Below are 123,770 nucleotides of genomic sequence, written 5' to 3'. Positions count from 1 at the left end.
CAGTACATTTACCACCGTGCTCAATAACTATTATTTTTTTTCAAGAAACTTTGAAAATATTCTCTCCTTGTTCCTTTAACTTGAATTGTGTACGTATTACTTATTTGTTTGTTGGTTGGTTGGTTAACCCCGAACTCAGCAGTATTCCAGCTATGTGATGGCGTTCTGTAAATAATCGAGTCTGGACCAGAGTCCAGCGATTGACATCATGAGCATCGATCCACGCAATTGGGATACGATGACATGCATCAACCAAGTCAGCGAGGCTGACCACCCGATCCCGTTCGTCGCCTCTTGCGACAAGCATAGTGGCCTTTTACGGCAAGAATGGGTTGCTTAAGACCTATTCTACCCCGGATCCTCAAGGGTCACGTAATAATTAGCATCGTCCACATACCATTAAGATCATATGAGACTATCGGCGAGTTTGTAACTTCAAATGGACACATGGTGGTACCAGCCCCAGCATGGTGCCGTCTTGTCAAATGGTATTCCGACAGCCGCACTGTAGTACGTACACTGAATGCCATGGAATGTTTATCTGGTACGCGGATGCCAATATTTAAATGTTGAAATTTATATTTCGTCTTCTTTCCAATCACTCGCTCGTTTTCAAAAAGTGATAAACAAAAAAACCTATTTAGTTCTAAGCTCATGAGCACGCATGCGCATTCTGTGTGAAAATCACGGTCCAACGGGATCGGGTGGTCAGGCTCGCTGATTTGGTTGACGAATGTCATCGTATTCCAATTGCGTGGATATATGCTCATGATGTCAATCACTGGATTGTCTGGTCCAGACTCGATCATTTACAGACCGCCGTCATACACCTGGAATATTGCTGAGTGCGGCGTTAAACAACAAACAAACAAACAAACAAACATACAAACAAAACTAATCTGCGCGTACCAGTTGTTTACACTGGCGTGACTCAAGAGTTCTTCAATTGGACGCCTAGACAAATTGTATCGGATGCCTTGGGGTGGGGATGGGTAGGGATGGGTGGGGGTAGGGAGCGGGGGGAGGGGATGCTGTTGGTGGCACCCTCATTACACACTAGCAGACGGAACTGAAAAGGGTTGAAATAGCAGCCAAACACGCCAGCAGATACACGTATCACACAGGCAGGCAAGACGTGGGAATTTCTCGACATGCTGCCAACAGACAGTAGCAGTCGGACTTCCCTGTCGTCAGCACTGCAGCTAGGGCTGAGAACAAACTGTTGGGGAGGTGCCTCATGTGTATACACAAAGCAAAGTGGCCCGCGATAGCCGTTGTGTTTACTATATTCAGGCACGTAATAGTTTGAAGAAAGAGAGAGTGTGGCAGACGTGGGCGCCCAATTCTCTCAACTCGTCCTTGATACCCAACAAAAAGATACTGGACAAAGACATTATTAGCTGAACATAATATAATGTTAGTATAACAGGAGTGTGTGAGTATGGTTTTTACGCCGCTTTTAGCAATATTCCAGCAATATCACGGCGGGGGACACCAGAAATGGGCTTCACACATTGTACCCATGTCGGGAATCGAACCCGGGTCTTCGGCGTGACGAGCGAACGCTTTAACCACTAGGCTACCCGACCGCCCCTAGTATAACAGGAAATTCTTGTAACAAATGTTGTATTTGGGATAACACTTTCTTAGTAAAGTACAGATTCGAGTACATTTTTGGGTTGAGTCCCATCCGGGGACTTTGTGTGCTGGCGATTAGGTGCCTCACTCTGGCAGTGTGGGTTCGAATCCCGGACTCAACCCCCCAAAAGTACTAGAATCTGTACTTTACTAAGTAAGTGTTATCCCAAATATAACATTTGTTAAATGTGACCACAGTCTACATGGCATAGTGTTCAGGAAAGCCTTGATATTTTACTTGCAGACTCACTGCAAAGGAAGAGATAAGGCATGGGCGGATACAGCTTTTTGAGGGGGTGGGGGGGGGGGGGGTGGGGGGTGGGGGGGGGGGGGTGGTGGGTGGTGTGTGTGCACATTTAAGATCTATTTATTGTCTTGGGTGGTAATGTATACAGAAATAAAGATTTTTTTCGAAATAAAAAAAAGGGGGGGGGGGGGGGAAGGGGGGGTGGGGTTGCGCACTGTAGTAGGGCACTCACCGGTAGCTATGTGCATGAGGTCTACTTATCCCTGTTTCCATCATCAGCTGTTCTATAGGCCAGTGCTGGGGGCGACATAGAGACGTCGGACAGTAGACAGTAGGCTCAACCATGAGAACCTGATAAAGATTAAAACATGCACAATGTTATAGTTACCGAAACGGTTACCGTGATTAAATATATAACATCAATACCAGAGGATAAGCCGTCTAGATTATCTGCCGAAACAAAAGGCAAATATGTTGAAAATTATATAACTCGATCATTGGATATCAGTGATGACACTTTTGTATTTTTTTTATTTAATGGTGTCATATTTAAAAAAAAGTGTTAACTTAAAAAAATCAGATGATGCTTGCTTAATCGGTTAGATGAAAGAGGACTGCCTAAAAGTTGGACTGGGCCGTGATAAACCAAGGGTATTATTGGCAAATCATTCAATTGTCCACGAGGTATCTTCCCAAAACGTAGACCTGCCAAAACGCAGACCCGTTAAAACAACGCTCGTTCCGGCTGGTTGCATCAGTCGTTAGTACCCTGTACCCTTGATTAATAAAATGGTATCACCCATGTAAAAAGAAAGAAAGCTGGGTAGATTTCACATTTTTTTATTCAAATGTTATTTCATTGTCATTTATGATTATCAGTCATTTTCACTTGTTTATCATCAGTGGACCAACTGCATCCAGGTACTGTTCCATCCATGAGGATTTTATCTGCGGACTGCAGTGCTTCAAGAGCCTCGTCGGAGCAGAACGAGGTCTACGTTATGGGAGGGAACCGTCCACGACCATATACTGACGCAAATTACCCACGACGTTGGGCAATCACGCTCGGAATGTGCAATATATTCTACTTCACGTTTGATCTGGATATTTGTATCCTTACATGATACACAAAACGGATTCTCATATGTCAAGTTTATATTTAAACATATCCGACATGTTTATCCCAGTCCAAAGTTGAGTAGCATAACAGAATGTTGCAAGGGAGTCGCTAAAACGTTAAAAATTCGGGAGGTCTCCGAGCGAGGTTTTCAATGTTGCATGTAAAGAATTAAAACGTGACAAGTACTTGCAACGCCTTTGAACTGTCGTGAGTTAACATTTGTCCAACTTTGATGTATCTGACAGCGTATTCACACGGAAAGGCAGTCAAAAACCCTCAAGGCCCCTGACAATTTGCTAAGCCATTGAGTATTTATTCATATGTCATCATTCACAATAGGTATTGATAGCTTTCTTTGGCCAGTTAGTATATTTTACTCCCTTCTGTCTGTTTGGATCTTTTACACCAATGATTAAAGAGTTTCTTTAAAATAATTCTGCGTAAAATGTTATTTCAGGTCACGTAATTTGTATTTGTTGGCGTGCTGCCGCAAGTGTGCAAACTCCCAACAGCGATATACAAATCTCAATAGGTGGTCAGGCTCGCTGACCTAGTTGACACATGTCATTGTATCCCAATTCGCGTGGATCGATGCTCATGTTATCAATCACTGGATTGTCTGGTCCAGACACGATTATTTACAGACTGCCATCATATAGCTGGAATATTGCTGAGAGCGGCGTTAAACAACAAACAAACAAACAATAAGTACATTTGTATGCATTATTCAGAGTAGAGTTCATGTACATGTGATTCCTGAAACTTTATCATTAAGTAAAGATCTTATAAGTTTAGAAATACATGTACACAAGGCGAAAAAGAGATATGATTTCGTGTTGTTGTAAACTATTTGCTTTTATATTTTTTCCCTGCGTATTTGTACGCAAGCAACTCAAAATTAATTGGGTAATGGTGATTCAGTGTGTGTATTTTACGCAGATATACAGCCTTTTGGAATTAGTTGGTTTACAAACACTTTGGCCTAAACTTCAATGTAGGTGGTCTGAGTTTCAGATTAGTTCTGTTGTTAATGAGTGAAAAGCATACAAGTTTTAACATGACAAGAAATATAACTGATCGTTGTGGGGTTGTTTTGTTAGAATAAAGATTTTTATACGTATTATTCACATTTCTTTCGAACAGCAGTGATAAACTCTCGTGTGTGTATTTCATTTCACCTAATTGTAAAACAGAGTGGGCAAAAATAAATGTTGTCAAACGTCATTTCCTTTTTTCTATTTTCAGAGGTTTTTTTTATCGGTCGGTCTCGAAAACCAATTAAAAATATAAAAAGATCAGGCCGTACATCATTCGTGACCACCTCGTGTTATTCAGGAACAAGCCGAATAGCGACTATAATAGAAACATATTTCTGAGGGATTCTTTGACGAAGAGCTTGAAATCATACGCTCGTTCTGATTGGTTTGTCGTATTCGTCACCACTCGCCCCTTTCCGTAACCTGCAAGAAGCTAATCGGCTTGTCCCGGAATAACACGAGTTGGTCACGAATGCTTCTTGCAGGTTACGGAAAGGGGCGAGTGGTGACGAATGCGTTCGCTCATCACACCAAGGGCCCGAGTTCGATGCCCCACATGGGTACAATGTGTAAGCCCATTTCTGGTGTCCACGCCGTGATATTGCTAAATATTGCTAAAAGCGAATGAAAATCAAACACTCGATCGTGCAATCGGCGTAACTACTGGGTGGATGGAATGGGGCACACTATTGTTTGTTTGTTTGTTGTTTAACGTCACATTCAGCATTGTTACAGCTATAAGACGGCGGTCTGTAAAAAATCGAATCTGGACCAAACAATCCAGTGACTGATATCATGAGCAACGATCCACGCAAATGGGATAGGATGACATGGATCAACCATGTGAACCTGACTACCTGATCCCGTTAGTCGCCGCTTATACAAGCATGGGTTGCTGAAGACCAATTCTAACACGGATCTTCACGGGACATATACACACTTTAAAAAGAACAACTGCTTAATCGTTACACCTTCAACATCAATAACGTCGGTCAGACTTTAGATCACGTTTTCGGGCTATGCTTATGGAAATTATTATTTGAAATTATACTCACACGCAAAAGAAACGCAAGTCGAGTATGCAGTATACATGTTATTTATTTTCAACAGTAAAGACAAGAAATACTTAAAGGGCAAGATTGACAAAAAATGACTGAAGACAGTTTAATGGATTAAAAGGCAGATGACATAATAACACGTCCCATTTTAATTCTGGAAACCCAAAAGTCCAGAAACTCTACGGTCTTTGCCCAGTCTCGGTTAAAGCTATTTACAAAATTAAACATGCTGTTTTCATGGGAACATACCAAGGAAGAAAAAATATAGCCATGGGCGAAGTCTGGCCCATGGGTAGGCCCATGGGCAAGAATATGTTCCTTTATTTAAAACTCATGCTTTTGTTTCGCAAATACATTTAATGTATTCATTCAAGTATCATGACACAAAATTTGACTCATTTTAACTTAATTCAACGATTTTATAGCGATATTGAAATATTTCGCCCATGGGCGAGAAAAAGGTTTGGCCCATGGGTGAGAATATGTTCCTTTACTTAAAACTCATGATATTGTTTCGCAATCATGACACAAAATTTAACATCTCCTCGATATGGGCCAAAGAGTAAAAAAGACCAAGCCCCGATACTGTATACGTAGTATCGACAATGACCACCTACTTGCTTAAACACCCTTCACAATAACATGTTTTAAACTAAAAAATATCTTTCTTACATCGGAGAGATATCGTTAACGATGTAGTGCACAGGGAGGGGGGAAGCCTGAAGTTGATGAAAACATGAATATGGAGATAAATACGGATTATAATTAGTGATAAACAACTTAAAGGATCTGCTCGGTTGACGTAATACAAATATTAGTCCTGTGGAAAAGAATTTCATTCAATAGTGAGGCGTGATGAGGGGAAATGGGGTTTAACCTCGCGTCCAAGATTATTGTAGTATTGTGTTTTTTCAAATGTCAAGGGCTTACACAGTTTCGTGTCAATACCCAAAATGTCAGTCAATACCTGGTGTGACCACCATTAGCAATGATCACTGCCACACATCTCCTGTACATTGAGTGGATCAGACGATTTGTGAAGGCCCTAGGGATCCTCCCGCACACAACTAGAGCAGCTGTGCGTAGTTCATCGGCAGTTGTAGGGACTGGGCGCACATTGTGCAGACGCCTTTGAACCTCATCCCACAATTGTTCGATGGGGTTCAGATCAGGGCTGAGGGCTGGCCACGGTAGAACACGGATGTTGTGTTGTTGATGTTGTGCAAAAAATGGAACAACGTGGGGTCTGATCACTTGGTCGATATACCGCCGAGCAGTGACGCCGTATCCCCGACCTTTACCAACATTCAGAAAGCACATGGGTCCAAGTCTCGCATTAAGTCCAATCCCTGCCCATATCATGACGCTAGGTCCACCCCATGGATCCCTTTCCACAACGTTTCTGTCAGCGAAACGATCACCTCGACGCCGCTAAATTCTGACTCGTCCGTCTACATGGGAGACACAAAAGCGACTTGCATCAGAGAAGATGACACGCCTCCACTCATGATGACGCCAATTGCGATGACCATGTGCCCACTGAAGTCGTGCTTGTCGATGCCGTAGTTGGAGAACAGGACGACGTGCTGATCGGCGACATCTGAGGTTGTTGGAACGGAGACGTCGGATCACAGTGTCCCGGCTAATGTGTCGATTATGTGTTCCTATGGTCTGTCGAGCACTTTCACTTGCAGTTAGGAAGGGATGTCGCTGGTGTTGACGGGTAGTGTGCCGATCTTGTCGAGGTGTGGTGACCCTAGGACGACCGCTCAGAGGAAGGTCATCTGTGGTCTGTGTAGCATTGTATCGATGCAGGAGACGGTAAATTGTGGTTATGTTAACGTTGAAATGACGGGCAACATCTTGGACAGACTCTCCAGCTTCCAAAACTGGTTTCTCTGAATTTGTGTTAGGCGTGGCATTGTTCACCAAGGAGTGGTGAGTCCAAGAATCGGCCACAGTTTTATACCAACTACAGTTCGTGCCAGTTCGTGCATTTTCGATTTCGCGAGAAATGGGTGCATGATACCCAGATATTCATTGAAATGTTGCGTTTTGGCGATTCGTTTTTTATGTTGCGTTTTTACTCGGGGCTTCCAAAATGCAACCAAAAATATTGATAACACCGTAAAGGCTTCACTACATGCTAAAACTCGTATCAATTTATGGTTCCGTGTTTGTTACCTATTTGCTTAAAACCACTTGCGTTTCTTTTGCGTGTGAGTATATATTGTAAACGCTGTAACTAAAATAACACGATATCGGAATATATTATTCCTGATATAATAATGGTTTCTGGTACAATTTATTCCGACCATTGCATCACCAAATGCTTTGAAGTTATATTATGGGGTATTTTATAACTGAGCCGATGGGAGATTGGGAGAAAACGTGAGAAATAACCGATTGCTATTTCCGGCTTAGTTTACGAGAAAATACAGACGGTAATGTTAATCCCCGCATATAAAACAATGCTTTGTTGAACAGGAAATACAATGTAAATGGTAAATCATCATGTCGAGTGAACCATATAGAAATTTCACTTTTATTAACCAAGTTCGTTTTCACTTGTAAGTTCACCTCAATTCTCTGAAGGGATACGATGTAGGGTTTTACAGCTCAAATACTCGACTTATCTCATGCATACAACATTAGCACTTTTTGCCTCCGTAGAATTTTTTTTTTTTTTGGGGGGGGGGGGGGGGGGGGGTACTGACCAGTTATCCGAACTATAAGAAAACGCAAGTGTCCGGATAAGCGAGGTTCGACTGCAGATGAGCAACGCCCCAGGCTGTGAATGGACGTGCCAACCAAGTCATCATGCTTGTCCACTTAATCCAGTTTAGTCACGGCTTATGACAAACTATAAAGTGCTGGGGACTTAATCTAACCCAGGGCCCCATGGGGGTCATGCTATAGGACATGTCCGAGTCGAACCTGTTACATACCAGTGAGTACATCCCTGTTATAGTTTGTCCTAGGCAGCTGTCAGGTCGGGTAGACTTAACCGCTTCTGACGGTGGCAGTTCTAAGTACTGGATGTTACGCTTGTTGCACTGCCCATTGCTTCTTTCAAAAATAACACTCTCTTCTAAATACACCTTTAATACGAAAGCCTAACGGTGCCACTTTGGTACCATATTCCTTTTAAATCGAAATTTCTCGTTATTTCAATTATTATTACAAATAATCGAAGTAACGCAAAAAAAACTCGAAATTTCGAGTAAATTATTTAAATGACGAGAAAAAAAATCGAAATTTCGTGTTGTTTTAATGAACTTGAAATAACGAGAAAATAATTGAAATTCGATTTCGATTTGAAAAAATAAAATAAGGTACCACAGTGGCATTATTAGGCCTTTGTACTTTAATGGTGAATCCAACTTTTTATTTTGATTTTGATATAGCTCAAAGACGTCATTGAGGTTTTCCATCGCCTACCGCTGAGCTGACTTAGTGACCCGTGACCCTCTTTCTAAACAGGGCTGTGGTTTACCAGAGCACGCAAGCTTGTTGTCACATTCTGCTGCCGGCAGACTAACGATTATTTTCGTTTGATGGACAGGAACATAGTTTTCTAACCCTTCTTAATAGGGCTGGGACGGGTAACTCGGGTACCCGGGTCGGGTGGGTACTGAGTAGGGTACCCACAGGACTACCCGGACCCGTGGTTAGTCACGTGATATATTGTTTTATGACAAAATGTATCTAGAACTCTATGGTTACACTACAAGTCACTAATTCATTTCTTTCAGACTAGGCACCCATTCCTTCCGACTCTTCATATGGCTGAATAAAGATATAACTTAAGTCAACTTCAGTGTATGCATGACCAGATTGTTTAATACATGTATCTAAATACGTTTCGCCAGGGCTAGGGTAAAACAAAATGCCCAATCGGACATTTTGTACCTATCTCTTGAGACCTACAGTGGGTACCCGGGTAGGGGCGGGTAATAGGGCGTTGGGTACCCGGGTAGTAAATTCGGACTCGTCCCAGCCCTACTTCTTAAAATACGACTGATGCGTATTTCTCCTGCAAACAGCAGTGACGCCCACTTGCTCATTTCCTTTTTGATGTAGTCATTCAGTTTGTGTATTGCTGTTTTCGACTGTGTGTGTTTTGTTTTCTTTGAAATTCCTTCAAAACTTTGCTAGTTCGTAATAGGCAGAATCATTAATCCCAAATTTTGTACAGAACAGGACGCAACATTTGCCTCAAACATAAACTCTCTCAACCCTCCCCTTAAGGGAGAAACGGCATAATTCTCCTTTCATGAATGGAAGACTGCTTGCTAGGGACTCATTCCATCTGATGCAGTATTGCATTATACTGCGCTGTCTCCATAAAACTACATACTACATATATTTAACCGCCCCTGTGGTCTAGTGGTAAAGCGTCCGCCCAGAGAGCGGATGGTCGGGGGTTCGATTTCCGACCGCATCATAACAAAAGACGTTAAAGATGATACTTGTTGTTACCCTGTCTGACACTCGGCATTAAGAGGCTAAAGCAAGTACTGGTCGGCTCGGAGTCAGTATACTGTGTCTGAGTGGGGTATTCATTGTAAACTGCGGCATGGTATCTCGGTGGGCTAGTACTATAAACTTTGCATTAGTCCGGACTAGTACAAGCATCCACACACACACACACACACACACACACACACGCACGCACGCACGCACGCACGCACGCACGCGCAATATAAGTGAAATAATCTTGAACGCCACGTTAAGCTCTATTTCACCTCACCTCACCTCACCTCACCTACGTATATTTCACATATGAACCAAAATTAATATCTTTGTTTATTCCCGGTACAAGTCTGATTAAACAGTTAATATAGAGCTTCATTTTTACGCTGGACAGAAATGAGTCTCAACATCGGGTCAAGATCAATGCACTTATATTGAGACGTTCATGCACGTGTGTGTGTGTGGCTGATTGTACTAGTCCAGACTAATGCCGGTTTTATAGTGCTAGATACCATGCCGCAGTTTAACATGAATACCACTCAGACACAGCTTACCGACTCCAAGCCGACCAGTTCTTGTTTTATCCCCTTTGTGCCGAGCGCCAGGCAGGATAACAAGAAGTATATTTGTTATTTTGTTATGACGCGGCCGGGATCGAACCACGACCTTCCGCTCTCCGTGCGGACGCTCTACCACTAGGCCATGGTGATTGTTAAATATACTCTTAAAAAAAAAGAAACTTGACATAGATGTAAAACCACTTTTTGCCAAATAATTACATTAAATGAGAACCAAATAAGTCAGAAAGAAAGATGATGTGTCTATAATTCGCAAAAAACACATGCAAAGCACATAAACGTAGCTTTTGGGGATCAATTTTACAGCTTCATCCAAACGCAACCGCCTGTAAAAAAACGTGCAGCACCGGATCCTGCATTTAGGCATGCAGGCCCCCCTGCTGAATGGGTATAAACATCCACATCAACGGCTGTTCATACAGTCCTTATAACGGCAGTAGAGGCGGTGACAGAATGCCAAGACTGAATGCAGCTCAACGGAACAACGCCATTGGGAGATTACAAGCTGGAGCAACTCAGCAAGAAGTGGCCAGGCACTTTGGCGTATCCAGACAGACAATCTCCGCACTGTGGACCCGATACAACAACACCAACAGAGTTGACGACAGACCAAGGTCAGGAAGACCAAGCACAAGATCGATACATCCGGCTGCCACAGCCCCGAGACCGCACTACCACAGCCACGTCTACAACCACACGGATCCCTGGGGTACGCAGAATATCAGATCAAACGGTACGCAGCAGATTGAGGGAGTCTGGACTTTATGCACGAAGACCTGTTCGACGTCATGTATTGAGAGGGTTAGATGGGCACGTGCAAGGTGGAGAAATGTACTGTTTACTGACGAGTCCCGTTTCCTACTCACACATGCTGATGGGCGCGCACGTGTCTACAGACGTCGGGGTGAACGTTACGCCCCCAACTGTGTGCAGCAGGTTGTCCCATTTGGCGGCGGGAGTGTCATGGTATGGGCCGGAATTCATCACGGTGGTAGGACGCCTCTTGTGCATGTGGCAGGTGCATTGACAGGTGTGCGTTACAGAGACTTGAACCTACAGCTTTCCGTTCTTCCTCACGTCAACGTTCATGGCGGACAGTTCCAGTAGGACAACGCTGGACCGCATATTGCACGTGTTTGTCAGGACTTCTTACAGCACAACAACATCAAGACATTACCTTGGCCAGCCCGGTCACCAGATTTGTCCCCGATTGAGTATCTGTGGGACGAGTTGGATTGACGCGTTTGCAGAAGGAATCCACCCCCAAACACTTCCGGCGCTTCTTGATGCACTTCAGCATGAATGGCAGCACATCCAACAGCGTGTTATTGACAACTTGATTGCATCTATGGGTCGTCGGTGCCAAGCGGTGATTGATGCACGTGGTTGGCACAACCGATACTGACATTTTCTGTACCCCTGTGACATTAACTGTATCGTGTACGTGTGTCTGTCAAGGTGACACGATTAATGATTTGAACATTGTGTACATTGATCTTCAAACAGTGTTTCAATTATGGTTTCTGTGTCCTATTTTGAAACAATCGCATTATATTACATTTTGAAAGTCAGTGTCAAGTTTCTTTTTTTGGAGAGTATATATGTAGTTTTATGTAACTAGATATGTCGGTAAAACGCAGTACTGCATCAGATGGAATGAGTAAATAGCAAGCAAAGTCTATCCACTAGACATAAACCAAAAAGCTATCTAAAGGCGGACTTCGTGGTAACATAACTATATCGTATATTGAACAAGCTGATGTCACATGTTCCAAGTTACATTGACCTATAGACAGGACGGAAAATGTTGACCCTGATGAATATACATGAGTGGCACAGTCCCATTATATTCCATTACTGAAGGGTATAGAGTAGCACATTGGGTACATGTAAGTTCAATTGTAGAGAATTTTAGTAACAATATATTTCTTGATGTACAGTGAACATGACCTGTGAAGATCCAGGTCAGAATAGGTCTTCACCAAGCCATGCTTGCCATAAAAAGCGACTATGTTTGTCGTAAGAGGCGACTAATGGCATTGGGTGATCAGGCTCACTGACTTGGCTGATACATGTTATCATATCCCAATTGCTTGGATCGATGCTCATGATGTAAAACAGTGGATTGTCTGATCCAGACTCGATTATTTACAGACGCTGTCATATAGCTGTAATATTGCTGAATGCGTTGTTAAACAACAAACAGACAAATACAGTGCACATATTCTATATCATAGCTAAAAGGATGTAGATGAGTCAAATCTATGTTCACAGAAGTGATACTGCTAGTGTGACAGACCATCTATTAACAGACCCTCAAGGTGAGTAAGGTAAAATGGGGTTTAACATCACGTTCAAGATACCCCACTCAAACACAGTATACTGACTCTGATCCTACCAGTCCTTATTTCAGCCCCTAAATGCCAAGTGCCAGGCAGGGTAACAACGAGTACCATCTTTTAACATTTCTTGGTATGACACTGGGGATTGAACATCCAGCCTGCTCTCTGGGTAGATCCTCTATCCATTAGACCACGTAACTGATAGACCTTCACGGACACCACGGGTCCCATTTACCTTGAGTTTGCATATATACTCAAACCAACCCTGCATTACTCTGTGGATTTCGGCCATTCTCAGAGTCCGTAACTCGCCTGTGTACATTGGGAAATCTTGACATTATTTCAGCAGTAGCAGGAACTGGCAATACATCAAGCAGTATTACAGTGAAGTGCATCATGACAGTGTCAAGTCTGATCAGCTGCTACCCAAGTCTCTTCCTGGGCTCTTCTTTACCAACAAGTTCCACACACATCAAGAAAACAATTATTTTTAATACTGAAGAAACTTGCTGATTGCACTGTAACCACATTGCACTTCAACAGAGGAATAATGATATTTCAAATAAACTGAACATTACCATTAGGTACAAACACAATAATAAGGCACAATATTTAGTGTCAACATAACACTTGTGTGCGTATCATGTACCGGTGTGTGTTTTTTGTGTGTGTTTTTGTGTGTGTGTGTGTGCGAGTGTGGAGGGGGGTTGTGGGGCTCGTGTGCGTATCATGTACTGGTGTTTGTGTGTGTGTGGAGGGGGGTGGGTAGGGGGGTGGGTGTCATGTGCGTATCGTGTACCTGTGATTGTGTGTCCGTGTGTGTGTGGTATTAGGTGCTTGCAGAGAAGGGCACACAGAGGGTCATTTAGGTGCATGTACAGTGTGTGAGTTGAGTTTAAAGCTGCTGTCTACAGAATTCCAGTTACATTATGGCATGTCAGCTAAATGTGGGAGTGTGGAAATGCAGGGGCATGTAGTGTGGAAATGCAGGGGCATGAAGTGTGGAAATGCAGGGGGCACAAAGTGTGGAAATGCAGGGGCATGAAGTGTGGAAATGCAGGGGTCATGAAGTATGGAAATGCAGGGGGTATGAAGTGTGGAAATGCAGGGGGCATGAAGTGTGAAAAAACAGGGGGCATGAAGTGTGGAAATGCAGGGGGCACAAAGTGTGGAAATGCAGGGGCATGAAGTGTGGAAATGCAGGGGGCATGAAGTGCATTCCCGTGAGGTATGCCAGGTCCAACCGGATCTATCTGCATGCAACACTGGATCAAGAAGCTAATCGCCCTCCACTTGGTGGAGGAGGAAGAGATTACACAGACTGTTTCTGCTAATAGTTCTCACTGGCAAACCACATCAAGCCTAAGCCAGGATCAGCCTCCAATACCAGGAAACATACTTGCACTTGTGCCCAGTATCTACTATTTCAATGGAGAAAGAGTAATAATTGAAATGACTGTCAACTATTTTTTCCCATACATGTTTATAGTTTCCGTGAAAAACATTATGAATTAAAACACCAGTGATTAGTTTTTTGGTACTTTAGCCATAATCTTCTAAACATAATAACAAACAGGACATAATCCCTTGCACTGAAACAAAACGCCATGATGGGGCCAGGGTGAATTTCGCCCTCTCCGTGACGCCACTCCCAGGTTATCTCCTTCATGAGTTGACTCACAGTTAAACACAATTCTATTACATTCTACATATGAAAAAAACATAACTTGCAGTTTACATAAACAGATAACGAAACATTGCCATTTTCACATCTTTGGTATTGGCCAAAACAAAATATATCTCCAACGTTTCTGTCCAGCCTAAAGTGGTTTGCCACATGGAATATCAAAGTTGAATGAATGTCTGTCTTCACATGATGGTCTCCTTGAGAAATGAATATTTGGCACAGCTATCACAGATAAAGTCCAGCTGTTACGAGCCACACTGTGGCACCCAGTCCGTGTGGTATCGATCTGCAGTCACCGGTCAGTGGTATAAGCCATACAGCTTGTTCTCTTTGGCAACATGACTGTCTGATTGTAGGTGGGCAGACAGCGTTCTTGGAGTCTTGCACAACACATCGCACAGCTCACAGGTCACAGTGTCACTCCGGTGCCTGCGGACAAGATAACGTTTCACAACATACAATGCTGGGTTTCTCAAATGCTACTCCAAAAAAGTTAAGGACCACCTAATTATTCAATATTACTAAGGTAATCTCTCCTGATAAACTAAGTAATATGAAAAAATCAGGTGATCCACTATTTTTGGAGTAGTACTTACTGCTGCTGTTAATGGTTTAATGACATTTCAAGAACCTACATACTGATGAATGTTGACCAATCCTAAATGAAGCTCTGGAGTAATCAGTGGGGTTAAAAAATGTAATTTCATGTAGAAAAGAGTAATGCTAAGAGCATCATGGTGTCGGTTTTCACTTCGACCTAGACTTACATGAAACATTGCTACACATGCATGGAGGTTTTTCAATATAGCCGCATAATTCTAAAAAACAGGACGTTTAAGCTCAAAATAAGCAGAAACTTTACTTGTGTTGGAATGGATTATTATGATTATACCTCGAAATTGATTATCACAGGAACCAAAAAACATAAAAAAATGGACATCAACATCCATAAAGGACTAGATCAGACAGACGTTCCATAACGACAAGTGACGACTTCACCATTGACATCAATCAGAGCCACATTTCAACAAACACATTGTATATTTTTGGAAATTAAAAAAAGATGCTCACCTGCGAAAGAATTTAATTCAAGCTGTTGTTTGGGTGAAAGCCCCCCCCCATCCTGTTAATTTAGCAAGGCGACGAAGATGACAACAAAAAACTGCATTCTTGCCGTAACACGTGATCAAAGCACTACACATTCATAATATTCATCATGTGAAAATATATCAGTAACTCAATCGCCGAAAGAGAATGTGGTGTTTCGAACCCCCAAGAAGTACTGCTGTACATGCAGTTTGTTCCCTGTAGAATGCTTCACGTGACTGGTGCACACTTAATTTGCTCTCCATGAGATTTTATGCATGAAAATAATTCGTGAAGAAAATGTGAAAAATCGTAATTTGGGGAGGACAAGCGTATACGTAATATGCAATTTTAAGCTCATAAGCTTCACTATTCAAACAAAAGCATAACGGTTGGAATCTCTGTTATAGCAGAGCCCTAACAGAGATTGCTATGTTTCTCTTCAGTGTGTGTGCGTGTGTGTGTGCGTGCATGTTATTTTACGCCACTTTTAGCCATATTCCAGCAATATCAGCGGGGGACACAAGAAATGGGCTTCACACATTGTACCCATGTCAGGAATTGAACCAGGGTCTTCAGCGTGACAATTGAATGCTAAAACCACTTGGCTACCTGACCGCCCCTCAGCTGCTATGAGTACAATAGAGACAACCTAACCTGATGGAGAGTGTCTTCAGCTCCTGCAGATGGTGTTTCAGGTAGTCACTGTGACGGACTTCATCAAGGAGGGAGATTCTCTCTGTCTCATCCGGTCTGGCCAGTCGAATGGCATAATGAGGGTTGAGCAGAACAAGCTCGTCAGGGTCCTGCCGGCATGATGGTGGCTCCATCAGGTACTTCGGGTCAATCTAAAATGAAATAATAATAAACATTAATAATAGTGTGCATATTTAAAATGTGTCAAATCCATGTCGTAAAGCAAGGTCTAAATGCTACATTAATACCCGTCAATGCATCAGTGTACACTCGATTTCATTCTCAACTCCCTGGGGAGTATACATCCCAAGCTGCTTGTGCAGCGCTAGAAGGTTAACAGTCACCCATCCAACTACTCACCAAGATCAACGTAACTTAACATCACCTGAGTTGTGGTCTGCACTGTGCACAGGACCACGTGCCACCACAAATAGAGTTTGTCATGACCATATCACCCTAAAGATGCTACACAATATGCTTATCTGATGACAATAATAAGCAAGAGAGAGAGTAAGCGATAGAGTGAGTGAAAGAGTGAGGATCAGCGGTGCTTTGAAGAGTTTTCCAGTGATATCACGAGTCAGTAAGCCTGTGGGAGGAAAGCCTAAAGTAATGCCAGTCTTAGACGTTTACTAATTTGGGGAAGCCCACAAGCAGGGGTATGGTGCTGACAAATATCAGGGCAACTCTGGGACTCGAACCCATGATCATAGGTTTCTGACAACTCTGCACAGTGAATTGCTGCACCTTCAGACCCTTGTCCCCTGACAAAAACATGCTTGAAGTGTGTCTTCACCTGATGTTTGTGATAGCATTGCATACCTGATGCTTGTGATAGCAATGCCTACCTGATGCCTGTGATAGCAATGCCTACCTGATGCCTGTGATAGCAATGCCTACCTGATGCCAGTGATAGCATTGCATACCTGATGCTTGTGATAGCATTGCATACCTGATGCTTGTGATAGCATTGCATACCTGATGCCTGTGATAGCATTGCATACCTGATGCTTGTGATAGCATTGCATACCTGATGCTTGATAGCATTGCATACCTGATGCTTTTGATAGCATTGCATACCTGATGCTTGTGATAGCATTGCATACCTGATGCCTGTGATAGCAATGCCTACCTGATTCAAGTGATAGCAATGTCTACCTGATGCCAGTGATAGCAAGGCCTACCTGATGCCAGTGATAGCAATGTCTACCTGATTCCAGTGATAGCAATGCCTACCTGATGCCAGTGATAGCAATGCCTACCTGATGCCAGTGATAGCAAGGCCTACCTGATGCCAGTGATAGCAAGGCCTACCTGATGCCAGTGATAGCATTGCATACCTGATTCCAGTGATAGCAATGTCTACCTGATGCCTGTGATAGCAATGCCTACCTGATGCCAGTGATAGCATTGCCTACTTGATGCCTGTGATAGCAATGCCTACCTGATGCCAGTGATAGCAATGTCTACCTGATTCCAGTGATAGCAATGCCTACCTGATGCCAGTGATAGCAATGCCTACTTGATGCCAGTGATAGCAATGTCTACCTGATGCCAGTGATAGCAATGCCTACCTGATTCCAGTGATAGCAATGCCTACCTGATGCCAGTGATAGCAATGTCTACCTGATGCCTGTGATAGCAATGCCTACCTGATTCCAGTGATAGCAATGCCTACCTGATGCCAGTGATAGCAAGGCCTACCTGATGCCAGTGATAGCAATGCCTACCTGATGCCTGTGATAGCAATGCCTACCTGATGCCAGTGATAGCAATGCCTACCTGATGCCAGTGGTAGCAATGTCTACCTGATGCCTGTGATAGCAATGCCTACCTGATGTCAGTGATAGCAATGTCTACCTGAAGCCTGTGATAGCAAGGCCTACCTGATTCCAGTGATAGCAATGCCTACCTGATGCCAGTGATAGCAATGCCTACCTGATTCCAGTGATAGCATTGCATACCTGATGCCAGTGATAGCAATGCCTACCTGATTCCAGTGATAGCAATGCCTACCTGATTCCAGTGATAGCAATGTCTACATGATTCTAGTGATAGCAATGCCTACTTGATGCCAGTGATAGCAATGCCTACCTGATTCCAGTGATAGCAATGTCTACCTGATGCCTGTGATAGCAATGCCTACTTGATGCCAGTGATAGCAATGCCTACTTGATGCCAGTGATAGCAATGCCTACCTGATTCCAGTGATAGCAATGTCTACCTGATGCCTGTGATAGCAATGCCTACTTGATGCCAGTGATAGCAATGCCTACCTGATTCAAGTGATAGCAATGTCTACCTGATGCCAGTGATAGCAATGCCTACCTGATTCCAGTGATAGCAATGTCTACATGATTCTAGTGATAGCAATGTCTACATGATTCCAGTGATAGCAATGCCTACCTGATTCCAGTGACAGCAATGCTTACCTGATGCCAGTGACAGCAATGCTTACCTGATGCCAGTGATAGCAATGCCTACCTGATTCCAGTGATAGCAATGTCTACCTGATTCCAGTGATAGCAATGCCTACCTGATTCCAGTGACAGCAATGCCTACCTGATTCCAGTGATAGCAATGCCTACCTGATGCCAGTGATAGCAATGCCTACCTGATTCCAGTGATAGCAATGTCTACCTGATGCCTGTGATAGCAATGCCTACTTGATGCCAGTGATAGCAATGCCTACCTGATTCAAGTGATAGCAATGTCTACCTGATGCCAGTGATAGCAATGCCTACCTGATTCCAGTGATAGCAATGTCTACATGATTCTAGTGATAGCAATGTCTACATGATTCCAGTGATAGCAATGCCTACCTGATTCCAGTGATAGCAATGTCTACATGATTCTAGTGATAGCAATGTCTACCTGATGCCAGTGATAGCAATGCCTACCTGATTCCAGTGATAGCAATGTCTACATGATTCTAGTGATAGCAATGTCTACATGATTCCAGTGATAGCAATGCCTACCTGATTCCAGTGACAGCAATGCTTACCTGATGCCAGTGACAGCAATGCTTACCTGATTCCAGTGATAGCAATGCCTACCTGATTCCAGTGATAGCAATGTCTACCTGATGCCAGTGATAGCAATGCCTACCTGATTCCAGTGACAGCAATGCCTACCTGATTCCAGTGATAGCAATGTCTACCTGATGCCAGTGATAGCAATGCCTACCTGATTCCAGTGACAGCAATGCTTACCTGATTCCAGTGATAGCAATGTCTACATGATTCTAGTGATAGCAATGTCTACCTGATGCCAGTGACAGCAATGCTTACCTGATGCCAGTGACAGCAATGCTTACCTGATGCCAGTGATAGCAATGCCTACCTGATTCCAGTGATAGCAATGTCTACCTGATTCCAGTGATAGCAATGCTTACCTGATGCCAGTGACAGCAATGCTTACCTGATGCCAGTGATAGCAATGCCTACCTGATGCCAGTGATAGCAATGTCTACCTGATTCCAGTGATAGCAATGTCTACCTGATGCCAGTGATAGCAATGTCTACCTGATTCCAGTGATAGCAATGCCTACCTGATGCCAGTGATAGCAATGTCTACCTGATGCCAGTGATAGCAATGCCTACCTGATTCCAGTGACAGCAATGCCTACCTGATTCCAGTGATAGCAATGCCTACCTGATGCCAGTGATAGCAATGTCTACCTGATGCCAGTGATAGCAATGCCTACCTGATTCCAGTGACAGCAATGCCTACCTGATTCCAGTGATAGCAATGCCTACTTGATGCCAGTGATAGCAATGTCTACCTGATGCCTGTGATAGCAATGTCTACCTGATTCCAGTGATAGCAATGTCTACCTGATGCCAGTGATAGCAATGCCTACCTGATGCCAGTGATAGCAATGTCTACCTGATTCCAGTGATAGCAATGTCTACCTGATGCCAGTGATAGCAATGTCTACCTGATTCCAGTGATAGCAATGTCTACCTGATTCCAGTGATAGCAATGCCTACCTGATGCCAGTGATAGCAATGTCTACCTGATGCCAGTGATAGCAATGTCTACCTGATGCCAGTGATAGCAATGCCTACCTGATTCCAGTGACAGCAATGCCTACCTGATTCCAGTGATAGCAATGCCTACCTGATGCCAGTGATAGCAATGTCTACCTGATGCCTGTGATAGCAATGCCTACCTGATTCCAGTGATAGCAATGCCTACTTGATGCCAGTGATAGCAATGCCTACCTGATGCCTGTGATAGCAATGTCTACTTGATGCCAGTGATAGCAATGCCTACCTGATTCCAGTGATAGCAATGCCTACTTGATGCCAGTGATAGCAATGCCTACCTGATGCCTGTGATAGCAATGTCTACTTGATGCCTGTGATAGCAATGTCTACTTGATGCCAGTGATAGCAATGCCTACCTGATGCCAGTGATAGCAATGTCTACCTGATGCCAGTGATAGCAATGCCTACCTGATGCCAGTGGTAGCAATGTCTACCTGATGCCTGTGATAGCAATGCCTACCTGATGTCAGTGATAGCAATGTCTACCTGAAGCCTGTGATAGCAAGGCCTACCTGATTCCAGTGATAGCAATGCCTACCTGATTCCAGTGATAGCAATGCCTACTTGATGCCAGTGATAGCAATGTCTACCTGATGCCTGTGATAGCAATGCCTACCTGATGCCAGTGATAGCAATGCCTACCTGATGCCAGTGATAGCAATGTCTACATGATTCTAGTGATAGCAATGTCTACATGATTCCAGTGATAGCAATGCCTACCTGATTCCAGTGACAGCAATGCTTACCTGATTCCAGTGATAGCAATGTCTACCTGATGCCAGTGATAGCAATGTCTACTTGATGCCAGTGATAGCAATGCCTACCTGATGCCAGTGATAGCAATGCCTACCTGATGCCAGTGATAGCAATGTCTACATGATTCTAGTGATAGCAATGTCTACATGATTCCAGTGATAGCAATGCCTACCTGATTCCAGTGACAGCAATGCTTACCTGATTCCAGTGATAGCAATGTCTACCTGATGCCAGTGATAGCAATGTCTACCTGATGCCTGTGATAGCAATGCCTACCTGATTCCAGTGATAGCAATGCCTACTTGATGCCAGTGATAGCAATGTCTACTTGATGCCAGTGATAGCAATGCCTACCTGATGCCAGTGATAGCAATGCCTACCTGATTCCAGTGATAGCAATGCCTACCTGATTCCAGTGATAGCAATGCCTACTTGATGCCAGTGATAGCAATGTCTACCTGATGCCAGTGATAGCAATGCCTACCTGATTCCAGTGATAGCAATGTCTACCTGATGCCAGTGATAGCAATGTCTACCTGATGCCTGTGATAGCAATGCCTACCTGATTCCAGTGATAGCAATGCCTACTTGATGCCAGTGATAGCAATGTCTACTTGATGCCAGTGATAGCAATGCCTACCTGATGCCAGTGATAGCAATGCCTACCTGATTCCAGTGATAGCAATGCCTACCTGATTCCAGTGATAGCAATGCCTACTTGATGCCAGTGATAGCAATGTCTACCTGATGCCAGTGATAGCAATGCCTACCTGATTCCAGTGATAGCAATGCCTACCTGATTCCAGTGATAGCAATGTCTACCTGATTCCAGTGATAGCAATGTCTACCTGATGCCAGTGATAGCAATGCCTACCTGATGCCAGTGATAGCAATGCCTACCTGTTTCCAGTGATAGCAATGTCTACCTGATTCCAGTGACAGCAATGCTTACCTGATGTCTGTGATAGCAATGCCTACCTGATGCCAGTGATAGCAATGTCTACCTGATTCCAGTGATAGCAATGTCTACCTGATGCCAGTGATAGCAATGCCTACCTGATTCCAGTGATAGCAATGCCTACCTGATGCCAGTGATAGCAATGCCTACCTGATTCCAGTGATAGCAATGCCTACCTGATGCCAGTGATAGCAATGTCTACCTGATGCCAGTGATAGCAATGCCTACCTGATTCCAGTGATAGCAATGTCTACCTGATTCCAGTGATAGCAATGTCTACCTGATGCCAGTGATAGCAATGCCTACCTGATTCCAGTGATAGCAATGCCTACTTGATGCCAGTGATAGCAATGTCTACCTGATTCCAGTGACAGCAATGCCTACCTGATTCCAGTGATAGCAATGCCTACCTGATTCCAGTGATAAGCCTTATCGTAGTTACAAGGCTCAATAGGCTCCCTTCTTTGCTCCACCAGGCTGAAAGAAGGCAATAAAAACTCAATCTTAACAATGTATCAAACATTCATCAAAGCTGGTCTCTCATTGCAATCTTTCCTCTAAAAGTGTACAGCTCCAGTATGTTGCATTTATCTAACCAATTTGTCCCCACCCACCTCCCCCACACGCTTGCATGCACTCTTGTACGCACACACTCTAACACACCCACACCCCCAAATACACCCCCAAATACACTCACACACACTACTCACTGACACCCCACCCAACACACACAGAAACCCACACACCGACACCCACATACTCTCACAGAGAGACACCCATCCACACAGACACCCCCACTAACACACACACCCTCACTCACACCGACACAAACACCCACCCACACATCCACCCATCCAAAGCCTACACCCACACCCACAGACACCCCCAAATACATTCACACACAGACACCCACATACTCAGACGCAGAGACACCCATCCACACAGACACCCCCACACTCACTCACCCTCACACCCACACCCACACACACCCACACACACCCACACACACACACACACACCGGAGTAGCTTGTTCCTGGCATTGTCTTGCAGCCTCTCTATGGCACTACCACTCCAGGTCCCACCGTCCTGCTTCCCCACCGTCACGTTGATGGCAAGACGCACACAGTTGATCTGAAAACACGCAATACATTCAAAAAGACAATCAAGCAAAACCAGAAACCCCTGAACTGTCATCCACCAACCAGTGTCCTAAATAAGCGCCTGCCCCTAGGCCAGTGACAGATAGATCTTGTGTTGGGCCCTTAGTTTCAAATTTGTATGGGTCAGGCCTACAGTAAATTAAGGTGTCGATATATTTGTCACAATAAGCTGCGTTTTTTTAAGGAGGGCCCTGAAGAGTTTAGTCAGGGCTTGCAATTTCAAAAGTCTGTGGGTCCTGATGGCAGCCTGGTGACTTTTTTAATTTCAGACACTGCCTCAAACACAACATTTAAATGCCATCATGGCTTTTGAACTTGAGCTCTCTAACAGCAAACCACAAAAAGATCAGAACAGGAGGTACTTGCCCAGGCCGAATTCACATGAAATGAGTTTTCAAGGAAAGAATAAATTTTGTATCTGCGCAACAGGCTAAATGGAAAACAGCCTTAAAATCTACATCCCCCTAAAATGGTTATTTTTTCATGAAGGTTGTTGCAGGAGCACAACTAACCAGGTCAATGTCCTCATCATTGATGTGAGTGTCAAAGGTGACCTCTATGTCATGGTCAGGAAGGATGGGATAGTTGGTCTTGTCTTCATATCCAAGGCCACAGATGGCTCCAGTGTAATGGGTTCGTTTTGCATTTGTCCTGGAGAAAAACACACTTCAGTTAATAATACAGCCTGATGAAGCAAAGGTTGAGGAGGAAAATTGTACAACGCAGTGGAATGCAGAAACTAAACCCTGAAGATCATGTAGAGATCAATGTTGCAGTTATCACTAATACATACACATAGCTACTTACTTAACTGACATTAAAAGTCAAGTTTCCACCCTTGCCGAACTAGGCTGGAATTACTGGGCTTGATCGTAGCGCCACCAGTGGCTATTACGAGTAATGTCCTTTCTATGCCTCTGCTATTGACGAATCAGATTCAACCTCTCATATCACTTGCATTTGCTTCAAACAAAACGGTGGCGCCCCAACAAGACGATCTGATCGATAATCAAGATCTCTATTGTGATCAAACGAGTCTTACATCGCGAAGTGCATCAAATCACGTGAGCTCCTTGATTAAAAATAGGAAAAGATATAGAAAATATCTGTTGACAACGAGTTAGCGGTGAACATGCTTTGGAAATCCTGCAGTCGACCGAAATCTGCATGACACTTTACGAACAGGATTTCGATTTTGGTGCGCGATTTTGATTGGACTATGCATAGACTCGTTAGTCCAACCAAAATGTAACTCCACAATACCAGGCTAGTTCGGCAAGGGTGGAAACTGGACTTTTATAGTCAGTTAACTCATTTGCCTCGGGAAGATGCTTACTACCACACACCCTTACAACTAAAAAGGTGTTTGCATTAGGGACCAACCATTTGACATTCGGAGGGAGAGTGAAAAATATATGAAATTGCCCTGTGACCCTGACCTCATACATCGGTCATTGAAACCGTTAGCGACCTGGGCAGTGCTGTAAGAAAGACATTACAAAGTTTCAATTGACCTACTGTAGTTCCTCCTCAAGCAGTAAACAACCTTTTCCTCCGGCTGCAGTCATTGCTGAGTGAGGAAGTATGGTTTTTACCCCGCTTTCAGCAATATTCCAGTAATGGACTTCACACATTGTACCCATGCATGTCAGGAATTGAACCTGGGTCTTCAGCGTGAAGAGCAAACGCTTTAACCACTAGGCTACCCGAGTCATGAACTTGACCTTGACCCTTGACATGACACATAAAAATGATGATGATGACATCCTTAGATATCCAAGCAGTGCATGATTTCAAAAGCAAAGAGCGTTAGAGGCAACAATTAAATTCAGGTAAAACCTATAAATGGAGGAGAAGCTGCAGTTTCACCTGAGTTCTGCCACAGGAGCAAACAGCAGACACATGAGACCTGGCAGGCCTGGGATCAGTGGCATGATCGTCGTGTCCCTCGCCATCATCACTGACCCCTGGGGGTTCAGACCAACAAACGCTGCCACCATCATGCGGGCGTGGGTGTTCTGAGGCTCGTCATCTATGGCTACAGAGTTGATGCTGTCCTGGTCTATCCTAGAGCCTCTGGCACAAAACAGAAAACATGACAGCACCTTTCAACACTGACAGTATTCTTAGGACTCAGCAGTGGGAATCTTTACACATAAAATGTGTGTCTTTGATGCAGGAAAATGGCAGTATGTGGCTATGAGATATACAGGAGACCAACAGAGTTACAGGTACACACGTGTCTGTAAGAGAGAGGGTACAGGTACATACACGCGTCTGTGAGAGAGGGGGTACAGGTACACACACGTGTCTGTGAGAGAGGGGGTACAGGTACACACATGTGTGGCTGTGAGGGAGGGGGTACAGGTACACACATGTGTCTGTGAGAGAGAGGGTACAGGTACATACATGTGTCTGTGAGGGAGGGGGTACAGGTACCCACGTGTCTGTGAAGGAGGGGGTACAGGTACATACATGTGTGTCTGTGAGGGAGGGGGTACAGGTACACACATGTGTCTGTGAGGGAGGGGGTACAGGTACACACATGTGTCTGTGAGGGAGGGGGTACAGGTACATACATGTGTGTCTGTGAGGGAGGGGGTACAGGTACATACATGTGTCTGTGAGAGAGGGGGTACAGGTACACACGTGTGTCTGTGAGAGAGAGGGTACAGGTACACACGTGTGTCTGTGAGAGAGGGGGTACAGGTACATACATGTGTCTTTGAGAGAGGGGGCACAGGTACACATATGTGTCTGTGAGAGAGGGGGTACAGGTACATACATGTGTGTCTGTGAGGGAGGGGGTACAGGTACACACACGTGTCTGTGAGGGAGGGGGTACAGGTACAAACATGTGTCTGTGAGGGAGGGGGTACAGGTACATACATGTGTCTGTAAGAGAGGGGGTACAAGTACACACGTGTCTGTGAGAGAGGGGGTACAGGTACACACGTGTGTCTTTGAGAGAGAGGGTACAGGTACATACATGTGTGTCTGTGAGGGAGGGGGTACAGGTACATACATGTGTCTGTAAGAGAGAGGGTACAGGTACTTATACGTGTCAGTGAGAGAGGGGGTACAAGTACACATACGTGTCTGTGAGGGAGGGGGTACAGGTACACACGTGTCTGTAAGAGAGAGGGTACAGGTACATACACGCGTCTGTGAGAGAGGGGGTACAGGTACACACACGTGTCTGTGAGAGAGGGGGTACAGGTACACACATGTGTGGCTGTGAGGGAGGGGGTACAGGTACACACATGTGTCTGTGAGAGAGAGGGTACAGGTACATACATGTGTCTGTGAGGGAGGGGGTACAGGTACCCACGTGTCTGTGAAGGAGGGGGTACAGGTACATACATGTGTGTCTGTGAGGGAGGGGGTACAGGTACACACATGTGTCTGTGAGGGAGGGGGTACAGGTACACACATGTGTCTGTGAGGGAGGGGGTACAGGCACATACATGTGTGTCTGTGAGGGAGGGGGTACAGGTACATACATGTGTCTGTGAGAGAGGGGGTACAGGTACACACGTGTGTCTGTGAGAGAGAGGGTACAGGTACACACGTGTGTCTGTGAGAGAGGGGGTACAGGTACATACATGTGTCTTTGAGAGAGGGGGCACAGGTACACATATGTGTCTGTGAGAGAGGGGGTACAGGTACATACATGTGTGTCTGTGAGGGAGGGGGTACAGGTACACACACGTGTCTGTGAGGGAGGGGGTACAGGTACAAACATGTGTCTGTGAGGGAGGGGGTACAGGTACATACATGTGTCTGTAAGAGAGGGGGTACAAGTACACACGTGTCTGTGAGAGAGGGGGTACAGGTACACACGTGTGTCTTTGAGAGAGAGGGTACAGGTACATACATGTGTGTCTGTGAGGGAGGGGGTACAGGTACATACATGTGTCTGTAAGAGAGAGGGTACAGGTACTTATACGTGTCAGTGAGAGAGGGGGTACAAGTACACATACGTGTCTGTGAGGGAGGGGGTACAGGTACATACAAGTGTCTGTGAGAGAGGGGGTACAGGTACATACATGTGTCTGTGAGACTGGGGGTACAGGTACATACATGTGTCTGTGAGGGAGGGGGTACAGGTACATACATGTGTCTGTGAGAGGGGGGGGGGGGGGGGACAGGTACATACATGTGTCTGTGAGAGAGGGGGTACAAGTACATACACATGTCTGTGAGAGAGGGGGTACAGGTACACACATTTGATAGGTACATACCTCAGTCTGCCTACGAATGTCATGCTGTGGAAGCTCATCTCCAGAGGACTGTGGGGACCTATCAGTTTTACCTGTTATGTGCACAAACATTCAAAACACAATTTGTTACCAAAATACAGATTTATAAAGTTTTACTCATTCAGTTTGTTGATGTATTGATGTCTGACTCATGCAAAGCTGCTTACCATGCGCTGGGAACCTTTGAGGGCAGCTCTTGTTTCACGTGGCATTTCCACATTCATCCATTCTTCCTTCTGTCCTGATATCGCCCTATCTGGAGACACTGTCATACTCATGGCTTCCGAGCAGCGTTCGTCATGATTTTGCTTGAAATATTAAAAAAAAAATCATGACCACAAAGTCTTACTAATTTGAGGCAAATTACTTGTATATAGGCCATCTGGTTGAAAAAGAGTTTGAAAATCTGGGTTTATAAACTGTTTGAAAAGTTGGGTTTATAAAGTGTTTGAAAAACTGGGTTAAAGTGTTTGAAAAGCTGGGTTTAAAACGTGTTTGAAAAGTTGGGTTTATAGAGTGTTTGAAAAGCTGACAACTTCTCACCTTGGACAGAAATGACTCCTCAGCATTATCTGCATAGCCCTTTCTGACCACTTCTTCATTGACCACAACTTGCTGGTTGTTCAGCTTCTTCTCAATCACCTCCAGCCTCAAGGCACTCCTCTCTACTGAAAACACCTGCATCCAGGCAGTAGCACCAACATCACATCTTCATCGTATTAACCTCATGCTACATCATACACGTGCATCAGGACACACACATCTTCATCGTATTAACCTCATGCTACACCATACACCTGGACAATACTTCAATACTTCGTCTCCGTTACTTACACTGCAGGGATTTCAATCTGGACAGTCACTATCTAGTTGGGATAATCACAAGTGGGTGAAACGGAGATTCCAGTCTGGACAGTCACTATCTAGTTGGGATAATCACAAGTGGGTGAAACGGAGATTCCAGTCTGGACAGTCACTATCTAGTTGGGATAATCACAAGTGGGTGAAACGGAGATTCCAGTCTGGACAGTCACTATCTAGTTGGGATAATCACAAGTGGGTGAAACGGAGATTCCAGTCTGGACAGTCACTATCTAGTTGGGTTACTCACAAGTGGGTGAAACTGAGTGATTTCAGTCTGGACAGTCACTATCTAGTTGGGATAATCACAAGTGGGTGAAACGGAGATTCCAGTCTGGACAGTCACTATCTAGTTGGGATAATCACAAGTGGGTGAAACGGAGATTCCAGTCTGGACAGTCACTATCTAGTTGGGATAATCACAAGTGGGTGAAACGGAGATTCCAGTCTGGACAGTCACTATCTAGTTGGGATAATCACAAGTGGGTGAAACGGAGATTCCAGTCTGGACAGTCACTATCTAGTTGGGATAATCACAAGTGGGTGAAACGGAGATTCCAGTCTGGACAGTCACTATCTAGTTGGGATAATCACAAGTGGGTGAAACGGAGATTCCAGTCTGGACAGTCACTATCTAGTTGGGATAATCACAAGTGGGTGAAACGGAGATTCCAGTCTGAACAGTCACTATCTAGTTGGGATAATCACAAGTGGGTGAAACGGAGATTCCAGTCTGGACAGTCACTATCTAGTTGGGATAATCACAAGTAGGTGAAACTGAGTGATTTCAGTCTGGACAGTCACTATCTAGTTGGGTTACTCACAAGTGGGTGAAACGGAGATTCCAGTCTGGACAGTCACTATCTAGTTGGGTTACTCACAAGTGGGTGAAACGGAGATTCCAGTCTGGACAGTCACTATCTAGTTGGGTTACTCACAAGTGGGTGAAACTGGGTGATTTCAGTCTGGACAGTCACTATCTAGTTGGGTTACTCACAAGTGGGTGAAACGGAGATTTCAGTCTGGACAGTCACTATCTAGTTGGGATAATCACAAGTGGGTGAAACGGAGATTTCAATCTGGACAGTCACTATCTAGTTGGGTTACTCACAAGTGGGTGAAACTGGGTGATTTCAGTCAGGACAGTCACTATCTAGTTGGGATAATCACAAGTGGGTGAAACGGAGATTTCAGTCTGGACAGTCACTATCTAGTTGGGATAATCACAAGTGAGTGAAATGGAGATTTCAATGTGGACAGTCACTAGCTAGTTGGGTTACTCACAAGTGGGTGAAACTGAGTGATTTCAATCTGGACAGTCACTATCTAGTTGGGTTACTCACAAGTGGGTGAAACAGAGATTTCAATCTGGACAGTCACTATCTAGTTGGGATAATCACAAGTGGGTGAAACGGAGATTCCAGTCTGGACAGTCACTATCTAGTTGGGTTACTCACAAGTGGGTGAAACTGGGTGATTTCAGTCTGGACAGTCACTCTGTCTAGTTGGGTTACTAACAAGTGGGTGAAACGGAGATTTCAATCTGAACAGTCACTATCTAGTTGGGATAATCACAAGTGGGTGAAACGGAGATTTCAATCTGGACAGTCACTATCCAGTTTGGTTACTCACAAGTGGGTGAAACTGGGTGATTTCAATCTGGACAGTCACTATCTAGTTGGGATAATCACAAGTGGGTGAAACGGAGATTTTAGTCTGGACAGTCACTATCTAGTTGGGTTACTCACAAGTGGGTGAAACGGAGATTTCAGTCTGGACAGTCACGATCTTGTTGGGTTACTCACAAGTGGGTGAAACGGAGTGATTTCAGTCTGGACAGTCACTATCTAGTTGGGATAATCACAAGTGGGTGAAACAGGGAGATTTCAGTCTGGAGAGTCACTATCTACTTGGGATAATGACAAGTGGCTGAAACTGGGTGATTTCAGTCTGGACAGTCACTATCTAGTTGGGTTACTCACAAGTGGCTGAAACTGGGTGATTTCAGTCTGGACAGTCACGATCTAGTTGGGTTACTCACAAGTGCGTGAAACTGCATGATTTAAATCTGGACAGTCACTATCTAGTTGGGTTACTCACAAGTGGGTGAAACTGAGTGATTTCAGTCTGGACAGTCACTATCTAGTTGGGATAATCACAAGTGGGTGAAAACAGGGTGATCTCGATCAGGACATTCAGTATCTATTTCATATACACACTATTGAGTTAAAACTGGGTTGATCTTGAATCAGTGGAAAATGAACAATTGTCTGTTTCTTTGTTGTCTGTCAGCAATATTCCAGCAAAGTAACGACAGAATGTAAATCATCGAGTCTGGATCAGATCAACCAGTGAACGATGTTGTGAGCAACGATCCACATCGTCGGATACAATGACAGGCAACCACCGAGCCTGACCACACGTTCTGTTATGTCACCTCTTATGACCAACAGAGGCTGCTGGGGACCAATTCTAACCGGAATCCCCTCGGGGTGGATCAACAGTTGACTCACAGCTGATGTGGGATTACTAATACTATGAGATGAGCCTTACCTGGGCATAGAGAATCTTGTTGATGTACTCGTTGGTGAACCATGCGGTAGACTCTTTGCTCCAAACACCATCAGGACACCTCAGACTAGATGGACGAATGTGAGCCAGGTAGCATTCAAATGCCTAGACACCAAACATGAAATCATATAGCAGGAACAACTCCAACTGAAAAAACACAAATAACACCAAGGCTCCAGGTTCAAAGTGTGCAAAATGTTACAAATGCTTTCCTTTATAAACAACTAAGGGGGCATGGGTGGCCCAGTTAGCTGAGGCACGTCAATTCGCTGTGCAGAGTTGTTTCCCTTGGGAACACCAGAAACCTATGATCATGGATTCGAATCCAGGTTCGCCAATTGTGTTTGTAGGGTTATCAGCACCATATCCTGCTCATGGGTTTCACCAAGGTGGTAAATGTCTGAGACATACATCCCATCAGGCCTTCCAGTCACATTAAGCTGAAACACCATGAGACACTGGAATCAGTTTCTGAATCTCAGCAGAGTAAACTGAGAGCCTTAAGGACCAGCACATTGAAAAACTGTAGGCCCAGTGGAAAAACTGTAGGCTCAAACATTTTAGCTGAAGCAGATAGACATTCTCTTGCATTATAAATTGCAAACCACAACCAGTGAACCAGAAACCTTCACAGTTATCGAACCGAGTTCCCAGGGACTCGGTGGTGATAGATGAAGTCTACAATTATCAGGAAATTATCACCCTGTAAAACATCTTTGCTACTACAACTCATTTGAAAGGTCTAATCCTACTTTTGAATATGAAGGTTACAATTGGCCCAAATGTCATTTTCAAAGGTCATATTAAAAAAAAAGAATTTCATTGTTTTGTTTTTTTGGTAAGGTCTTGTAAACCAAAGAAAGAAAGATATAAGGCCACAGGTGTGCAGGCCTTCAGGAGAACACACCTGGAAGGGGATCTGCAGCAGCTGGGGAGGCAAAGCTCGAATGTGATCTCGGGACACCATCTCCATGTTGCCATAGTCAACAAAGAACACCTGTCAGTAAAGAACAAGATCAACATGTGTTTCATATTAGAGCCACAAACACACTCACATCACAATTAGCCGGTGAAAGTAGTCGAAGACCAAAACGTGCGGAGGAAGAGAGTATGTTGGCAACCATTCCATTATGCATGGTGATCCTCCAGGACCACCCTGTTCCATGCTCTGATTGTAGATGTGCCAACTAAACAGTTCTCTGTTCATGTCTGACAATCATGTCCTATATCCACTGAAAGAAAGTTTGACATTCCTTTTGGATCGGCACTGCCACTTCAGTACCCCAAGGTCACATCCCAGCACAGGCCTCAAAGTTGCGACTAAAACGGTGGCCAATGCGACCTAAATTTCAATTTGTCTACTGTCTAAAATTCTGAGGTAGCCAAATGACTACCTTCAAAAATATCTTGTGGCAACTAAATTCTATTGCTACACATATGTAGACACAAACATAAATGTGTCTGGTACTGATTGTACTTGCAAACAATTCCTCCTAAAGTCAAAATGAATATTAACATTAATGTAATTAGTATTTTATTTTAGTTGATAGTTTATTGGATAAGCAAGGATATACCTATATTATCTAGTAACATAAACTGCATCATTGCTCGAGTCACAAATAACAAAACTCAAGTACAGCATGTACAGTTTCCATTAATATACAATTCCAAGACTAGTGCTATGACTTGTACATATAATAGTTATTTGATATAAGTTCATTTCAAATGCTTTTGGCTACCTTCAATATTGACTTGACTTCTTGATTGTCCCACTGGCTACCTGGAAAAAAATACTTGTAGCAATATGGCTACTTGCTAAAAATTGTGCCTGCAGCACACATTCCTTATGATTCAGTGAGTGAGCGTAAAGCAAGAGCTTCCACACACTACAGTGCTGCAATGTGCTCACTGGCCATCTGTGTGGTGCAACTGACAGAATCGTTCGTACCTGCACCATGTTTCCTCGGATCTCCACAATCTTGCCCCTGTAGAAGGCGACGGACTCGTCCTGGTAGATGGCAGCACAGTAACTCCCAGGCGCCAGGAACCCGGTCACCTGCAGAAAACACATCCAACGTGTACAGAAGGACCTCATGAAGCAGCACATGACATGATCAAATGGTAACACAACTGATTTTTCTCATCACTCAAAGGAACGTAGGAAACATTTGGGTAAACTAGTTTCAAAGATTATTATTTGAACTATTACATTTATTGATACAATTTTACTTCATGTTCATTGTTCAAAGTGAACATTTACATGATAAACATATTACCATCTGTTTGTTTGTTGTGTAACCGCTGCATTCAGCAATATTCCAGCTATATGACGGCGGTCTGTAAATAATCAAGTCTGGACCAGACTATCCAGTGATTGACATCATGAGCATCAATCCACGCAATTGTGATATGATGACATTCATCAACCAAGTCAGCGAGCCTGACCACTCAATCCCAGCTCTTACGACAAGCATAGTCGCCTTTTACGTCAAGAATGGGTTGCTGAAGGCCTATTCTATCCCGGGTGTTCACGGGTCGACTTGTAAGGTAGTGATGTATACAATACTGTACCTGCATCAAGGCAGTGGAGCTGTTGAGCTGGTCCTGCACGTGTTTCAGCTGACTGATAGCCATGTCCGAGTAGTACTGCGCCCAGAAGTGGCCAAACTCCACCACCTGCTCAACAACGCCAACAACGAGGATACATAGGATATTACAGGAGGATAGTACCTGGTATTGTTTGTTGCTTGATGCCGCTCTCAGCAATATTCCAGCTATATGACAGTCCATCTTCCTGAGGCAAGGGAGTTTTTGACTTTAAATGTCCAGTTTCCACCTTTGCCGAACTTGGCTTGAATTTCTGGACTCGATCTTAGCACCAACAGTGGCTATTACGAGTTATGTCCCTTCTATGCACCCCTTACTGACAAATCAGATTCCATCTCTCATATCACTTGCATTGCTTCAAACAAAATGGGACCGCCTCCGTGGTCTATTGGTAGAACGTCCGCCTGGAGAGCGGAAGGTCCGGGGTTCAATCCCTGGCCGCATCATACCAAAAGACGTTAAAAGATGGCACTTGTTGTTGCCCTGCCTAGCACTCGGCATGAGGGGGATAAAACAAGGACCATTTGTCTCTGAGTCAGTATACTGTGTCTGAGTGAGGTATCTATGTTGAACTGCCGGCATGGTATTTCAGTGGGCAAGCGCCATAACACTGGCATTAGTCCAGGCTAGTAACAACCCACCAACCCACACCCACACAAATACAAGCAGCCACACACACACATACATGCATGCATTATATGTGTAATAATCTTGAACGCAGTGTTCAACCCCATTTCACCTGATGTAGGTGTGCAGGTGTGGAGACTTACGGCAGTGACCATGATGAGGACTCCGGACACAGAGGGTCTTGGAGGTTCTACAACTTGCCCAAGGCTTTCTTGTGAGGACCCCTTCAATCTGTAACAGCATTAGGGCTGGCAGGTAATACGTAGTAATTTGCCAAAATTACGCATTTTCACTCTTTGTTTAAGATATTTTGTGGCGGAAGAAAAAGGTACAACTTTATGGAAAACAACTTCTGGTGTATTGCACTCCAGCTTAATAACGGTGAAAGAATCTACATCCAAACGTCGCTTTATGCAATAACACAGAAGTTCTAGAACTTCTCGAATGGCAATCAAAGATATTTTAGCAACCTGACTAGCTTGGTAAGTTGGAGAAATACTGTGTACCGGTAGTTTGACACGTTTACAATTCATTTGGCTTACCGTATATGACCGCGGATAAGCCGACCCCGTAGATAAGCCGAGGTGTTAACTTGGCCATTGAAATATGAAAGAAAATGATATAGGGAAAAACTAAATTTCTATAAGGGCGCATCCATTTGACTTCTATGGAGGAGTGGGAACTTTTGCCTGGGTGAGGGTTGAATAAGTTTTCACTACTTCTCATTGTATTTCTCAACAAACGAGGCAGGGGTTACAGGCGTAAGTTTAATTGATGATCCACACAGCACATTTGATCAATAAAGTTAACAGCTACTTTCTGTTGGACCTTTTTATTTCTAAAATCCAGAAACGATTTCAAAGTATTTTCATTTTTTTCTGAATGTTGCTTTTGACTCCTGTCAGAGAAAACTGTAAACCCAAAAATATGTGAGTGAGTGAGTGAGTGAGTGGGTGGGTGGGTGGGTGTTTGATTGAGTGAGTGAGAGAGTGAGTGAGTGGGTGAATGGGTGAGTGAGCGGATGGGTGAGTGAGTGAGTGAGTGAGTGAGTGAGTGAGTGAGTGAGTGAGTGAGTGAGTGAGAGTGACGCGGCTTTCAGCAATATTCCAGCAATATCACGGCGGTGGACACCACAAATGGGCTTCACACATTGTACCCAAATGGGGAATCGAACTTGGGTCTTCGGCGTGACGAGCGAACGCTTTAACCACTAGGTTACCCCAAAACACAGACACACACCCAAACATAAGAAAACTGTCACCTTTATATGAGAGTAGCCAGCAGTAACTGACCCAGGGTTGTCTCACCTGTTGGTACGGAGCTGTCCCTGGGAAGCCACCATGTCTTGGGCTTTGTGCAGGTTGCTGGCTATGATGTTAGCATCTTCCCTCGTGTACATCTCCACCTCGATGGGGATCCGCAACAACCTATACACACCATCACAGTTACAACATTACACAGTGTGAACCACCAGTTACAACATTACAGTGTGAACCACCAGCTACAACTTTACACAGTGTGAACCACCAGCTACAACTTTACACAGTGTGAACCACGAGCTACAACTTTACAGTGTGAACTATCAGCTACAACTTTACACAGTGTGAACCACCAGCTACAACTTTACACAGTGTGAACCACCAGCTACAACTTTACACAGTGTGAACCACCAGCTACAACTTTACACCAAAGAAAACTATCAAATACCAAATGTGAATGATAATGTTTGAATAGATGCTCAATAGCTCAATATATTATCTGGTCGAGCAGCTGTATTCTACCAATTTTGAATTTGTTAGAATTCTTTTACAGTGTCACATTAAAACATGTAGATAAGATAAATTCATTGTAGCAGGATCACTCGGGGGTACATAGGGTTTAATGCGTCCCTCGTTTTATACCACTTGCCTCCGGCCTCCGGCTCGTGGTATAAACCTAACGCGGGACACATAAAACCCCATGTACCCCGAGTGATCCTGCTACAACTGATAGTCAGGCGTTGCCAGAGGATGCAACTCTGCATTATGAATTTTGGCACCTGAAACGGTTGGTCACATGTGCTCCCTACTGGAGTGGATGGAGTGAGTGAGTTGGGTTTGACACCGCTGTTAACATTATTCCAGTTATATCACGGCGTGTCAGCTTAATGTGGGAGGAAAGCCCGAAAGTGATGCAGGTCTCAGACGTTTACCACTTGAAATGTGAAACCTAGAAACATAATCGGGGGCGAACCGGGTAATGTCTTGGGCTGTATAGATTCTCTAGCACGTGACCTGTAATAAGGAATCATACTTAAGAAGCACTCGGCATCCTTCCACAAAACACAGTAAACACAGCAACACAAGAAACAACTATCGTTCACTCTTACAGCCACAATAAGGCGCCCTACTCTAAGAAACATCTATTGATCATTCTTACAGCCACAATAAGGCGTCCTACTCCAAGACACACCTATTGATCATTCTTACAGCCACAATAAGAACCCACAATCAAGGGACGCAACTCTGCACAGCGAATCGCGGCGCTTTAGATGACTGGGCCACCCGTGCCCCCTGAGTGGATGGAAGTTAACACAGGGATGACAGTTACCTGAGCTTGATGGCCATGTACATGCCCTTGTGTACTCGAGACTCGCACAGAGTGTTGCCCTTCCACGGGAACTGGATAAAAGCCCTGCATAAACATGAGACAGGCATGAATCACAACATACAGATACTCCTCAACATGATCTTCATTCTGTGATGAATGGCGCATCTTCTACACGGCATGTGGTGCTGTACATTTACTGAAGGAACCATCTCCTGACGCTCGAAGTAAATGTATGTGGTTCAGCGTTGAAAAAAGCACCTGCCTGTTTCATTATGACATTTTGTAATTGGTTGTGCTTGAATTGTTTATGCCAAGAACTCACAATCACGGTCAGCTAGAACTTACTAAAATTTCACTATGAATGTTTGTTTTGTGTGATTATTTCATGTTGTTTACTGCCTCACTCTGTAATATTCCAGCTATACAATATCAGTCTGTAAATAATCAATCTGGGCCAGACAATCCAATGACCATAAATTCATGCAATTGAGTGAGTGAGTATGGTTTTACGCCGCTTTTAGCAATATTCCAGCAATATCACGGCGGGGGTCACCAGAAATGGGCTTCACACATTGTACCCATGTCGGGAATCGAACCCGGGTTCATGCAATTGGGATATGATGACATGCATCAACTAAGTCAGTGAGCCTTGCCACCCGATGTTGTTATTCGCCTCTTACGACAGGCATAGTTGCCTTTTACGGCTAGCATCTGTTCCTTCAGACCTTTTCTACCCTAGATCTTCACGGGTCCCCTGTGAATGTTTCAACTTACTTTGTTTCCTCAAAATTGATGATGGGAGGCGGGTCCCGGCTGCACTCACTGAAGATGCATTGTAGCTTCTCCTTGTACAGCATGCCCTGATTGGCTGGCAGTCCCTTGAGCTGAACACAGGGAACTCATAGGTCATAGTGTTCTGCTGGCCTTTACATGTAGAGCTATCTTAACAAGAGTTTGCCACTAACATGGCTACATCCCCGCCCCTGTTGCAGAATTTATGACATAATTGAATCTAAACAAACCCTAACCTTTTTTAACCGAGGTGGAACTTGTCATGGAAATTGTAAAAAAAAGATGAGTTTGGAACCATGTCCATCTTGTTGCCATGGAAACGTAAAAAATAAATATTTCTAAAATTTATCAATAGCAAAAGGCACCAGTTCAGCATGTACCTGACAGACCTGCAAAGTTTGATGAAAAAATATTAAACGGTTTATGAGTTATGCTCCGGAAACGAACCCTACCCTCACAGAACCTAAGTCCATCTTGTTGCCATGGAAACGTAAAAAAATTTTTTTTCTAAAATTACTCAATAGCAAAAGGCACCAGTTCAGCATGTACCTGAAAGACCTGTAAAGTTTCATGAAAAAATATTGAACGGTTGATGAGTTATGCTCCGGAAACGAAACGTGACGGACGGACCCTGCTTTAAACTCCCAGTTAAATAACCTTGATCTTCCATCTCAGCCATGAACTCTAATGCTTACAAAATTTCATCAAGTTCTAATAAGAACTGCTCAAGATATTGTGTATACATATGTTTTGGGACGTCTGCTTCAGATGCAGTGACCTTTACCTTCAAAATCATACGATCAAGAGGATTACTTTGTGATGTTTCAAATATGTGTACCAAGCTGACAATACTTCCTGCAAATCATTCTATTAGTGTATGACCTTCAAAGTGACCTTGACATTTGAAAGGTTCATGTCAGTTCACTGTAAGCAAGGGGAGCCCAAGAGGTGATTCACTCATTGAGATATATCATGCGGGCTGTATATCATACAAACTCCACATGACTGGAATGTTAGGAAATACTGTAAGGCAACACCACTTAAGCTCTCGCCAAGCCACACGATTGGCCAATCAGAATGCAATACAGAATCCACCAAATTGTCCGACAACTTTAAACCTGTCTGAATTCTATCGAAGTAATAGATGTTTTAAACATATATTTGACAACAGCACTCAGAAACATCAGTATCTCCGGAAATGTAACATGATTCATTATAAGAATACATATTTTTTCAAAAATACCATAAATGTTGATGACTAATTTGTCCCTATTGTTGGAGGTGAGATTAACTCTGCACTGGCGATAGATAGACAGAGGGACAGACAGTCAGACAGACAGTCAGACAGACAGAGACAGACAGACAGACAGTAGGATTCTGCAATAGATCAAACTGCAACAAGTCAGACTTGCAATTCAAGTGACACATCTGCAACAAATGAGTTCTGAAAATGATTACTCACTGCAACAGTGTTCATGGGATCATGGTTGGACAGAACTCGGATAGCATCCCCCTCGTCTACCTCGCCACGCAGGAAGTAGTTAGGGTAGAAGGCTCCACACAGCACCAGCTGAAACACACATACACGTCCAGCAACCTCGTCCGGCCAGGGCCCACTTCCACAAAGCGATCTTAGCACTAAGATGATCGTAACTCCCATTCTTTAACACAGGCTTAAGATAGTCTTAGTGCTAAGATAACCTCGAGCAAGAGGGCCCAGGAACTAGAATCAATTAGCAACATACACTGTAGCAGTGTTCCGTGTTCCAGTAATTACCAATTTATTACTGGTAAAATTGGGCTTGGACTGGTACTTCATGTGACTGCCAGTCCCTGTAGAATGGCAAATAAAGTACCTTATAAATCCTTGTTGTTGAACATAACATAGACAATATTAATGTAAGTATATTTTTGGAACGAAGTCAGCTTGTCTGTTACCATCAGGGTTTCCCCTTGTCTATTTTTGATGCAATGAAATAACATTTCACTTTGCTTTGAGGTTAAATGTATATTTGTAGCGACTTAGTCTCGAAATTTCAAAAAAATACAGAGTGAGAATTGTGACTGAACTTTGTGTGAATGATGTGTAGATCTAACTAAGTTACGTCAGAGTTGACATCATTGCCATTGCATAGAACATGGTGTTGAAAGAATTAAAACCAGGTAATTTCACATGTTTTTGTATTTGTTGAAATTTGGGACTGACAAAAATGAGTGTCAGTTTTAGACACGGGAACACTGCATAGGTTAGCAAAGCTTTACCTTGAGAAGAAGCCTCTCCTTGGATGAGTTGTAGTCTCCCTTAAAGAATGGCGGTCTGCTGGCCTTCTGGATGTTGAACCTCTCCAGCCGCTGCTCAAGCTCCCGGATCAAATCGGATGTCTGCAGACAACACACACTGATTACAGTATGACACACTGGCTGGTTCAAGATGTCCAGTATAACACACTGGCTGGCTCCAGGTGTCCAGTATGACACACTGGCTGGCTCCAGGTGTCCAGTATGACACACTGGCTGGCTCCAGGTGTCCAGTATGACACACTGGCTGGCTCCAGGTGTCCAGTATGACACACTGGCTGGCTCCAAGTGTCAAGTATGACACACTGGCTGGCTCCAGGTGTCGAGTATGACACACTGGCTGGCTCCAGGTGTCCAGTATGACACACTGGCTGGCTCCAGGTGTCGAGTATGACACACTGGCTGGCTCCAAGTGTCCAGTATAACATACTAGCTGGCTCCAGGTGTCAAGTATGACACACTGGCTGGCTCCAGTATGACAACCAGGTAAGTTCATCAATTACTGACTGCAATTGCCAACCATGTAAGATCACACACAACTGGGCTCACACATACCTCATTGATCCTCCTGATCTGAATGAAGTGGGATTCCCCCCATTTTCTCTCTGTCATTCCGGTCCGCTTGAAGGCGTGGTGCTTCTTGTTATTTTCCCACACCTAAACCAGACAAAGACCTCAGTACCAACATTGTTACAACAGGAAGACTGGAAGCAGGCTGGAATTTCTGGGCTCGATCGTATCACCACCAGTGACTATTAAGAGTTATGTCCCTTCTATGCCCCTACAAATCAGATTCCACCTCTCATATCAGTTACAAAAACATGGCGGTGCCAAGTTAAGACGATCTGATTGATGATCAAGATGTAAATCTTAACGGGTCTTACCCCGTGAAGTGCATCAAATCACATGAGCACCTTGATTAAAAACATAAAAAGATTTGGATAACATCTGTCGACAACCAGTAGACAGTACATCTTATGCAAATCATGCAGTTGACTGAACTCTGCACGTTGAAATCAATGTTGTTTACGAACCCGATTTCAATTACTTCACACTATCTTAAATGGACTATGCATAGACCTGTTGATCCAGCCCAAATATAACTCCATAATTCCAGCCTAGTTCAACAAGGGCGGAAACTGGACTTTTAGAGTCTGTCAACTCCCTTGTTTTGGGAAGATGATAGACATCTGGAGTGGCATGATCTGGCGACGCATGGTGTAGCCCTTCTTTACCTTGTAAGCATTAAGGATAGCAATGCAGTCACTCAAGGAGAAGGCTCCCCAGCTGTACTTGTGCCTGAAACAAACGAATTTGTGATTACATCCACAGGAATCAAACTATTTGTGAGTATTGGATCTATGTCATGTAGCAGTTACCATGTGACCCTTGAATCCTTGAACTGTGTTTATATTAGAGTTAGTGAGTGAGTTGGGTTTAACGCCAATTTTACCAGTATTCCAGTTATATCGAGGCGTGTCATCTTAATGTGGGAGGAAAGCCAGAACTGATGCAGGTCTCTGACGTTTACCACTTCAGTGAAACCCACGAGCACGGGTATGGTGCCTTTAAACCTAGAAACATAATCAGGGTGAACCCGGATTCGAACCCACAATCATAGATTTCTGGCGTGCCCAAGGGATGCATCTCTGCACAGCGAATGCGGCGCCGTAGACGAATGGGCCACCGTGCTGTGCCCCCATCTATATTAGACATGTCCAGTTACTGAATTTGGTTTACACCATCAACAGGATCAATTAGGAGATAAACATACTGTGTTTTCAATGGAGAGCTAGGTTACCTGTAGATTTAACCACACTAAATTGAATTTGGACCCGAACACACAGCGTGATATGTCAAATGTTATATTTAGCACAGTTACAGGCAACCAAGCTCTACATTGAAAACCATTCAACCATGACTAAATAAAACCCGAACTCTTTGGTGTTAGCAAATATATTGAGTGAAGCGGCATGGGTTGAGTCCAGTGTTTTGAGTGGGTTATCGATCTGAATTACGGAATCACCGACAACAGCCTGTAAACAATATATTGCACTGTATACGCTCAAGCAGTTTGTTTAACCTACTTCACTCCAACATATGACAGAGAAGCTTTCATTAAAATGGACAAGTTGTAGTCACATATCACATAACACACCTTATTGATACTGACATATTTGGTAGATTATCACATCTGACCCATATTTATATAATAATCTGCCTTCTCTAAAATTGAACAAGCACGAAAGCCATCCATCAATAACCATAAAATCAAATCCAGAAGCCAGTATAAGATCAGTGTCAATCAGATGAACAGGCACACAGTCAACTACAGATCCTCTTTTAAACACATGTGAAGGTTATAATTAGAGTCCACCACTGAAGACATCTTTCCGAGGCAAGAGCGTCCACTAGCCTTTTTATCAAAGTCTTGTTTCCAACCTTGTAACTTCAAGCCCACGTTCCTGTGCTAAATATGATCGGACTACTGCACATATTGATAGTCCAATCAGAGAATGTTTCACAAAATCAACATAAACAACTGCTACACCTTTGTATGAAAGTGATTTACCGCTGCCTGTCTATGTTGACAGGAATATGTCTTTTTCATCTTTTAACCCCCCAAATGATTGCTTATGTTTTTGTGTCAGGGATGAAATAGCGAATGTTTTCGTATCTGATTGACTAGGTGCCGCCTATCGTTAGTCCCCATCTTTGTGAAGCCATACGAGACAAGAACAGGGATCTGATTGGATATCATGTTTTTATTACAAGGGGCACAACCCGTGATCTACGAGTCGAGCAAAGAAAAGTGGCCTTGATGTGGCAAGGGTAGAAACAAGGCTTTGATACAGGCAAGTGGACAAGCTTGCCTTGGGAAGATGCATTAAAGCTGGAATACTGCAGAGTACAGCACTACACAACAAACCAAGCACACTGACTAACATTCTGTCAAACTTCACATGTTGATGTACGTAATGTGAGATTTTACAGACAATTTGGCCTAAATCTAAAAATATTTGTCAGGCTTATATACAAGGTCAAAGTCAATTTCTCTCTGATCACTGACAGCTTTGATTGGCTATCAAGCTGGACTGGTGAAAGAATTTATCATTATCCAAGTTTTCCAATGAAAGTTATAAAGAACCAAAATACTAATATTCTAACAAAAACAGTTCAACGAAGATTAATTATGGTAATATTAAATACTTGGGTGGTCCTTAACATTTCTTGAGTAGTAATATGGGGCCTGTGTCTGTGTTCTCCAACGGCCCGAGCCAGATCATAAACACAACCCCAGCTAAAAACTTGGTGCCCAACGTGGGGCCAAGCACGTTCATATTACATTAAGCAAAATAAGCCTCAGTACCCTACTATGCGTCCCGGGACATGCCTTCTGTTGACGGGGGAGTATGTAGCAGGACGTGGAGTCATCCCACAGATGACATCCTTACCTTGTCAGCTTGCTGATGAAGTTAACCTCTTTGGTCATGTGGACAAGGCGTCTGACCTCGGATCAGAGGGTTCGTGGTTCGAATCCCATTACGGGACTCGGAAATTTTATGGCCGCTACAAGTAGTACACAATACATTCAACACTTTCACCTAAAACACACTCACTCAAAAGCTTTCAGCTTGGCCTTGAAAGGTCTTGCAAAAATACTCTTGAGCGACAATGCTGCCCCAATGATAAGACATTCTTCCAGAAGACAGAAGACATGCCCAAGGACAAGCAGCTTCCCGATACGGATATCGACTGGCAGGTCGGCGAGTACCCTCCCGATGAAAGTCAGCTCTCCATCATACTGGCTGTTCACTGTGTTGTTTGACGTGGCAAGGGCCCCCACCTGGAACAAAGTCATTTGAATCTTTGCAGACCACTTCACTTGTCAATAATCATAATCACACTGGAACAAGCAGGTAGACATGTTACCTGATGTGTCCGTCAAGATTGCCCTGAACGCCATCGAAGCTCCGTACATTGACAAAATAGGCAACTGAGATTGCTGCACATATACGCACACAATGCTAAGAGTTTAAGAAAGTCTAAATTCTGCATTTTCATGTATTCACAGAAACTTATAAGTTGATATCATATTTAAGTTTTCTTGTTTAATGACAGCGACATGGAGTATGTATACAGCATATTTTGTTGTGTCAAACTCATTCATAAATATAGAAAACTGTCCGACCCTGTGTTATGTAAGGGATAGATGTGAATGCCTTTTCATTCATTTGCACATATTTCTTGAACTATCACATGTCATTGATTTTGTTTTTTTAACTGTTATGTGACGGCTGTCTGTAAATAATTGAGTCTGGACCTGACACTCCAGTGATTGACATCATGAGCATCAATCCACAGAATTGGGATACAATGACATGCATCAACCAAGTCAGTGAGCCTGACCACCCGATCCTATTAGTCGCCTCTTAAGACAAGAATAGTTGCCTTTTACGGCAAGCATGGGTTGCTGAAGACCTATTCTACATGGATCTTCACGGGTCTATTGTTATTGAAGAAAATGAAGGAGGTAATACTTCTTTCAGGTTGAGGATAGTTCTCTCAATATCGTCCAGTCTGGGAGGGGACAGGGCCAGACCCAGCAGACGTCTCGGCTCCCCCATGTTGAAGATCTTCGTCTTTAGAACCAGGGTCTCCAGGGGACAGCGCTGAGCACAACACATAGAAGTCAGTGAATAGATCAAATAACACAACACATCAAAATCAAGGGATAAAATTGAAAAAACACACGGCCCACATAGGACGTTGTGGCACCACACAAAACAAAATTCCTTGGCTATTATCAATCACTATCCAGGCCTATAAAGGACGTTGTGGCATCACACAACATACATTCCTTCACTATCATCAATCACTATCCAGGCCCATATAGGACGTTGTGGCATCACACAACATATATTCCTTCACTATCATCAATCACTACATTCCTTCACTATCATCACACAACATACATTCCTTCACTATCATCAATCACTATCCAGGCCTATAAAGGACATTGTGGCATCACACAACATACATTCCTTCACTATCATCAATCACTATCCAGGCCCATATAGGACGTTGTGGCATCACACAACATATATTCCTTCACTATCATCAATCACTACATTCCTTCACTATCATCACACAACATACATTCCTTCACTATCATCAATCACTATCCAGGCCCATATAGGATGTTGTGCCATCACACAACATACATTCCTTCACTATCATCAATCAATATCCAGGCCTATAAAGGACAGTGGGGCATCACACAACATACATTCCTTCACTTTCATCAATCACTATCCAGGCCCATATAGGACGCTGTGGCATCACACAACATACATTCCTTCACTATCATCAACCACTAACCAGGCCCATATAGGACGCTGTGGCACCACAGAACACGCATTTCATCGCAAGACAACTTGTCAGTAGGAAAATATGTTTGTGAGGTCCTGACATCTGTACCTGCATCTCTGGTATTCCATAATCAGGCAGACATTGACTGAAGAATGTCTTAGTCACCATGAAGTAGCAGCGGCCATTAGAAACACGTCCAGCCCGACCTGTCAACACGCGTGGAATAACATTTTGTTATGAAAATATCAAATAATCATGAGTGAGTGAGTGAGTGAGTGAGTGAGTTTAACACCGTTTTTAACAGTATTGCAGTTATATCACAGCGTGTCAGCTTAAAGTGGGAGGAAAGCCCGAAGTGATGCAGGTCTCAGATGTTTACCACTTCGGTGAAACCCACGAGCATGGCAATGGTTCTGACAAACCTAGAAACATAATCAGGGCGAACCGAGTCTGGAAACCCACAATCATAGGTTTCTGGCATGTCCAAGGGACGCAACTCTGCACAACGAATCGACGTGTCCCTTAATCATGATGATACAGGGATAGAAATGTAGGTTTTTCAAGAGTGCTGCTGTGCATGACACTCACGGAAATGTTTAGGAGTGTACTCTTGAACCATCTTCAGTCTCGTGCGAAATTTCACACTGACCTAGACAGTAAGGAGTAGTAATGGAGAAAACTGGCCTCCATCCTTTTCTCTGAGCTTGACCACATCCTATTTATACCTTATTATTTTTTAGAAAGAATATTTATCACTGGCTTTATTCAATATCAACAACACAAGATATGTTTTTTTCAAAATGATGATTTTTAAGTGTCCCCTATTGCATGTTTATGTCTAGCGCTAAGACAGTCGTAAGTCCCATACTTTAACATTGTCTTTTGACAGTCATAGGGCTAAGACAAACGTAAGTCCCATACTTTAACATTGTCTTATGACAGTCGTAGCGCTAAGACAGTCGTAAGTCCCATACTTTAACATTGTCTCATGACAGTCATAGGGCTAAGACAGTCGTAAGTCCCATACTTTAACATTGTCTTATGACAGTCGTAGCGCTAAGACAGTCGTAAGTCCCATACTTTAACATTGTCTTATGACAGTCATAGGGCTAAGACAGTCGTAAGTCCCATACTTTAACATTGTCTCATGACAGTCATAGGGCTAAGACAGTCGTAAGTCCCATACTTTAACATTGTCTTATGACAGTCGTAGCGCTAAGACAGTCGTAAGTCCCATACTTTAACATTGTCTTATGACAGTCATAGGGCTAAGACAGTCGTAAGTCCCATACTTTAACATTGTCTTATGACAGTCGTAGCGCTAAGACAGTCGTAATTCCCATACTTTAACATTGTCTTATGACAGTCGTAGCGCTAAGACAGTCGTAAGTCCCATACTTTAACATTGTCTTATGACAGTCATAGGGCTAAGACAGTCGTAAGTCCCATACTTTAACATTGTCTTATGACAGTCGTAGCGCTAAGACAGTCGAAGTCCCATACTTTAACATTGTCTTATGACAGTCATAGGGCTAAGACAGTCGTAAGTCCCATACTTTAACATTGTCTTATGACAATCGTAGCGCTAAGACAGTCGAAGTCCCATACTTTAACATTGTCTTATGACAGTCATAGCGCTAAGACAGTCGTAAGTCCCATACTTTAACATTGTCTTATGACAGTCGTAGCGCTAAGACAGTCGTAAGTCCCATACTTTAACATTGTCTTATGACAGTCGTAGCGCTAAGACAGTCGTAACTCCCATACTTTAACATTGTCTTATGACAGTCGTAGCGCTATGATAGAACGGGGGCCTGGAAGATTTCTTGACCTCTCCTTTCGCAGAGCTATTGACACAATAACTCAAGGATTTTCATACACTGTAATATGTTTGTTTTTGTTTGTTTTTGTTTGTTTGTTTGTTTACTGCACTCAGCAATATTTCAGCTATACGACGACAGTCTGCAAATAATCAAGTCTGGACCAGACAATCCTGTGATTGACATCATAAGCATTGATTTACACAATTGGGATACCATGACATGCATCAACCAAGACAGCAAGTCTGACCACGCGGTCCCGTTAGTCGCCTCTTACGACAAGCATGAGCTGCTGAAAACCAATTCTTACCTGGATCTTCACAGATCAGTGAGTGAGTGAGTGAGTGAGTTGGGTTTAACGCCGCTTTTAACAGTATTCCAGTTATATCACAGCGTGTCAGCTTAACGTGGGAGGAAAGCCCGAAGTGATGCAGGTCTGAGACGTTTACCACTTTGGAGAAACCCACGAGCACAGGTATGGTGCTGACACACAGATCAGTGAAAAATGTACTCAAACTATTCTTATCCCAACAATTGCAGTAAGTTAAAGTGTTGAGGTCAACGTAGGCCTGTGTAGAAGAACTGGGATTGCTGACCTTTCCTCTGTGTACAGTTGGATTTGGCTGCCCAGTCCACAATCAGATGGGTGTAGTTGGTCATGGGGTCACACACCAGGTTCTTGGTAAGGCAGAAGTCGATAACTACACATGCAACAGGACATTTATGTGTGATTAGTGCCAAATGATTTGGCCATTGGATCCATCTTGAGTCATGGACTCAACAATTGGTATGTACTGTAGCTTCTTAGACCATTGTGACTTGCTGTGTTTATGTGTTTGTTTGTTTGTTGTTTTAAGCAGCACTCAGCAGTATTCCAGCTATATGATGCGGTTTGTAAATAATCAACCCTGGACCAGACAATCCAGTGATTGACATCATGAGCATCAATCTACGCAACTGCAATACAATGACATGCATCAACCAAGTCAGGGAGAGCACAGACCACCGAGCCTGTTAGTTGCCTCTTACGACAAGCACAGGATGTCGAAGATCAGTTCTAATCCAACCTGCTCGGTGACTTGAATACTGACAAATATATACCTTAAGGTGTTCTTATATGACCTGTCTACAATTGAGTGAGTGAGTGAGTGAGTGAGTTGGGTTGACAAACCTAGAAACATAATCAGGGCGAACTGGGATTCAAACCCACAATCATAGGTTTCTGGCATGCCAAAGGGACGCAACTCTGCATAGCAAATTGCTGCGCCTTAGACGACTGGGCTTCCATTAATCCATGTTATCATCCAGAAGCAGACTGATGTTTATTGTGCCTTTGTCATGTGACTTTTGACAGGATCAATATTGACATATTAGAGTGGCCAACAAATGTGACACAATATCCTTATGGGACTTAATATATCAATAATGTTTTGAAACAAAACCTAGGCGAAATCACATTTTTCGTGCCACAGACGTTACAAAGGAGACAACCAACCCACTCTTGTTAAACAGGATTTAGGGGTCAACTTAGAGGGTACTTGGAACTCAATACTGGGTACAAGAGACACAAATATAATTGCATTAACTAAAACATTTCCTATGCATAAAAACTTCCTTTACAAATTATACTTTTTCAATATTACATTCAGTAATTCAACTTCAAATTGCTCCCTTTTTTGACCTAGGAACGTGTTCTACAAATTTTTGTCCGTTATTCACATTCTGCCTTTGTTCGTGTGATTTTGAGATTTGTGTTTGGTTGTATTCAGATTCAGGGGAGTGGCTTGCACCCTCAACGACCTTCCCGGATCCTTAACCAGCTGAACTAACAATTTGTGTATGATTGTTTGAATGTGTTGAAAGGTGATATTTGAAACAACATGCTTCAGATCAGCTTGAGAGCCCTCAGGGACAGACACATACATACCATACTTGATGTCTGGAACGGTGATAGACGACTCAGCGATGTTGGTAGAGAGTATCACCTACAAAACAACAAGTGTACAGTCAAGTCTCGTTAATCCGACACTAATGATGGGAACCGATAAATCGGTGCTATTTAGACCCGTTATTCCGTTATTCTCGACCCCAACACACCTAATCTGCAACGAATTACCGAAATCACTCATTAATCAGTCTCGTTGGTCATCTGCCCGCTAGTACAGAGCTCGTGTTTTGATGCGAGACGAGTCGGCTGGTAGCTGCATATTACAACGACTGAAGAGATAACCTTGCTTTAACAATAAACAGTTAATGCTTTAAATAAAGAAAACAGGATTAATCACATTCATAGATTACCTCAATCTCATTAAAATCAGATACAAGTTCTTGCTCTCGAAGAGGGCATCCTAACACAGGTCACGTCAGAACAACCTTTCGGATTAACGGGACTTGAATGTAATTCACACCAACAACACAAATTATGAAAGAATCAGTGTTCTTTAACATCTTTCATAAAGCCAAAAGGAGAAGTTCTTTCTGCTGGTGGAGGTGGTTTTTTTTTAGCCATCTCTCATGCATGTAATGGAGGCTGTTTGTGGGTGAGGAGACAGCAAATTAACCTGTCCATAAGTCTAGCATTCAAGAATCTCTGATCAGCCCTGACATGGTGTCGGCCATAAGTCTAGCATTCAAGAATCTCTGATCAGCCCTGACATGGTGTCGGCCATAAGTCTATCATTCAAGAATCTCTGATCAGCCCTGACATGGTGTCGGCCATAAGTCTAGCATTCAAGAATCTCTGATAAGCCCTGACATGGTGTCGGCCATAAGTCTAGCATTCAAGAATCTCTGATCAGCCCTGACATGGTGTCGGCCATAAGCCTAGCATTCAAGAATCTCTGATCAGCCCTGAAATGGTGTCGGCCATAAGCCTAGCATTAAAGAATCTCTGATCAGCCCTGACATGGTGTCGGCCATAAGCCTAGCATTCAAGAATCTCTGATCAGCCCTGACATGGTGTCGACCATAAGCCTAGCATTCAAGAATCTCTGATCAGCCCTGACATGGTGTCTGCCATAAGTCTAGCATTCAAGAATCTCTGATCAGCCCTGACATGGTGTCTGCCATAAGTCTAGCATTCAAGAATCTCTGATCAGCCATGACATGGTGTAGGCCATAAACCTAGCATTCAAGAATCTCTGATCAGCCCTGACATGGTGTCGGCCATCAGCCTAGCATTCAAGAATCTCTGATCAGCCCTGACATGGTGTCGGCCATAAGTCTAGCATTCAAGAATCTCTGATCAACCCTGACATGGTGTCTGCCATAAGCCTAGCATTCAAGAATCTCTGATCAGCCATGACATGGTGCAGGCCATAAGCCTAGCATTCAAGAATCTCTGATCAGCCCTGACATGGTGTCGGCCATAAGCCTAGCATTCAAGAATCTCTGATCAGCCCGGACATGGTGTCGGCCATAAGCCTAGAATTCAAGAATCTCTGATCAGCCCTGACATGGTGTCGGCCATAAGTCAAGCATTCAAGAATCTCTGATCAGTCCTGACATGGTGTAGGCCATAAGCCTAGCATTCAAGAATCTCTGATTAGCCCTGACATGGTGTCGGCCATAAGTCTAGCATTCAAGAATCTCTGATCAGCCCTGACATGGTGTCGGCCATAAGTCTAGAATTCAAGAATCTCTGATCAGCCCTGACATGGTGCAGGCCATAAGCCTAGCATTCAAGAATCTCTGATCAGCCCTGACATGGTGTCGGCCATAAGCGTAGCATTCAAGAATCTCTGATCAAACAACTCTCCAACTTCCCTACTATCTGACAGATCTTTAATCATAGGAAGTTCCTGTCATAAGGCATCATTGAATTTGGGTCAGGGTGTTTTATACATGGGGCTAGATTTTGTAGAAGAGTCACTCTTCAGGCAGCTTGGAAATCTGTAACGCTGCTGAGGCTATCCATATTTTTTTCTGTGTTTTCAATCTCCTGCCTGCCCTGAATTTTCATTCTGAAGGAAAATAATAATAATCATGGCAATGTTTCCCGTTGCTGTGGAGATGTATGCCACGATGTGATAAAAATACTCTTGCCACTGTACTCATAAAACCCCGGGTCAGCTTGATCTCATCTTCCTGAGGCGAGAGAGTAAACTGACTTTATAAGTCCAGTTTCTACCCTTGCCAAACTAGGCTGGAATTATGGAGTTATGTTTTGGATGGACTAGTCTATGCATAGTCCAATCACAATCATGTAACAAAATTGACGGTTCGTGAACTGCCGTGCAGATTTAGGACAACAGCAGGATTTGCAAAGCATGTGTACCGCCAGCTCGGCGTCAACAGATATTTGTCAAATTAATGTTTTTAATCAAGGCACTCATGTGATTTGATGAACTTTGCGAAGTAAGACCCTCTTAATTACAATATAGATCTTGATTATCGATCAGATTGTCTTCACTGGGTGCCGCTATTTTGCTCGAAGCAAATGCAATCTATATGAGAGGTGGAACCTGATTGGTCAATAGGAGGGACACAGAAGTGACATAACTCACAATAGCCACTGGTGGTGCTACAATTGAGCCCAAAAATTCCAGCCTAGTTCAGCAAGGGTGGTAACTGGACTTTCACAGACAGTTAATGCCCTTGCCTCAGGAAGATGGCTTGATATCTCTTCTGCCATATTTATTAAGAATTTGTTTCCAATGCAAAGCAAGTCTCTCTATGTCATAAATTAACATTAAGACTGGTACCAAGTGTTCTGAACTTTAAAATGTCCTAAAAGAAGTTACACAATTAGTTAATTATTGGCTTTTTAAAATTTATTTTCACATGCTGCCCTCTTGCTGGTTGAGGTTGGAGATGAGAAACAGATTAAAAGATATGGATGGCCACATGATGTCATCTGTGTCCCTGACAATCACTGTCATGACCAACCTTCCTCTGCCCCTTGAGGGCTGGCTCGAACACCCTCATCTGTTCGTCCTGGGTGATGGTGGAGTGGAGCGGGATGACTTTCAGGCTGAAACACATGCCGAGCTACAGCACTGAGATCATCCCTACATCAAATATGCATCAGGAGATTTAGGATTAAGCAAGGCAACTGTATAAAAGGACAAGACTACACTAAATTTTACGACAAAAATACACACTTTCTCCTTGGAAATGAAGCTTTAAAATACTTCAAAATCCTCTTTTTATAATATCTATAACATGATCAAACTGTAATTAGGAAACAATACTCTGAATAAACACATGTATTAAAGCAACAGTTCATCACTTTATCACTGACTTCTAGTCGCTTCTGACCTCCTTGTTACGTAGGCTATCTTTGGATATTGGGCAGGACAACCTGTAAAACAAGGCCAGAAATTGGTCCGGCCTGAGAGAGATGTTACTCATCTTAGATGTTACTCAACTAAAGGAGATGTTACTCAACTCAGGGAGATGTTACTCAACTAAGGGTGATGTTACTCAACTAAGGGAGATGTTACTCAACTAAAGGAGACGTTACTCATCTAAGGGAGATGTTACTCAACTAAAGGACATGTTACTCAACTAAGGGAGATGTTACTCAACTAAGGGAGATGTTACTCAACTAAGGGAGATGTTACTCAACTAAAGGAGACGTTACTTATCTAAGGGAGATGTTACTCAACTAAAGGAGATGTTACTCAACTAAAGGAGACGCTACTCATCTAAGGGGGATGTTACTCAACTAAAGGAGATGTTACTCAACTAAGGGAGACGTTACTCAACTAAGGGAGATGTTACTCAACTAAGGAGGATGTTACTTATCTAAGGGAGATGTTACTTATCTAAGGGTGATGTTACTTATCTTAGATGTTACTCAACTAAGGGAGATGTTATTTATCTTAGATGTTACTCAACTAAGGAAGATGTTACTCAACTAAAGGAGATGTTACTCAACTAAGGGAGATGTTACTCAACTAAGGAAGATGTTACTCAACTAAAGGAGATGTTACTTATCTAAGGAGGATGTTACTCAACTAAGGGAGATGTTACTCATCTTAGATGTTACTCAACTAAGGGAGATGTTACTCAACTAAAGGAGATGTTACTCATCTAAGGGAGATGTTACTCAACTAAAGGAGATGTTGCTCAACTAAGGGAGATGTTGCTCAACTAAGGGCGATGTTACTCAACTAACGGCGATGTTACTCAACTAAGGGTGATGTTACTCAACTAAGGGCGATGTTACTCAACTAAGGGAGATGTTACTCAACTAAGGGAGATGTTACTCATCTTAGTGAGATGTTACCTACTTGTGTTTTGCTTCATGAACTCTCAACTTGTCGTACAAATCCGAGATTTCACCATAACCTGTGGAAAATGATAAGCATTACTTTTCAGCATGAAAGTAAAAAAAGCAAATCCATCCACCCATCCATCCATATAATGGCAGAATGATAATAATAAATAAGTGTATACATGCTTCCTTCATATTTTCTGGGTCAATTAGTTTTGTAGGATTAAGAATATAACCCAAGAATCTGGAGCAAATAAATTCCAAATATCTGTGATCCTGTTTGTCACGTTAGGTGTGCGTACCTGGCAGGAAGCACAGCACAGTTCCGCGGACAGGGGAGAAGTTAGTGTCTTTGTCCAGTCTGATAACAGAGAGGCATACAAGGAATAAATACATCACATGAACATCGAATGAGAGTGGGGGTGAGTGAGTGAGTATGGTTTTACGCCTCTTTTAGCAATATTCCAGCAATATCACGGTGGAGGACACCAGAAATGGGCTTCACACATTGTACCCATGTCGGGAATCGAACCCAGGTCTTCGGCGTGATGAGCAAACACTTTAACCACTAGGCTACCCGACCGCCCCACATCGAATGAGAAATAGTACTCATGGAACAAGCTGAAGAGTTGAAGAAATAATGAAAATAACAAACAAACGATTATTGTTAAACTTTATCAAACATTTACTGAATGTCACACCGAAAAGACCTGTAAAAGATCTGTAACAGTATTTACCATGTACTTGTTTAATGAGTTCATATGGTATTTCAAGTTGAGCGAGACAACAAATATGTACCCTTGCTCTTTGCGTTCCAGTGAGTCGAACTCACAGATGAGTTTCACCGCCATGTTCTCGATCTCCTCACTCAATTCAGGCTTGCACTCATCGAACTCCGGGAGCTGCAGACAGGGAGCGTGGGAAATAAAACATTACAGAAAACTGGAGGTCACCCAAAAACAGGTCACACAACATGACCGCCCGAACTTGAATAAAACGTGTGTATGTGCATGTGTGTTTGTGTGTGCATGTGTGCATGCGTGTGTGCGTGTATGTGTGTATGCGTGTATGAGTGTGTATGTGCTTGTTGTTTTAAATGCTGCATTCAACAACATCCCAGCAATATGACAGCGGCCTGTAAATAAACAAGTAAACACGAACCAAGTCACGGCGCCTGACAAACCAATCTCTAATTTCGACTCTTACAACCTGCATGCATAGCTAGGTACCGATTAAAAAACCTAAACAATGACATTGACCTATGATTTATTTTGACCAAGCCCTGAATCTAGGGAAGGTATATAGCTAGTTTAATGATCCATGCATTACAAACTTTTGAGAAAGTGCAACAGAAACATTTTAGTGAGTTTTTTCTTTCTAATGACCTTGACCTTTGAACTTTTTATGACATGTGTGAAACAACTTCGCCATGAAATCAATGTGTCATCTCTAATGTCAATTATGTTGGTGTATTACACATAAGCAATATCACCGCCAGTGGTCAATTCCATGAAAACCTTGAAGCAGTCTCTCTCCACCCTACTGCAAAGTAAACTTTTGTTAATAAAGAAAGACAGCTTTTACATCTATGTTCATAATATGTGCTACAGAAAAGTTAGTGGATTCTATCAAATCTTTTCATGAACACACAGAGAAATTACGACAGTTTTGCTTCAGAATTTAACTTCAGAATACGGTTACAAATATCTCACAAGTAATTGTCACAGGTACTGCTTTTGATGCTTGCATTGTTTGTTTGATGTTTAACGCTGCACTCAGTAATATTCCAGCTATATGACGGCGGTCTGTAAGTAATGGAGTCTGGACCAGACAATCCAGTGATTGACATCATGAGCATCAATCCACGCAATTAGGATATGATGACATGCATCAACCAAGTCAGTGAGCCTGACCACAGATCCCGTTGGTCGCCTCTTATGACAAGCATAGTTGCCTTTTACGGCCAGGACTGGTTGCTGAAGACCTATTTTACCCCATATCTTCACAGGGATTTTGATGCTTGTAAGATAGATACAATATAAGGAATGGTCTCCCTAGATTTATAATTACAAAAAGGCTTACCACTCCAAGTGTGGGAGTGAGGTCGTCAGCATAGAATTCCGACACCCTGAAGACTCGGCCCTCTACGCTCACCACCGGTGCCGGTTCCAGGCGATCTCGCACTGGCAGGGCAAAGTAGCTGGCAAACAGGTCACAGTCTATGGTGGCTGACATCAGGATCACCTGCAGAACAGAGCGTCACAGATCAATCACTGACCACACACAGATCAATGACTGACCATACACGGGCAAAGTAGCTGGCAAACAGGTCACAGTCTATGGTGGCTGACATCAGGATCACCTGCACAACAGAGCTTCACAGATCAATCACTGACCACACACAGATCAATGACTGACCATACACGGGCAAAGTAGCTGGCAAACAGGTCACAGTCTATGGTGGCTGACATCAGGATCACCTGCAGAACAGAGCGTCACAGATCAATCACTGACCACACACAGATCAATGACTGACCACACACGGGCAAAGTAGCTGGCAAACAGGTCACAGTCTATGGTGGCTGACATCAGGATCACCTGCAGAACAGAGCTTCACAGATCAATCATCGACCACACACAGATCAATCACTGACCACACACAGATCAATCACTGACCACACACAAATCAATCACTGACCACATACAGATCAATCACTGACCATACACGGGCAAAGTAGCTGGCAAACAGGTCACAGTCTATGGTGGCTGACATCAGGATCACCTGCAGAACAGAGCTTCACAGATCAATCATGGACCACACACAGATCAATCATCGACCACACACAGATCAATCACTGACCACACACAGATCAATCACTGACCACACACAGATCAATCATCGACCACACACAGATCAATCACTGACCACACACAGATCAATCACTTACCATACAGATCAATCCCTGACCACACACAGATCAATCACAGACCACAGACAGATCAATCCCTGACCACACACAGATCAATCACCGACCACAGGCAAAGATCACACATGGGACACACACAGATCACACAAGGGACACAGACCACACATACACATGGGACACACAGATCACACATGGGACACACAGATCACACATGGGACAAAGAGAGATCACACATCGGACACACAGTGATCACACATGGGACACACAGATCAAACAAGGGACACACAGATCACACAAGGGAAACACAGATCACACATGGGACACACAGATCAAACAAGGGACACACAGATCAAACAAGGGACACACAGATCACACAAAGGACACACAGATCACACATGGGACACACAGATCAAACAAGGGACACACAGAGATCACACATGGGACACACAAATCACACATGGGACACACAGATCAAACAAGGGACACACAGATCAAACAAGGGAAACACAGATCACACATGGGACACACAAATCACACAAGGGACACACAGATCACACATGGGACACACAGATCATGCATGAGACAAAGAGATCACACATGGGACAAAGAGATCACACATGTGACAGAGAGATCACACATGGGACAAAGAGAGATCACACCAGGGAAACACAGATCACACAAGGGACACACAGAGATCACACAAGGGACACACAGATCAAACATGGGACACACAGATCACACAAGGGAAACACAGATCACACAAGGGAAACACAGATCACACATGGGACAAAGAGAGATCACACCAGGGGAAACACAGATCACACAAGGGAAAAACACAGATCACACATGGGACACACAGATCACACATGGGACACACAGATCACACATGGGACACACAGATCACACATGGGACACACAGATCAAACATGGGACACACAGATCACACATGGGACAAAGAGAGATCAAACATGGGACACACATATCACACAAGGGAAACAGATCAAACATGGGACACACAGATCACACAAGGGAAACACAGATCAAACATGGGACACGAAGATCACACAAGGGACAAACAGATCAAACATGGGACACACAGATCACACAAGGGAAACACAGATCATACATGGGACACACACAGATCACACAAGGGACACACAGATCACACATGGGACACACAGATCACACAAGGGAAACACAGATCAAACATGGGACACACAGATCACACAAGGGACACACAGATCACACATGGGACACACAGATCACACAAGGGAAACACAGATCAAACATGGGACACACAGATCACACAAGGGACACACAGATCACACATGGGACACACAGATCACACAAGGGAAACACAGATCAAACATGGGACACACAGATCACACAAGGGAAACACAGATCATACATGGGACACAGATCACACAAGGGACACACAGATCACACAAGGAAAACACGGATCAAAAATGGGACACACAGATCACACAAGGGAAACACAGATCAAACATGGGACACACAGATCACACAAGGGAAACACAGATCACACAAGGGACACACAGATCACACAAGGGAAACACAGATCATACATGGGACACAGATCATACATGGGACACAGATCACACAAGGAAAACACGGATCAAACATGGGACACACAGATCACACAAGGGAAACACAGATCAAACATGGGATACACAGATCACACAAGGGACAAACAGATCAAACAAGGGACACACAGATCACACAAGGGAAACACAGATCACACATGGGACATACAGATCACACAAGGGAAACACAGATCAAACATGGGACACACAGATCACACATGGGACACACACAGATCACACAAGGGAAACACAGATCAAACATGGGACACACAGATCACACATGGGACACACACAGATCACACAAGGGAAACACACAGATCACACAAGGGAAACACAGATCACACATGGGAAACACAGATCACACATGGGACACACAGATCTCACAAGGGAAATACAGATCACACAAGGGAAACACAGATCACACATGGGACACACACAGATCACACATGGGACACAGAGAGATCACACCCAGAACATTTAAGTTCCACCAACCTTAACATGTTGTGAGTTGGTACGCAGCAGCTTCCGCACTATCAGCAAGGCAAAATCTGACTCCTGGTCTCGTTCATGCACCTGAAAAAACAGGTGTGACTTTACAACTGACCTCTCTTGTCTGTTGGTTGTGCAACATCGCACTATTGAAAATGTACTCAATCATAACATACTGAAAAACAAATGGGTGTTCTTGAAAGAAGAGAACTTTTGACTCTCTCACATCATTAATGTGCATAGAGATATACTGTACATCTTGAAATTAACGCGAGCGTGAATTAAATGCAAAAAATGTGTGTGGTCTTTGTTCTCATGATCATTAATGAAACTTCGCATTTATGTCTCCAAAATGACTATCAACAATAAGAAGGCCTCACTGCACACTAATAATAGCAGAAATAAACACAAATACAGTTTATTGAACAGCAGTTGTAACAAGTATATACCAATTTTATTCAAAGAATAGGAATTACACAATAGGCATCCGGTGAGTTATCACTGCTGGGGTCAAGAATTCTACCAACTCATGTCAAACTAGGCATCATTGACCACTCCAATCAGTTGTTGGTTCAATTATTTTATTGCCTTTGAACTTCCTTCATGCCAGTATAAACTGGGTGTTGTTAACACTGTTTATTCATCTTGGCTTGGATACTCGCCCTGCGAACACGTCCACCCAAGCTCTCAAACTACCAAACCGACTATGAGAGATCTCTCTAGGTCACTACCGAGAGAGCTTGTCTCCATCCTGGAGCCCTTGCTGGCTTACCGGGTTGGGGACTACTCCCTCAGGACTTCCTATAAGTCCAAAACCTCCACCATCTCCATCATCTTTGACTTAGGTCAAAAGAAGAGGCCTCTGGTCAAAGCCCCGGCCAAGACCAAGCCTAAGGAGAAACCCGCCCCGGCCCCTGCCCCTGCTGCACCACGCCCGGTGAAGAGGAAAAGGCCGCCCAAGGTAAAGAAGACTCCTCCAGTCTCCAACATGGAGATCGAGGAAAGTCTTCCTACCACCCCTACACCCCCAACAGCAGCACTGGAGCTCGCTCCCCTCGAACCCAGGGGGGAGGAGCCCTTCCGCTCGCCCGAGGGGACAGGACACGGGAGGAAGAAGAGAAAGCGGAGAAGCATATTCTCCCCAGACGCTTCACCCATCCCAGCTACTCCTACCACCCAGTCCATAGAGTGTCAGACCACCGACCCTCCAGGCCCTACACTCAATGACAGCCACACCCAGAACGCCACACCACCAGTCCCCCCTCTCCGCAACAGCCACACCCAGACCAGTCCGGTCATGGTGCCAAAGGAGAAGCCAGAGGACGTGCGGATCATACTTACCCGGGAAGCGGCTAAAGTCAAGGACTCACACAAGCATCTGCCTCCACCCGCCTCCGGGAAACTTACCAACAGGATCCACCCTAGCAGCCGCCCCCAACCAGCCATGGTTATGGTCCAGTCCATAGAGGGCGAACGCTTCGAGCATGAGATGCACAGTTTCCAGGACCTCAAGGACTTCCTGGAAAACAGCGATGTTGTCTTCAACAACAACTTCGTCAAGGCCATGGCGGCCCGACTAGTTGACGGTCTCTTCCCAGGCCTCAGCCGAGAAGAATACAACATCGCCTCCACGCTCCTCTCCGGCCAGCTGAGATAATCTCCTCTGGTCGCCACACACGCTCGCCCGCCGACGCCGTGCCTTCCCACGCTTGACCCCCTCCCCCCCAACCCACGCCCCAACTTTTCCATATTATTCAGTACTTTTTTACCACCCTCCCCCTCCCAGCCAAATCCCCGTCCCCCGCAGCTTTATTTTACATTAGGTCTGTAAAAGCTACATTTTTTTGGGTCGAACTTCTTTATTTATTCATTACGCTTTTTTTCTCCCAATAGTATAAAGTGCTTCCCTGTGTGCGAAATACGCTATGAGTCGGAAAGCGCACGTTAAATCTCCAAGTACCTCACCCTCACTGTTTATTGTTTCTACGTAAGTGCTCTACTAAGTGCTAATAAGTGGTGCTATTTGCTGTTTGACTGGATTATGTATCATTCCACTGGGGATGGGGTGGGGGGAGTCGCATTGATTTTGAGCTGATCTTTTGGCTAGGGGTCAGCAGTATTAATTTGGAGATGCATTAAATTCAAGATTTACAGTAGGTAAAGAAAGAGCATGAAGGGCACCATACATTTCATCAGAAGAACTGCAGACTGACCTCATCAAGGATCACATGCGTGAACTGCAGCATATTCTTTGTTTTAATCAGCTTCTCTCTCAGTACCCCAGTTGTACAGTAGGTGATGCGAGTGTCCTCCGAAGTTTTGTTGTCCATGCCAATCTGAATAAGGAATAGATGTTACAGTCATCATTGGGAATACACAAAACCTGTTCTTGTAGAACTAATTAACTGATTTTCTCTTTGTACTCTATTTGTTTTTAATGTGTTTTGCATATTCTTACAGTTATGAACAAATGTGGGAGCTGTGTGATAGGTTTTGCCTCTCAGCTAGTTGAAACAAGATGTTTACACAGCTCTTTCTCTCTGTCAAAAACAAACAAAGAATGCATGTAGGAGTAATGCAGGATAAGTAAAAAATTGCTGATTTTCCTGCATCATGTCTCTAGTCAGGTGAGGTGAGGTGAGGTGAGGTGAAATGGGGTTTAATATCGCATTCAAGATTATTGGATACATATAGCGACGTGCATACATGTGTGTGTGGCTACTTGTACTAGTCCCGACTAATGCCGATTTTATAGTGCTAGCCCACTGAGATACCATGCCGCAGTTTAACATCAATACCCCACTCAGACACAGTATACTGACTCCGAGCCGACCAGTCCTTGTTTTAATGCCAAGTGCCAGAAAGGGTACCATCTTTTAACGTATTTTGGTATGACGCAGCCGGGAAACAAACCTCAGACCTTCCGTCCTCGGGGCGGATGCTCTACCACTAGACCATGGAGGCCACAGGCCACTACCTGGTATCCACAGATGCTTCCAAGTGTCCAGCTCCTCTCAGAGCACACCCTCCTTGCCACGCTGACTGCGGCAATACGACGTGGCTGTGTGATGATGATGTTGCAGTGCTTGTGTTCCTGGGCGTAGTGGTCCAGGATGTACTGGGGCACCTGTGTGGTCTTGCCGGAGCCGGTGGAGCCCTGGATCACGGTCACCTGGTTACTCTCTATAGTGCTCAACAGCTGCAACACAGGCCAACAAGGTTAGTGCGAGGGAAATGTTGTTGAAGTACATGAGACAAATCCTGACAATCCTTGATAGTAAAATACTGGAATACTGTATTTGAACACCGTTGGACTTGGAATATTTGAGGATGTTTTATAAAAATATCTAAAATGGCAATAAAAACGTGCGGCTAACTTTATGCTGATGCGGGCGGTGCCTGAGAACCAAGACTATTTTTTTTAAGCCTAACAAATGATATTATTATGTCTAACACAAAGTAATCTAATCCCCCTAGTCTAGCTCGGTATAGAACAGACATTACTTTCGAGTCAAATATTTTTTAAAATACCTCATGTGGGAGAGGTTTCAACTTTGAAAGGGATTTTAAATACCAAACAAAACCTTTTTGGAATGCCGAGTAGAACTGTCAAAAAGGTTTTTTTTTGTGAAAATATAATTACCCTGAAAATCCCAACTTGTGCTAAGATGCCATGCATCCATTTTTAGAGACAACAACTCTAGATTTATCAAAATTTACTACTAAAATATACGAGTAAAATCCTAGATATTTTTTTTATATTCATACTGCCAAACTCCTTCATGTATTTACTGCTTGTTCTTGAAAGAGAAAAGAGCTGTGTGAAGATCTTGCTTGAAAAAGTTGTTTCAACAAGCTGCGAGGCAAACCCTATCACACAGCTCCCATGTGCCAGGGGAAGTTACATCGAAGACCAGAACATATGAAGGCATCGTGGGGAGACAACTCTGCAACGGGTGGGTCTCTTAAGATGCAGTAATGCAGGATAAGTATACAAATATAATAAAATATCTAGGTTTTTACTAGATTTCTTACTTATCCTGCAATATTGCTTAATGCATCTTTATCCGACGGAAACGGTGGCGGGCATACCTTCTGATGGGGACTTTCATCTCAAAACTCCAATTCCTTCAGCCAATCCTTGGCTGTGCGGTAAGCTGCAATCGACCAATCTGTAGACGGGAAAAACCAGGAGTTAAGTATGCGGAGTGTCCAGGTACGACGCAGCCATAGACGATAATAATATTAAAGTTGTAGACTGACATACCAAGCCATAATGCCTGGGGCATTGAATCTTCTATTCCAGGGCGTACACCAGGGAGGTCGAGAGGCCGATCCAAGACTTGAGGCGAGGTCAGTGGCATCTAGAAGTGATGACTTGCTGGGCCACTACTAACAGATCAAAGCTGTGCATACCTTGCATGTCCTCAAAAGCAACATCATGCAGGTAGCGACTGGCAAAGACTGTGTCAGATTGAACATATGGAACAGTTACTGTATAGTGCCCTGGTGGAGGCGACCGCCCTGATCTCATGCGGGTTGTTGGAGCTTGGGTGTCCAATCCCAGTCCTCTTAGGCCTGGAGAATGATGGCTCTCAGCCAAAGGGCAATGATGTTGCGGCTAACTTCCACTTGCGAGGTCACTGACACTGGTTGGAAGAGGCGGCCGCGTTGTTGTCTACAGCATTCCTTGGACCGACCGATGTAACAACGCAATGCTCTCATAGGGCACAGGAGGAGCTCTTGTTCATCTTCCGCATCAACTATCAATGGAAGCTGGTTCTTAGCAATGAAGTCCCAGCACAGTCCGAGATCAACGGTCCATGCACTCCTTGCTCAAAGTGACGTCCAAGGTGTGGAGTTCGCTAAAACATACTGCTGTAGCAAGTGCCAGGAAGAAGACAGTTTCCTTGGTACTCGATGGTTTTGGCTGGTGGCGAACAGGTCAATGTTGGAGTGACCGTGGTCCCGACAAACAAGAGTGAAGGCGTCTGGGTGGAGCTTCCACTCTGTGGGGGCGACTTTATCTGCCTGGGATAGAGCCTCCACCAGGATGTTGCGACGGCCCAGAATGTTTTGAACGTGGAATTGGATCCCCAGATGATCCACCAGGTTGAAGAAGCAGAACGTCTGTTGTAGGAGCGAGGGTGAGTGAATCTTGATTCTGGAGGCACCAGAGGACGGTTAAGTTGTCCGTTGAAATGGAGGGACGGGCGTGTAGGAGGGTCTGCTTCCAGTAGGAGAGAGCCAGAATAAGCGACTCCAGTTCGAGGTTGTTGATGTGCCACTGTAGCTGAGCGGCGGACCACAGCCACGAGGCGACCTGTCCCTCTAGATGTGCGCCCCATCCCTGAAGGGAGGTGTCTACAAAGAGGTGTAACGAGGTCGTAAGCCCTGCCCTGTAAGCCCTAAGAAGTTAGATTCTACAGGCTACCACCGGAAATGAGGTTTAAGGTGATCTGGGAGGATGCAGTTGGAGCCTTCCTCTGTTGGTCAAGTCCTGTGCTGAGGTTAGGAGGCCCAGGACGACTTGCCACTGGCACAGTGTGCAAGACTGGTGGAACGCCAGGACCAAGTGTAGTTGTATACAGTCCCTGGATACAAAGAGGAGACCGAGATCGGTCTAAAAAAGGCTGCCAATGAACTGTAGGTGGAATGAGGGCGGTGCTTGTAAAGGCGTATGTATAGGGGCAGGGGCCGTAGTTGAGGCTGAAGGCATCGGCATCTGCATGGACTGTATGTACTGCATGTACTGTTGATAGCCATAGCCCAAGGGTGTCTGTATGGTGGACTGTGGTCATGATAGTGGATGCCGCTGTGTAGACGGACGTGGTGGTGGTTGTCAAAGTGCTCTGTGTCGACATGGAGACAGGTCTAGATGACGTCACGGCCGCTGTAGATGCCGGGGAGTCTCTGTCCGAGGATGCTGTGAAGGCAGTGCGTCTGAAAGCTGTGCGCCAAGCACAAGAATATTAACTCAAAGAATCAAAACATGTGAGGGTTGAACAAGTTTATGAGCAGATCAAAAACAGGTCTTCCTTCTGCTAGTGACAGAGGTAATGTGATGATCCGTGACGTCACTTCCCCTGGTCACGTGGGAGCTGTGTGATAGTGTTGATCTCTCAGCTAGTTGAAACAACTTCTTCAAGTAAGATCTTTACATAGCTTGTTCTCTCTGTCAAGAACGAGCAAGTAAATGCATTAAGAAGTAATACCCGAAAAGTAAAAAATAACATAAAATATTTCAAAAACAGACATACCAATCCTCCATAGATATATTAGGCTCCGCAACAGGTAAACCTTAAATCTTTTCTAATGTACTCCAAAATGCAAACTGTTCATCAATAATTGTCCAGACTTATCCTGGTATAATTATTTTTTTATCCCTGATGATAGCTTTAAACTTATTTTAGCACATATAAAATCATTCAATGATTGATTACTTTTGCATTTTCTAAACACAGTAAACAATCATTCTCTCTCATGACGGTAGTATTAACATTCACTTCCAATATATTCAAACCATGGTTGCGAGTAAAAACTACAATTATTGTTTTTACGTTTCATACATACGACAGCTTTACAAATTGCTTCAGTAAATAAATCTATTGCTCCATTAATATTAGTTAACATAAAATCTAAACAGTCATCCAACACGGATACAATATTATCTGACAGCAAATTGTCCCTAAACTGATCTATATATATATAATCGGAGCTTATATCAAACAAAACTGTTTTGGGCCTTTACAGCTCTATTTAAGCATCAATCATTATTCACAGAAGAAAGAGTAGATTTGAATCTGAGATCATATTTAAAATGAACAATGAGGATTCAAAGTAATTTCCAAATTATTCAATACTTAAAGAGGCAAAACTTTTACTGAAGTTCACTGAAAACAAACTTTAGTTAAGCCCAATTTGTCAACCAGTTTTGGAGAAATCAATCTCATTAAAATCAGATCTTAGTTCTCGCTGCCACTAAACAAAGATCTGAGGACATCCAATTACGGGTCCCGACCTTTCATGAACTTTGACCGACCAATGGAATTACTGACAAGAAGTCGACATTAGCCAAACAGAAGGCAGCTTTCTCGTGCTTTACGGCACTAATTTCAAATTAGCAACTACGCTTAGAAACATATTTTGACAAATTCTCGCTTAAAAATTTGAAACCTGAACAAAAGAACATTCTCGAATGGCTAATATATGGTCCAGATTGTATAGATTCAGTCGTTAAGCCCGTAACTATCGTTCGGAATACCCCGTTTTAAAGTTTTCGAGGCTGCGTGATTAGAAATCACATTCCGACTGTCACTTTCATGATCTGGTAAGCAACGCTCTGATTGGTCGGATGAAAGCTCGTTCCTCGGACCCCTAATGGGATGTCCTCAGATCTTTGTTTAGCGGTAGCGAGAACTAAGATCTGATTTTAATGAGATTGTGGAGAAATGGAAACAGGAAAATAATCTACTAACAAAAGATGACATATCAAAACACAAGCTCATAGTCATATTGTTCTTCTGGCCAGAGGAGTCTCAAGGACATAGGAAATGCCGCACCTGTTCCTTGTGGTATGTGATGGGCAGTTTCTTGTCATAGGTATGGGCAAATTGGTAGTTATCGTAGACCTCAACGGCTCCAGGGGGCACAAGGTCATCGGGCATCCCCACGGAGCCTGCCACAGTGCTGTCTAGTTCCAGCTGCTCCAGTCTCCCAGCCACCCCCCCAGGGGACATCGGCCCGGCCTCAAGCGGCTGCAACAAACATTCCAGGCATTATTGCAGGAGGTTCAACACACACAATACATAGACATGATGTTGAAACAATTAAAACCAAGGAATTTTCATTAGGTGTTTTTTGGTGTTCAAAAGTTTGGACTGACAAAAATTGGCGAGACTGGTATTTAACAGAAATGCCAGTCTACTGGGATGGGAGTTTAAAAAGCCAGCAGGAACTCTGATAGAGATTCTATTTATCATCCAAAACCATTCTTCAATTTTTTTTAATTTGTAAATAGTAATAACTCTCATGAGTGTACAAAGAACAACTAACCAGCTTCAGTGGCAGAGAGATTAGTGATGTCATTTGATTGTGATGCCATGGAAACCAATGATGTCACACTGGTCTGCAAGGCATTGTGACAGTAGAGGTATCTCCTTGGGGAGATCAACACAAGAGGCTGCACCCAAGCCATATCTCCTGTGGCAGCCAGTTTTGGATGATTCAGGGGTAGATTTAACAACATGTCTGTATGTAGCCAGCAGGGCTTGCTCCTTTAAAAAGTTACTGGCCCTTCTCCAAACTAACTGGCCTACAGCTAAATGTTGCGTAGCCACCTAGCGGGGCTCTGAAAATGTTAAAACGCCTCACTCCTGAAACACCAATTCCTGCACTCTGAGGTTAGATTTTAGCTTCCATTTACATCAATCTGTGGTAACTGATGAGCTTCGCTCGTCATGCTGAAGACCCGGGTTCGATTCCTGACATGGGTACAATGTGTGAAGCCCATTTCTGGTGTCCCCCACCATGATATTGCTGGAATATTGCTAAATGCGGCGTAAAACAAAACTCACTCACTCACTCACTAATTGATGAGCAGATAAAGATGTTGTTGTACCAGGCCTCAAAGTTTAAATTTTTACCAAGTAGCCATATGGCTACAAGTATTTTTTCCAGGTAGCCAGTGGTAAAATTCAGAAGTCAAGCCAATAGTGTAGGTAGCCAAAAGCATTTGAAATTATCTTTTATCAAAAAACTATTATTGTATATCAGTGGAAGCTGTATTTGAGTTTTTTTATTTGTGACTCGAACAATGATGCAATTTATGTTACTAGATTATCATGGATTATATGGGTATATCCTTGCTTATCCAATAATCTATCAACTATAATAAAACACTAATTACATTAATTTTTATGTATTTCAGTTCATTGTTGACTTTAGGCAGAATTATTTGCAAGTACAATTAGTAGCAGACATGTTTATTTTTGAGTCTACATATGTGTAGCAATAGAATTTAGTTGCCACAAGATAATTTTCAAGGTAGTCTTTTGGCTAGCTCTGAATATTAGACATTAGTCAAATTGAAATTTAGGTCGCATTGGCGACCGTTTTAGTCGCAACTTTGAGGCCTGTGTACACAATATAACAAAGTGACGGCTTGTCGTCATCCTACCAAGATGGCGACATATATCTTTTCCCATCGAAATTACATGATTCACGACCATTGTCCAATAAACAAAATTAAACATACATGGATAAGGGGTGAAATTTTGACTAGCCAGACAGGCCATCTATGTTCCGTTTCAGCAAGCCCTTTGTAATTTTAACTGGCCACTGGCCAACAGTTAAATCGACCCGTGTGATAAATCAGCAATAGAACTTGGCACTAGTCCTGTTGTTCTTGCCAAACTACCCAATAGTTAACATCATGAACATGGTTAAGGTATCATAAGTAAAAGAAGAAATTTGCAATTATTAAGGGTTTTTTCTAAATGCTATCATTATATAAACAAGTGGAGTGAAAATGACACAGCAAGAACATTACCACAGTGTACATGGTGTACATGGGGTACATTCTACATGATCTAGACTTGGTAATATGAAGGACTCCTTGATTTAAGAAAATTGATTTAACTTGCACCAGTGTCATGTTGAAATGAAAAGATAGTTGCACCTGACAATACCAGGTTTCACACTGGTCCCATAAACTTATCAAGGTTGAAACATAAATTAGTTTTAAATAAGTCAAATCTCAGATCTCTGATGACCGTGTCATGTGTCATGAAGTACACATAACACTGGGATTTGTGGTGTAGTGCTGTAAAGAAATCTTCGAAGTACTGAGTGTGTTCAAAGATTGATGTTGTGAGGACATGTAAGGGCTGGTCAGACAAAAGAATGGAGATTTGTTGACAGGCACTTGGTGCATACAGGCTTAAGCATGTTAAGTATTAGGTTGCATTTTTCAAAGATGGGTTGCACTGGTGGATGTTTTATATAGATGAACCGATCCCTGTGAAAGCCTAAAGCGTACCGTCTAAAAGATAAACTATAAGTGAAAATGAGGACATTTCAAAGAATTAGAAGTAGTTATTGATCAATATTCACTTCTAATGAGGGATACAGAATAGCCCACATCTAACTTGTCTAAAGGCTGCATGTTTCCACATGTCCCATAAATGTGTAAACCTTTTATCGAGGCAAGGGAGTTAACTGACTATAAAAGTCCAGTTTCCACCCTTACCGAACTGGGCTGGAATTTCTGGGTTCGATTGTAGCGCCGCCAGTGGCTATTATGAGTTATGTCCCTTCTATGTCCCTCCTACTGACCAATCAGATTCCACTTCTCATATCACTTGCATCTACTTCAAACAAAATGGTGGCGCCCAGTGAAAACGATCTGATCGTTAATCAAGATCTATATTGTTATAAAACTAGTCTTACCTCGCGAAGTACATCAAACCATGTGAGCACCTTGATTAAAAACATGGAAAGATTTGGAAAATATCTGTTGACGCTAAGTTGGTAGTACACATGCTTTACAGTTCCTGAAATTGACCAAAATCTGCACAACAGTTTACAAACTGGATGTTGATTTAATTAAGCGAGTTTGATTGGGCTATGTAAATGCAGCCAAAACATAACTCTATAATTCCAGCCTAGTTCGGTTCAATTCAAACACTAACCATGCTAACAGCATCAAAGAGCAGCCAGACACACAGCACAGCCTAGACTGAGATCTGCTGAGAAACATGTCATCACCTCAACAAGACTCTTTATGCCAGGATCTGAGAACATCTGTGAAACCTCCATAACACAAACCTTTGTAATTCCATATCTAGGAGCTGATGGGACATGACAGTCCTCATCACCACCATTGTAACTCTCTGCCTTGCTGGGACTACATATTCAACATACTGTCCACAGAATTTTTACCAGGCTCTACTGCATACACTACTGGTCACCGACCAGTTATGGCCATTTTTTTCATGTTATTTCTAGTGGTGTAACGATACATCGAACTATTGATTTATTGCAATTGCTTGTCTCACGATAGTACACTATCGATTGCAACTTGAAACAATCGATACTATTGGCGATAGTTTGTCTAACTATCGATAGTTTCAATAGTTAATTTGTTTGGTACATTTACTTTCTTAAAACACATAGAAACAACTCCTATGATCATCTAACCTCTGTCGTGCTTTCGTTTGGATTGCACTACTTTGTCTGCTTGATTTAGAGTTACGTCCCTTAGCTACTTACCGCTAGGCAACATTGACAAGATGGCGGACGCCACAGCATGTGACATGTCAGTTTTTTTCAACTTTGTTTCCTAATTGATATGTTGAATCGCATTTAGTCATTCAGTGAATGCCAATGTGAGAATTAAAGAGTTTGACAGTTTGTATAGTCAAATACTAGTCATTCAATCACATTCATTCACATTGGTGCTAAAACATGGTTTGAGGTCAATTTGAACTTGTTTTCTTCTCATTTCTTGTTTCCTTTACAAATAGTATCAGGAAGTTAGAATTATTTTGATGGTGTCAGTCAAAATGCTGAAATATATGCTGCTAAAGCCTGCTATAATTGCAAGTGAAAACTATCGCAATAGTATCACAATAGTAGGGCCACTATCGCAATAGTATCAATAGTTGTTTTAACTATCGCAATAGTCAAAAATGCCTCAATAGTCACCGCTAGTTATTTCTCAAAAATTCCATGTCCAAAGTTAACTGTGCAAAGAACTTTGGTTTGTGTGAAGCTATGAGCGAATGCTCATATTTCTGTCCATGGGAAAAAAATCGGTAGATTTGTTATAACGCGACAACAGGAAATCAAAACAGTGGAAAGTGAAATTTTCCGTCGACCAACTGTACCAGCTATCACCATCATCTAAACAGCATGTGCCACATGATCATGTGCACCGCTTCAGTTGTACAAATTACAATTTCTATTTTCTCTGGTATCGCCTTCGATTTTTATATTCATTACAATTAATAAGAAATGCTTTTATCAATTTGTTGCCTTCAAACGTACACAAAGTTTAATTTACACTATCCTCAACACTATGGATTTCGTGATATATCGAGGATTATATGCATTTTGGTGAAAATAGCTCAAATAGGTTTCAGAATTGTAATTTGGGGCAGAAATGATGTAAGATTGTAAGCGATGACAGAACTGAATGTGCATCACCGTGTCTCTTCTGAAGTTGTATTTGAGTAAGGTTGGTAGTTTTGTTCATTATTTGTGTATAAATATTTCTCTCCTTATGAAATGAGGAAAAGTAAAATGAGACGTGATCATGTGTGCTCTTTATAATGGGAAATTGGCTATAATGGATCATTGGCGATAACTCTTCGCTGGCGAGTAAGCATGACCCAGGGTTTGTGTGACTGCTTGGTCGAAGACATATGACCCTCTATTTCTGTAGTTAATCTAAGCAACTGGTCTTGGACTGGCCGTATATCATATATGAATGAAACAAGGCCTATTGTTTTCACTGGTAAAGGGTAGTTGTACAAGGTGTTGAAGTGCGGACGTGGGAATGATCCTCACCTGGTAGTGCTTCAGTAGATGTTGTTCCTCCTCATCCTGGAACTGCTCGGCATACCCGTGCTGGTCCACAGAGACGTTCCTACAACACACACAGTATCAATGTACTGTAAACAGGGATTTTTTGCGACCGTTTTATTATTGCGAGTTTTGCGAACGAGACTCATTCACAAAAATTAAAAACACAAAAATAATTATAAATAATACATACATACTTTATTCATTGCAACACGTCATCAAATGTTGAAATCATCAACCAGAACCACAAGTTACTCAATAAGTTAAAAACACAAATGAATGCAGAATGGTCACACAATACATCACAAATGACAGTGTAAACAGACCAATTAGTGTCACTGTTACCTCACAGTAATCCTGCCTTCTCCCAACCTCGCTTGATTGCGTGAGTGTCCTTTGCAATTTTGTCCACACAGGAAACAAGCCATCTTGCATGTACCTACATATCTCCACATTGTCACAATTTGTGAGTGATGAACTTTCTTACTTACTTACTAACTTTGGAGATTTAACGTGTGCTTTCCGACTGATGCATATTTCGCACACAGGTATGAACTTTCATTCAAATCCTTCTAATATAGTTTGCGTTCAAACTCAGTCATGACACTGAGTTGAGTCAATTATCGTATTTGATCATCTCAACATGACAACTCGCAAAAATATCTCGTCGCAGTATTGTCTTTGGTGTGGTATTCGCAATATTTTAACGGCTCAGAAATAAAGCTGTTTACAGTACCCATGCTGGCCCACAGACACGTTCCTACAACACACACAGTATCAATATACCCGTGCTGGTCCACAGACACGTTCCTACAACACACACAGTATCAATATACCCGTGCTGGTCCACAGACACGGTCCTACAACACACACAGTATCAATATACCCGTGCTGGTCCACAGACACGTTCCTACAACACACACAGTATCAATATACCCGTGCTGGTCCACAGACACGGTCCTACAACACACACAGTATCAATATACCCATGCTGGTCCACAGACACGTTCCTACAACACACACAGTATCAATATACCCGTGCTGGACCACAGACACGGTCCTACAACACACACAGTATCAATATACCCGTGCTGGTCCACAGACACGGTCCTACAACACACACAGTATCAATATACCTGTGCTGGTCCACAGACACACTCCTACAACACACACAGTATCAATATACCCGTGCTGGTCCACAGACACGGTCCTACAACACACACAGTATCAATATACCCATGCTGGTCCACAGACACGGTCCTACAACACACACAGTTTCAATATACCCGTGCTGGTCCACAGACACGGTCCTACAACACACACAGTATAAATATACCCGTGCTCGTCCACAGACACACTCCTACAACACACACAGTATAAATATACCCGTGCTGGTCCACAGACACGGTCCTACAACACACACAGTATCAATATACCCGTGCTGGTCCACAGACACGGTCCTACAACACACACAGTATCAATATACCCGTGCTGGTCCACAGACACGGTCCTACAACACACACAGTTTCAATATACCCATGCTGGTATACAGACATGTTCCTACAACACACACAGTATCAATATACCCGTGCTGGTCCACAGACACGGTCCTACAACACACACAGTTTCAATATACCCATGCTGGTATACAGACATGTTCCTACAACACACTCAGTATCAATATACCAGTGCTGGCCCACAGACACGTTCCTACAACACACACAGTATCAATATACCCGTGCTGGTCCACAGACACGTTCCTACAACACACACACAGTCTCAATATACCCGTGCTGGTCCACAGACACGGTCCTACAACAAACAAGAGTGAAATACTTTTCATGAGCTCTCCAGTTTGTGTGTCGCATCAATGAAACAACATTGAAATTAACCAATGTGTGGGCTTACAATGGAACCAGCAACATTTAAAAGTCCAGTATTACTAGACACAACAAAATGACTTTTTTGAGTAAACAATGGTAAATGATCCGATGAATCACCTAGTGAATAAGATAATGCAGAATAATGGTAGAATAGGTCTTCAGCAACCCATGCTAGCTTTAAAAGGTGACTATGCTTGTCATAAGAGGCAACTAACGGTATTGGGTGGTCAGGCTCTCTGACTTTGTTGATAGATTGTGTAGATCGATGCTCATGATGTTAATCACTGGATTGTCTGGTCCAGACACCATTATTTACAAGACCACCATCATATAGCTGGAATATTGCTGAGTGCAGCATTAAACAACTAACAAACGAATAAAATAATGAAGTTGGTATGGTCCGAATTGCAAACAACGATTTCAAAAACAGTGTATTTTTTGCAATCATTTGTCAGCGCAAGTTTCAATGCAATCCAAACACCACAACATTGATACAGAAAACCTATCCTGCAGTGCTACTTGACAGACTGAAATACAGTTGAAAGAGGCATTCTTCTAATTTTGTCTAAAACAAAAACATTACTTCACTTTTTTTTAAATCTTAAAATGCTAATCATTTTGGAAAAACCCAATAGATTGATGAATAGATGAGTGAAAAAATATTGGTAACCTAATGAAAAATGCTATAACCCAACTAAAATAGAAACCTGCAAGTAAAAACTCAGTTGCTCAAAAAGTTATCTGGAGCTCTGAAATTTGCACTAGTCCTATAGTCCTTTCCAAACTGTGCAATAGTTAAGGTATCATTAGGACTAGATCTGGTTGAAATTTGCCATTATTAAGGGTTTTGCTCTATGTTAACATTATAAGGACTAGTGGAGTAAATCTGTTAGTTTCTACTGCTGTTAAGAGTAAAGGGGTGTGTGGCAGTTAAAAAATATTCCACTGTCGGACAACTGGGAGGACCCCAAACTATGGGTCCAGGTAATCCTGTGTGTACTTGGGGGAAAGACTTCCTGCCTGTACCCCCCTCCAAAAGTTCTATATGTATGCACTGTCGCGCATTCCTTATAATCATATACAGTCAAGTCCTATTAATCCAAAATAGTTGTTTGCATAGGATTATGTCGGATTAACGAGTATGTAGGATAAATGAAATGGAAGTCGGCAGTTTGAAACTGGTACCGAAAGGTTGTTCTGACGTGACCTGTAATGGGATGTCCTCGGCGATAGCGAGAACTTGTATCTGATTCTAATGAGATTGAGGTAATCTAAGCAGGTGATTAATCCTGTTTTCTTTATTTAAAACATTAATTGTTTATTGTAAAAGCAAGTTTATCTCTTCAGTCATTGTAATATGCAGCTACCAGCCGACTCGTCTCGTATCAAAACACGGGGCTATGTACTCACAGGCAGATGACCAATGAGTACGTTGATCACTGTGTTGGATAAACAAGACTGATTAATGAGTGATTTCGGTAATTTGTTGCAAATTAGGTGTGTCGGAGTCGGAGTTCGAGACTGTCGGATTAACACACTGATTTAATCGGTTCCCATCATCACTGTTGCTGTTTACTTTTGGCAAATGTGTTGTCATTTAAAGGGGCACTGATCTAAAGCAATTCCCCGGGACTGGTTGTTGCCTTTGTTATTGTTTTTTCCCAGTGAGTACCCGGATGTAGAGCAGAAATCTAGACTAGCTCGCGACCTCTGTTGCGCCATTCGTAAGCGCATTAGTCACTTTTATGGATACCGGTAGTAATAAGAGCGTATGGTCACATTGATCAACAAAATGAAATACAGTTTTCGAGATCATAAGGAAATGTAGGCATCTTTGTGGGTAGCATCGGTAATGGTGACGAAGTTTTGATAAGTCGCTTGCTTGGTAATTTTGCGATTTTCGTTTACACTATTTTGACTTGCAACACAAAGTAAATATTTCACCTGAGCATTGCTTTTTTTTATAGTGTGTATATTTTTTTACTGTCAAAATGTGTAACATATTTATTAAACGTCTAAATATTCAGTTATTTTACAAAGTGACTGAAAAACATTTCCATCTGTATTATTATGATAACGAATTCCAAACATTTTGATGTTTAATGTCATCACCAAGAGACTGAAAATGTTACGTTGAAAAGTACATTTCTATGTTGTTTGGCTTCTAATCCTACATAATAATCTGTTGTGATGTTTGTAGGCCCTTTTGATCGTCTTAATCAATCTGGACAGATTTTTTAGTCAAAATGACTGAAATAATTACACATTTTAAAAATTGCCTGAGAGAATCACATTTTACAAATTGACGGTAATCTATACACGCTTACAAAGGAAATGACTTGTGAAAACAACGTCTATCGCGCATTGAAGAATTTCCCAACCAAGACGTAGAATAACAAGAACGAATCGGTTCAAATGAAGGAAAATAAAATGCAAATACAATTATTACAAGTTACCAAATTTATGTGTATAAATAGGCAGCTTCCTTATTCGAGGAATGTATCCGTGAATATCCACACAAAGGAATAATATCCCACTCGTCTGCAGCTATACAAAATAACTTATTCGATGTCACGAGTCTCTGTAACTATCAAATATTCTAAAAGATATATATCGTTTTGGGTGTCAAGTCTCAAGGGTCGGCTGAGAAAGGCCACGTGACAACTATTTTCATTACGTCGACGGTTCCTAAAAAATCCATTGAGTTTGATAACAATGAGCAACCCTTTGAACAAATTGTATGTTGTTTTTACATCGGCACTTCACGCCATGATATGAGTGTATTCCCTTTGTTTTAGTAAACCTAGACATGTAAACACTCACTTTTGACATATCCACTGTGCAAGGTAACAGTGATTAATCAATCAACGTATTTTCTGTTAATCCTTTGATGACTAGGAGCGATCCGTTGATTTACAAAAAAAAGTAAATCAACTGATCATTCATCTCTTGCTGGGCTGCCACGTGCATATTACATAACCTCACTTCAAATCTGGATTTAGATTGAATAATTACCCCAGACACAATAAATGCCAAATGAGAACCTTTGTCAGGTAATCTAAGTGGTGCTACCACTAATTGTACCTGTAATAAATTCATTAACTGAGCATCAAGTGAATGACGACAAATACACAAGTGTAGGGTTATACGAGAAAACGTGTATGACAACAAGGGAGTAGTAATCGTATTACACAATCCGAAATCCGAAAATGCTTTGACTGCATGGATACTTTTTTTTAGTATTAAACTATAACCATCTGGGGTATTTCCAAATGACGACTTCCGAAGAGCTCCGCCGTTCTTTTTGTCTGTTTGTTTAGGCTGAAGAAATGATTTAACATGCGCCCTTTGTCGAATCTTTATAGATCACAGTTAACCAATCAGTGATTATGCAAAAATGCGTAAAACAAATATTGCCTCCAGCCTCCAAGTTTATTTAGCTGTCCTTGCAGACGGTAGCCCAGTCTGTGGTCACGCTCAGTTGCGTTGCGTATCATCCGGGTACTCACGGGGGAAAAAACAATAACAAAGGCAACAACCAGTCCGGGGAATGGCGTTAGATCAGTGCCCCTTTAAGTGAGTGAGTGAGTGAGTATGGTTATACGCCGCTTTTTAGCAATATTCCAGCAATATCACGGCGGGGGACACCAGAAATGGGCTTCACACATTGTACCCATTTCGGGAATCGACCCCGGTCTTCGGCGTGAACATCGAACGCTTTAACCACTGGGCTACCCGACCGCCCCCATGTTAACCGAAATCTGTTGTCTGTACTCGGTGTTGGATGTTGTTCTGAGTCGATGACAAGTCGATGAGATGGTGCGTTTTTATATTTGCAAAGAAATGATCATACAAACACACTGCACATATACATATTTTCATGAAATGTACCTTTTATAGGGTGGAAGGTGATTTGGAAAGTCATTCTCCTGCACTCCATGTACTGTTCCAGTGAGTGGATTAAAATCACGACCGCCAGTGAAACTTCGTGGTACAGACTGTATCGTGGACTTCTTCTTTGTCGACTCTTTTCCTATCTTGAACCAGTCGTCAATGTCATCCAGCGTAATTTCAGTTGTTAATCTACTCATTTTGACAAAACTATACCAACTTTCCGTCTATGAAGTGTCAACGGTCGAGTCAGTATACGTCCCTTTCCCAGACCAGGCCTCAGCGCTACGTTTATCGAGAGGTATGCCTATTGTACACGCGCGTCAACACGGTTTCGGAAATTGCGCTAAGTGGAGCTGGCCGCCGTGAGTTTCGCACCCAGGGGTTGTCTAAAAAAATGCAGCAACACGGATATGGCACCAAGTAGAGCTGGCTGCCGTAAGTTTCGCACCTAGGAATCGTCTCAAAACAAACATTTTCTGATAAAGATCATTTAACATTAAATTTTAGTTTACGTTAGCATTCTCAAACAGAATTGTCAATATAATTTGCATTTACAACAAGACTTAATCTCGAAGATGTCATTAGCTCTATACATAAAAATGTTACAGCCTACATATATAGACCGAAAAACAAACAAAACGTATGGTATGGTAACTTTGCTTAGCCTACATAGACTCGATGTACATACACAAAATATTAGCACCTGTTGATTTGATGATTATTATTTCGGTTCGTGGTATCTGTAAGGGAGTCATTCCTATAAAATGTTACTTTAATGAAGAGAATTTATGGATGTCAACTTCTTTATTATGAGAAGACCCGTGAAGATTCCGGGGTGGACTAGTTCTTCAGCAACCCATGCTTGCCGTAAAAGGCGACTATGCTTGTATCGGGTGGTCAGGCTCGCTGACTTGGTTGATGCATGTCATCGATCCCACTTGCGTGGATCAATGCTCGTGATTGCTCAACGGCTTCCTTGGGATCACTAACATCCAACAGAGCGATATGGTTATATCCTGTGGTTTGAACAGATAGTGTTTTCATTTGCCTGTCGCAAATGAATAACGTGTCATCGATGGCGAGTGATAATTGGGCGTTGTATGCCATGGAGAAACTTTTCTGTTGGAAACTGTCAATTTCGGACAGGAAGTAGATGACAATATCCTTCACATTAAATTCACTCTTTTGAAAGAAACTTCCCTAAATCTTATTTAAAATATACGCAAAACCTATTACTATTATTATGCATGAGTCGAGAGAAAATGCATCTTGTCGCCACCCATCTCAAATATATGAGAGAGTGTACAGATGTAAAGTTTTGCTTGTCTCAAGTTCTAGGGTGTGGATGCAATGTCAAGGTCCTTTCGACAGTAGGGAGCAGTTTCAAATTCGCAACATTTCGGAAAACACATCAGACGTTTATTTACACGAACAAATAGGTTTAAAACAGTAAACCCAATATAGCAACAACAACAAAAACCAACAAAAAAACAAAACAAAACATATGACATATACGCTGCAGTGCTGTTTTTCCCGATATTCGATACGGCTCTTGAAAGCTGCAGGCTTACCAGTTGGCAAATGTCTGACATACAATAGGCGTGGGACACTCAGCACACTCATTACAGAGAGCATATTAAATTTCTGATTTTAGGAACAGACTAAGGGCTTTGCTAAGCATTGCAAGAGTTGTTTTTCACAAAGAAAGTATAATCTAACGTTTTTACTTCTTTATCCTGTGATATAATCATTGCGTGTCTCTCTCTCTCTCTCTCTCTCTCTCTCTCTCTGTGTGTGGTCGTTTTTCAAGACATCCAACAAAACTTGAACTTTCATTTTATGCAAATAGAGAGGCCACAGACATTTCAGCAAGAACGGTGTGTGTGTTTGTGTGTGTGTGTGTTAGTGTTAATTTTCCGATCGTACAAGACTCGGGTTTGTAACCACCATATTCAACCACAGTTCAAAAACATTATTTCGTGAACTTGCGTCCTCTGAGTCAAATCTGTTGTTTATCTTTTTTAATGTGTATTTTTTTAAAATATTCATTAAGTTTGTTTTGAAATAATTTTTAATTTCATCTTAATACATTTTATTTGAAAACATGTCTGGAAGTGAGATCATTAAAAAAAAAATTTCTAAGTACGATTTGCGTGGTGTAGATCTACCCCCCAAAAAGAATTGTGGACTGTGGAATTAGTTTCCCTGGGAAACCAACTGGCAGGCACACTGCCCCTGTCAGGACTTTCATCTGATAAGGTCTCTTACTGTCCAACATGACCATGCGGATACTCTGCTATGTACCAGATGTTCAACAGTCAAATCACAAATGTTCACGATGTCTAATCAGGTCAAATAGGCAAAGTCTACACACAGGTTTATTTGGCTATTATCTGCTGATACAATAATGATAATGATAATAATAATTATAATTGCCCTTTTTGATAAATCCAATGAAATCATTTATATCATTGACTTTTCTGTCCTTTTGACACTAATGTGATTGACAAGATTGAGGAAAAACACGGCAAACATGCAGACCTCGCCTTCGAAATGTCACGCTTGCATCCCAAGTACTAAGTGGTCCGTCTATCAATGTTCTCGGTGCCTTATAATTGTCGTAAGAGGCGACTAACGGGATCGAGGGGTCAGGCTCGCTGACTTGGTTGATGCATGTCATCGATCTCAATAGCGTGGATCGATGCTCATGATGTCAATCACTGGATTGTCTGGTCCAGACTCGATTATTTTACAGACCGCCGTCAAATAGCTGGAATATTGCTGAGTGTGGCTTTAAACAACAAACATAATCTTATATGTTGAACATTACAGGTATTATTCCTTGGAATAAATTTCATCCTATTCCCACATATGTCCAAGGTATGGTTGCCCTTCTATGTTGGGGTATAAAACTTCTTGTCTTCATCAAGACACAGAGTGGCATTATCTCTCTTCTGTGGGTTACTGCCCATTCTCTTCCACCAACATTCATTTTCTTTGCAACATATCGCTCATCATTTCCGCCTCCCTTGTTGCCTATAACCCACCTGTACCTTGTGTACAGTTTTTCCATACATGAAAGTTGATTTTTTATCTCAAATTTTGACTTATGAAAGATGTGTATTTATGTTTATGTATATTTATCACAACAGAAGAAGTATGAGTAGCAAATCTATAGTGTGGAAGTAGTTATTTGCAATGTCAAATGCATATTGTCGGAATCCTAGATGACATTTTGAGACACTGTTCATCATAATGCTGACATACCAATATTTATTTACTGGTACTATTGTATCCTTATTGCCACAGACGTCAAGCTGGGATAACAAACAATTTTAATTTATTGTAGAGGTAGTACTTTCTCTTTTTAGAATGTTCATTGTAGTTTTGCTGAATATTTCAAGTAACTGTTCATAATAATGCTGACTTGCAAATATTTATATTTATATATGATTATTCCTAGAGAACATGAACTGTACAACCAACATATATCGTGTAGAAATAGGTGTTTGCTAGACTAACATCTAGTCTCTGAAATGAACACATCTTACATAAAAAACAGTTGTTCAGTTATCTTAATAAAAATATAATAAAAAGGAGCCCAGTGACTCTCTTCATTTCCTGATACTGCAGTGATCTAGACTTGCCAAACATTATAGACTTGCATGGGCTGTATTTGATATATATTTGTATCAGGGTCTGTAAGACATTTATTTACTGTTTTCATGCTGAATACCTTGGCACAATGGATCATTCGTATAAAAAACCCACTCTGAAAAGTAAACATAATACATTTTTTGTACTTGTTAAGCTTTTCCCTGCTATCTATAATTATATAGAATTATGTGTAAGTACATATTGTCTGTTGGTGATCGACTACATGATACTGACTCGGTGACATTATGACATGTATATAGTGTATTAAGTGTATAAAGTGTATTGTGGGTTTTCCCTTGTTTTCCATACCAAAGTGGCAAGTAGACTAGAGAAATATACTTTCACAAGTGTCTAAGACAACAATCAATCTTTTAACTAATCATTTCTAGATTATATAAATACTTATAAGTTGTCCTATAAAAGACTTGCATCCTCAGACTGACCGATTACTAGTATCTAGACTTGCCTATTATAAGGATACAAACAACTTTTCACCCATGGACTTCAATACAAGGAGCAAGGCAAACAGCAGACAGTGGGGAGATGCTTGAGATTGGGAGACAGGCAGCAGAAGCAAGCTCCCACTGTGTATAAACAAAGAGGTCATTCCAGCCATCAGAGTCCCCTCGCCCTTATCAGTAGATTCCAAATCTCATGTCCGCCTGTCACTTACATTTTGATAAACTATTAGCAAAAACTTGAAGCAAATTCCACAGTTCTCGGTCTTTAAAGACTTGCCGCCAGTCTATGTAACCCAACTCTCCCCGGGTTCACGCTAACTGGCACTTCTTTGTGGCTCCCGGCACACGGCACATGGGAGCCTTCCCCCAATGTTCTGCACTTTTTAATATAAAAATGCATTTAGTGTTTGTCAGAAAAGTTAGTTACATAGTTTACTTAATCAATTCTGGTTTATTTACGGTAGACGAATTTATATGACCATAGTGTTATTGCCAAACCCTTCCGTCAATTCTAATTGATCCAGACTGCACAATATCAGGGGAAATCACCATTACATCTCTGTAGTGTTTTGGTACCGTTAACAAAGGCGAAAATATTGCATTAGTGTGTCGCATCATGTATGACGAACAATACACAATATATTACTAAAAATACAACATCTGGCCGATTCAAATAACGGGGATTGCTGATTGTAACAACCTGTAAATACCTCCCATGGTAGGTGAGACGCCGTTTATGCTCCTGATTAGAATCGGTCGTCAGCAACGCATGCATGTCGTAAAAGGCGATTAACAGGATCGGGTTGTCAGGCTCGCTGACTTAGTTGATGTAGGTCATCTTATCCCAATTGCGTAGATAGATGCTCATGATGTTAATCAATCACTGGATTGTCTGGTGCAGGTTCGATTATTTACAGACGCCGTCATATAGCTAGAATACTGCTGAGTGCGGCGTTAAACAACAAACAAATCATCATTTATCACCATCCATGCGCAGGATTCTCTGGAATGCTGAGAACACCGCAATCTATGTGTACAAAGCTTTGGAATTCCTTTTGCCTCCAACATTTGAGAGAATTACCCTATCGCATCAGCATTGCAATTGCACATTCATCCAATGGGCTTTTGACGCTCAATGTGTATTGTGTGGTACAGTGGAATATCTGCTTCGGACTTCATTGCGTCATTGTTTTGACATCCAGATGAAATGAACGTTTTACTTATGGTGGGGCCGAAAGTTAGTCTGATTTTTACAGAGGCCTGTGTTAGGAATATTATAAGAGAGGGTAACAAATGTAAATAGAAACAAGATTCAAAGAAGCATTATTATGAATCATAGTATATTCGGCACCATTGATATCGCCTTGTATTACAAATGCTGATTAGTTAAAGTCCTGTCTCGACAGATTCCACTGTGCACGGTAATATTTGTAAATGTAATAGGTGTGAAGAAAATATGTCCATATTAGCGATAGGGTAGCTCAGTGTCTCAATCAACGCCGAAACTGTCGAGTTCGATTCCTTACATCCGGGTAATGTTTCGTTTGAAGCCCATTCCTGCAGCCACCCGACGCCGTGATGTAGCCGTTGAAGCGTATAAAACCATACACATGCATTAAGTGCACACAAAGAACTCAAACTTTGGGGTACATGATAACAAAGACATTTATTCATACAGAATAATAAACACATATAATACATCCATTGTAATAAAAAAGGTGTGTTAGGTATACTTGCTTCAAATAGCTTCACCAGCAAATATTAATAACTCGGGGTACTGTGACACTCAATCAACCGAGTCACCGAGTCCGACCACCCACTCCACGTAAGTCGCCGCTTACGACAAGCACAGGTTACTGGAGGCAACGCCTACTTCTTTAGGACTCCCCATAGGGTCACATCAACACTTAAGGCGATTAATACATTTATATTTGTTATTCAACGCCACACTCAGCAATATTCCAGCTAATGACCACGGGTCTGTAAATAATCGAGTCTACACCAGACAATCCAGTGATTGACATCGTGAACATCGATCACGCAAATGGGATACGATGATATGCATCCCGTTAGTCGTCTTTTACTACAAGCATGGGTTGCTGAAGACCAGTACTAACCCTCGCGTTCTTGGGGTCGTGAGTACATAATTAAGAAAGTATTAGATAGAAACACAGAGCAAGTAGCCCAAATGACACAATTATTCAAATAAACAGTTCACTCATTCACGTTGCCCTAGCGACTGTCACTTCCATCCATTACACATACGTATGGAAGTTCCTGCAGACGACACTGAACTGAACTTTATATACATTTGATGGCTAATGGTTGTGTTAGACTATATGTACAAACATATATCTACAAAATTGAAAATATGGAAAGAGTAAACTAAGTGAAGAGCCTTTGACTTTAAGTGAAGTTATTCATGTGTTAGGGGTGGTCTTTAAACGTCAGATCTGAGAATAAGTGAGTCGGTCTTTGACACAGTGCATTGGTTGCGTCTGTCTGGACTGCTTGAGTACTCTGCTCAATGATGCCCAGTTTGACACTGGGTGAGTGAGTAGATCTCTTGACCCCAGCAGTGATAACTCACCGGATGCCTATTGTGTAAGTTCTAGTCTTTGAATGACATTGTTATAAACTTGTCACAGCTGCTGCTTAATAAACCGTAAGGTGCAATATATAGTTCTTTGTATTGTATTTATATTCAGGTTGGTATTTCTGCTATCCAAAGTGTGCAGTGAGGCCTTCTTATTCTTTATAGTAATTTTGGAGACAAAAGTGCTAAGTTTATGAACACACAAATGTCATTTTAGAAAGTGGTCATATGTAACAAATGTTATATTTTGGATGACACTTTCTTAGTAAAGTTCATAGCTTTCGGCCATGGGAGCTGTGCTAATTTACACTTGTCAGAACGGTACACAAAGTACGTGATCTAGACTACCAGTTGTCGTACTTCCATTTTTGCGGAAGCCTCGGTGGCTGAGTGGGTAATTAGATAGGGACTCAACCAAACAAAGTGCGAGAATTTGTACTTTACTAAGAAAGTGTCGTCCCAAATATGACACTTGTTACATATGACCACTTTCTGAAATAACATTTGTGTGTTAATGTGTTGTTTAGTTTCGGTTGTTTTACTTGTACATTCCAGGAATGTATTGATTACAATCTAGTAGTAAATAGGGTTCATACACGACTTTTATATTTAATTTAGTACCATGAATTGCACACTACATGTTCTTAATTTGCTGCAATTTCGCGTATTTGTTCATTGGAATATTTAGCTCTCTTTCACTTATCCAGCCTTGTAATAAGTGGATAATTTGTCAATTGCTTTACGTTAATTTCTATTAAACAAGTTTTCTATGGCCTTCCACTAAGCACAAACATCAAATATTCAATATTCAAACAACATATCTTCTTAATGTCACTCACTCATTCACTCCAATATCAACCTTTCACTCACTCTTATATCAACCCGGTCCTCATTTTTTTGTAATAGATATACTCTTATGTACTCATAACGCTTTCTCTTAAATAAGCGCATATCCAATCTGTCATGAATCTGAAACAAAATAACGTACTAAAAGTTACATACATACATGACAACTGGACAAAACTGTAACTACATACGTGTATGAACAATTGGTTCAAAATCCATTTACAGCGTTGTTAGATGTGAGAAGAAATATACTACAAATAGGCCTATACATGCATGTATGTAGGAGAATTGCTCACAACTATGCGAGATGTTTATTTGCGCTTCTCAAAACTGTTAACGTGGCAAGCATTAAATATTTAAGTCAAATTTCGAGATAACGATATGTTATATCATGTCTAATTAGACATAAGCGGGTAAATTATATGTATTTGTATAGGCGGTCACGACCACAGACAAGGTTCGACATATCGGTACGTTCGACAAAACAGGGTTCGAGTATACATGTTGAAAATGCAAAAGTAGTATATTTACACAAAATGGTTTCAACGAAGTGACAGTTATCTAAAGGGGAAGTGTACACGCAAAAATCACTTTCTTTCTTTTTCTAAACAAAACGCAATTTTAGAATTAGTTAGTATCTGTGTTTGAAAATATACACTCATTTTTTTTCACAGTGAAAGTAGGAAGCTCACAATAGTGTGAAAGTGATATGCCGTTATGAGGCCTTCGTTTTACGAGCGAAATAGGCCTGAGTTATCCCCCTTAGATTATGACGTAATTGGTGCAAATTCAACGGGGTCCCTGTCTATTCTCAACGCAAAAGATATCAAGGACCAGTTTGCGGTAAAACAACATGGTCTACGACACACTCCGGCGCAGTGGTGTCTCAGCATAACACAATTCTGGCTGGCATCTGAGATGCTAGAATCACAAAACTGTACCTACCCCACATGAAGCGGCTCTAACAAAGCATGATGACGTCATGATGTTTATCAATTGGCACCAATGACGTCATATTGCAAGGGGCATAAGCCATGGTGTTTTTGTTATGGAAATAGAACAGTTGGTAAATGTGAAAAATATGAATCGTTTTAGTGCCAAAAATATGTTAATTAAATATGATGTTTTTATATTTTTGTCGATGACACTTCTATGTTAACACTTTTAATGTGGAAAAAGTACAAGAAAAAATGGTTCATTTCCGTGTGAACTTGCCCTTTAAGGATTACATGACTTCGACCTGCATGACCTCGGCATTTTCTCTCCTCTTTAATATGCTGACAAATCCTTTCATTTATTATTGGTATACTGATATCCACGAACATCACACTCACTCACTCACTCACCCACTCAAGAATTACATACCTGTGTGCCTTGTTTCGAAATGCTTTCTGGCATGGTAGAAAATGAAATCTTCCACCACTTTGAGGAAATAGACGTTCCTGAAAAATATATGAATCGAGTGACAGCAATTTTTGTGATGGCTGAAGCCTCGTGTTTCTGTCACCCGTACAACCATTAGGACAGAACTATGAATTACAACTTACAATCATCAGTCACATACCTTGGACGTCCAAATTGTAGTACAGCATCGGGTAGTATCAGATTTCTTTTTGTGATGTCATAAAGTCTGAAAATGCAAATTAAATAAATCACTACATCATTTCTGTATATTTGTTGGTAGTGTATGCCGTAAAACTATCGGTCAGTTGTGGAAACAAAGCTCATTCGTTCTTAATACCCGCTTGATTCTTATATAGTGATGACAAACAAGCAGAAGCTTCTTGATGGAAAATTAAATATGTTCCTTAAGTTTATTTTATCCTATACTTACCTTGGACCTCTTGTCCTCGTCACCAAATGTCTCCATGGACTGCATCAGTATGGCATATCCCTGAAAGCAGTCATTCTATCATTAAGTCATGTCATGTACTCTCAGTATAAATTTACGTGTAAAAGTTTGGATCGAAAATATCTTCATATACGTGCATATCCGCTTTAGACAGAGGCCGGTTAGACAAATGTCACTGTAAGAATATACCGTTTATCTGTAAGCAAATTTAATATGTAACTCAGTATTTCTGTGTTGAGATGGTTATCAGTATTTCCAAACACTGGCAAATTAATAGGCGTTTTCAACATTCGTGAAGTCACATTAGAGTAATATTTACAACAGCATTGAGGTGGGACATGGCTCTTCTCCTCTCCAGCTTCTTTCGTTGAAAATAAAGCACATGTCTCCTGAACTCTTCAGGTACTTCTTCTGTATCATTTGTTGGGTACCGGTACAGCCTGGGTACATCTTCATCAATTATCTTTTCCAACTAAAGGAACAAAACTTTCCTAGTTATACCGTTTATCAAGTGTACACAGAAACATATTTATATAGTTACAAATCCAATGGAATAAAAACGTCCTCAAAAATACGTTTTCATATTGTTATTCGTGACACATTTACTACAGTCTAGAGATTGGAAATTAACACTATCTATCTATCTATCTATCTATCTATCTATATTGAAACTCACAAGTTGTTATGCCAATATAATATACTACTCAAAATTTGATAAGGATCACTAGGTGATATGTGTGTAAGTTACCACAAACATAACAAAAGACATGCCGCTGACTCAGAAACGTTTTTAATCTTGTTATGAATGAAAATTCTTAAACGGCATGAACTTGTATCAATATGGAATGTTTGAAATCTGCCAAAAAAAAAAAGGCATTTCATTAAAAAATGTTAACAGCAAACAAGAGAAAGAATTACACAGTTATGAGGGATAGTCCATCATTACACTTAGTCGATGAAGTGTCAATATCAAGTATGACCTCCCCTTGCATCAATGACGGCCTGACAACGTCGAGATATGCTGTCAATAAGCACCCGGATGTTCCCAATGGGAAGGTTGTTCCACTCTTCCACGAGGGCATGTCCGAGCTCTGCCAAAGTCGTGGGTTGTGCTCTACGGCGTGAAAGGGCAACCTGCAGCATGTTCCAGACATGCTCAATCGGGTTCAAGTCCGGCGAGCGCGCTGGCCAATCCATGCGGACAATTGTCTCCTGCTCAAGGTACTGCTCAACCACCCTGGCGCGATGAGGACGGGCGTTATCATCCATCAGGATGAACTCAGGGCCAACAGCACCAGCGTAGGGTCTGACGTACACATCGAGGATCTCATCCCGGTACCTCACCCCCGTCATTGTTCCTCTCTCCAGGACATGAAGATCTGTCCTTCCATCTCTGTTGATTCCACCCCAGACCATGATGGAACCACCACCATAACGGTCATGTTCACTGATGTTGGCATCATGGAAACGTTCACGTTGTCGTCGCCACACCCGCTGCCTCCTGTCTGTAAAGTCCAAACAATACCTGGACTCATCGGTGAACAGAACTGGAACCCAATCGTTCCGTGTCCAAGTGACATGATCTTCAGCCCATTCCAATCGCTCCCGCCGGTGTCGAACAGTCAGGGGGATTCGGACACATGCCCTTCTCGAGTAGAGACCTGCATTGTGAAGACGATTCCGTATCGTCTGAGTGGACACATTCACCCCCGAGGCGTTCAGGAGGTCGTTACGCAGGGTGGTTGCTGTCCAGAAGGGATGATTGCCTGATTGGAAATCGTGCAATGGTAGCAAAAGCATGAACTGTGATGTGCAAGGCATTTCCCATGGCATGAAATGCGCGTGCAAGTGTGTTGGAGACGTTTTTGATTTCACTTGAACACAATATTGCCAGTTATGCAGTTATTTTGTTTTTTTATTAAGAAAAATATCTACGATCCTTATCAAATTTTGAGTAGTATATTTACAACTGAAACTGTAGGTCAATATATATGAATGTTCATACCACGTTTCGGAATTCTGATCGTTCCACAGTCCTCAGCTCCTCGAGATCATCAGCAAGTATGTTCACTTGTTGGTCACCATATTCCTTCATGTCTACTGCAGGAACCGCTATTTGTATTAAACAAACATATTGATACTTTGAGTTTATACCATGGGCATCTTTTTCTCTCTGTGTGTTTGTCTGTGTGTGAATGTGTGTGCGTGTGCGTGCGTACGTGCGTGTGTGTCTTAATTCTTATATGAGGTTGGTTTCTAAACAAATACTCACGCATGGCTTTTCTTGTCACTGTCGCCTTTTCGACACATTTTGTGCTGCAATAATATGTAGTAAATTGATAATTATCTCTAGTATTCCCTCTTTCGCAACAGTAAATGCAATTAGTAATTATTCTTTCCCCAATATATTTTAATTGCTGAATGATAACTGCCTGCAAACTTATGTGACTAGTCGATGTGTATCAAGCGACACAAGTATAGAAATTTATTATTCACAAACTTATGATATCGTCTTAATCGTATCATGTTTCAAGCAAAGATTTATTATGATTATTAAAATGTTTTCATATATTATTGTCAAAAGTATCATACCTTTTAAGCTGCACCTCAGGATTCGGTTTCTAAATGAAATACAAACAATTCTATGGTCATTCACAAACCAACTTTTAACAAATGTACACTATTTATCAACTTAAGATACGAACTGTACAACACTTTCGTAAGTCTTCATGTGATGGAACAAGAACAGAACTTTCAGATATTTCATGAATCAGATTTTACTTTCTGTACCTGTGTTTGGATCTTCAATGCCGCATATTCAGCTCTTCGTATTCGTTTCAATGGCAGAGGTTGGTCAGCACACCACGAATCCGAAAATCTCTTCTGATTCAGAAACATATAGAAATGTATTTGTGTCCCGAGCGTAGTAACAGAATTTCAGGAGCGAATACATTTTATATGAAATTTTGAAACATTGTACCATTATTACTAGTTATTATGTTTAATGAATTATAGTACGAATTAAATTACGTCAATTCTATATTACCTTATGAAACCAGAGAGTGCACGTGTATACAACATGTATATAGGGTCGCATCACTTCCATGCAAACTTATGGAGATAAATTCTCTGAATAAAAGTCGGCAAGCACAGACCCCGTTTTTCCGAAAAGCATGGGTTGTTGAAGACCCTTTTCTGACCCGGATCTTCACGGGTGTATTTTAGGTATGAATCATAACAGTTTGTTGTCATGGGTACTTAATGCATTATGTGCATAACACATGCATGTGTACTAGTTGGTTGGTTGGTTTGTTGTTTAACGCTGCACTCAGCCATATTCCAGCTATATGACGGCTGTCTGTAAATAATCGAGTCTGGACCAGACAATCCAGTGATTAATATCATGAGCATCGATCCACGCAATTGGGATAGATGACATGCATCAACCAAGTCAGGGAGCCTAACCCCCCAATCCCGTTAGTCGCCTTTTACGACAAGCATAGTCGCCTTTTACGGCAAGCATGGGTTGCTGAAGACCTATTCTACCCGGATATTCACAGGTCGCATGTATACTAAATGTATTTTCAGTACAACATGAAATGGAATCGACCATCTAGATGTATCAGTGAAACCTCATTATGTTTTACCACTGGAACTTGCTCCAGCAGTCCGTATTTGCTTGGTATTTCCTTTGTTGTATTCTGAAATGGAACGATGTTCCAAGTAGCACATATTTTATAAGTAGAATGGAATTTCATGTGAATTACTTATTGAATATTCGAAATACGGGGCTATATTTGTGACACATACCTTTGGTTAGCTTACGAACAATAAACAGTGGCGTATATGCCCATTACTGTCACAATTATTCACAGTGTACAAATAAAGTACCTTTGGTTCCACATTCTTCACTGCATTCAAAATTTCTTTGGCTATGAAAGAGTATAGCGAGTCTTTCACAGTAGCCTATGTTGTTGTGTTGTGCAATTTTCAGTTAGCCATAAAATATTTAATTGAATAAAATATCACTGGTAAATTATATCTATGTTCATCTCATGTACATAGTTCGTTTCCATGTCATTATGTTAAAACATCAACCATCAAAAGAACTGCATCTATCTTCTATTAAAACGTTTCTTATGACATTCACTGCCCATATATATCTGACAACTGAAGACAGTATAACAACATGCATCCATCTTGAAAACATACCTTTTGTTTCATACCGTACCTCATATTATATTGTTAATCTAGAAGTAGTTCCAACAGTAGCATGTACATGATTAAAACGTCGCCATATACCTAGACTATTGTTTATTGTGGCATTAAAACAACAAACAACATAATATCCCGTCTTAAGGTTTCATATATGTGCAACGATTGATATGTATCCAGTTACCTGTTGCTACATTAAGGGAATGTTTGTCTTCATCAACTTTATTCAATTCATGCAATTCATTTCCTCAATATGTCGGCGTCTTTCGGCGGTTCAGAAACTCTTCCAGTGCATCTTATATCACTTATGATACTGTCAATTTCAGAAAATGCTTTTTCTTGAAGATTTAAGTTTCTTTTCTCAATAATGACAAGCCTTGCAAGGCTAGGCGATTCTTATTCACCAACCGACAGTGAATGATATCTTCTCCTCAACGTCTTCTCTTTACCCATTCCCACTTTATGACAAATAGAGAATACTAAACGAGCTCCTGTGTAATACCAATTTTAGTAAACGAGTGAATAGTTCTGGTATCTCACGATCGAAAGGGATTCCGATACAAGAAACTATTCACGAGTTTCATAAAAATGTTATTAAACAGGAGCGAGCTTAGTAATTCATTTATTACTTGCCGTGTATAACTTTTCTAAATATGTTACTGACCCACTTTTACAAATATGTAAATGTCATAGAACAAACCAGATGATGTCATACTTGGGTTTTGACTATTTGTTAGGATAGGGAAAGGTGACGTCATATTCAATAGTGACGTCATCTGGTTTGTTCTATGGCGTTTCCATATTTGTAAAAGCGGGTCAGTGACATTCGTGTTGATTGCAGTAAATGTTTCAAAACCGATATTGTTGATTCTTTTTATTTGATAACAAATTCAATCCTTTTTAGCTATTATAACGGTAACGCTATTTTTCAGGGCATTATCATTTGCAGAAACCCTCGGTCTTAATGGAAGACCTCGGGCTTCCGCAAATGATAATGCACAGAAAAATAGATTTACCCTTATAGTAACATAAACTTACGTCTGTCGTTGCTCTACTATCGACTTGTAGAACAGGATCCTGCATCAAAAAGATTACAACACGTCACAATACCCTCTGACGTAATATGTAGAATATTGTTACAAGATCCAGCCACGAAACAATGTCATGTGACGTCAGCATAGCATCAGGGTTGAGAGGGTCACTGCGTGTGCATACCCTCTCAGTGATCTATCGTCACTACACGCAATGTCGTTGAATAAGCCCATGTTGGGAGTTTTCAATATTTGTTACTGAAACTTGTTCCCGCAGTATATAAGCACGCGCTTTGGTATTATACAACGTGTTTTACAGCTGTATGTTTATTAAACGGGTGATCTCTTTACGGGCGAATAAAAAAACTATATATTCCCTTGGCATATTTTGTCTTCAGTTTAAAATTGTAACTGCAGATATTTCTAAAAAGCAATTCTGACCTTTTGAACAAGTGGCGCCCGGCGTCTCCTTTTGGACTTGAAATGTTGCCATCCCTCTATAACTTGACTTGATAAAGCTGCGTTTCTCTGCTTACCCCGAAACAAATAACATATTCTAAAATAGCAAGTGATATATTCAAGGACGAATATTGTTTTGGTATTTGCACACATTATCACAATTTGTAACAAAGTTGATTAATCTATTAATGAATGACATGGCATCTTGTAAACATATCTACATATCATTTTGTACATATGATATGTATATATCACGGTATGTTGAATATCCTGTCACTTACCCCCCGCCTTTGACACAGCACATACAAGAAGACGTTTATTATCTGCAAAGAAACATAATATTATTAACGTTATTGTTCCACTTTATCACCGTTTAATAAATGTACTTCATGTGTATACAGTGGTGTACACATACCTCATCATTTAACCAGCCCACAGTCCATCTGGTCTCTTTGTCAATTTTCACTCTCAGCTGGTCTTCTGTTTCTTTCGGAAGTATTGGTGCTATTGTCAGAATATCCAATTTTGATATTCGGTAGGGACCTATCGTCACTACTATTTCGTCCAATCTTCTGTCATCATTACAGATATCTTGAAACTGAAAAACATACAACAAATTATATCTATATATCAAAGATATCATTGTATCCGCCAAGTTTATATTTCCTTTATATATTGTAAGTTATAGGTTACAAGTAACAGTTAAAGTTAAACCGCCCTGTAATAACAAACATTATTACATGACTCTCTACCTTAAGGCAGTTCCTCCTGTATCGTAAGCATATTTGTAAAGATGAAAATATCAATATGTTTCATCACACTCACCACATCCTCCGCCGGCAATGGTGATGAATCTGCTTGCGCGGTGGAACATTCCACTTGTCCTAAAATAACAATATTAATGACGGATTGTTTCAGCAACAGATTGCTAAAATGACATATACGTAATGTAATACTTTTTTATTACTTGTACTTATATACATTGCAAGTGATTCCATGGCATTTCATTGACTAACCAAGGAATTTTAGGCGGAAACAAAAACCGAAAAATATTTAGGTCACTAAAGAACAACTGTGTTATGATTGGCTTATGAAGTGTGTGCGCTGTTTTAGCTCGAAATGTTGGCTACAGTTGTTTGTTTAATGGACAGTCTGTGAAGTTACTATCGTTGACGTACTTATTTATGCTTTTGTACACAGTGTGCAAACCGGTTTTTACCTTTATAGCAACATAAAAGCAAAAGATATATATTGAAGTTAATTCTTAAATGTAACACGTCAAGGACAGAGATTAACCAGTCTCGATAATCTGACGAAACAGATTCCACTGGGCGTAAAAGGCTCAATAGTGGTGATAGTTAAAGGAAATATTCCGCGTTGTATGCGGTTGTATTAGATTCTATACTTTGTGACCGCCTCCGTGGTCTCGTGGTAGAGCGTCCGCCTGGAGAGCGGAAGGTCCGGGGTTCGATCCCCAGCCGCGTCATACCAAAAGACGTTAAAAGATGGTACTTGTTGTTACCCTGTCTGGCGCTCGGCATTAAGGGGCTAAAACAAGGACTGGTCGGCTCGGAGTCAGTATACTGTGTCTGAGTGGGGTATTCATGTTAAACTGCGGCATGGTATCTCTGTGCTAGCACTATAAATCGGCATCAGTCCGGACTAGTACAAGCAGCCACACAAACACACACATGTACATGCACGTCGCTATATAAGTGCAATAATCTTGGACGCGACGTTAAACCTCATTTCACCTCACCTTCTATACTTTGTATTTATTTAGAATAAGTCGCCAGCGCTTGTCTTAAGAGACGACTAAAATGTATCGGATGATAACACTTATTATGCCAACCACTGGCCCAGGTTCTTGAATTAGAAGAATTGATATAGAAGAACTGTTGGTGAAAGCAAATGTGTGGCAAAAGTGGGTACTTATTTCATATTTGATCTTTTAGTTACTTACCCGTATGAATGAAAATATTGAATATAGAATACTTACCAGCACGTTGGAAATCTAGACTTTGATAATGTGCTTCATGGTAGTGACCTAACATAATAGCCGCTCCTGGTCCACCAGATATCATTACAACATTGCTGTCGGACGCGGTTCCATCTTCGGAACTTGTGAAAACGGCAATGTCCTTTTTGAGAAACTGCGATGTTCTCTGTACTACAAGGTGATCAACGTATTCACCCGGTGTAGACATGGCCTCCAAGTAAAGGTTCCAGGTTTTGTGCCGTTGCACATCGACAAAATTGGATAGGTGTGTGCCTCCTTCCTATAGAAAACAAGTATATATAATTGACGTTACACAAGCAGGTTTAGTAGCATTTTAATTAGTAATTCATCATATATCAATTTTAGGCACACTTGGGGTGTGGGTGTAGTATTGTGGCTGAAACGTTTGCTTGTCACGCCGCAAGCCATTGTTACATTTCCCACATGAGTACCATCTATAGATCTAATTTCTGAGGTCATCAACGGTTCCATTGACCGGCTAAAACCACAATCACTCTCTGAAATTAAACACCTACATGCGCCTTAAACTCTAATCATAGTGAGGTGAGGTTGAATGGGGCGAGGAACAAGAAGCTGTCATCTATTCGCTGTGAAGAGTTACGTCCATTAACCATGTTAGAAAATACCGACCATGTACACAGCTATAGAACTGACCTTATCCTCCACTTTAGTCGGCATGTTTTATACCAGTCGTGGAACTGCCTTGTCCAGCGAAATTTCGTACCTCCACCTGAACCCCACTGAATACCTGTGTTATGAAATTGAATGATGTGCGCAGACATCCTGTATCATCTGTATTCACTTATCGAGTGTATCTGCACCCGAAGGGCAACCCCAGTACCCTCACCAGACCAATAACACGTCACAGTGGTTATCTGCATGCACTCTCTATGTGATTCCTTGGCAATGCTGTTTTCCATTATGTTGTTATCTGATTATGTATTATCCTTTCGAAATGTGTTCCTGGACACAGATTAATTTGAAGCCAATACTAGCCTATGTACTCGCCAAAGCATATATCAGTGGCATGCGTCTTCCATGACAGCTCGCCCTTATATAGAAAGGTTCTGTATGAGCTTACATATGCACAAATATATGGTCCGGTGTGCACTTACATAAGGATACCTCCGTAGGCTGTCAACTACTGCCATCCTTCGTCCCCTGTTGTCAAACACTGATCTGGTATCGAGGCGTTGAAGCTGATCCACAACTGCGTGGAAAAAACAGTTGCCATCTCCGGGAGTTCTCCCTCTAAAACGCAGCCCGTGTTCGGTTACCGAGGCCAGAAGTCGTTCTGATGTCCCTTGGCAAAACGTTGTCACGTTTGATGGACTAGCCTTCTGCAGTGCTTCTTGCAGTTGTTTCAATGTAGGTTTGTGATCTGTATCATACAAAAGTACAATAAAAAGTAGGCAATATGTGTGTGTGTGTGTGTGTGTGTGTGTATATATATATATATATATATATGTGTGTGTGTGTGTATATATAATTATATATATGTGCGTGTGTGTGTGTGTGTGTGTGTGTGTGTGTGTGTGTGTGTGTGTGTGTGTGTGTGTGTGTGTGTGTGTGTGTGTGTGTGTGTGTGTGTGTGTGTGTGTGTGTGTGTGCGCATGTATCAATCTAGGCACGGATCGAGTCCATAGTCTGTGTGTGCATATCTTTAAATATTATGTTCACTAGGATGAGTCGTAACGAGGATATTCCATCACTGCCATACAGTCAAACACTTGTATGCAGAAACCCTAAGTTCAAGATGAAAATGCCCAAATGATCAATACTGACACTTCTCAATTCTTCGTGATAGGGAATTTCCAGGAGTTTCCCATGGGGATGTGGAAGAAGTCCGCCATTGTTTACGACAATTTCTGAAATACAGTCTCATGAAGACATGCATCTAAATTTCAATGTGTGTTGTTCATACGCTTATAAACGTCAGTTTCGTGGTCATGTGACCGGCCTCTCGTCAAATGAAAAATACTTCATGACATGAGAACTTCACATTAAAACATTATATTAATGTGTTAAAAATACATGCAGGTCAACAGATCCATCAGTGAAATGACTAATATTTGATGCCGCTGTTAGCACTATTCTAGCAATATCCCATACAGGGACATAAGACATTTGCTTCATGCATTTCTCACGTGTGAAATCGGACATTGACCATCGGGAAGAACACCGACCTCTATGGTACCACACTGCCCAACAGATACATAAATGTTACTTACATTTGAGCGATATTTTCTTGTGCTTCTGTGCGTCTCCAGTCCTCGTCCAAAGGTCTGTTTTCACTGTAAATATGAGAGGTCAACACGATTATCCGACGAAGCAGATTCCATTGGTTGTAAAAGGAACAATAGCCTTGAAAATTATATGAATGGATCACTGAAAAACAACAGATAAAGTTTAACATGCCACTGTAAAAGTTCAAATAAAATACAACAAGAGCCTTTATTATTTCTTGTCATCTAACTTATAATTAGACATGGCACGTAATGGGTGCTAAATCATGCTGCATGTTTAGGTACATGTATATCAACATGTTAGAAATAAATTGTATCAATTTACATTCTTTTTCTGCTGCATTGTCCAAATCTGGAAGGTAAAATGTCACTTTGGAAATGAAATACGACGCTTGTGCGTGCTGATTGGCGTATATCGTCAAAATTATGTCAACCTATTATATTGTATTCAATTTCTTCATATGGACGGTGGAGTACCCTAGTGGTTAAAACGCTTGCTTGTCACGCTTAAGACCCGGGTTCGATTCCCACATGTGAAGCCTATTTATCATCCAAAACTGGCTCCCACAGGATATCGCTGCAATGAAATTACATCACAATGCTTTGCAGACCATTGTGACGTCACTGGTTACCATGACGTCACAATCAAATGACATCACTAATGGCTCTGCTACTGAAGCTGTTTGCAGTACTTTTTACACTGAAGACACTGCTAATTACTGTCTCCAAATTGAAAAAGTTGGAAGAATGATGTTGGATGATAAATAAAATCTCACCCTCGTGTCTTTTGACATCAAATATATCAACACTCGTTGATAAAAGTGGCAAAAATCCTCGGCAAGCCTCGGAATTTTTCCACTTTTATCAACTCGTGTTGATATATTTGATATCAAAAGACACTCGGGTGAGATTCTCTATTTATCATCCAAAACTGGCTCCCACAGGAGATATCGCTTGGATTAGATCAAGCGATATCTACACTGTAGATATCGCTGCAATGAATATAAATCACAATGCTTTGGAGACCATTGTGACGTCACTGGTTACCATGACGTCACAATCAAATGACATCACTAATGGCTCTGCTACTGAAGCTGTTTGCAGTACATTTTACTCTGAAGACACTGCTAATTATTGTCTACAAATTGAAAAAATTGAAAGAATGATGTTGGATGATAAATAGAATCTCACCCTCGTGTCTTTTCATATCAAATATATCAACACTCGTTGATACAAGTGGCAAAACCCTCGGCAAGCCTCGGAATTTTCCCACTTTTATCAACTCGACGTGTTGATGTATTTGATATCAGACACTCGGGTGAGATTCTCTATTTCTGGTGTCCCTCGCCGCAATATTGCTGGAATATTGATGAAAGCGGCGTAAAACCATACTCACTCACTCACTTCCCAATAAACGTCATCTATGATCATGTCATAGAATGCCACTTATAAGTTCTTACCTGAAAGATGCAGGCTGTCAAACTTGTCATGACGTATTTCACCAAACGAAATGTCTGTGTTCAGTTTTCCTTTGATTGCTTCTGTCATTTTCCTGTTTGTATGTTCATTGTGAAAATGTAGAAGCAATCGCCGGACAAACATGGAGTTTCCCGGCGACAACGCATCTAGAAAGTAGTTGTTCCCGTTCATTTCCCTGTGCAGCTGCTCTTCAACTTGTGAATTTATTGAGCCCTTCATTTCGGGAACAAACGTTATACGCCTTAGGAGTTCCTCATCTGATTTTGTATTCCCTTCATGAAACCTATCCAGCAAACAGAACGTTTCATTTGAGGTTGGCAAATCATTGTCGGAGACTGGTGCTACTGTCACCCATTCCTTTATGCAAGGTATACTCTTTGAAAATACCCCCTCCTTAGTTTTTTTTATGTTGTCTGCGGTCGCTTCAGCCAAGCGTCCTTCGTTGGGCGAGAACATGTTCTTCCGCCGCTTGTTACCATGGCGTGACATCATTGGGGCTACGTCACTAATGATGACTGGCGGTTGTCTTGACATAGATAGAATTATGTCGACATGGTCTCTGACACTTTCAGGCCTCAGAATAGCTTCGAATGCGTACACTATTCTATGGGGACAGGACGCTGATACCCATCCACCTGAATGAACATTAACATAGTGATGGGACACATTTGGTTTAACCTTGCTTTTAACAGTATACTATATCCTCCAGAAGTCAGATTGTGGAGTTTCAAGTTACAAAATGACATTCCATTAACAGACTCAGTGCTGGTTCTTATGCAGAGGGGGCTGGGGATGGCTTATCTTGAAGACATTTAACGGAAATAATATTACCAAGCAAAAGCCACTGTGTTACAAAGTAAGTAGTTATTTTGCATCACTTGGTCTGGCACTTGAATGTTGGAACACACACAGAGTACACATACATTGAACAATACCCTAAATTGCATGTTTATATTAATAATATGTTTTATTCATCATTTTAAATGCCATAGTAGGCATAACTACCAGAATGGCCCCATATGCTTGAAAATAACTTGTTGAAGGTTGATTTGCTTTTCAACTTTTCCTTCAAGCTGTTGATCATCTCTAATTTGGTCCCTTTGGCGTCTACTTCCATCTTTGTACACCAGTGCCGTACATCCAGAACCTACATGATATGATATAGAAAATGTCGAAAACATGAGTGATTATGCTTATCATATCATATCATATCATATCATATCATATCTCAATTTGTAATATTACTACCTACGCCTATCAAGATTGCAAGAATTATACAAATGTGCCTAGTTGATATCAATAAGGCCTTTCGATTATGTCATATTTACCTTCTTTTCACATAACATTTGGATCAGGAAATCTTCAGTCAGTTCCTTATCCCCTGTATCAAAATCTGTATCTTGAAGATGGGTTCTGAGAAATCGTACTTTTTCAGCTTCAGTGTTGAAAACATTTTCATCTATTCTGGCTAATCCAATGAAAGGAGCCCAGTTGTCATAACTAGGTGTAACACGCCCGACGTTGGCTGCTTCTGTCAGGGAATGAAATGATACATACATTATAGTGTATATAAACAATATCCTTACAGTAAGTTTAATTTTAGCCCCCCCCCCCCCCCCCCCTCTCTCTCTCTCTCACACACTCACTCACTCTCTCTCTCTCCCTCTCTCTCTCACACACACAGACAAGATGAGTCATTTATAATACAATATGAGGATTTGCACCTTTTCCAAAACCTCGAAGTAAAATAGACGCCTCCACCGTTTGGCTCCAAAACACATCCATGTTGATTCCATCTGTAGCTGTTTCTGTCCCTGGTACTTGTGACACTGTAAGTAATACATGTTTACCATAAGAGACGAGAGAACAGGGATTAGGAAACATCATTATGGGATATTGTTTGTGACCAACCATAAGATAATGGACCTTACATTTTTGCTTTCCATTCTTATATTTTGAAACTACATCGTTAATGCGCTTACACATTTCTTAGACACTGGAAGTTATAAAATAGACTTAAATGCTAATGGAAATGCACATTTCCTATTTGCATCTGTCACCAGGCAACATGGAAAACGGCCACAGATGTCACAGGTAAAGTTGTACTTGTGATCGCACATTGCCTCAAAGTGCAGATATCCCTGTAACATTTTGCCTCCGGGAAAATGTAAACCGGAATCGTCTGATAAGATATCGGCAGCCCTTCCTACGGCTGTAGGATTCTGAAACCATTAAGCAGGCGAAATTGATCACATTCATTATGCCGATTTGTTAAACTAATCCTAAGTTAACAGTCAAAAGTGTTTAAAGTCCGAATGTCACCGGCCCACATCAAGTGCATATATCAACAAACAATGCGCCATACAACAATCAGATATCACGATGACATAAATATGCAAAGTGTTGTTTTGGAGAAGGGAGTCGTCCATAAACTAACTAAATTAGGTATAATGTACCTTCAAGTTAACTCTGAACCAGTGGCACAGGCGAACTGACAGGAACACGTGGTCGTCAAAATTGTGTATACCATCCCTGTGCTCTTGGTTCCTGTAGAAGTGACCGCACGCTTTGCACTTCTTTATGAAAACAGCTTCATCTGACAATGAAATAATGTAATTAAAACATTGTAGAGAAAAGTCATATTCAAAATTATACTATTATGATACACTATACAGGCAATCGCACCCTTGTGTTTTTTATGCCAACTATATCAACACTGTTCAATAACAGTTTAAATCGCCATAGCTTGCCCAGTTTCGATGGTAGACAGATTAGTTATGCCATTAGATAGTGATGTCGTGACAACTGATGACGTCACAATAGTCTGGAAAGCATTATGATGCAGTTTCATTGAAGCAATATGTCCTAGGTAATATCGCATCATCTCACCCAAGCAATATCACCTGTCGGATTACAAATTACAGTCCACATTCATAAATTGGCTCTCATTTGCTAGGAAGTAATTTTCATTTGTTTGCATAAATTGTTGTAAGGTATTCACAGTCACCATACATACCTGTATACACATGACCTTAATCGTATATCTTCCCCTTTCTGGTTACCAGATACTGGTCAAGTTCTCCTCCATCTGCACACATTACACAATGTGCTTCGATAGGTGACAAGTTTTCTAGATGTCCTAATGGGGCATTTTCCAGAACTTTAAAATCTGGTGGTATTTTCTTCCTGGACTTTAGATAATTTGCCATTAAACGTGCACCTTGTCCGGATGGTGGGTATGTCTTACAGAAGCTGCTTCCGGAATCTTGTAAGGTTCGGGTTTCAAAGGTGACCGATGTTGTTGGTTCCTCGCTACGATAATGTCCACTACAGATGTAACCGCTTCCCTTCGAGCTAATGTGCAGCAACTCTGGGTGTTCCTGTGCCAAATACCATTTGACAAGAGTCTTGTGTACGCAAGATTTGGTGGTTTTACAGCAAACACAATCCAGCTGTCCTTTGTCCTTGTAGAATGTGACTACAGCGCGACCGAGTTTAGCCCAGTATTCCTTCGTTCCATCATACACGGAGAAATAAACGCTGTTTACAGAGTGCTTCTGCTCCCATAAAACGACGACAGGTATTTTGCTTTGTTCTGCAGTGTCTACAAGCTTCTGGGCAACCTGCATGTTAGCAGAATGTATTACCTTCTGTTGACAAAGATTTTCAGCATGTTCTGACTGGAGGTGTACTTCTTTCGGGCATTCACTTGCAAACATAACTGATTGCAAATGGGGGCACTGATAAATACCTACATTGCCCCTTGCTGCAACACCCAAAGCTAAATTGCAATTTTCATGTTCACATTGTATCTGCTGTGTGACAGTGTTCATTTGTACATGAAGTGGGTAATCTGGACCGATACTGGACTTGCTGATCATGTAGAGACCGCGGTGTTTATCAACGCATTTCCACGTTGGTATGACTTGGTTTTCACTTCATCCTGTGCATTGTGTGTCTCAATATGTCTTTTAATGTTTTTCTTAGAGATCATTGCATTGCAGAAAAAACATGTCTCTTTCGGAACTTGCTCTCTCTTCACTTTTTGGATGCTAGGGGACTCTGCTGAAGTTCTTTCCTCAGAAGCTGTCTGGTTTGTTGTCAGAACAAAAGGGCAAACCTTGGTCGTGTGTCGGACAAATGTGAACTTTCTCCGGAAGAGTTTACCACACGGGCAGTGGTAATGGCACCGGTCTTGTCTGGGAGTACAATCCAAAAAGCAGCTTAACACCCATAAATCTGCAAGGACACAAATACGGATTATTATACCGGACCGCCTCCGTGGTCTAGTGGTAGAACGTCCGCCCGGTGAGCGGAAGGTCCGGGGTTCGATCCCCGGCCGCGTCATACCAAAAGATGGTACTTGTTGTTACCATGTCTGGCGCTCGGCATTAAGGTGCTAAAACAAGGACTGGTCGACTCGGAGTCAGTATGCTGTCTGTGTGTGGGGTATTCATGTTAAACTGTGGCATGGTATCTTAGTGAGCTAGCACAATAAAACGGCATCAGTCCGGACCAGTACAAGCAGACACTCACACAAACACTCACACAAACACGTGCATGCACGTCGCTATATAAGTACAATAATCTTGGACGCGACGTTAAACCCCATTTTACCTCACCTCACCTCACTATTATACCATATAAACTGGTGCGTTGGGCTTGTGAGGTTGAGTAATAGACACCGTTTTACACGTATGCGTAATGCCACGTATACGCTAGTTACATACCACGCAATATTAGATTAATAACAAACACCAATTTATACATACCCCCAACTTTGACGGCATGTTGTGTGTGCTTGTTTATGTGTCCTTCCTTGATATTGTACCGCCGTGACGTTGATTCTGGACACAGTTTGCACTGGAATATTCCATCAACTTTAGCCAGTAAACTCTTACATGTGCCGAGCTCTTTTGTGTGCCATATGTCTTCATTCTGTAGACAAAGGTAGAAAGTCTAAAATCAACAAGTTTTCAAAAGAAGTCCTATTTTTCTATTGCTTAAGACTCCAGGACACTGAGTGGCGTAAAGCCACTTACATTTATGAGTACTAAATGAAACATAACGCTTCGATATCCATTATCTTCGCCGTGCATTTATGAAAACCGGTAACCAACTGAAGGTAGGGTGCTACAATGTCTAGGTTACATGGCCACTGTAGATAATAATACTCACGTTTGTTTCACAACGTCCATGCCTGGAAGAAATAAAATAATGACAATATATAAACATTTGAAGAAATGTGTACAACCATTAGAATTCTATAATTTATGTTAACACTGTTACCAGTTTTTAGCACAAGGTGTAGGCAGTTTAAACTAGAACCAATGTCTTTATACCTAGGAATATATGCTCTTGGTTTATGTATATCACAATTCCATTAACGAGTTTCAGCCATCTCTTTCTATAACCTTATATAGTACGAACAATATAGTTAACATATACCATTACTTTAATTTTCTTATTTGTGTGTTAGTGAGTGAATGAGTGCGTGTGTTCGTGTGTTCGTGTGTACGTGTGTGTGTCTATGCAAACGTCCCATTGGAAATAGCCTGAAAACTTAGTGGCACATCTGTGAGGCTCACATGTTTCGCATGGAAATAGTTTAAAATACGGGTTCGAAATATTATTATCTCTTTCCTTAACCATTTAGGAATAAAATAACTTTAAAACAATCGCTCTATACCCCCTTTTGGAAACTATATTGCTTCCCTTTACTACATGGGGTTGTCTATGCAAACGTTCTTATGAAAATAGCCTGAAAACTGAGTGGCACATCTAGGAGCCTCGCATTTTTCGCATCGAAATAGTTTAAAATACGTATTTGAAATACTATTTTCTCCTTCCTTAGCTATTTAGGCATAAAATAACGTAAAAGTATTCGCTCTACACCCCGTTTGGAACGCTAAAATGCGGGTTTAAAATAGGATTAGTTATTTTCACATTCATTTAGACATCAAATATCTTAAAAAGAGTTGTTTAAAAACGCACTTTGGGAAGATACATAGCTTCGCTTTGACACGATCATCGATCCCGATTGCGTGAAGAGATGCGCATCATATTAATTACTGGATTGTCTGGTCCAGACTCGATTATTTACAGACCGCCGTCAAATAGCTCGAATATTGCTGAGTGCAGCGTTAAACAACCAAACAACCAACCAACCCAACCAACACGAGGGACTGTCTACGCAAACATCCCTTTGGAAATGGCTTGAAAACGTAGTGGCACATCTGGGAGCCTCGCATTTCTTGCATGCAAATAGTTTACAATACGTGTTTGAAATACAATGTTCACCTTCCTTAACTAGTTAGGCATAAAAAAACGTAAAAGGAATCGTTCTGTACCCCGTTTGGAAAACTATATTTGAAATACTATTTTCTCCTTACTTAACTATTTAGGTATAAACAAACGTAAAAGGAGTCTCTCAATACCCCCTTTGGAACACTATATGGCTTTCCTTTAACACGGGGGAGATTATCTATACAACATCCCTTTGGAAATAGCCTGAAAAATTAGTGGCAAATCCAGGAGCATGGAAATAGTTTCAAATGCGGGTATGCAGCATTATTATCTCCTTCTTTCCATAAGAATGTTTAATGACATAACATAACATAACATAACATAACATTACATTACATTACATTACATTACATTACATTACATGAGAAAAAGTAATATTCAAATGAATGTATTTTACATAAAAAGAACAATAGATACTCATTTCCACTGCGCATATGATAAAGACTAAACCTAAACGCCCTTCACCCTACCGTCATTCAATACGTATTGTCCCCGACATGAAAGATACGTGGAGTGCTCTTCTTTATGAAATTTTAATATTTTACGTTTCACATACTAATCGAAAACCATTTGAAACCCATTAAACAAAACTCTGGACATATTATACCCGCAAACATGACGAAAAGAAACGCCTCTATTTTAATAAATTACTAAAAGCTAACACGTGACAATGTACATGTTTCCCAAAGTGGCATTTTGAAAGCAAGTCCTGCTTCCTTTCAACTTTGCACGAAAATAAAAAAAAATAGTACGTACCTTGCAAGAAATATTTTTTTGGACATGATCCAGTCTTGAAAGTTACATAGCCCTGTTTGTGAGTTCTCAGCGCTCTGTAAATATCTGAGTCTTATTGAGAGTCTGTTGTGAGATGCCCTGAGTATGTGAAAGGCTGACCACGGCCTAAGTTTCAAACATCTGTAGCTAGCTGGTGTTAGCACTTTTATCATGAGGCAGGATGTTCCTTGTTTATATGTATCAGTTAGCCCTGTCAACTTCATGAACCTCATTCTCACATAATGTCAACCGCATGACCCAGTCTGGGTTTCAAGTAGTATGTGCTTATCTTTTAGGATCTCACAGAAGCACTAAATGTGTCATCCAGTTATTGCTGTGTCATCTCTAACTCCCTAGGAACTCCTCTGGGATCTGGAACTTGCCACAGAGTGTATCACGTCACAATAAACAAACAAGTCCCCTAACAGACCCTAAAAGGAAAGAGTCTAGAGAGTCTAGACTTCTTGTTTCCAAAAATGAAGATGTTCATTCTGGGCTACCGAACATCAAGTAATGTATTTGTTCATAAAATATTTATTTGATAGTTTTAACAAAAAGTAAAAAGAAAAATGTATACACTTGCTTTGTAGACTTTCAAAAGGCCTCTGATTCAGTTGACAGAGCACTACCCCTAACAAAGCTATTTCAAATAAAATGTCAGGAAATAGTTCTTATAAAGTGAAAATTGACGGGGCATTTCACAATCCTTTAAATCCAACATCGGCATAAGACATGGGTGCATTTTGTCTCCCAGATTATTTAATATATTCCACAATGATCGTCCACCACATATCAAACAAGAAAATAAAAAAATAACACTTAATGTTTTAAACATTTGTCATTTGTTGTTTGGCAATGACTTGGTACTTTTTGCCACTTCCAAAAATTCTGCACGAGTTATTTGATGGTCTAAGAGTATTTCGTGTAACAAATAACCTAAAGATTAAAGGTGAAAAAACAAATGTTGCAGTGTTTGGCAAATCAAGTAAAATAGAAGAAACGAATACTTGGACCTTGGTTGGTGCAAAAATTCTAGTTATGGATAGATATAATTATTTATGAATAACATTTGAAGCAAATGATATACTTAATAATAGCGCCAAACCTCCCTTGAAATAGGGCCTAGGTACTACCATAAGCTTCAGTCTACCAATAATCTACCCAAATCTGGGGTATAGAAGCAACACCCCTTGTCTGAACAACTTTGATTAATTAATCCCCGAGAAACTGCGGCGCCGATGTTGTAAATCCATGTTAGGTGTCAACAAAACAACACACAATTGGGCAAGGCGAGCAGAACTAGGATTCTATACTCTTATGTACACAGAACTAATATAAATTACGAATTGCTATCACTATGTTGGTTCTTCAACATAATGAAATTCTGCTTTACCCACTAGGCTACCCGACCGCCCCGTTCCATTTGATAGGAAAGCCCGAAGTGATGCAGGTGTCAGATGTTAACCACTTCGGTGAAATCCACGAGCACGGTTGTCGTACTGACCAAATCTAGAAACATAATCGGGGCGAACCGGGATTCGAACCCACGATCATAGATTTCTGGCGTGCCCAAGGGACGCGCATTTCTGCACAGCGAATTGCTGCGCCTCAGACGACTGGGCCAACCGTGCCCCAAAAGGTGCAAGAAAAAACTGAGGACATTCAGGACAGCTAAAAATGAAATAAAATTAGAATCATATTTCAGTCACTTTAAAATAAGAAAATATCGAGTGCACTTTTCTATACTAGGAGTAAGTAACCATAAATTAAGTATAGAACTTGGAAGACATACAAAGCCACCCACCCCACTACATCAGAAACTATGCTCTACATGTTCAACCATTGATGAGGAAAGACACTACCTACTTTATTGTACCAAACACACGAAAGAAAGAAATATACTATTTGGAAAAGTATCCACACAAAATGTAAATGTCCACAATAATGAAAACATATTATTTCACCACATCCCCTCAAATATTGAGCCATCAACATCAATTGCATATGTTTCAAATGAATGATGTCAAGCAATAGATTCCCGTGGATCAACCTATGACATTTTATGTATAATATCATCAAATCTGTACTGTTGATATTTTCTATGCATTAAATTATTTCTTTGTGTTTTCAGGTATGTATGTCTGTCTGTATATGTGTATGTATGAATTATGATGTGTTTTTTTCGGGAATGGAATGTTTTCTGCAATAAATATCCTTTCCAGATACAAATAAATCAGACATAATCCTATTGTACCCATGCTGTCATACAGATCATGAAACAAATATATCCATTACAGTCCCTTCCAAGCCTATGATATTTGGCAAGTCTAGATTACTGCAGTATCAGGGTCTGTACAAATCTGCTAAATTCACAGGCCTTGTAATCATCAGTTAATCTCCAGCTGGCATTAGTGACACCACACCAAGACCTCCTGCTCTTCCCCCTGCCACTCGAGCTCTGGCCAGACATGTGTGATGACATTGGACACCTGGTGACATATACAACCTTTGTATTTTTTTTAGTTGTTTAATTGGTTGGCATTTCTGGTTAAAAATTAATAGGAACATTCACAAGTTGGCTTAAAGTATTGTCCACTCAAGTTGCCTCACCTAGACATGTTCGGGACACGTTATGTGAAGAACATTCTCGATGTACTGCTCTTTGAAAACTTTGCAGTCAGAAGAAATGTCTCTGTCTTAGTACTTCTAATAAAAACGTATATTCTGTCATACAACAATCAAGTCTCGGTGATCCGACAATCGGCTTTATCCGACACTAATGATGGGAACCTATTTAGACCCGTTAATCCGACAGTCTCGCACTCCGACTCCGACACACCTAATTTGCAACGAATTACCGAAATCACTCATTAATCAGTCTCCTTAATCCGACACAGTGATCAGCGTACTCCGTGGTCATCTGCCCTTTACTTCTATTTTAAGTGAAAGAATTAATAATTATCTAGAAAATAATAATTTGTTATCAGAATCACAAGGATGATTTCGATACGGATATTCTACTGTTGATGACATGTTCGTATTGCACTCCTTCATTGAATACCTCAAGGCACACAAAAAGAAACTGTATTGTACATTTATAGACTTCTCTAAGGCCTTCGAAAACGTTTGGTGCTTTGGACTATGGCAAAAATTAATAAAAACAAATTACAAGGTAAACGTTTCGAGATCATATTTAACATGTATCAAGGCATAAAGTCGTGTGAAGATTCATCGTTTTTCTCTAGTAATATCGGAGTAAGACAGGGGGGAAATCTATCGCCAATTCTGTGTCCTCTGTACCTAAATGACCTTGAAGAATATCTACAACAGGAAATACGTAAAGGTATTGATGTTATATCGGAAGATGAAGTAGTTAGAATCTGTAAAAATATTATTGTTTTGCAATATGCAGATGATACTATTACACTTGCAGATAACCCCTGTGACCTAAGAGAAAAATAATATGAATGTTTTATTATGAATATTGAAAACAATGGAAGTTGAGTATTAATATTGATAAAACTAAGGTGTTTGTATTTGAATCAAGAAAGAACAATAATGTGTTTAGGATAGGCGATAATGTTGTTGAAGTAGTAGATCACTATAGGTACTTGGGTCTGGTTTTTAAACGAACTTGAAATTCCCTAGCAGCCAAGATGTCGTTAGTAGCTCAAGCTAGAAAAGCTAAGCACTTAATATATATTAGAATACGTAATCTTGACTTGCCAATAGACTGCCAGCTATTATTATTTGATCAAACAATCGTGCCTATATTAACATATGGTTCCGAAATTTGGGGATTTGATAAACTAGATATGATAGAAAAGGTTCACACAAATTTCTATATATATTACTAATATATATACTATGGGTAAAAAAAGCACACACCCCTATTTTTTATATGGAGAGCTGGGAAGAACCCCTATTACGGATTTAATTAAACAAAGAATGTTGAGATATTGGTCTAAGAAAACTTATAATAAACTAACGTGTACTGTTATGTATAATGTATTATTTGCAGACTGCTGTAACCATAAATATGTTAAAGGACTATTTGATAGATTAGGCCTTAGTTTTATATGGACCCAACAATTCATGCCAAATATAAACGTATTAAAATGTGTTATTAAAGAATTATCTTTGATCAGTGTAGCCAGACGTGGACAAGTTATGTAAACAACTCTCCCAGGGCAGTATTTTACCGAATATTTAAACATAAACTCCAGTTAGAAAATCATCTGCGGTCGCTACCCTGAAGACTCGGTATCCCGATTACTAAAATAAGATCCACAAACCATAGATTACCAATAGAAAAGGGGCGATGGGAAAATATACCGCGGGAAGACAGAATTTGTAGTCACTGTAATAAACATGACTAAGCTGACGAATATCACTATCTACTAATATGTCCTTTTCTGCATAACTTGCGTAAGTTATATCTTCAAAAGAAGTATTTAACAAGACCTAGTGCGATACCACTTGATATGTTACTCAATACTGAAAGTTTATCAGAACAAAGAAAACTAGCACAGTTTGTAAAAGAAATCCTCAAAATGCTTAATTAAATGTATGAGTTTGTTGCAGTTAAACGTAAAGTCTCCTGCCACGTGTCACCATATATGAAATATACGTTTGTTGTTGTGTTGTTGTTGCCCGCGAGTACACAGCCTTGTGTTTTGATGCGAGACGAGTCGGCGAGAAGCTGCATATTTCAACGGCTGCACAGATAAACTTGCTCAACAATAAACAATTACTGCTTTAAATAAACAAAACAGGAATAATCACATGCCTAGATTACCTCAATCTCATAAAATCGGATTCAAGTTCTCGCTACCACTGAGGACATCCCATTACAAGTATAGTGCAAACAGAATCTTTAGATTTTGCAGAAATATTGAATAACTTTGAAATCGTTGTCGGATTTTTCGAGAGATTTCTGGACATTAGCCCACGACTGACAGTGAGAGTGTGCGTGTTTGGGGAGAGGCAGTAGCGTCAGTAAATATTCCTGTCAGACACACTTTCAGTGGCCTGTCAGTGATGGGTGATAGCATTCTTTACGTGTGTTGTGAATTTCCAGGCAATTATAGCTCTACAGATTTGTTTAGTCCCTGAAAATGAAGAGAGTTTTATTATTAATATATTTCATAACTAATATTTAACAACTGTTTATATCTGTAAAATATGTTAATTTCAGAGACAAGATGTTCGTCTAAGACATAGCATGTCGTCATTGTTACGGTTTGTGGCTGTTTTAGTTATGAGGTACACTCACAAAGAAAGGCTGAGGACCAACAGTAACACACCCTGAGACACCAACCAATTCCAGATGTGAAACGCAGAGATTGTATAAGAAGATATGAAGATAAGATGGAGTAAAAGATATAGCAGAATCACTGCAAACCCCTCACCCCGACTCCCCACCTCCAACCCCTACCAGAGGGAAGCTATATAGTTTTCACCAGGCGACTCTTTTTCCGTTAGTTTATGCATGAAAGATTAAGGAATCAGAAAATATTATTTCAAAAACGTACTTACATGCGAAAAAGCTAGGCTCCCAGATGTGCCACTATGTTTTCAGGCTATAGTTTCCAAAAGGGGGTATAGAGCGACTGTTTTAAACTTATTTTATGCCTAAATGGTTAAGGAAAGAGATAATTATATTTTAAACCCGTATTTTAAACTATTTCCATGCGAAACATGAGAGGCTCCCAGATGTGCCACAAAGTTTTCAGGCTTTTACGATGGGAACGTTTGTATAGACGACCCCCTGTGTTAAAGGGAAGCTATATAGTTTCCGGGACAGGATATAGAGCCACTCCTTATACTTCATTTTATGCCTAAATGTTTAAGTAAAGAGATAATAATATTTTAAACCGGTATTTTAAACTATTTCCATGCGAAAAATGCGAGGCTCGCAGATGTGCCACTAAGTTTTAGCCTATTTCCATACGGACGTTTCCATAGACAACCTCATGTAGTAAAGGGAAGCTATATAGTTTCCAAGAAGGGGTATAGAGCGACTGTTTTAAAGTTATTTTATGCCTGAATGGTTAAGGAAAGAGATAATAATATATCAAACCCGTATTTTAAATTATTTCCATGCGAAACATGCGAGGCTCCCAGATGTGTCACTAAGTTTGAGCCTATTTCCATACGTTTGCACAGACAACCCCCTGTGGTAAAGGGAAGCAATATAGTTTGCAAAAGGGGGTATAGAGCGACTGTTTCAAGTTATGTTATGCCTAAATGGTTAAGGAATGAGATAATGATATTTCAAACACGTATTTTAAACTATTTCCATGCGAAAAATGCGAGGCTCCCAGATGTGCCACTAAGTTTTCAGGCTATTTCCATACGGACGTTTCCACAGACAACCCCATGTAGTAAAGGGAAGCAATATAGTTTCCAAAAGGGGGTATAGCGCGACTGTTTTAAAGTTATTTTATGCCTAAATGGTTCAGGAAAGAGATAATAATATTTCAAACCCGTATTTTAAACTATTTCCATGCGAAAAATGCGAGGCTCCCAGATGTGCCACTAAGTTTTCAGGCTATTTCAATAGGGACGTTTGTATAGATAGCCTCCTGTGTTTGAGGGAAGCTATATAGTTTCCAAAAGGGGGTATAGAGCGACTGTTTGAAAGTTATTTTATGCCTAAATGGTTATGGAAAGAGATAATAATATTTCAAACCCGTTTTTTAAACTATTTCCATGCGAAAAATGCGAGGCTCCCAGATGTGCCACTAAGTTTTCAGGCTATTTCAATAGGAACGTTTGTATAGATAGCCTCCTGTGTTTGAGGGAAGCTATATAGTTTCCAAGAAGGGGTATAGAGCGACTGTTTTAAAGTTATTTTATGCCTAAATGGTTATGGAAAGAGATAGTAATATTTCAAACCCGTATTTTAAACTATTTCCATGCGAAACATGCGAGGCTCCCAGATGTGCCACTACGTTTTCAGGCTTTTCCCATTGGGACGTTTGTATAGACGACACCCTGTGTTAAAGGGAAGCTATATAGTTTCCGAGACAGGATATAGATCTACTACTTAGATTTCATTTTATGCCTAAATGGTTAAGTAAAACCATATATAATAATATTTCAAACCCGTATTTTAAACTATTTCCATGCGAAACATGCGAGGCTCCCAGATGTGCCACTAAGTTTTCAGGCTTTTTTCCATAGGGACGTTTGTATAGACAACCCCATGTAGTAAAGGGAAGCTATATAGTTTCCGAGACAGGATATAGAGCTACTCCTTTTACTTAATTTTATGTCTAAATGTTTAAGTAAAAAGATTATAATATTTCAAGCCCGTATTTTAAATTATTTCCATGCGAAACATGCGAGGCTCCCAGATGTGCCACGAAGTTTACAGGCTATTTCCATTGTGACGTTTGGATAGAGAAAACCCTGTGTTAAAGGGAAGACATATAGTTTCCGAGAGAGGTTATAGATCGAAATGAATAACAACATGCATAAGATCAATTTTACTGGTTGGGAGTTATGCAGAAGAAGCATATGATGTGACTGTAATTTTCTTGACTTTACTGCTAAGATAATCGTGTTTACCCTTTCTTTACCAATGTGTTGTATTTAACTTAGATTTTATGGTAATGTTGCAGCCATGTTTCTTATTTCGTTTCCAATGAAACTTTGATCATTGGTAACATTACATAACATTTGTAAAAGACGGGCATACAAAAGAACTACACAAAGGTCAAACTACTGATCATATGAATCATATTATATATAGTAGCTTCACGCGATGTATGCTCAGTTGGTTTATAAGATTATTTGATGAGAAACAAATGCATTATAACACAAGAACACACTGATATATATCTTTACTATCTATATGGCTACTTTACTTATTTGACACGCTTGATGATATAATAGTTGGAACTAATTGAAGATGATATGGTATAATATAAATGCATTCCCAGCCGGAAGTAAAGAAAGTGTCGTCTGTTACAGACAGCTTGCAGATTAATTATCCAGCCGTCCTCGTCTTTATCAGTTTAGAGGTGGGAGATTTGTTCATGTGAACCTTCACTGAAGGGATTTGTTCCGGGGCCGCGCTGCAGTTTATTTGTAGATGTCGTATCAGATTACAAAAGTACTGTCATCATTTGGCCTTGACGTGTTGACACAGCTGCTGCTGAAAGGGGATATAAACAATAACACAGAGATCTGGGTCAGCTCACTGGCACTTTTTACTGGCACATGTGCCGATCAGTGGCATGAGCCTTCCCCATATGAAAATTTCACAAACGACATCATCGGGTATTATGACGTGATTGTAAACTTTGAGGTGCAAGGTATTTTAGCACAATGACAGTCGTTCGTCTAAGTTTAGGTAGGTGAGTGGAAATCACCTTAGCGCTACGATCATGTTGTGGAACGAACGCCTGAATTTCTAAGGGTGAACCGACATGCTTACTTACTTAAATTGCAGATTTTACGTGCGCTTTCCGACTACAGCGTATTTCGCACACGGGCCCGGCCTGGCCTAGTCTGTCTTACAGACCCTGATACATTTATATCAACTACAGCCCATGCAAGGGAGCTGAGTATGGAAGTTTGTTAGTTTGATTATGTGGTTTGGTTTTGGTAGTTTACTGGCGATTTATTAGTCCTGTTTTGATTAAGTATACGCCTAAAGCTTTGAATTTTTCTATTGTATTTTGTGGGTTTAGGATTGCTTCTAGAGTAAGAGCCTTGTTTAGATTTAGGGTGGTTTGTAGTGTAGTTCGGTGTGTTAGGTAGTGGGTGCAGTGTATGAGTGGTGTTCTGGGGTTTCTTGTTGTTTGCAATGTGGGCAGGTTACTGTTGCGTGTTTTGGGTTTTTTTTTTGTTAGGTGGTTATTTAGGTTGGTATGTCCTGTTTGGAGTATAGTGATTACTCTGTCGATGTTTTGGAACGGATGCAGAACTTTTGGTTTGGTTAGGGTTTTTTGGAGAACCTTTTTGATTTGGCTATTTGAGTTTAGATATAGGTTATGCCATTTTTTGGTGATTTTTTGCTTGTTTACACTTTTTATTTCTGATTTTGAGATGGGTAAGTTTAAGCTTATTTCTGGGATTTTGAGGGATAGTTTAGCTGCATAATCGGCGTTTTCATTACCGTATATTCCTACGTGGGCAGGTATCCAGAAGAAGGTTATTTGTTTGCCTGCCTTAGTTAGGTCGTTGGAGCTTTTAAGTATTTGATTTATTAATTTAGGTCGGTTTTTGGTATTTTTGTTTTGGAGGGCTTGCAGTCCACTTAGGGAGTCGGTAAGTATTAGGATTTTTTTTGTGGTTTTTGGATTCTTGATTATGGAGGGCTGAGGCCATGCCCATTAGTTCTGCCGTGAATATTGATTGGTTGTTTGGGAGTCGGAAGGATTGTGTGGTTTTAGTTGGTTATGTGGTATGGACTCCGAAACCTGTGTGTTTGGAGGTCGGATCTGAGGATCCGTCCGTGTAAATCTGACACCAGTTTGGCCAATTTTCGTGTATGTATGCTAGTGTGGTAGTTTTAGTTATGTTTTGGTCGGTTTGTTTATTTATTTGGCTAGCTAGTGTTGTGTCTATTTTGGGTATTTTAAGTTTAGGGGTGAAGATATTTGATTGTTTGCAGTTTTGTTTAAGATTTTTAATTTGGTGTTCAATTTGGTAGTTTGTTATTCTTTGGGATATTGGGGTACGTAAGGGGTGTTTACGAGCTAGAGGTTGGTTTTTGGGGCTGATGTTTTGGTTTATTAAGTTTTGGATGAGATGGTTTGATTGGGACGCGGCCCAGAAATTTAAGCTTAGCTGTTCCCTGCGTAGACTTAGTGGCATTTCTCCTGTTAAGGCCTGAAGTGAGGTGTAGGAGGTGCCATGTTGGGTGCGTGTAATTAGTTTGAGAGCCTGTTATTGTATTGAGTCAAGTTTTTTATATAGAGAGTTGTTTAGGGTGTTGTATATGGCGCAGCCGTAGTCTAGTTTTGATATAATTAGTGATATGTAGAGAGAGAGGAGGGTATCTTTGGAGGCTCCCCAGTTAGAGCCAGTTAGGCATCTTAGGGTGTTTAGGTCTTTACTGCATTTAGTTGTTAGGTTTTGGATGGGAGCATCCCAGGTGAGATGTTCATCGAACATAAGTCCTAAGAATTTGGTTTGTTTTTGAAATTTGATTGTTTGATTGTTTAGCTGGAGGATGTGGGAGGCGGGTTTCATGTTTTTATGTTTGAATACTATTCCTGTTGTTTTTTCTGAGTTAAGGGAGAAGCCCCATATGTCAGTCCATTGTTGTATTTTATTAAGAGATTTTTGGAGTAAATTTTGGACCATTTTCATGCTTTTAGTGCGGATCCAGATGGCTCCATCATTTTTGATGTGTATACTTTAGGGGATAGGCCCTCGAATAGATAGTTTATCATTACATTGAAGAGGGTGGGGCTGAGGATACTGCCCTGTGGAGTGCCATTTTCTAGGGGACATTGGTCCGATAGAGTTTGGTCTATACCCACGGTTATTTTACGATTGTTTAGGAAGTCCTGGACGTGTATGCAGTCTTACTCAACCTTAAATTTGACTAAGATACCATACTGAAAACATTTCTTTGTTATGATAAAGATGATCAAGAATGTTCTTTGCTAAAAGAACGTAAATAAGCATATCCAAAACAACTAAAATATACAGTAGCATGAAATAAAAAAACTTCTTTACAAAAATAATGCAGCTGAATTCTTGGTCATTTTGCAAAATAACTCACAAAAATATAATTTTCATCATAATCTGAAAAAAACCCAAAGATAACATGTACTTGTATATAATGTTCGTAATCGCTGCTGATAGATCGAATTATATATATAACTCGTGATAACATAACGTGTGCGTATCGTGTGCTGTTATTCCCACGATATCGTGCATATATTATGGTAAATGTTTTATTATTTACACGATATATCGTGCATATTATGGTTAAAGTTCTGTTATTTACACGATGTCGTGCATATTGTGATATATTGTCCGTTATTAACACGATATCGTGTACATTGTGGAATATGTACTCCTTATGTACACGATATCGTGCGAATAGACACAGCCTGTAGGAATGCAGGGAGCGGGTCGAAATGTTCCCTGTTTTGATTGGTCCAACACGCTGCACGCTGATTGGTCTGTTCCGCCGCCCGGCCTGAATCCTGGTTTTCCAAACCGGCCCGACCCTCGCTCATAACTATATCGTGTGAAACATGACTAGTTTAAGGAAATGGCGAACTTTTGAAATCTGTAAAAGGCGTTCATTTGATTTGAGGAAAGGTATTATGACACCACAATCTTTAATTACTTTGACACACCCTCTTTTGGTGAGTAATAGTTTCCCTTAATGAACTGTTTCGGGCGTTATTAACTCACATTTACGTTTGTAAAATACATATCTTTTGTGTTCAGTGTTCAGGTTGTTAAGTGAGGGAGATCCCTCAATTGTGTAGACATTCCCACATGACAGTATACCTGCCTGCCTAAGACGGAAGGGGAACCTGCAGTTGTTCAGAAAATCAAGAATATACGCAACAACAATCTAGGTAGGCCTATATAACAATTTAGGTTCAAACAAGACTTGCCTAAACTCTGATCTTGCATTAGTTAATATAATGACATTTTAGTTTTGCAATACTACTTACGCAAATTTGAGTAATTTGTGCAGGAACAATTAGTACAAAAATGGCGACCACTCAGTATAATGACGTCATATATTTTACAAAACTGCTGATAGTATGTAAACACAAGTGTTAAAAGGGCAAGTTCACACGAAAATTAAACCTCATGAAAAGTATTTACTTAGTAGTTTCAGAGGCAAAACAATACAAATATCACAAGTATCTAATTTATTTTATTCATTATATCGGTTCATATTTTTCACATTTACCGAGAGTTCTATTTCCATAATAAACACATCGTGCCTATGCCCCTTGCAATATTAAGTCATTGTTGACAATTGATTTAAGAATTGACCTTCACTTTGTGTGAGTTCATTGGAGTATGAACTCACACAAAGTGAAAGTCAATTCTAATGATTTTTTTATCACAATTTCTTACCCCAAAGGATGTAGGCCAAGATCTAAACACAATTTAATTTTTATTTAGTACGCGTGACTTCGTGTTTACTCTGACAGCCATACAACAACCAGCTATATCGCGGAGTAAAATAGTTCCGTCAAAATGGCCGACACGATAAACGCGTGACGGGAGAGATTTCCGAAGTTGTTAATGAACCTGTGGCGGTTAGATGTGTTAGTCATCATTGATCAACTGGCCGATCATTGAAAGGTGTATAAAGATGCGACAAACAGACACTAAGGTAAATTCATAGAACTTTGACAAAGGTTTTGACGGGACTTTGATGGAATAGAAACCGATTCTATTTCTCGTCAAACTTTGATCAAAGTTTGATGACGTTGATTTTATTTAGCCAATCCGACTGCAAGGAACATTTACCCCTTTCCAACCGGAAGTGCATAGAGTCAAGCCAAAATGAGTCAACTATTTTGTACTGACGAGATGTTGGAAGAATTAATTGATTTGTTTCAACAACGAGCAGCCATTCTCAGGACCAAATATACCTTTGCCTACCCCGACGCCGCCTTCTCAACATAGCAATACACAAAATACATATGACAACAGCCAAAACAATCTTCGTCAGTAGCATCCACCTTGGCAAGATAATTCCCGCCAAAACGTTGAGGGCCTGTCAAAAACTTTGATGAGTGTAAACAGTCCAACTTGGACCAAGAAAACTTGGTCAAAGTTTTCTTTGACCAAGTTTTTGGTCAACGTTTTTGATAGTGTAACGGGGGCTTTACTCTAAAATTATTTCGTTTTCCAAAATCGCGACTGAGAAGGCAACAATGCATGGATAACAAACTCTAAGAATCCCGATGATGTTTGGAAGTGTCTGTTGTCTGAGTTGCACTTATTCTTTCATTTGTGTTGCGCATATTGACTCTTGACTGATCTGAAGCGGATGGTGTACGATCCTTATATGGAAACGGGCTAAAGGGACAGCACTCTTATGAAAACCCCACTGACTGTGCTGTTTTTGTAATCGAACGAAGCGCTTCGTGGTAAAATTGCTCACGTGAGGCACTGTTTTCATCAGCTGAAGAACGTCAACAAATACAACTTCAATCCTTATATTGACAGTTACATAAATCATAACAAAATAATCCATTCTTTAAAGCGACCTATATTAACGCGGAGATTCGTAACGTCGTGACGTCATCCGTCCAAACATTCCATTTGGAAATAAAATACACAACACAAACACACATATCCAAATCTGCCTGCCGTAAAAGGCGACCAACGGGATCGGGTGGTAAGGCTTGCTGACTTGGTTGATGCATGTCATCGATCCCAATTCGATACTCATGACTTCAATCATTTGATTGTCTGGGCCATACTCGATTATTTACAGACCGCCGTCATATAGCTGGAATATTGCTGAGTGCAGCGTTAAACAACAAACCAACCAACCAACCAATCAATTCGCGCCGCGCTTTGAATATCGGACAGTGGGTCACTCGCACCGTTCCCGGCTGTGCAGTCCAAATTTTGCGGTTTCCTTGATCTATCAGCTGAATTTATATCCTGTCCGTACCGTTTTGGAAGAGGGAAATCAGAGTGTTCGCCAAAGACATTCATGTTAACTGTTCGACCCGATAATGAAGACGTTAAAATCAACAAACTTAGTCTGCTTGCATGTCAGTGACAGCTTCAAAGGAAGGGCAAGGTCACCATCGGAATAAGAAAGGACAACCGTGATCTACTACTCACAACGTTTTACGCTAGGGAATGTTATTGTTCGCATTTGGGATGTTCTGGGCCACCAAATCAGAAGTCAGGCACACATCCACGGAGTTTTTAAATGATTTTTATTGGAACTGTTCACTTTGAGGGAACAATGCCACAAATTACGTTTCGAAAGGGACACTGATCGCACAACCAGATATATACCCAGATAGTTAAAACTGATTTCATTTACCACGCTTATCCTTTTATGTTAAATCAAATTGAAAGTGGAGAAAGTGGTTGGGTGCGTCTATCGATCGGTAGTAGATAATTGCAAATGGATATAGCTCGATTATATAATGCATGTAGTAGCTCTGTGAATAACTAATTAAGAATTGAACGTCAGATTGGATGGGTTCATTGAAGTGTGAACGATTTAAAAGCGCTGGTTAAACTGTATGACGGCGGTCTGTAAATAATCGAGTCTGGACCAGACAATCCAGTGATTGACACCATGATCATCGATCCACGCAATTGGGATACGATGACATGCATCAACCAAGTCAGCGAGCCTGCCCATATGGGTAATAAAATATAATAAGTTTATATTACTTTGACGATTACTCCAGTTATTACAGTTATTACGCACAAGCGTCCTATTTCATTTCCAAAGTGACATTTTACTTTCCAGAGTTGGACAATGCAGAGGAAAAAGAAGGCAAATTGATGCAATTCATGTTGATACATGTACCTAACATATATGCATGCAGCGTGATTTAGCATACATTCCGTGCCATGTCTAAGTTAGATGACAGGAAATAGTAAAGGTTCTTGTTTCGCATCTACAACAGAGTAGTAGTATATTTGAACTTTTACAGTGGCATGTTTATGTCTGTTGTTTTCCAGTGATCCATTCATATAATTTTAGTACTGGTCTTCAGCAAACATGTCAGGCGACTAACGGGATGCATGTCATCGAGTCCCATTTGCGTGATCGATGCTCACGATGTCAATCACAGAATTGTCTGGAGCAGACTCGATTATTTACAGACCCGTGGTCATAAAGCTGGAATATTGCTGAGTGCGGCGTTGAAAAACAAACAAAAATGTTTCAATGGCCTTAAATATTGATGTCACCCTATGGGGAGTCCGAAGTAGGCGTTGCCTCAAGTAACCTGTGCTTGTCGTAAGAGGCGACTTACTTGGATTGGGTGGTCGGACTCGGTGGCTTGGTTGATTGTGTGTCACAGTACCCCGAGTGTGTTAATATTGGCTGGTGCCGTGGCTACTTGAAGCAAAGTGTACCCAAAACACCTTTCTAATTACAATGGATGTATTATCTGTGTTTATTATTCTGTTCAAATAAATGTCTTTGTTACAATGTACCCCATAGTTTGAGTTTTGTGTTAGCACCAAATGCATGGGTATGGTGTTATACGCTTCGCGGCGGAGGACTGTAGGAATGGGCTTCCATCGAAACATTAGCCAGATGTAAGGAATTGAACTCGGCCGTTTCGGCGCGACTTGATTGAGACACTGGGCTACCTTACTGCTATTATGGACATATTTCCTTCACACACAAAATATTACCGTGCACAGTGGAATCTGTCGAGACAGGACTTTGACAAATCAGATTTTGTAATACAAGGCGATATCAATTGTACCGAATATACTATGATTCATAATAATACTTCTTTGAATCTTGTTTCTATTTACACTTGCTGTCCTCTGTTACAACATTCCTAATACAGGCCTCTGTAAAAATCAGACTCACTTTCGGCCCCAAAACAAGTAAAACGTTCATTTCGCCTGGATGTCAAAACAATGATCAACGCAATGAAGTCCAAAACAGATATTCCACTGTACTACACTGTACACATTGAATGTCAAAACTTTCCACTGACTATTGTGCTAAATTAATGGTCAAACGGTTGGTCTTCATTTTAACCTGAAGCTTAGAGTTTTTTTAATATCTATCAGTATATGTGCTTTGGAGATCAGACTTCCAGACGACCTCAGCTGACACTACAACTGCCTTTCTACGGTAACTGGGGTATCATTGGGTGTGGACAGCACCCGCAACTCATTCTTACACTTCACCATGAATGCGGAAGGTTATACTTTCCCTACTACTCGGAACATTCGGACCAGCAAAATACACCCCTATATCTACTGACCACATTCTTCTCAGGGAAAGTCCAGCATAACATGGCTTTCTCAGAATGGAGCCCACATGACCACGGACAGTTGCAATGTGTAACCCATGTCCAGGCACCTTGGTCGTCTAGGTATAACGTACAATTGTAGAAGGAGATATTTACATTCAGTAAAAATCACAATGACTATATAAACTATTTGGAGTTAAAGTAGCGCCGAGTTTAAACCATAATATTGAAAAAATGATTCTGTCTGAAAAACATATTCTGCTTCGTCTTTGTGATGCGTCTCAGCTGGATATGAATCATAAAAATTCAGCTCAAAATAGAAGGAAGTGGTGCGTCACAACTGGCACTGTAAAGGTAGAGACGAACTCATAATATGAAGTGGTTCGTCACAACTGGAGCTACATTACTAGTGACCAACTCATTTTTTCATATGTAAAGGTGCTTCACAACTGGGGCTGAAACATTAGAGACCAATTCATTATATGAAGTGATGCACAACAACTGGAACTGAAACATTGGAGGACAACTAATATGAAGTGATGCGTCACAACTGGACCTGAAACATGAGAGACCAACTCATTATATGAAGTGCTGCACAACAACTGGAGCTGAAACATTGGAGGACAACTAATATGAAGTGATGCGTCACAACTGGACCTGAAACGTTGGAGACCAACTCCTTATATGAAGTGCTGTTCACAACTAGAGCTGCGACATTAGAGACCATCTAATATGAAGTGGTGTTTCACAACTGGAGTTGAAACATGAGAGACCAACTAATATGAAATGGTGCTCACAAATGGACCTGAAACTTTCGAGACCAACTTCTGTGAAGTGGTGCGTCACAACAGGACCTGAAACATTGGAGACCAACTAATATGAAGTGGTGCGTCACAACTGGACCTGAAACATTGAAGACCAGCTCATTATATGAAGTGGTGCTCACAACTGGACCTGAAACAGTAGAGACCAACTAATATTAAGTGGTGCGTCAGAACGGGACCTGAAACATTAGAGACCAGCTAATATGAAGTGGTGCATCACAACTGGACCTGAAACATTGAAGACAACTCATTATATGAAGTGGAGCATCACAACTGGACCTGAAACATTAGAGACCAACTGATATGAAATTGTGCTCACAACTGGACCTGAAATATTAGAGAACAACTAATATGAAGTGGTGCTCACAACTGGACCTGAAACATTAGAGACCAACTAAAATGAAGTGGTGCGTCACAACTGGAGCTGAAACATTTATGACCAACTAATATTAAATGGTGCTCACAACTGGATCTGAAACATTAGAGACCAACTCATTATATGAAGTGGAGCATCACAACTGGACCTGAAACATTAGAGACCAACTAATATTAAATGGTGCTAACAACTAGAACTGAAATATTAGAGAACAACTAATGTGAAGTGGTGCTCACAACTGGACCTGAAACATTGGAGACCAACTAAATTGAAGTGGTGCGTCACAACTGGAGCTGAAACATTTATGCCCAACTTATATCAAATGGTGCTCACATCTGGACCTGAAACATTAGAAACCAACTAATATTAAGTGGAGCATCACAACTGGAGCTGAAACAATCGAGAACAACTCATTATATGAAGTGGCCTTTCACAATCGAAGCTGTAACATTTGAGACCAACACATTATATTAAGTGTTTGTTTGTGGTTTAACGCCACACTGACCAATATTCCAGTTATATAACGGTGGTCTGTAAATAATCAAGTATGGACCAGACAATCCAGTGATTGACATCATGACCATCGATCTACGCATTTGGGATCGATGACATTGACCAACCAAGTCAGCGAGCCTGACCACTCAATCCTGTTAGTCGCCTCTTACGACAAGCATAGTCGCCTTTTATGGAAAGTATGGTTGCTGAAGACCTATTCTACCCCGGATCTTCATGGGTGTTATGAAGTAGTGCGTCACAACTGGCGATGAAACATTAGAGAGCAACTATTTAAATGAAGTGGTGCCTGACAACTGCAGCTGAAAAACTAGAGACCAAATCATTATATAAAGTGGCGCGTCACAACCAGAGCTAAAACATATGAGAACAACACATTATACCAGGAAAAGGCGCTTCTCAAATTGGTCTGAAACATTGAAAGACCAACTCATCAAAATAGGATTTTGCACGTTTGAACTGGATCTAAAACATTACAAGACTAAATCGTCGTTACTGGAGGTGGTACATTTCAATACAGACTATAGAGTTTTGATTTTGTTTTCACAATGATCCTTTGGTAGTGATACGCAAATTGTTATAAACCTCTTCAAAAGTTATTTGCCCGAACGGGTACACACCACAGAGGTCCATAACTCCACTTCTTTCCACTGACTATTGTGCTAACTTAATGGTCAATCAGTTGGTCTTCATTTTAACCTGAAGCTTAGAGCTTTTTAATATCTATCAGTATATGTGCTTTGGAGATCAGACTTCCAGACGACCTCAGCTGACATTTCAACTGCCTTTCTACGGTAACTGGGGTATCATTGGGTGTGGACAGCACCCGCAACTCATTCTTACACTTCACCATGAATGCGGAAGGTTATACTTTCCCTACTACTCGGAACATTCGGACCAGCAAAATACACCCCTATATCTACTGACCACATTCTTCACAGGGAAAGTCCAGCATAACATGGCTTTCTCAGAATGGAGCCCACGTGACCACGGACAGTTGCAATGTGTAACCCATGTCCAGGTACCTTGGTCGTCTAGGTATAACGTACAATTGTAGAAGGAGATATTTACATTCAGTAAAAATCACAATGACTATATAAACTATTTGGAGTTAAAGTAGCGCCGAGTTTAAACCATAATATTGAAAAAATGATTCTGTCTGAAAAACATATTCTGCTTCGTCTTTGTGATGCGTCTCAGCTGGATATGAATCATAAAAATTCAGCTCAAAATAGAAGGAAGTGGTGCGTCACAACTGGCACTGTAAAGGTAGAGACGAACTCATAATATGAAGTGGTTCGTCACAATTGGAGCTACATTACTAGTGACCAACTCATTTTTTCATATGTAAAGGTGCTTCACAACTGGGGCTGAAACATTAGAGACCAATTCATTATATGAAGTGATGCACAACAACTGGAACTGAAACATTGGAGGACAACTAATATGAAGTGATGCGTCACAACTGGAACTGAAACATGAGAGACCAACTCATTATATGAAGTGCTGCACAACAACTGGAGCTGAAACATTGGAGGACAACTAATATGAAGTGATGCGTCACAACTGGACCTGAAACGTTGGAGACCAACTCCTTATATGAAGTGCTGTTCACAACTAGAGCTGCGACATTAGAGACCATCTAATATGAAGTGGTGTTTCACAACTGGAGTTGAAACATGAGAGACCAACTAATATGAAATGGTGCTCACAAATGGACCTGAAACTTTCGAGACCAACTTCTGTGAAGTGGTGCGTCACAACAGGACCTGAAACATTGGAGACCAACTAATATGAAGTGGTGCGTCACAACTGGACCTGAAACATTGAAGACCAGCTCATTATATGAAGTGGTGCTCACAACTGGACCTGAAACAGTAGAGACCAACTAA

At 41.4% G+C, this 123,770-nt stretch overlaps 1 protein-coding gene and 1 pseudogene across 2 annotated transcripts; both read right to left on the bottom strand.

The window, feature by feature from the left end:
• Positions 1–13,631: 13,631 nt before the first annotated feature.
• On the bottom strand, positions 13,632–76,590 carry LOC139442044 (ATP-dependent RNA helicase TDRD9-like). 2 transcript variants are annotated; one of them, XM_071222822.1, is made up of 37 exons: positions 76,292–76,590; positions 70,503–70,581; positions 65,495–65,689; positions 60,910–61,131; positions 60,146–60,268; positions 57,936–58,016; positions 54,995–55,156; positions 53,711–53,814; positions 53,215–53,273; positions 52,929–52,986; positions 51,580–51,664; positions 48,620–48,677; positions 47,289–47,393; positions 44,981–45,078; positions 44,041–44,172; positions 43,120–43,346; positions 40,735–40,798; positions 40,055–40,156; positions 39,464–39,583; positions 38,664–38,771; positions 37,184–37,293; positions 36,410–36,493; positions 35,128–35,247; positions 33,964–34,051; positions 33,158–33,262; positions 32,535–32,642; positions 31,494–31,583; positions 30,569–30,691; positions 27,698–27,832; positions 27,322–27,462; positions 27,137–27,207; positions 24,762–24,968; positions 23,405–23,543; positions 22,751–22,863; positions 22,142–22,208; positions 15,927–16,117; positions 13,632–14,612 (listed from the first exon to the last, which is right to left on the bottom strand). In XM_071222822.1, exons 1-37 carry the CDS (start codon positions 76,489–76,491, stop codon positions 14,483–14,485), a joined length of 4,404 nt encoding a protein of 1,467 aa, XP_071078923.1. In that variant the 5' UTR covers positions 76,492–76,590; the 3' UTR covers positions 13,632–14,482. The 2 variants fall into 2 exon arrangements, with proteins under 2 accessions (XP_071078923.1, XP_071078924.1); XM_071222823.1 differs by lacking the exons at positions 65,495–65,689; positions 70,503–70,581; positions 76,292–76,590 and having other exon boundaries at positions 60,846–60,912.
• Positions 76,591–83,969: 7,379 nt separating this feature from the next.
• LOC139442402 (uncharacterized) lies at positions 83,970–101,150 on the bottom strand (annotated as a pseudogene).
• Positions 101,151–123,770: the final 22,620 nt, after the last annotated feature.

Source organism: Haliotis cracherodii, unplaced genomic scaffold (genome assembly GCF_022045235.1).
Source record: "Haliotis cracherodii isolate W230 unplaced genomic scaffold, xgHalCrac1.p SCAF_5, whole genome shotgun sequence".
Lineage (NCBI taxonomy): Eukaryota > Metazoa > Mollusca > Gastropoda > Lepetellida > Haliotidae > Haliotis > Haliotis cracherodii.
The sequence above is the reverse complement of the archived record's forward strand: the minus strand, read 5'-3'. Positions and strand labels throughout refer to the sequence as shown.

What these genes read in the sequence shown, in the direction of transcription:
- LOC139442044 (XM_071222822.1), bottom strand. Translation starts at nt 76,491, where the DNA reads ATGAGTAGATTAACAACTGAAATTACGCTGGATGACATTGACGACTGG. An exon ending in ATCTACTGAAGCACTACCAG is followed by an intron (nt 65,690 to 70,502) that starts GTGAGGATCATT and finishes TGTTTGTTGCAG; the next exon opens with CCGCTTGAGGCCGGGCCGAT. An exon ending in GCTCCACTGCCTTGATGCAG is followed by an intron (nt 32,643 to 33,157) that starts GTACAGTATTGT and finishes TGTTTTCTGCAG; the next exon opens with GTGACCGGGTTCCTGGCGCC.